Here is a 144,179-nt window from a genome sequence, read left to right on the forward strand (position 1 = left end):
CGCCAATGACAGTGGCATCACGTCCCTCCTCTTAAAATTCCCCTTCATTTGCTCCACCAGCCTCGCCAAATTCAATTTATGTAGCTGCTCCCCTTCCTGCGCAACCTGGATGTCCAGATACCTGAAACGCACCCCTAAACGGCTCCTCCCCTGTCCTCTCGCTTGGATCGGGAAGACCTCACTCATCCCCATGTTTAATTTATACCCAGAGAACCGGCCAAATTCCTCCAAAATGTCCATGACCCCCCCCCCCCCCACACCTTCCAGTGTATTCGCTACGCAGAGCAATACATTGTCTGCATATACCGAGACCCTGTGCTCCACCATCCCTGCACTATCCCCATGACGCTCTAAGCGCCATTGCAATGGTGGTATCGCCAAGGCATAGAATAACGGGGAAAGTGCCTGTCTCATCCCACGATGCAGTCTGAAATACCCCAAACTCACCCAGTTCATCCTTACACTCGCTGCCAGCGCCCGATACAGCAACCGGACCCAATCCACAAACCCCTGCCCGAACCCAAACTGTCCCAACACTTCCCACAAATATTCCCATTCTACACGAGCAAAGCCTTCTTCGTGTCCATGGCAAAAGCCACCTCCGTATTTCATCCCTCCGAGTGGATCATTATAACGTTCAACAAACAACAGATGCCCCTCCTTTACAAATGCTGTCTGGTCTTCCCCTATTACCCACGGTACACAGACTTCAATCTGTGAGGGCAAGATCAATGCCAACAACTTGGCATCTACATTTAGCAGTGATATCGGACGGTAGAACCCACGCTGCTCCTTTCCTTCTTCAAAATTAAGGATATTGAAGCCTACGATAATGTGTGGGGGGGGGGGGGGGTGCTCTCCCTTCTCTCCCTTGCCCCCTTAAAATCCTCACCAGCAGAGGCCCCAGGTCTCGTAAAAACATTTTATAAAATTTTACCGGGAAGCCATCCAGATCCAGGGCCTTCCCTGCCTGCATCGCCCCATACCCTCTATCACCTCCACCAGTCCAATGAGTGCTCCTAGCCCCTCTAACAGATCCTTCTCCACCTTGGGGAACTCCAACCCATCCAAAATAATACTTCATTACACTGCACCCCCCCCCCCCCCCCCCCCCCCAAGCCGGGGGCACCAATTCATATAACCTCTTTAAAAAATATTCAAAAACACCATTCACCCCCACTAGGTCTATATAAGACCAAATTACCCCTCCTGTCCTTCACCTTTCTGATCTCCCTCACCGCCTCCTGCTTCTTCAGTGGATGTGCCAACATCCTACTCGCCTTCTCCCCATACTCATAGACTGCCCCCTTGGGCCTGCACAACTGCCCCACTGCCTTACCCATAGAAAGCAGCCCGAACCCCATCTGCAGTTTCTGCCGTTGCGTCAACAGCCCAGGCTCACGGGCCACTCAATTCCTCCTATCGACCTAAAGGATCTTATCCACCAGCCTCGCCATCTATGCCCGCTCCATCGTGTCCTTATGTGCCCGTATAGATATAAACACCACCTGACCATTGCCTTAAGCGCCTCCCATAGTGCGGCGGCCAAAACCTCCCCCGTATCATTTAACTCCACATACCCCCTCGACCTCACCTCAATAGCGACCCTCACTCGCTCACACATATCCTTATCTGCTAACAACCCCACATCTAACCGCCACTTGCAGGCACTGTTCCCCCCTTCCCCGGTCCACTTGCAAGTCCACCCAATGCGGCGCGTGTTCTGAGACCACAATCGGCAAATACTCCGAGCTGACCATCCCCGCCAGCAGAGTCTTATCCATCATGAAGTAGTCGATCCGGGAGTACACCCTGTGGACATGGGAGAAGTACAAACATTCCTTTGCCCTTGGCCTCCCAAACCTCCATGGGTCCACTTCCCCCATACGTTCCATAATCCCTTTTAGCGCCCTTGCCGCGGCCAATGCCCTCCCTGACGACGGACTCGACCCGTCCAATTTAGGCTCGATAACATATTAAAATTCCCCCCATTATCAGCCGGTGCGAGTCCAAGTCCGGAATCTTCCTTAGCACCCGCCTTCTGAATGTGACGTCATCCCAATTTGGATCATTGATGTTCACCAAGAACACTGGCATCCCCTCTAGTTTCCCACTCACCATCATGAACATTCTCCCGAAGTCTGCTACTATATTCCCCACCTCATCTTTTATTAGCACCGCCACCCCACACATCTTCATGCCTAATCCTGAGTGAAAGACCTGGCCTACCCACCCTTTCCTTATCCTAGTCTGGTCCCCGAACTTCAGGTGCGTTTCCTGCAAAAATGCCACATCCGCCTTTCAGCTCCTCAAATACGTGAACACCCTCCTAGGTACATCTCCTCATCTGCCTGGCCCCCCTCAAGATCCTCTCCTTATCCAGGAATCGATGTGACCTCACCACCAACGCCCTCAGTGGCTCGTTCGTCTGCGGCTTCCTCAACAGCGCACTATGCTCACACTCCAGGGGCTGGTCGAAGACCCCCTTCCCCAACAGCTTCTCCAGCATTTTGGCTACATCTGGCAACCCCACAATTCTCAATTTCTGCCTCCGGGAGCGGTTCTCCAGGTCCTCCATTTTCTCCTTGAGCCGTTTCTGGGTCTCCCTCAACATCCCCATTTCGGTCGGCAACAAGGTAAGCTGCTCCTCCTGCTCCCCTACTGCCTCCTCCACCTTCTGGGTCACCTGGCTCTGGGTCTCCAGCCTCAGCTCCACACGGTCGATCCCCACTCTCAGCGGGTCTACCACCTTGGCCAGGTTCTCCAGAGCCTCCGTCCTCTGCTGACTGAACTTTTTGTTCTGAAAGTCCACCAGCTGCTCCGTTGACCATTGGGCTGGTAGGGCCAACCCCTTGCTCTCCATCATCTTTCCCTGTGTCGCATAAAGTGTTTCTGCTCTGGCAGCTCCTTTTTTCAAAACCCACTTCGGGTCCACAAATCCATTCACCGGTGGAGTACAGCCTTCCGCCACCACACATGCACCTTTTTCGTTCAAAACGTCCACCTGGCAACCAGGGAAAAGAACCGAAAAGATCGCCTAGAGCAGGAGCTGCCAAATGTGTGACCCCTCCCTCCATGGCCGCCACCGGAAGTCCTATGGTGGCATTTTACAAGAAAATCCGTAATCAAGGATCATTACTGTCATAATATCATGAGGAAAGAAGGATCACAGGAAAACTGGAGTGGATCTGCAAAAGGTTAAACAATATCATTAATCTTTTGTACAGCTACACAATGTGGATTTACTGGTGGGAGGCACTTTATGTTACTGCCAAATATGTGAACATATTCCCTATAGAGAAGCAACAAAATCATCACCCCTCCAAGACAGCAGACAAATACGACATTCTTTATAAAGGCAGGAAAAGGGATTGTTCCATGTGATGACTCAAATCCCTGGGTTAAAAAAAAGTAATCAGAAAAGAGAAACATTTTCTACTAAAGAGGGTAAACGGTTCTCCTAGAAGGAATATTTCACTTATCTGGCAGTCTCATTCAAAGTTTCCAACCACAAAATAAAAAACTGACGTGGCCTGCACACTCCTGTCCTCCCTGCCACTTCCACTTCCATCCCAATGCAACTATCAGAGTGTCTATGGTATCACTTCTTTCGTGTCCACTTCTGTGCCAATGCAAAGATGTCCTCAGGTGTAGCGCCAGGGACCCAGGTTTGATGCTGACCTTGGGTGACTGTGTGGAGTTTGTACGTTCTCCCCGTATCTGCGTGAGTTTCCTCCGGGCGCTCCGGTTTCCTCCCACAGTCCAAAGATGTGCCGGTTAGGTGAATTGGCCATGCTAAATTGCTCCTTAGTGTCCAAAGGTTGGTGGGTTTACAAGGATAGGGTGGGGAATTTGACCTAGGTAGGGTGGGCTTTCGAAGGGTCGGTGCAGACACGATGGGCCAAATGGCTTCCTTCTGCACTGAAGGGATACTATACTATATTATAGACTTGGGAACCTGCTCGAGATGTGGTTTGTAAGCTCACAAAAGCTAAACTCCACAAAAGCTCCACTGAGGGGCCATCTCTTATCAGTACAACTCCAGCCCACCAAAGCAGTTGTACTTTGGATGTCCTGGGTGTGTTTAAAACTTTGCGTAAACCCTTTTAATGTCAAGAGAAAGCAGATGATGCCACATTAATCTGAAGAGCTATGTATATTGTACAATGTATATTATTTATCAATATAGGGCTAATCGAATTTTGTTTCCAGAAAGAAGCCTTCCTGGGGTTTAGATAATTGAGGAGTTGTGTAGTAAGATGGTCATATCCCAGTTAATGGGATAGAGATTATGTAATTAATAAGAGCAGCCAGGTCTGTAGCAGGCAGTTTACCTTTTAGTTTTGCTAAGAGCTTGAAGCTGAGCAGGAGCTTTCATCAAGATCTGTCAGGTTAATCTGTTTTTTCCAAAACAGCAAGACTTCCAGCTGGTGTCCGAAAAGGTTTCTCTCTCTGTCCAAGCAGTCTTTCCAATAAGTCACTGTCCAGAGAACCACAATGAACACTGTGTTTGCTAACTTTATTTATAAGTGGCTTCTGACCTGTGATGGGCTTTGCTTAATTGGTGATAGATAAGGGGCTGGATTCTCTGATTCTGGGGCAATGTCCCGGCAATGTCCCTATGCTGGTGTGGGAACGGTGGTGTTTTATTCCAGCAAAATGGTGCAAAACCACCACCAATTCCCCATTTTGCTGGGGGCTAGCAGGATGGCAGCGTAGAGAACCCGGCTCTAGCTGCCAATACACCCTGGAGAATTGTCAGGTCTGGGGCTGCACATGTGCACAGCGGTGGCCTGCAGCGGCCGCGCCGTGTTACATGGTGGCAGCCGCTCACGGACCTGGCCTGCGAAATAGTCCCCCCTTCGGCTGGCTGGGGCGCCCCGGACCACCTTCAAACAGTGCCCCCAGCCCGGAATAATGTCCCCCCCCCCCCACCCGCGATCGGCCCTCCCCCAACTGTGGCGGCGCTGGGCTGAGTCTGCAGCCGCCACACCGAGTTCCCGATGGATGAGACCACACGCGACCAACGGCATCGGGAACTCGGCCGGTCAGGGGCGGAGCATTGGGGGGGTTCGCACCTCAGGCGGAGCAACGCAAAAGCAGCGCTGCGTCCGATTTAGTCGGGAACTCGGATTCTCCAGCCATTCGCTGAACGCGATTTCAGTGTGGCTGACCAGAGAATCCAGCCCAAGGTATCAGTTAGAAGTGTTTTATTTTTATAAATGTTTTTTATTGGGTTTTTGAACAAAGTATATTTACCGTTATGTACACAGAATAAGATATATATATATATATATATATAGAAGAAAAGGGCACACACAGACATAACAAAAATAAAGTAATAATAAAAAAGAAATAAAAATAAAATAAAATACTGGTAAGGTATTATGCACCAGCTCAACAGCAGCAACTCTGTATAATTGGCAATATTATTTACAACACATAAGTAGGCATCTGTTTGTGTGGGGGAGGGGGGGTGCGTGGAGACTGAGGAGGTAGATATACATTTGGGTGCTGGAGAAATAATTACAGAGGGCAATACTCGAATGGGTCTGATGTTGGTGTTGTCACTTGCTTCTCCTGGACGGGTTTCACTGCCGTTGTCGTCTCGCGCTCACCTCCGCTTCAGCCATTCCTCCCGCTGTCCCCTGGATTCTCCTTGCTCTCTGTTCCTGTAGATGCCAAGTTTGTTATTGTTTCCCGTGCCCTCCTTCTCGCTATCGTTTCCCTGCCTCGCTCCCACCTCCCTGGTTCTCCTCTATTGTTCCCTGTCTGTTCCCTCTTCCGCCGCCCCCCCCCCCCCCCCCTGCTTCTGCCCCCTCCCCCCCTGCTGTGGTTCGTCTTTCTTTCCTCTTAGGTTTAGCTGTTCCCCCCGCCCCCGGTCTATCTCTCCCTCTCACGCTTTGGCTACTTTCCACTGATTCTTGGCTACCTGGCTATTCTTCTGCTTGTTCGTTGGCCACAAACAGGTCCCGGAATAATTGGGTGAATGGCTCCCACGTTCTTGGAAGCCGTCGTCTGACCCTCGGATGGAGAATTTGATTTTCTCCATTTGGAGAGATTCTGAGAGGTCGGACAGCCAGTCTGCAGCTCTGGGTGGTGCTGCTGACCGCCAGCCAAACAGGATTCTACGGCGGATGATCAGGGAGGCAAAGGCAAGGGCGTCCGCCCTCCTCCCCAGGAATACATCTGGCTGGTCTGAGACCCTGAAGACCGCCACTTTCGGGCATGGCTCCACCCTCACCCCCACCACTTTGGACATTGCCTCAAAGAAGGCTGTCCCGTACCCCGCAAGTCTGGAGTAAGTCCAGAACATGTGGGCGTGGTTGGCCGGGCCTCCTTGGCACCGTTCACATCTATCCTCCACCTCCGGAAAGAACCTACTCATACGGGTCTTGTTAAGTGGACTCTATGTAGCTCACCTTTAGTTGCGTCAGGCTGAGCCTTGCGCACGTGGAGTTGACCTTATGCAGTGCTTCACTCCAGAGTCACCACCTTATTTCAATCCCCAGGGCCTCCTCCCTTTTCTTCCTTGTTGCGTCCAGTACGGTGTCGGCCCTTTCTACCAGTCGGTCATACATGTCTCTGCAGTTTCCTTTATTTAATATGCTTGAGTCCAGTACCACTTCCAGTAATGTCTGTCGTGGCGGTTGTGGGTACGCCCTTGTCTCCTTTCAGAGGAAGTTTTTGAGTTGCACTTACCTTAGCTCGTTCCCCCTGGCTAGCTGGAATTTCTGTCAGTTCGCCCAGTGTTGCGATCCTGCTGTCCGTGTATAGGTCCCTGACTGTCAGTGTCCCTCCGTCCTGTCCCCACCTTTTGAAGGTGGTGTCAGTCAGCGCTGGTGTGAACCTATGGTTATTGCAGATGGGAGCTTTACCCGACATTTTGGTCAGGCCAAATTGCTGCCGTAGTTGGTTCAAGGACTGGAGGGTGGCTATTGCCACTGGGCTGCTGGAGTGTTTTTTGGGTGGGGATGGAAGTGCCATGGTGGCGAGGGCCCGGAGTGAGGTGCCCCTGCAGGAGGCCTCCTCCGCGCACACCCACTCGGCTTCTGGCTCCTTGATCCATCCCCTTACTCGATCGGCCGTCGCCGCCCAGTGGTAGAATTGTAGGTTTGGGAGGGCCAGCCCCCACCAACCCCCCCCCCCCCCCCCCCCCCCCGCCATACGAACGCCATGATTAATTTGACTAGTGCTTTTAAAAAGGCCTTGGGGATGTAGATCGGGATGGATCTGAGCAGGAAGAGGTACCTGGGCAGTATGTTCATTTTGACCGTCTGTTCTCCCCCTGCGAGGGACAGTGGGAGTGTGTTCCATCTTTGCAGGTCCTTTTTTACTTCCTCTGTCAGACTGGTGACAGAGTCTCCTTTTCCAGTCATGAGCTATTTGGATCCCCAGGTAGGTAGCAGAATTTGTGTCGGGCTTGTTTAAACGGCAGTCCCGTTAGTGCTGCCCCCGCTCCTTGTAGGTGTACCGGGAAGATCTCGCCTTTGCTCATGTTGAGTTTGTAGCCCGAGAAGGCGCCAGACTCTTCCAGGAGCACGATGATTCCGTCCATGCTGCCTTGTGGGTCCGAAATGTAGAGGAGTAGGTCATCTGCATAGAGTGAGACTCTGTGCTCTCTGCTGCCCCTTCGGATCTCCCTCCAGCTTTTTGCTGCTCTGAGTACAATTGCTAGTGGCTTGATCGCTAGAGCGAACAGCAGCGGGGACAGTGGGCATCCATGTCTGGCATCCCATGCAGCTGGAAGTATCGAGAGTTGGTGTTGTTGGGCCGTACGCTCGCCATGGGAGCATTATATAAGGGTTTTACCCAGGAGGTAAACCGAGTTCCAAGCCCAAACTGCTCCAGTACCTCTATTCGACTCTGTCAAAGGCCTTTTCTGCATCTAGGGAGACAATCACCTCTGGTACTCTCTCCCAGGAGGGGGTCATTATCACGTTCAGCAGGCGCCTGATGTTTGAGGTAAGCTGTCTATCTTTGACAAAGCCCGTCTAGTCTTCTGTGACCACCTCTGCTACGCAGTCTTTTAGCCTTTTTGCTCGGATTTTGGCCAGTATTTTGGCATCTGCGTTCAGCAGTGCGATGGGTCTCGATGACCCACATTCCGTTGGGTCTTTATCTTTCTTAGGCATCAGTGAGATTGAGGCCTGTGCCAGCGTGAATGGCAGTGTGCCCCTAGCTAACGAGTCTGTGAACATCTCCCGCAGGTGCGGGGCCAGTGCTGTCGCAAATTTTTTGTAGAAGGCTGCCGGGAACCCGTCTGGCCCGGCGCCTTCCCCGCCTGCATGGAGCTAATACTGTCCATGATTTCTCCCAGTGCTAGTGGTGCTTCCAGGTCCCGTTTTCTGCCCTCCCCCACGACTGGTATGTCCAGTCGATCAAGGAACCGTTTCATCCTGGACTCCCCCACTGGGGGCTCTGATGTGTACAGCCCTTGGTAGAAGGCCTTGAAGGTTTTGTTGATCGTTTCTGGCTCTGTTTCTAATGTGCCTCTGGTATTCCTGATTTGTGCAATTTCCCTGGTGGCTGCCTGCTTTCTCAGCTGGTGTGCCAGTAGGCGGCTGGCTTTGTCTCCATGTTCGTATAGGATCCCACGTGCCTGGCGGAGTTGGTGCACTGCTTTCCTGGTGGAGAGCAGATCAAAGTTCCTTTGTAACTCTTTCCTCTCCACCAGAATCTTTACGGTCGGGGCCTATTTTCGGTCTATCTCCAGTATGGAGTCGATCAGCTGCTGCTTAGCCGCCCTTATCAGTTGGAAGTTAAAGTGTTTGCTTGTATTGTTAAGAATTATTTGAATATTAATTGTAAGCTATATTCTATGATAATGTAGTTTAATCCCATGTTAATAATAAAGTTTGTTTTAATATACCACAAAACGTAGTGTTGCTTGATGAGTTTTGTTTAGCTAAAATCAATTAATTAGTTGTGACTGTTAATGGGATTTCCAAATCTTCTGATTAGAAATATATTGTGCACTCAGCCTGTTCAGTGTAAAGTAAATAGTAAAGACAAATGCTATTTTGACTTTTCAAGAAATGAGTTCCTAACATTGCATTTTGCAACACTTCAAGCTAAATTCTAAGGATGGAAATTGCTAGCGGTCTTCTTTGGACCTGAATATTAATAGTGGAGGAGGAGGAGAGGAGAGAATCAAGTTCCCTTGAACTGTCTTTGCTCACTCAGATGTACATACAGAGGCACACTTACCTTGGCATATTCAAGAATAACTGTCTTCTTGAGTCATCGGAGAAATCTTGATTGATTTGGGCTTTCTGCTGGAGTGTGAGCAGTATTGAAACACAACCACAGGAATGGCACTTACAGTGGCAATAACTTCGAACAATTTCCAAGTCATTTCAGAGGGTAGGGAAATCAATCCATCAAGTAGATCAGTAATGGATTAATCATCAGGGAAACACCTTTGTTGCTATATCTGAGACACTACTTTTGCATTAACTGTCAGAAAATTGAATTTCTGGAGCAGCAATTGACTACACTCAATGCCAGAAGACAGCATGAACAATGTCTGAATTTTACTCTCTGGAAAGTTGGTCACACAAGAGATATCTGTGATTATCATTTCCGGCCATGGAAGTGAGATCTTTGAAAGTTACCACATTAGTTCTAATGCTAGACTAAATTATAAAAATGTGATTGAGGAATTATGAACAATATAAATTTTGGACCGACACAAAGGCTTCCCAGTTAAAAAGCTGCAAATTAACCAAATTCAAAGGTATCAGGGCACGGCATGCACTTGGAACCATTTGATGACTAACTGGCTACATCTCATTTAAACTTCACATAACTATTCATTTGTTGCTTGGATATAATTCGATCAACATCTTCAGACAAAACTTCCACATTTTGGCGCATCTACAGATAGCTGGGGTGATCCCCATAACATAAATTAGATTGGAAAGGCAGCTTCCGTCTTATCTAGAATTATTTCCAAAAATACGAAACAATTTTGTATAAAAAGTTATAATATAAAATAAAAGGGGAGGGAGTAGGATTGGATCCAAAACCACTAGTATTCTGTCCCGATTGACGTTGAAAGTTGCCCTCGGTAATTTTGCCGATTTGACGTAGAACAAAACTCTGCTTTAATCATAACTACGACTTCCGAGTATCCAGCAACTCTGTGTCAGTTGGCATGAATGGTGGGGACAGCAATTTGCCAGTATTTAGGCAAAACCTTATTAATTAATAGATCACATGGAAAAATCTTGCATCATAATTACACCCACATAGGACAATTATACTGTCACATACAGCAACAGGAATTACTTAATAAATAAAAGAAGCTTAGCTCAGGGTTATAATTAACGGAAATTTTCCTAGATTTAGCCATTTACCTCACACATACACATTGTACTTACATATCAATTTAGACAGCATTTTGCATCTTTTTAACAACATAGAGTACCAGAATGTTATACTTCTGACATAAGTAACTAAATGGCTCTTTACTAAAACAGCTATGAATCCATCACTACATGAAATTCATTACGATGCAAGGTTTATTTGTTTTCTAAGTGAGTCACTAAGCCAAGTTATTATAGGACTCATTGTTCTTCCATAGGCTTTAACCAACCCACACTGTTTCTAATAGAGGTGCACCTTACTGACATTATGCGCAATATACTTTAATGAGTTGTGTGTCTATGCATGGAGTAATATAGAGTTTCCATACCATGGTGTTGAATTATGCTATTTTCTATTTCCTTGTGTCCATCCAGTGGTAGTGTGCAGATGAGAGCATTGCTCATCTTTCCACATGTATAAGACACACCAAGGGCAGTCTTTGACGTCAGCCTGAAATGGCTGCTCACCTGAAATGGGAGTAGGGTCTCCATGTACTGCAGCTCTCTGTCTACAAATATACAAACAATGATGGACACGTGAAGACCAGCCTGTCTTGCAGAATTGTGATAACGCGTTTCGCAATACATACACACGCTCCACCTTACCAGAAATCATGTGATCTCTAAGGAGATCTCTATGCAGTTGATCAAAACTAGTCCAGAAGATCACTCTAACCATATAGTCCCTGATTCCTTTTTGAAATGAAGCTTGGCCGTTTCCAAAACTTGCTCCAACAATGCTGATGAGAAGGTACTGTTGTTGTTATCATCAAATCACACCATTGCATGGCACCCCTATTTTCTCTTTTCCTTTCGTATTTTCTCTTTCTTTGATAACCTCACCTTTGTTCCATTCCTTTCACCTTTTATTCAAATTCCTAGTTCTCTCCTAGTACAATGAAAATTTTGAGTACAATAAAAATGTCCTCACCCTCAGCATCACTCTCAGTGAATTCAACATTCATCTCATCTAGGGGCAACAGGGTAGCATGGTGGTTAGCATAAATGCTTCACAGCTCCAGCGTTCCAGGTTCGATTCCCGGCTGGGTCACTGTCTGTGTGGAGTCTGCACGTCCTCCCCCTGTGTGCGTGGGTTTCCTCCGGGTGCTCCGGTTTCCTCCCACAGTCCAAAGATGTGCGGGTTAGGTGGATTGGCCATGCTAAATTGCCCGTAGTGTCCTAATTAAAGTAAGGTTAAGGGGGGGGTTGTTGGGTTACGGGTATAGAGTGGATACGTGGGTTTGAGTAGGGTGATCATGGCTCGGCACAACATTGAGGGCCGAAGGGCCTGTTCTGTGCTGTACTGTTCTATGTTCATCAGTCTCTCTCTTTCCTTTAGTTGACTGTCCTCTTATCCTCCCTATATCACCTCCCTAGCCCAAATTAACGCTTACCGTTGGCCTTTACCATCTCAGGTCGTCTTCCTATTCCCAGTCGTGATGAAGCCATCTCTGTTCAGTTCTTTGTTTCTGCAGCGGCTGATTTCACCTCAACCTCACTCCACCTTTGATGTCCTTTGTCCCAATGAAACTCTCTCATCCTGGCTGTTCCCCGTTATTTGGCTCTCCACTGCATTAAGTCCACGGGATGCAGATTAGAGAGGGTATGTCAACTAGTGCAGCCATTTACTGCTGTATCTGGCTGAACAATGTAAACCATTATTAGTTCCTGCTTTTTAGTGCTAAAACAGCCCACTGTTCCAGGATCAAATTGGAATGTGAAGGACCCCTAATTTGTTTTCTCTACTGCAAACTGTCTTCTTAAACCCATCTCTGCTGTCTCCTCCAGCCTCCGCTCCAACAATAAGTGAATAGAGCTTCTGTTGCTAAGAGGGAGACCATTCAATCAACTGCCTCTGCCGCTTCAGTCCCTCCTACCACCTGATCCTAACCTTAAACTTTGATTTTCTATAGAATAGAACAGTACAGCACAGAAAAGGCCCTTCGGCCCTCGATGTTGTGCCGAGCAATGATCACCCTACTCAAACCCACATATCCACCCTATACCCGTAACCCAACAACCCCCCCCAACCTCACTTTTTTTTTAGGACACTACGGGCAATTTAGCATGGCCAATCCACCTAACCCGCACATCTTTGGACTGTGGGAGGAAACCGGAGCACCCGGAGGAAACCCATGCACACACGGGGAGGACGTGCAGACTCCGCACAGACAGTGACCCAGCCGGGAATCGAACCTGGGACCCTGGAGCTGTGAAGCATTTATGCTAACCACCATGCTACCGTGCTGCCCCTTTCATTGCAGTGATAATGCAATGTAATTAATGTTAATAAAGATTATTATTATTATTGTCCTACTTAAAACTCTCTCCGAACTCATCTGATCTCATGAACATGCTCCCACTGAACTGCTGATCACCCAACATCCCTTCTTGGCCCCACATTATCTGATATGTTACAGTTCCCTCTCTTCAGATGCTGGCCTTCTCTCTTTCAAATCTGCCATCATCACCCCTCTCCTGAAAAACCTTCAGACATCTCCATCCTTTAAATTTCCTGTGCTATTCCCAATCTCCTGTTCCTCTCCAAAGTCCTTGGGTGTGATCTACCAGCCGCATCCCGCTGGAACCGAGGTGAGACACGGCCAGTATATACCGGGAGAAGCCTCCCTCGGGATTCCCGACAGGCATTACGCCTCGTGAGATCTGGTTAAATGTCGTGATCTGGGTCCCATCTGCAATGAGCGGGATCCAGTCTTGCACGGCTAATTGAGTTTAAGAAACCACTTGGCTGTGCTCGTGCCAGATCTAGGGGCAGCACGGTAGCATGGTGGTTAGCATGAATGCTTCACAGCTCCAGGGTCCCAGGTTCGATTCCCGGCTGGGTCACTGTCTGTGTGGAGTCTGCACGTCCTCCCCGTGTTTGCGTGGGTTTCCTCCGGGTACTCCGGTTTCCTCCCACAGTCCAAAGATGTGCGGGTTAGGTGGATTGGCCATGCTAAATTGCCCGTAGTGTCCTAATAGTAAGGTTAACGGGGTGAGTTGTTGAGTTACGGGTATCGGGTGGATATGTGGGTTTGAGTAGGGTGATCATTGCTCGGCACAACATCGAGGGCCGAAGGGCCTGTTCTGTGCTGTACTGTTCTATGTTCTATGTTCTATCAGCCACCCGGTATCTATTGGTCTCACAAATGGCGAGCAGGCAGAACGATACCTGGGGTTCTCTCAGGAGATCAAAGGCCCCCTGTGTGGTCGGCCTCCAGGCAGAGTGGCAGCCTGGCACTGCTGCTGCCATTGGGCACCTTGGTACTGCCAGCCTGGCATCCTGGCAGTGCCCAGGTGGCACTGTCAGGGTGCCAGGCTGGCAGTGCTAATGTGCCAGGCTGGCAATTTTCCCGTGCCGGGATTGGGCCCAGGGGTGCCCTGCCTTTATGAGGTGGGGTGCGGAGGGGCTCAATGACCCCCTTATATGTGAGTTGTGGCATTGGGGGTGGGTGGGTCCAGGGGTTTCATTGGGGGTTGGGAGATCATGGAGGGGGGGGGGGTCATTGAGCCCCTCACACCCCACCTCAGACAGACAGGGCACACCCAAGCCCAACCCCAGGATGGCAAAATGCCAGCCTGGCATTTAAAAATGGCTTCCCGATTTCTTGCTGCACTGAGGAGCTCTACTCACTGGAGCCCCTCAGGGCAGGAAATGATGCTGACTGCAGCCTCAGTGGGGCATTCCCCGCCAGGGCACTAAAAAAATAGAAGAGTGCCGTTAGATAGCGGGGTTGCATCGGGAACGGCCTCGGAAATCCTGGCCAGAATGGATTCTATTTTTCTTTGGTTAGATCATGCCCCTTGACTGTGTTACCATAAGACACAGGAGCATTAGTCGGCTATTTGGCCCATCAAGTCTTCTCTGCCATTCAATGAGATCATGACTGATCTAATGTGATAATCGTAAATGCCACTTTACCCCCATAACCCTTGATTCCCTTACTGATTAAAAATCTGTCAACCTCAGCCAATGTTGTCATCTCCCAAATCCCTGTCCATCTGTCCAGACACTCTGGGTATCATTTAATGAAGACCCTGAGATTGGAGCTGAAATGCTGAAATCACAACAATGGGATCAGAATGAAAAATTAAATCAACAGCATCATGGCAGTGACGGGTCCAGCCTCATGCTGTCTCATTGCAGGTTCTTACTTACACTGCATTTTCATGCCAAGAATCCAAGGATCCTCATTACATTAAAACTTCTTGAAATTAGGTTCTGCATTCAAGATCAAGTCAACAATGCATGGCAACCTCATGATACCAAATACACATTTCATTGAGTCATAAAATTCCTACAGTGCAGAAGGAGGCCATTTGGCCCATTAAGTCTGCACCGACCCTCCGAAAAAACACCCTACCTAGGCCCAATGCCCCATCCCATAACTCCAGCTAAACTTTGGACACTAAGGGCAATTTAGCATGGCTAATCCACCTAATGTGCACATCTTTGGACTGTGGAGGAAACCAGAGCACCCTGACGAAACCGATGCAGTTACAGGAAGAATGTGCAAACTCTACACAGTAACCCGAGGTCAGAATTGAACATGGGCCCCTGGTGCTGTGAGGCAGCAGTGCTAACCAATATGCCACTGTGCTGCCCTTTGTTTAAATATGGAATGTACAAGTCAGCTCCACGCAGTTGTGCCTGAAGTGAGCAATTGTCCTTGTTGAACTGCACAGCACAAGGTATAGGAGCAGGAGAATGGCAGCTTGTATGGAGGGTTGAGAAAAGTAAGGGTAAGAAAAGAGGGGGTGTGGTTTCAGGTGGGGGCATGTAGCTGTAGAAGTGGGCTCGGAGAGAAGGGGAGATCAGGGCGGGCAAGGAGGAGTGGAAGAGACTTCCTTGGGAGGACAGAGGGTACGGCCGGTGCAGGGGGAAGGGCCTTGCATCTTGCGTATGATGGTGCCAGAGGAGCTGGTGGATGCAATTATTGCATATGAACAAAATGAGGGGTCTAAAAGGCAGGGCAGTACTGTCCACATATGAGCCTTGTGGGCAAAACACATTTAGTTACTGCCAAAGGAAATATTCACAGTCACGCATTGGTAGGTTGGAGGGGGGGGTTATTTGGTAGGGGGGCAGGTCCAGTCTGAGGTATGAATATTCAAAAGTGTCATGGGCTCCAACAGTCCTGGTCAACATATATCCTTCAAAATAATCCATTGCCAATTTCTGCTCTTTCGACTGGTCTCTAGATGTCATTTTAAAGAGCCCAGTTGTACCTGAAAATTGAAGTTGGGGGTCATATAATAGACATAGAATCCTAATTTGCATACTTTAGCAGCCCGTTGACATCAGAACTGGGACATAAATGAGGTGCCTCCTTCCCTGAGAACATGAAGGGACACAAACACAAGGGTGAGAAAATAAAATTTGATGTGTTGCAGAAGGGAAACGAAACGTAGCACATCAGTACGTTAGGTAAATGGGCAACTGGATTTTGGATTCGCTATTTTGGATGTTTAAAGAGGGTCTGATAGAGCAAGGAGTCTGGACAAAGTGGAAACAATTCCTATTGGTGGAAGGATCAAGATCCAGAGGGCACAGACTGGAAGGTGATGTGAGGAAAATCACATTTAGGCAGCAAGTAGCTAGGGATTTGGAACAAACTGCCTGAGAGTTTGGTGGAGGCAGGTTCAACTGATGCTTTGAAAGAGGAAAGAGAATATGTCAGCTCCTCTTGTAGAGAGCCGCAATGCACAATAAGCCAAATGCCCCATCTGTGCTGCAACTGTTCTAAGATTCTATGTCATAGATGGGAGACTGATCTTGAAGATATTGGACAAGTTGGGTTTCAGTTGCAAATCGGGGACTGGCGAATCGCTTCAGCGGCGCCGGGCACGATTGCCGCGTGAACTCCCATTCTTCGCCCCTGCGCCAAACGCAATTTTGACACCGTGGAGGTTCGGAGAATCCAGCCCAGGATCGTCATGTGAGACAGAGGAGGAGGTAAAAGAGGAGGGGGCATTGCAATTTTGATCAGGGGATGAATTACTGCAGTAAGGAGGGACGCCATCTTAGAAAACTCTTCAAATGAAGCTTTATGGGTGGAATCTTAAAACAAAGATGAGCAAGTACATTGCTGGGAGTGTTCTATAGCACATTGAGTCTGAGAGAAATAGAGAGCATATATGTCGGAAAATTTCAGAGAAGTGTAAACGTAATAAGGTGGTGATAATGGGGTTTACAACTTCCACAACATTAACTGGCGTAGTTGTAGTGTTGAAGGTTTAGAGGGAGCATGCAGGGCCATGTTTTAAGCAAGTACATAGAAGGTCCTACAAGCGAGCAGCAGTCCTTTTCTCAATTTTAGTTCACAAAGACCAGCAAATGGTTCAGGTATCACTGTGGGAGCATTTTGCAGACGGCGATCAAAATTTCGTTAGATTCAAGATTGTTATGGAAAGGACAGGGGTGGGCCTAAAAGCAAAGTTCTAAACTGGGGAAGGCCAATCAGATCAGATCTGATTTGGCCAGAGTGGACCGGGAGCAGGTACTTTTAGGTAAATCTGTAACAGAACTGTGGGGCGCATTCAAGAAGAAAATAGGCCAACATGTTCCAATAAAGAAAAAAGAGTGGGACCAACATATCCAGTAACCATGAATATCAAAGGATATACAGCATTGGATTAAAAGAAAAAGGGAGGCTTATCAGAGAATTTGAGAGCTCGAAACAGCAGAAGTCCTAAAGGCATATAGAATGTGCAAGAGAGAACGTAAAAAGAAAATTAGGAGAGCAAAAGAGGAAATTAAATGATACTCAGGTAAAATAAAGGAAAATCTGAAGTTGTTTTACAAGTACATTAAGGGTAAAAGGATAACTAGGGAAAGAATGGGGCCCAATAAGGATCACAGTGGTATTTGTGTGTGTAGCTGGAGGACGTAGGTAGGGTTCTAAATGAATACTTTGTGTCAGTAGTAACCAGTGAGATGGATAGTATGGGTATTAGAACATAGAACAGTACAGCACAGAACAGGCCCTTCGGCCCTCAATGTTGTGCCGAGCCATGATCACCCTACTCAAACCCACGTATCCACCCTATACCCATAACCCAACAACCCCCCCCCCCCCAACCTTACTTTTTTTATTAGGACACTACGGGCAATTTAGCGTGGCCAATCCACCTAACCCGCACATCTTTGGACTGTGGGAGGAAACCGGAGCACCCGGAGGAAACCCACGCACACAGGGGGAGGACGTGCAGACTCCACACAGACAGTGACCCAGCCGGGAATCAAACCTGGGACCCTGGAGCTGTGAAGCATTTATGCTAACCACCATGCTACCCTGCTGCCCCCAATTGTAAGGGTCATTTCTGTCCTTCTTGTTTATTCCCTGTTTATTCCTTGTTTTCCCCTTTTTTTATTTTTTCCCGTTACATTTCTGATCCATGGATGATTTATGGACATGTGTCTTTAAGGCAACCTGCCATTTTAATTCAAGCAGAAGGAAATGTGGCCTGTACTTTTATGTCAAGCAGCAGGATCCAGAAAGCTATGCTGTTTTAGACTGGTGATTGGAGATTGACTGGCTTCAGTACAGACTCGGTTGATTAATATTGCTGGTGGTCAATGAATTGGCCTAAAAGTCTGTGCAGTGCCTGGTAACAGGTGGTGATTGGATCTGATCCCACTAAAATGGTTCAGGAACCTAAAGAGCTTTCAGCTTTGTTTTGGCACCTTAGAAGGAAGACCCACTTTCTTTCCATTCCATTCCGCCACAGAAAGATTGTGTTTCTGACCTGACAGAAAGCCTGGATGAATCTAGTTACATTTGAACCATTAGAGGCTGTGCAGGAGTCTGATAATTCTTTCCAGAAATATCCAGCTAATTCTCACCAAGAATTACCCCCCCCCCCCCTGCATTTGTCTGTTGTGTGTGTGTGTGTGTGTATGGATAGATGGTTGGGGAAGTTAAAGGGGGATCAGGTATCAGCTTGTTGTTAATCAGTTTACTGCATATTTCATATTTGTTCTTGTTTAAATTGTGCTTCTGTGGGCAACACAGTGGCACAGTGGTTAGCACTGCTGACTTACGGTGCCGAGATCCCAGGTTTGATCCTGGCCCTGGGTCACTGTCCGTGTGGAGTTTTCACATTCTCCCCGTGTTTGTGTGGGTTTCGCCCCCACAACCCAAAGATGTGCAGGGTAAGTGGATTGGCCACGCTAAATTGCCTCTTAATTGGAAAAAATGATTTGGGTACTCTAAATTTATAACAATAAATAAATAAATTGAGCTTCTACTTGCAAACTTGTAATTAAAGACTTATTATTGGGCAGCCAAGGGATAAACATTTCAGCAATTTTAATAAGAATTATTAGTTAATTCACTTGCGTTGTGACTCCAGGGCACGTGGGACTGGAATTCACTGTGCACTTGCCCATGATGTCATAACATAGGTTGGAGACTCGGATCCAGTATTTTGGAAGGGTGGACGGCGAAGTTTGGGTTACAATGTGATGGGTTTGCAGTGAGATAACCAGATGGCTCTGCAAGCTGCTAGAAATTTTTTGAGGTGGATACCTTAACTCCTTATCTAAAGAGCTTCGAAAGGACAAGCTAGTAGATTGGTCCATTCGAAGTAGGGGTACCGGCTGGAGCTAAGAAGGTGACGATAATTGAAGCGATTGCTCAACATTTAAATTTGAAAGAAATGCAAGAAATGCAGCCTAAGACAGGGCAACAGTAAATAGAATTGGCAAAAATACAATTACAAGTGAAACAATTGGAAATGCAGCAAAAACAGAAAGAAATAGAAATAGAACAGAAGGCACTAGAAATGAGTGGGAGCTGCCAGAAAGTGGAGGAGAGCTTAATCCTAGAATGGAACTTTGTGACAATATGTTTAAATTGATACCGGCTTTCCAAACATTCGATGAAACCTTTTTTAGGGCTTTTGAAAAAATAGCAACCCAAATGGACTGGCCAAGAGATAAGTGGACCTAGCCCATGCAGAGTAAACTGACAGACAACACAGGAAGTTTATGCTTCCCTGTCAGAACGGGTGTCTAAGAATTCCAACAAGGTAAAAGAGGCTATTCTGGGTACATATGAATTGGTTCCTGAAGCATATAGGCAAAAGTTTCAGAATTTAAGGAGATAGTTGGAACAGATTTATGCTGAATTTGAAAGGGTTAAGCAGAACAATTTTGACAAGTGGGTATGAGAGTTGAAACTACCTATGAGGCTCTCGGAGAGGTTATTCTCTTAGAGGAATTCAAGAATTCCCTACCTTCTATGGTAGGAACCCATGTTGAAGACCAGAGGGTGAAGACTGCTAAGCAGGCACAATTATGACTGACGATTATCTGGTAATCGATTAATTTATACCTTTGTTCCATCACCTCCATAATTTAGATAGGATAGAAAGTGGGAGAGTGTAAGGAAGGCAGGTATCCAAGGTAAAGAATGGATAGTTGGGAATGCTCTGTGATCTCCTCCATCCAGGAAGGAAGGTACTGAGAGTGGAGGTGAGATTTGGAAGCCTAGACATTACCATTGTAATAAACTGGAACACGTTTGTTCTGCCGGTTGGAAGTTGCAAGGAAAGCCCATGGGACTTGTGGGAGTTCATTAGGAGGATTCGGAAAAGGGAATGAAAGTGGAGAATACTACAGGGCAGACTGTAGCTTTATATGGATTTATGAGGCCTGAGCTAAACACTGATGTGGGAGCAGATATGAGGACTGAGGTAGATGGGAGGTATGCCGGGTTTCTTTCTGAGTGGAAGGTCCCCACTCCATTTTCCTCAACTAATACAACCAAACCCATAACTATCTTAAGGGACACAGGGGCTACTAAAACTCTTGTACTGGAGAAGGATTTTGTTTTCCCTCCAGAGAGCTCAATGAAAGATGAGGTATTAGTGAAGGGGATAGATGGAGATTGCTACCCATTTCCATTGTATAAAGTACAATTGGAGTGTGATTTACTGTCACATACTGGGAAATACTGCCGATAGCACATGAGATACAAGCAATATGGCATGTGGGAGTGAGGAAAATTAATTGGGCAGTAAGTGACTCAAAGAAGAATATGTTGACAGACCTTGATCAAAAATCAAGTGACAATTGCAATGAATCTGATTCAGCTGATACTGATGAAATTATCTCTATGGAAATGGTTCCTCACTGAGTTTACAAAGATAAACTGTGGTAACGAACCAGATGCTGAGAACTCTAAGACCAAAGGTGACCATAAGGAAGAGGAATGCCAATTTAATGGCAATGATAGTGTTGAAGAGTCAGAAGAGAGTTTTGAATTTGATCTTGGTTTTGATTATGAAGTAATAATAAATATTTGTTACCAAATATATCTGTTCCTAACTAATCTTGAACAAATGGCCAGGAATCCTTCCGAAGCTAGAAAAGAAGACAGCAAATCGGGAGAAAAAAGTGACTTGGACTTTCCTAAAAGTAATATGTTGGCAGCCTTTTGCCATTCACTTCAGATCTAAATATGCCCCAGAGCATGCCTGCTTTAAAGGAAAATATACATGATAGTATGGCATTAGTTAGTCAGGACAAGGACAGTAAGGACTGTGAAGTGATACTAAGTGAATTGCTGGTTAACCCACATCCTTGTAAAGGTCCATAGTGCCTCGTTGAGGTAAAGGAAGCAAATAGCAAAGGAGATGAACTAATCAGTAACCAATTCCTTCTGAGACTTAAGAGGAAAGAGGATGCAGAGAAATGTAGTGGTTCTGCCACCGCATTTGTTAACAAGAACCGGAAAGTTCATGGCGCCAATGATGTGCCATCCTCTGATTCTGAAAGTAAAGAACAATTGAAATTTGGAAAGCACAAATTGTTTCGTCCGTATTACCAAATGGGGATAGGAGCTGTGATAATGAAAACTCTAATGAGGAGGTCAAAGTTGTCACACAAAGAATGGAGCAAATAAAGTCAACCAACTTTGAGAGGATTGAACCCTCAGCTGCACTTGTTGCTGAAGGTAGCCATATGAAGGGCAAGAAAGAATGTAAAGCTTGGGAATTGAAGGGTGTCTGTTGGTTAAAAATTAACTAAATATTTCCCTCTGCATTGACAATACTGCTTGCAGTTTAGATGCAGGAGTTCCTTGAAATTTAGTTAAACGTTCATTGGACAATCAGAAAAGACTGACTGCATTACATGAGAGAGAGAAAGAGTATAGACAGAGTCATAGGGAAACACCAGGAGGCACTCTGTTAACTACACATAATGTAAAGATAAGTAACTATGAACCAATCAAGCCACATCCATCTCGACTAAAACCACAGAGACTGGCTCAATTAGAGACTGAAATACAATGCATGTTGGGCATGTTGCAGAAACAGATGAAACAACTGTAGTCCACAGAACAGCAAGTAGAGTTTGAGAGATTGACGGCCATGTTGGGGGATGAACTGGTGCTGGCTGGCCCAGACTTTTTGAAATCATAATTTATCGAGACGTTTAAAACCTGTAATGAAAAGTTATACTGTTGGAGTTTATTATTACAACAATTCAATGTTAAAAGTGTACATGTTTCTGGAAAGGATAACTTGATTCTGGATGCTTTGTCATGTGTTTAAGGGTTGCCTGGTTACCATTGTACAGACTGGGAAAGGAACTTGGATACTAGGGATGGATATGTGTTTACGATTTATGTCCTGCATACCTCATAATGAAATGTCTGTCCCCTGAAATTTCATTATTATATGGGAGGAGGTTTGTAAGGGTCCTTTCTGTTACTTCTTGTTTATTCTCTGTCTATTCCCTTTTATTCCCCTTTCTTTAACTTTTGCTTATTACATTTTTGATCCATGGATGATTTATGGATATGTGTCTTTAAGGCAGCCTGTCATTTTAATTCAAGCAGAAGGAAACCGCAGCCTGTACCTTTAATTCAAACAGCAGGATCCAGAAGGCTGTGCTGTTTTAGACTGGTGATTGGAAATTGACTGGCCTCGGTGATGATTTAATTTGATTGATGTGGCTGTTGGCCAATGAATTGGCCCAAAATGCTGTGTTCTGCCTGGTAACGGTCGGTGATTGGATCTGATCCATCCGAAATAGTTCAGATACCTAAGGAGCTTTCAGGTTCATTATGAAGGCTTAGAGGGCAGACCCGTTTCCATTCTGTTTTTCTCCTGGAAGGCTATGTTTCTGACCTGGCAGAAAGTCTGGATGAATCGGTTTACAGGTGAACCATTAGAGGCTGTGCAGGAAAGATTCAGAATCTGATAACTCTCTCCAGAAATATTCATCTGATTCTCACCAAAAGGCCAGTGTGAGAACCAACTCTCTCTGCAGAAAAGGCTGGTGTGAACCGACCAATTCTTTCTCCAGAAAAGGCAGAGGCCTGGAAGAAAAGCTTGATGCAAAGTAAGGGGCCTTTCCAGATGAAGCTGTGAGTAATATTGCTAAACTGCAAGGAAGATCATTGAAAGCTGTAAACCAGAGACTTTAATTTCCAAGCTTACTATGAAGAAAGCATGCTGCAAACCACTATTTGAAGTAAAGACTCTTATCTTTTGACCTTCATCCTAATTAGTGGTGACTAGTGGTGTGCCTCAGGGACCACAGGGCTGGGACCACAACTTTTCACAATATCTGGAAGGAGGTACTGAAGGCACTGTTGCTAAGTTTGCAGATGGTACAAAGATCTGTAGAGGGACAGGTAGTATTGAGGAGGCAGGGGGCTGCAGAATGAATTGGACAAGCTAGGAGAGTGGGCAATGAAGTGGCAAATGAAATACAATGTGAAAAAGTGTGCGGTCATACACTTTGGAAGTAGGAATTTAGGCATAGACTATTTTCTAAATGGGGAAATGCTTCGGAAATCAGAAACACAAAGGGACTTGGGAGTCCTTGTTCACGATTCTCTTAAGGTTAATGCGTTGGTTCGGTCGGCAGTTAAGAAGGCAAATGCAATGTTAGTATTCATGTCTTGAGGGCTAGAATACAAGACCAGGGATGTACTTCTGAGGCTCTGGTCAGACCCCATTTGGGGTATTGTGAGCAGTTTTGGGCCCTTTATCTAAGGAAGGATGTGCTGGTCTTGGAAAGGGTCCAGAGGAGGTTCACAAGAATTATCCCTGGAATGAAGAACTTGTCATATGAGGAACGTTTGAGGACTCTGGGTCTGTACTTGTTGAAGTTTAGAAGGATGAGAGGGGATCTTATTGAAACTTACAAGATACTGTGAGCCCTGGATAGAGTGGATGTTGAGAGGATGTTTCCACTTGTAGGAAAAACTAGATTCAGAGGACACCATCTCAAACTAAAGGGAAGATCCTTTAAAACAGGGATGAGAAGGAATTTCTTCAGCCAGAGGGTGGTGAATCTGTGGAACTCTTTGTCGCAGAAGGCTGTGGAGGTCAATTCACTGAGTGTCTTTAAGACAGAGATAGATAGGTTCATGATTAATAAGGGGATCAGGGATTATGGGGAGAAGGCAGGAGACGGGGATGAGAAAATATCAACCATGATTGAATGGCGGAGCAGACTCGATGGGCCGAGTGGCCTAATTCTGCTCCTATGTCTTATGGTTTTATTATTTTTACCCTTTCTCATGCCTCTGTATTTTTCTGTCCAGTATGTGTGGGGATGGTGATGTTAGTTAAAGGGGGAATCAGGTATTTTTTTTGTTAAGCAGTTGTATTTACTGTATATTTCATAATTGTTCTTGTTATAAATAAACAATAAGGTGTTTAAACTTACAAACCTGGTGACTGTAATTATTGGGCCCCAATGGCCAAAGATTTCAGGACGTTTTATTAAAACTGCTGATTGATTCACTTATGATGTTACGCTAGGGTACACCACTATATAGGGTGGTGTATAGTATAGAAATCATGGAGAAGGACTACAATAAAATTAAATATATAACGTAGATAGAGAGGATATTCTGAGTGGTCTGGCAGGCTTCAGAGGGTCAGATGAAATGTATCCCAGGCTGTTGAGTGAGGCAAGGGAGGAAATAGCAGGGATGTTGGCAATAATTTTCAAATCCTCTCTGGCCACAGGAGAGGTGGTAGCGGACTGGAGGATAGACAACGTGGTATCATTATTCAAGAAGGGAGGAAGGGATAAACCAGGAAACTAAAGACCAGCCAGTGTAACCTCAGTGGTGGGGAAACCATTGGAAGCAATTCTGAGAGACAGAATTAATCTGCATTTGGAGAGGCATGGATTAATCAAGAAGAGTCAGCATTGTTTTGTTATGGGGAGATTACGTCTGACCAACGTGATTGTTTTGCGGAGATGACCAGATGTATAGATGAGGAAAATGCCTTTGACGTAGTCTACTTGGACTTCAGCAAGGCTTTTGATAAGATTCCACATGAGAGACTCAGAGCGAAGGAACAGAGCAAAGGAAGAGCCCATGGGATTGAAGGACATTTGGCAAATTGGATACAAAATTGGCTGAGTGGCAGGAAGAAGAGGGTGATGTTCGAGGGGTGTTTTTCAGAATGGAAGTCTGTGTCCAGTGGGGTCTCACAGGGATGATTGCTGGGGATCTTGCTGTTTGTGGTTTACATAAATGATTTAGAATTGAATGTAGGAGGGTTGATCATATGTTTGCGGATGAAATTAAAATTGGTGGGGTGGGGACGAGTGAGGAGGATAGTCTGAGATTACTGGAGAATATAGACCGGCTGGTCAGATGGGTTGATCAGTGCCAAATGGAATTCAATCTAAATAAAGGTTGATGCACTTGGGAAGACAAACAAAGCAGGCAAATTCACGATGAGTGGCAGGACCCTGGGAAACACCGAGGATCAGTGAGACCTTAGTTTGCATGTACACCAGTCCCTTAAGATAGCAGGGTAGGTGGATATAGTGGTTAAGAGATATATGGCATACTTGCCTTTATTAGCCGAGACATAGAGTTTAGGAGAAGGGAGGTTACCAGCTAGAGTATTGTGTGAAGTTCCGGAATACACATTATAGCAGGGATGTGATAGCACTTGAAAGGGTGCAAAGGAGATTTAGCAGGATGTTGCCTGGACAGGAGAGTTATAGCTGTGAAGAGAGATTGGATAGTATGGGGTTGTTTTTCTTGGAGCAGAGGAAACCGAGGGAGGACATGATTGAAATGTATAAAATTCTGAGGGGCATAGGTGCACCTTTTATAAGGTTTAACTACGATAAATTAGGGCCAAAAGGCAAAAAATGAAAGATGTGTGTTTTTTTGGGGTTTTTTTTTTGTGAGGTGAAGCCCTGCTACATTTATCTACATGTAGCAGGGAAATAAACGGGCATCCGCTACCTGTACTGGCATGATGTCTGGTGTGCCAACTTAGTAAAAGAACACAAAGTAACTGAGGGAAAAAGAAAAAGGGGGTGTACTCCAAAACGATGGAGCACAACCGAAAAAGAATGAAAAGGAGAAATGAAAACTTAACAAAAACCTGTCAAATCAAAGTGTGAAAATCGGGTCAATAAGACAGTCCAACCGCTGCGACGCCCACCCAGCAGAAAAACTTTGAGTGCTCCCATGGACACTGCATGCTTCCTCTCCAGGGACACACGGCTGCGAACGAGGCAGCAGAAGATGGGTAGACAGTCGGGCATAGATGCAGTAGACAGGAAGAAATCTTTCCCCTTGTGTAATGACTTAGGCCTGGCCTTTGAGATTGGCCAATTAGAATATGAGTTCCCTGATTAGGGGCCCAATCACGGAACTCCTTTCTCTGTATATAACAGGGAATGTCAGATACTCTGCACTCCCAGTGTAGACAGCAAGCTGAATGCACCTGGTTGGTTTTGGAAATAAAAGGAATTCTGGTGAAGCAAAAGCTGCCTCTGTGAACTTATTGCATCTTGAAAGAGGGGTTTATGTCCATGGGGCATAGCTTTAAGGTAAGGGGCAGGCGGTTTAGAAGGGATGTGAGGAAAAACGTATTCACCCAGAGGGTGGTGGGAGTCTGGAACTCACTGCCTGAAATGGTGGTGGAGGGAGAGACCCAAATAACATTTAAGAAGTTGTTAGATGTGCGCTTGTGATGCCAAGGCTATGGGTCAAGTGCTGGAAAATGGATTAGAATACTTAGGTAATTGTTTTTGACCAGTGCAGACACCACGGGCTGAAGGGCCTTTTTCTTTGCTTTAGCCCTCTATGACTCTGACTGAAAGAGGCAGGGAAGGGGAACAGCAAGGTGGAGAGGGTGAGCAGGAGTATTGGGGAGACAGAGGAGTGATTATCAGTGGGTTTGGGGAGCAGGGGCATTAGGAAGCATTAAGGAATTACTATCTGTGAAATGAAAAATGAAAATTGCTTATTGTCACAAGTAGGCTTCAAATGAAGTTACTGTGAGGCTGGTACAGGAATTGAACTGTGCTGCTGGCCTGCCTTGGTCTGCTTTAAAAGCCAGTGATTTAGCCCAGTTTGCTAAACCAGCCTCTAAACCAGCCTCTGGGTTTATGTGAACAGGTGTATTAAGGACTATTGGGGAATGAATATCAATGGAGTTGGTGAACAGCGGCATTGGGATCTGTATGGGAAAATTATCAGTGTGGGTTGGTGAAATGAGGCGTGAGGGTTTTTAAAATTCATCCATGGTATTTGGGAGATGCTGTTTAGGCCAGAATCTATTGTCCATCCCTAACTGCCCATTTGTGGTGTTGAGTGAACAGGGGTATTTTTAAAAGATAATTATTTGAGGTTGGATGAACATGGTTATTTTAGGGGGTAATTATTGGGTGACCATGGGTATTTCAGGGGGTAATTATCTGGAGAGTTGGGAAAACGGGTATTTTAGGGGGTAATTATTAGGGGAGATGAGTGAACAGGGATATTTTAGGGTAATTATTAGGAATTGGGAGAACAGGGGTAATTATTAGGGGAGTTGAGTGAACAGGGGTATTTTAGATAGTAACTATTAGGGGAATTGGGTGAACAATTCTGAAGCTGCAGCTGCGGGATCGCAGTGCGCAGGCGCAGTGGGCCCATTACGTCAGGCGGAGCCGGGATGACCGCCAGTGACCCCGGGAACGCGAGCAGCAGGAGCTGAGTCCGGACTCCGGACATTGACCACACACAGGCCGGAGTATGGACACGGAGCCCCGGAATCCGCCTCATGCGGCTCCGGCCCCGCCGTGCGCCAATGGTCTGCAGAATGGCTTCCACCCGGGGCCCAGCAGTCGCAGCCCGGAGCAGGAGCACGGATCCCCCGCTAAGAAATGCCGCATCCGCAGGAGGATGGACTCGGGCAGGAAAAACAGACCCCGTGAGTAACGGCACAGGGGGAGCGGCGTCAAGCTGCTCTGCGAGGTGGGGGCTGGGCTGCAACGATCAGTACAGATTCGGGGTGCAGGGGGAGGGGGGGTGTTTGTGAGGTGCAGGGGGAGGGGGGGTGTTTGAGAGGTGCAGGGGGAGGGGGGTGTTTGAGGGGTGCAGGGGGAGGGGGGTGTTTGAGGGGTGCAGGGGGAGGGGGGTGTTTGAGGGGTGCAGGGGGAGGGGGGGGTGTTTGAGGGGTGCAGGGGGAGGGGGGTGTTTGAGAGGTGCAGGGGAGGGGGGGTGTTTGAGGGGTGCAGGGGGAGGGGGGGTGTTTGAGAGGTGCAGGGGGAGGGGGGGTGTTTGAGAGGTGCAGGGGGAGGGGGGGTGTTTGAGAGGTGCAGGGAGGGGGGTGTTTGAGGGGTGCAGGGAGGGGGGTGTTTGAGGGGTGCAGGGGGAGGGGGGTGTTTGAGGGGTGCAGGGGGAGGGGGGTGTTTGAGGGGTGCAGGGGGAGGGGGGTGTTTGAGGGGTGCAGGGGGAGGGGGGTGTTTGAGGGGTGCAGGGGGAGGGGGGGTGTTTGAGGGGTGCAGGGGGAGGGGGGGTGTTTGAGGGGTGCAGGGGGAGGGGGGTGTTTGAGGGGTGCAGGGGGAGGGGGGTGTTTGAGGGGTGCAGGGGGAGGGGGTGTTTGAGGGGTGCAGGGGGGAGGGGGGGTGTTTGAGGGGTGCAGGGGGAGGGGGGTGTTTGAGGGGTGCAGGGGGAGGGGGGTGTTTGAGGGGTGCAGGGGGAGGGGGGTGTTTGAGGGGTGCAGGGGGAGGGGGGTGTTTGAGGGGTGCAGGGGGAGGGGGGTGTTTGAGGGGTGCAGGGGGAGGGGGGTGTTTGAGGGGTGCAGGGGAGGGGGGTGTTTGAGGGGTGCAGGGGGAGGGGGGTGTTTGAGGGGTGCAGGGGGAGGGGGGTGTTTGAGGGGTGCAGGGGGAGGGGGGTGTTTGAGGGGTGCGGTGTGGGGGGGGTGTTTGAGGGGTGCAGGGAGAGGGGGGTGTTTGAGGGGTGCAGGGAGAGGGGGGTGTTTGAGGGGTGCAGGGAGAGGGGGGTGTTTGAGGGGTGCAGGGAGAGGGGGGTGTTTGAGGGGTGCAGGGAGAGGGGGGTGTTTGAGGGGTGCAGAGGGAGGGGGGTGTTTGAGGGGAGGGGGGTGTTTGAGGGGTAGGGGGGAGGGGGTGTTTGAGGGGAGGGGGGTGTTTGAGGGGTAGGGGGGAGGGGGGGGTGTTTGAGGGGTAGGGGGGAGGGGGGTGTTTGAGGGGGAGGGGGGAGGGGGGGTGTTTGAGGGGGAGGGGAGTGTTTGAGGGTGCAGGGGGAGGGGGGTGTTTGAGGGGTGCAGGGGGAGGGGGGTGTTTGAGTGGAGGGGGGTGTTTGAGGGGTGCAGGGGAGGGGGGGTTTGAGGGGTGCAGGGGAGGGGGGTTTGAGGGGTGCAGGGGAGGGGGGGTTTGAGGGGTGCAGGGGAGGGGGGTTTGAGGGGTGCAGGGGAGGGGGGTTTGAGGGGTGGAGGGGGGGGTTTGAGGGGTGCAGGGGGAGGGGGGTGTTTGAGGGGTGCAGGGGGAGGGGGGTGTTTGAGTGGAGGGGGGTGTTTGAGTGGAGGGGGGTGTTTGAGGGGTGCAGGGGGAGGGGGGTGTTTGAGGGGTGCAGGGGGGGGGGGGTGTTTGAGGGGTGCAGGGGGGTGTTTGAGGGGTGCAGGGGGAGGGGGGTGTTTGAGGGGTGCAGGGGGAGGGGGGTGTTTGAGGGGTGCAGGGGGAGGGGGGTGTTTGAGGGGTGCAGGGGAGGGGGGTGTTTGAGGGGGCAGGGGGAGGGGGCATGTTTGAGTGGGGGAGGGGGTGTTTGAAGGGGGAGGGGGGTGTTTGAGGGGGGCAGGGGGAGGGAGGTGTTTAAGGGGGGCAGGGGAGGGGGGGTGTTTGTGAGGGGGGCAGGGGGAGGGGGGTGTTTGAGAGGGGGGCAGGGGGAGGGGGGTGTTTGAGAGGGGGGCAGGGGGAGGGGGGTGTTTGAGAGGGGGGCAGGGGGAGGGGGGTGTTTGAGAGGGGGCAGGGGGAGGGGGGTGTTTGAGAGGGGGGCAGGGGGAGGGGGGTGTTTGAGAGGGGGGAGGGGGGGTGTTTGAGAGGGGGGCAGGGGAGGGGGGTGTTTGAGAGGGGGGGCGGGGAGGGGGGTGTTTGAGAGGGGGGCAGGGGGAGGGGGGGTGTTTGTGAGGGGGGTGTTTGAGAGGGGGGCAGGGGGAGGGGGGGTGTTTGAGAGGGGGGCAGGGGGAGGGGGATGTTTGAGAGAGGGGGAGGGGGGTGTTTGAGAGGGGGGCAGGGGGAGGGGGGTGTTTGAGAGGGGGGCAGGGGGATGGGGGTGTTTGAGAGAGGGGGAGGGGGGGTGTTTGAGAGGGGGGCAGGGGGATGGGGGTGTTTGAGAGAGGGGGAGGGGGGGTGTTTGAGAGGGGGAGGGGGGGTGCTTGAGAGGGGGGCAGGGGAGGGGGTGTTTGAGAGGGGGGCGGGGAGGGGGTGTTTGAGAGGGGCAGGGGAGGCGGGTGTTTGAGAGGGGGGCAGGGGGAGGGGGTGTTTGAGAGGGGTGCAGGGTGAGGGGGGTTTGAGAGGGGTGCAGGGTGAGGGGGGTTGAGAGGGGTGCAGGGTGAGGGGGGTTGAGAGGGGTGCAGGGTGAGGAGGGTTGAGAGGGGTGCAGGGTGAGGGGGGTTGAGAGGGGTGCAGGGTGAGTTGAGAGGGGTGCAGGGTGAGGGGGGGTTTGAGAGGGGTGCAGGGTGAGGGGGATTTGAGAGGGTGCAGGGTGAGGGGGGGTTTGAGAGGGGTGCAGGGTGAGGGGGGGTTTGAGAGGGGTGCAGGGTGGGGGGGGGTTTGAGAGGGGTGCAGGGTGAGGGGGGGTTTGAGAGGGGTGCAGGGTGAGGGGGGGTTTGAGAGGGGTGCAGGGTGAGGGGGGGTTTGAGAGGGGTGCAGGGTGAGGGGGGTTGAGAGGGGTGCAGGGTGAGGGGGTGTTGAGAGGGGGGAGGGGGTTGAGAGGGCTGCAGGATGGGGGGGGGGGGAGGGCTGCATGATGGGGGGGGGTGTGAGGGCTGCAGTGGGGGTAGCGGCGGAGTAGGGGGTGAGGTTGCGGGGCAAAGAGCGCAGGTTGGGAGGGTGAATGTAGTTTTTGATCTGATAGTGTTCATCGAGTCTGTGATTTGAGATAATGGTGTTGATGTGTAACTAGAGATTTGGCATGCGAGTGTGTGAGTTATTCACCTTACGACCACTAAGATCACAACAGCAGCGATGTCTCTGTTCGGCATGGAACAAATCCTATATGTATCTCTTGATGGATATGTATAGTTGCTTTACACCGCTAGTTTCTATGTGTGTTGTCAGTGGTTATATTTGGTGCGATTGTCCGATCGCCGGGTGAATGAGGTCGTTTTGTTATTGCTGCGATTCTTGAACGTGGTGTCTTCCTGCAGCTCTGATTTGTCTGATTGGCTAGTCTCCCCTCAGGAGGTTCTGGTTCGTTGTTAGCAATCACTGGTGACTCCGTAAGCCGGCCGTCATGGCCAATAAAACCACTGCATGTAAACTACACCCACTGACACCAGGGGAAAGGTAACATTAATTCCTGCTGAAGTGCAAGAACAAGTTTTCTGGTCCACTTTGCATGCAGAAAATTAGTAAACGTCCAATGTATATTCAGTTTCCACATTTGAGTTGAATTCACCTTGCAGCACATTTGCTGTTTTGAGACTTTTATAAAATACCTTCTTGAGTGACAGCTTACTGTGCCCTGAGCCTGCTGACCATTTTCATTGTCATGAAGCTGAAAGAAGATATGAAATGGAAAGAAGCTAAAAAGCCATGTAAGTAACTTATATTAACACTACACCTTAACTTTCAAAAGGGCATTGTGTAAATACTGAAGGGGCAATGAGGAAAGAGCAGGGGAATGGGATGAATTGGATAGTTATTCCAAAAGTGTTGGGACGGGTATGATGGACCGAATGTTGTCGTCCTCCTGTGCTGTATCATTGTATGAGCTTATGATTGTACCCTTGCCAGTTAAGTTGTGGCAGGCAACTTATTGCACAGAAACCTATGTTTTTTTTGCTGAGTCCAGGAGACAATTAGTACAAAATTGAGATACTGTGGCAGAAAACCAGGCAGTTGTGCTAACTGGGTTTGCTATGAAACATGCTTTGTCACTTGCTCCAAAGGTGACTGTGTAAAATAGTGAAACGGATTATCAGCAGTAAACCTTGAGGGTTCTCTACAATAACAGACTCAGCCCTGAGTGTAAAACAAAAATCTAGAATAGAATTGAAAAGGGAGAGAAAGCATGTTAATTTGTCTCAAACCTTAAGAGAATGATGCACAGTTCTGGGTTCTTATCCTAAAAAGGACATGGGGACAATGAATAAGGCACAGGAGAGGTTTACAAAGATTTTAAGTACCAGGACAGATTTGGGGCACTAAGGGATGTCCTGTGGTAAGATTCTGGAAAGGTTTGATCAGGTAGACAAAGTGAAGATCTTGTGACTTGTGGGGAGACTAACAATATGCAACCTGCTGTCACGAGGAGTGGTTGAAGTGAATAGGGTCGATCTGTTTGGCTGAATTATCTGTGCATGAAGCTGAAAGAAGATATGAAATGGAAAGAAGCTAAAAAGCCATGTAAGTAACTGTGCAACATAAATAGAGGACCATTCGTTACTTACCTCTTTGACTTCTTTGAGGCAGTGGCAGGCCAACAGTTAGGCCGCGTGGTGCTCCATAAACCTTTTGGAAGGCATTTGCAAAGTTCCACACAAAAGTTTATTATTTACATTGAAAGCTGTGGGAGTTTCTTGCTTACAGGTGATAATTTGGCTGAATATTAGAAAGAAATTATATATTCAATGAATTATGCAGAGTTGGGGGTGGAATGATTGGGACAGTTAAGGTGGGGGAGAAGTACAATGTGTGGTGTCCCAGGGATTGATGCCGAGGACGCATTTACTGTTTCTAATTTACTGTAAACTGGTCACATTTGTAGGTGATGCTAGAAGGGCAGTGAAATTACAGGAGGCAGCTCCGTTGTTACAATAGGAGCTAAATGCAATATGCAAATAGATATGAATGATGGCGGATCAGACTTGATGCAGACAAGCATAAAGTGCTGCATATGGAAAAGCATAATGGGTGACACATACTCAATGAATCATGTCGCAATAACAAACGATGAAGTTAAAATGACCTCTGAGTCTTTGTAAACTTGCTGTGTCCAGCCAACACAGGCCTCTTAACTGAATTCCATCTACTAGCTCTTCTTCCTAGAACCACTTGCAGTGCCTGACCATCTTCTTGTATGTTACAGAATTGCAATTAACAAAGTTCTTCAAACGAATATGATTGTTCACCTGAGAAACTCCCGTGTTACTGACCATGGGTTCTTGCATGGCTGCTGAGCCCGATCTTCGACTGCTGGCTTTGCAGGTGGGATCGGTCCTTGGACTCTAGATCGCTGGAATTCCTTTCTCGGACTCCTTTTTCCGGCCTTCTCTTTCTGTTGTGTCCTCGAAGAATTGTGTCCTTTCAATCATGAGGTTCCTCCAAGTAGGTCTCTTCTGAGCAAGGGCCTCCCAGGTGATGTCTCTGCTGCATTTCTTGAGGTTAGCTTTCAGGGTGTCTGTGAAGCACTTCCATTGTCTAGTGTTTGGAAGTCTTCCTTGAGCTGGGAAAACAAGATTTGCTTTTGCAGTCAGGACTCTGACATCCTAAGCCCATGGCTGGCCCAGCGGAGTTGGTCTTGGATGATCGTGGCCTTGATGCTGGAGCTTTTGGCTCCTTCAAGGATACTGATTGTAATCCGCCTGTCCTCCCAGTTGATGTAGAGAATCTGTCTCCGACAGCGTTGATGCTATCACTCCAGGGCCTTGCGATGACGTCTGTAGGTAGTCCAAGTTTCTCAGCTGTAAAGAAGAGTTGGACCTACAATCGACTTGTACACGAGGATCCTGATGTCAGCACAGATGTCACGGTCGTCAAAGACTCTTATCCTTGGACTTGCGGATTGCATGTGATGTTGGACATCCGTAGCAACGTCAGCCTTGGAGGAGAGGTGGCTTGCCAGTTATTGGAACTGTTCCACCTATGATAGGGTTTCTCCATTCATCTTGTTGGAGGGAGAGACCGGATCCTGCCCTGGGGCGGGCTGGTAAAAGACTTGCATCTTCTTGAGGCTGAGACTGATTCTTTGGAATGCTTCCTCAAGGTGTCTAGCATGACTGCCGATTGTCTTCTGAGAGAGTGGAAATGGCGATTGTCTTCTGAGAGAGTGGAAATGGCGATATCATCTGCATACTACGTTCCGATGTCAGTAGTGTTTTCTTCTTGGATTTCAACCGGTTGAGATTGAAAAGTTTTCCATCTATCCTGGAGGCGATGTCTACGCCACTCAGAAGTTTGCTCTTGACAAGGTGAAGGATGATGGCGATGAAGATAGAGAAAAGGGTGTGGGCAATGACACATCCCTGCTTGATTCCACACCATCCAAGACCTCAGTGATAAAAGGAAAGCTCTCCACGCTTGGCAGAACAACGTAACCAGCAAGGCACTGAGGAGAGCTCATCAATTAGCCAAGGCAGAGGTACAAAGAAGAATTGGGGAAATCGAGAACTAATGGTGGACTGAAAAAGCTAAGGAACTGTAACTCCTTGCTGAGGAGCATGACACCCAAGGCTTCAAGGCTTCTTAGGTGCTGCTAAGGCAATATATGGCCCCACTACCCTAGGCCTGAAACCAGTGCGGAATAAAGATGGAATCCTCTTGAGAAACAGAAAACATCGGCCTTCAGTGGAGAGAACACTTAACCGTGATATGTTTATAAATGAGGATGCATTTGAGGAAATTTCAAAAAGTTATTAGAACATTGAAGTGATTTGCCTTCTCATGCAAACTTTGCAAAATTCCATTCAGATATGCACATTAATAATTTTTAAGATGCTAATTCTGGATGTGTTGAATTTTCTGTTGAATATTTCTAAATTAAGGACTGTAGTGCTTTATATTTTTTTATTGCAACAGTTTTTTCCGCTATGGTGCATTTCTGCAATTTATAGGTGGGTAAAAACAAATGCTTATCAAAATAACAAAAATAAAAAGTTTGATTTGTGTAACACCTGTCAAGACATCCCAAACACTTCTCAGCCAATAAAGTTCTTTTGTAGTCTGGTTGCTATTGTAATGTAAGAAATGTGGGAGTAATTTTGGGCACAGCAAGGTTCCACAAATGGTAATGTGATAATGACATGATTTGTTTGAGCAATATTGCTCGAGGGTGGTGGCATTTTATAAAAAAAAAAAAAAATTTTAATTTATGGGATGGGGATGTCGCTAGATGGGCCAGCATTTATTGCCCATCCCTAAGGCCATTGAAGAATCAATCACATTGCTGTAGATCTGGAGTCACGTGTAAGACAGACCAGGTAAGGACAGCATATTTACTTCCCTCGAGGACGTTGAGCCAGATGGGTTTTTACAACAATCGACAATGGTTTCATGGTCATCTGTAGACTTTTAATTCCAGATTTCTTTAATTGAATTCAAATTTCACCACCCTAGAGGTGAGAGTGACTACCCTTGTCATCGACTGCATTAGACTGAGTGGGGCACCAAGGAGTCTGAGAAAATCCAGACTTGCAGGGAATTGAGGGGGAAATTCTCCACTGGTTGCAAACGTACATTGCACAAAGGAAGATGGTTGTGGTGGTTGGAGGTCGGTCATCTCAGCTCCATGACATCACTACAGGAGTTCCTCAGTGTAGTATCCGAGGCTCATCACCTTCAGCTGCTTCATCAATGACTTCTTTCCATCATTAGGTCAGAAGTGGGGATGTTCACTGATGTTTGCTCCTTGATCAGTACCATTTGCGGCTTCTCATCCTGAAGAGTCCATATCCAAATGCAGCAAGGCATGAACAATATCTAACCTTGAGCTGACAGGTGGCAAGTAACATTCGTGCTACACAAGTGCAAGGCAAAAACTATTGCCTCGACATTCAATGGCACTGACTTTGCTGAAATCCCTTGGGGGCTTACCAATGACCAGAAACTGAACTGGAATAGCCATATAAATAGGTCAGAGGCTAGGAATCCTGCAGCGAGTAAATCACTTCTTGACTCCCCAGAGCCTGCCCACAAGGCACAAAACAGCAGTTAGATGGAATGCTCTCCACTTGTCTGGATGAGCGTAGCTCCAACAACACCTGGAGCTTGGCACCATCCAGGTCAAAGCAGCTCACTTGATTGGCAACCCATCCACAAAAATTCACTTCTGCCACTGACAAGAGCCTTAGTTTGTACCATCTATAAGATACACTGCAGGGACTCGCCAATGCTCCTCGGACAGCACCTTCCAAATCCACAGCTGTTTCCATCTAGAAGGACAAGGGCAGCGGACACATGGGAACATCACTACCTGGTAGTTCTCCAAGCAACACAGCATCCTGACTTGGAACTATATCGCCGTTCCTTCATTGTTTCCGAGTCAAAATCCTGCAACTTTCTCTCAACAGCACTGCAACAGTTTAAGAAGTCATCTCCCGAATATCTTCTCTAGAGCAATTGGGGATGGGCAATAAATGCTGACCCAGCCAGCGAAGTGCACATCCCTGAATATTAAACAATTAACCAGAGGAGGGGCCACAAATATCTCTATCGTCAATGATGATGATGCCTAGCATGTGAGTGCAAAAGACAGGTTTGGAAGCATTTGCAGCCATCTTCAACCAGAGATGTTGAGTGGAGGATGCCTAACTAGTTCTAGTCTTCAGCCAATTCAATTTGTTTCATGTGATAAGAAATGGGTCAAAACACTGGACACAGCAAAGTTGTGGGGCCTGATGGCACGTAGTTAAACTATTCCAGCTGCCCCTTAATTCTAACCATAATGCTTCCAATGCCTCATTACCCTCACTGAAATCCTTTTTTCTGCTGTAAATGCCTTTTTATAAATATTTCTCCTCCTGTCCAAATTTACATATCCTTTCTAAAGACCTTTATTGCCTAGAACGTTTAGCTCTGAATCACTGCCATATTGCTATGTCTCTGAAGTGCTTACTACATAAGATTCTTAATCTAACTTTCTGCTAACTCGTTTTTAAGGTCTGTGCATTCGAGTACAGAACTATTTGTTTATTGGCCCCCACCTTTCCCATATGTCCTTTGAATATATTTTTCACACTTAGACTTATCATTTCTGATGCTGATAATCTGTACAATGCCATCTAGGTAATTCAGGGTATAATGTTTTTAATTTCTGCAGCTTGGTTTTTAAACTACTGAGTTCTTAGAATCCCTTCTGGACGTTTTGGTTATTTATCACCTTTTGTAGTTTGAGCTTTGCTCTCTTCAGTTTCTGCTCATTAGGGTGCTATTATTCTTACATGAACATTCCCTCCCCTCTTTTATGGGCTAATGTCTGTGCCACAGCTCTGTTTATTTTCCCACTTGCACTTTGGTCCCAACCTGGACGGGATCCTTCCCATCCCAGCAACCTAATTTTGTCTTGATGTCCATGTCCTACCAAATAGGTCCTTTTGCCTACTGTCTTTAAGCCATGCATTTATTTTCCTGATCTCTTTACCCTAAGTCCATTAGCACTTGGGGCTGGAAATTTGGAAACTTTCACCCTTGGGGGCCTGCTCTTTAATTTAGCCCTTAGTTATTGATGGCTGGGATACCAGGAGGAACAACCCTTTTTAACTGATTTACAGAAGATTTGGGAGCAGGAGTAGTCTATTTGGCCCCTTATCATAGAATTTTGACAGTGCCGAAGGAATCCATTCAGCCCATCATGTCTGCACAGACCCTGCAAAAGAGCACCCTGTCACATTTCCCTGCCCTAGTTCCACAACCCCACCTAACCACATCTTTGGACATTAAGGAACAATTTGCTGTAGCATGGCCAATCCAGAAAACCCGTACATCTTTGGACTGTGGGAGGAAACCAAAGCATCCGGAGGAAACCAACACAGGCACAAGGAGAACGTGCAAACTCCACACAGTCAACCACCCAAGGCCGGAATTGAACCGGGCTCCTGGCGCTGTGAGGCAGCAGTGATAACCACAGTGCCACCATTGAGCTTGCTCTGACTGTTGGAATTGTGGCTGGTGTGATGGTCCTGCCTCCCTGTACCCTATAACCCTTGATGGTGAAAAATCTATCTAGCTCCGCTTTGAATATATTCAATGACCCTGCTTCCATTGCTCACTACGGAAGAGAATTGCTGGTACTAGTGATTCACTCAGAAAATAAATTTGTTCCCATCTATGTTTTTAATAGGAGACCGCCTATTGTGAAACTGCCTCCTCATTCTAGATTTTCCCACAAAAGGAAACTACATCTCAGTATCTACCCTGTCAAGCCCCATCAGAGTCTTGTAGGTTGCGATAAATTCACCCCTCATTTAATCTAAACTCCAATGGGCACCTCAGAATCACAGAATTATTGCGCTGCAGCAGGAGGCATTCCAGTCTCATGTACCCCTTACTGACAGTGATTTGAAAAGGCTTTCTCTTTTCTAGGCCCTCTGTGCCCCCATCTAATTTAGTTTCCTGCTGCAGTAAATATCATCCATGAACCAACTGCTTTCAGATGATCGACAGATAACTACCAGCCCAGGCAGTCTTCTGTTTATCATTAAACCTAGCTTGCTTATGTCAGGTCTTGATTTTTACTCAAAAGGTAAACCTAAAACTTTCCCCATGAACCTAATTTGTTACTCATTCAGTCTCTGTCTCACTCTGGTATAGTTGCCTGTCTTCCCCGCGCCCCTTACAGACCTTCTCAACTTTCTGCACAGCAACCCCTTCGCCCCAGAAATCAGCCGAATGAATCTTCTCTGAAATGCCTCCAATGCTAGTGTCCCTACTTGCATTTGGTGGCCTAAACTGCAGACAGTACTCGAGGTGTCATCTCCTTTTTTGTGATTCAAAAACATTGTGATTAATGTCATAAGAGCCTTGATTTTAATCCGAGAGGGCACTTGGTCCTCAGTCAAAAGATGGTACCTTACAGAACGTACTGAAGTATAGGTTATATTATCTAACATAGGTCCTGGAATTAACCCATTGTCAATTATATAAAAACCCGTCTGGTTCACTAATGAATTTTAAGGAAGGAAGCCTACAGTCCTTGCCTGCTCTGGCCAATATGTGACTCCAGACCAATAGCAATGTGGTTGATTCTTAACTGCCCTCTTGAAATGGCCCAGTAAGCCACTAAGTTGTATCAAAACTGCTTTATAGTCTACAATAATGAATGACCAGATGGATCATCTTGGCATTGACCTTGGCACCAGAAGACAATGGGACACGTAGCCCTGTCAATCCTGTAAAGTACATCTTGATAATTTCTGACAAAATTGGGAGGGCTGTCTCACGGATGAGTTAAGCAACAGCCTGACATTGTCATGGAGAAAAAGTGCTTTGAAAGTTGAGAAGTTCAGGCTGTCCATCTAAATTCCTGAGGGTAACCAGTTTTAATAGCTTCCTCTTCTGATAAAGGCAGGGTTTATGTAGAGATTCATTTCTTGGCAAGGAAATAGATTTGTGTGAGCATATTTTACCTGCAAATCTACCCAAGGATATGGTTTGAGACCTATTATGTTACCAATGAGCTCAACATTCACACTATTCTTTCTTTGGACTTTGTTTTTGTAAGACACCTGAAATCAAATTACAGAAGTAAGGGTGTTTAGAGCTCTGATGAAAGAAGAAATACTTGTATTTATGTGATGCCTTTCACCAACCATAGTGGTCTAGGTCAGTTTATAACCAGTGAAGTCTTTTGAAACTTTAGTCCCAATTGATTTCGAGGAAATTTAGCAACCAATTTGTGTATAGCAAAGTCCAAGTAACACAATATGACCAACGATCTGATAATCTGTTTTAGAGATGGTTTGAGGGATAAATGTTGACCAGGGTATCAGGGTCTGATTTGGAGATGAGCGTGTACCTGCTGAGCCAGAATGGGCACTGTTGGTAAAGTCAAAGTTATCACTGCCAAAGTTGAAAGTTCTGCTCAGCTCAGCAAGGTAAAATGGGAAATACCGGATCGGCCACCTGTTAAATCCCTGTCCACATTAAAAATGTCATTGCATTATTACAGTAAACTATTTACAACACTTGGAGCAGTTATTGATCATCAATATTGTGGAGAGCCAAGTTGAACATTCCAGATTTCCGGTTGTAAGAGGTGGCCTGTTTTAGAAACTCTACCGCTTGGGTACATTTGATGTGGATGTTTTGAGTACTGATTGATCTCTAGCTGAACATCTTTCCATGCATTTAATCAGCTATCAAGCAGTGTCCTATATCTGTAACCCCCCTCCAATATGTACACAAATGTGGAGCAAGCCACACTTTTAATGAAGAGGTGGCAGATCTGATTGTGGTCTCAACGCCACTTTCCTGCCTATCCCTTGTATCTTTAGGCAAGAACCTTTCTACTTCTGCCTTAAAAAGTATTGAATAATCCTACCTCTACTCCGCTCTGGGGAAGGGAGCTCCATAGATTCCTATCCCTTGGAAAGAAAAATAATTCCCATTTCCATCTTAAATTGTGGGGGGGAGCACTTATTTTTAAACTGTGTTCCCTCGTTCTAGTCCTCCTTATAAGGAAAATATCCTCTCTCCGTCTGTTCTGTCAAGTTCCCTCAGGATCTTGTATGATTCAATTAGATTACCTCTGGTTCTTCTAAACCTCGATGGATACAAGCTCTGTCCATCCAACCTTTTCTCATAGCTTCTCATAACCCCCCCATCTCCCCCCAATCCCAGGTATCCATCGAGTGGACCTTCTAGGAACTGCTAATACATTATTTTCTTAATTAAGGCGATCAAACTATGCAATATTCTAGATATAATCATCAATGCCCTGTACCACTGTGAAAACATCCCTACTTTTCTACTTCATTCCCCCTGCAATAAACACCAACATGCCATTTACTTTCTTAATCACTTGCTGTACCTGCATGCTTTTTTTTGAGTCATGCACCAGGGCACCCAGACCCTTCTGTGTCTCACCCGTCCATTTAGATAATATGCTGCTTTTCTTATTCTCCCTGCCAAAGTGGACCTACATTTTCCCACTTTATATATGCCATGTACCAAAATTTTGTTCAGTTGCTTAAACTGTCTATATCCATTTGCAGACTCCTCATGTCCTCTCCACAACTTACTTTGCTGCCAATCTTGGTGTCATCAGCAAATTTAGCAACTATACATTTGGTCTCTTTATCAAAATTATTGATTGAGTTTGGAAATAGTTGAAACCCCAGCAGTGATCCCTGTGGTATTCCACTTGTTATATCCTGCCAACCCAAAATGACCCATTTACGCCTACTCTTGTTCTCTGTTGGCCAGTTAATCCTCTATCCATGCTAATTGAGCAGCACGGTAGCACAGTGTGTAGCACTATTGCTTTACAGCTCCAGGGACTCTGGTTCGATTCCCGACTGTGTGTGTGGAGTCTGCTCATTCTCCCTGTGTCTGCATGGGTTTCCTTTGGTGCTCCGGTTTCCTCCCACAAGTCCCAAAAGACATGCTGTTAAGTAATTTGGACATTCTGAATTCTCCTTCTGTGTATCCGAGCAGGTGCTAGAGTGTGGCAACTAGGGGCTTTTCACAGTAACTTCATTTCAGTGTTAATGTAAGCCTACCTGTGACAATAAAGATTATTATTATTATTAAGTTGCCCCTGACACCATGAGCTCTTTGTCTGTGTAGAAACTTTTGATGTGGCACCTTGTCAAATGCCTTCTGGAAATCTAAGCCCATTTACAGGCTCTCTTTTATGCGTATCCTCAAACAAGTTAATCAAAAATGATTCCCTTTCACAAACCATGTTCACCTGCTTGCGCAGGTGAAAGAGAAACATCCTGAGTGAGTGAGAAACATCCTGAGTGGGAATTGGAATGTGGTAATTTGGTGCAGTGAGGTAATTCGGTACAGAGTAGAAGAAGATGCTTTTTCCCTACCATTCTGTTCTCTTTCTTCTGGCCTGTAACTGTTAATCTGCAGGGAGAGAACCAGAGAGCATTCTGGGAAGGTAAGTGATTTTTATTTTTATTACCGTTTCAAATTGTGTGGGGGGGAAAACTGAAGTGACATCACAGGAAAGCTGTGACCTGATTGGCTGGTTGGGAATCTATTACATTGGGAAAAAAAATTATTGTAAAACAAATCTAATTGATTAACTAATGGAGTAACTAAACCTGAGGGCAGTGATCGGTATTTAGTATTTAAATTTACAGTAAAAATCATTTAGCGTCAGGGCCATATAGTTAATTGTAACTCAATCTAACAGTAATTCAAGTGTTTATTTTAAATTAATTAATTTGTGCTTAAATGTCACTCAGCGGGGTGCAGTGCTCCAACTGAGATGTGGCAGATCTGTGACGCTTCCAGCATTCTGGTCGACTACATCTGCAGCAAGTGTATGGCAGCTCCTCACAGACTGTGGTTCGGTTGGAGCAGCAGTTGGATGCACTTAGGAGCATGCAGGTGGTGGAAAGCGTCATCGACCGGAGTTATAGAGATGTGATCACACCCAAAATGCAGGCAGAGAGATGGGTGACCACCAGAAGGGGCAGACAGTCAGTGCAGGAATCCCCTGCGGTTGTCCCCCTCAAACGGGTATACCGCTTTGGATACTGTTGGGAGGGAATAGCCTATCGGGAAAACAGCAGCAACCAGAGCAGTGGCACCACGGCTGGCTCTGATATTCAGCAGGAAGGGCCAAAGCGCGGAAGGGCAATAGTGAGCGCTTCTGTGGACGTGAAAGAGACTCCAGGATGGTATGTTGCCTCCCTGGTGCCAGGGTCCAGGATGTCTCAGAATGGGTAGCGGGCATCCTGAAGGGGGAGGGCAGACAGGCAGACGTAGTTGTAAATATTGGTACTAACTACATAGGCAGGAAGGGGCATGAGATCCTGCAGCAGAAGTTCAGGGAGCCAGGCAGAAAGTTAAAAGACAGGACCTCTAGGGTTGTAATCTCGGGATTACTCCCTGTGACACTTGCTAGTGAGGTGAGAAATGGGAAGATAAAGCAGCTAAACACGTGGCTAAACAGCTGGTGTAGGAAGGAGAGTTTCCGTTATCTGGACCACTTGGAGCTCTTCCGGTGCAGGTGTGACCTGTATAAGAAGGGCGGGTTGCATCTAAACTGGAGAGGCAAAAATATCCTGGCGCAAAGTTTGCCAGTGTCACACGGGAGGGTTCAAACTAACATGGCAGGGGGATGGGTACTGGAGCAAGAGGCCAGAAAGTGAAAAAATTGAGGGAGAACTAGGGAATAGGGCCAGTATGGCTCTGAGGAAGAGCAGACAGGGAGATGTTGCTGAAAACAGCAGGACTGGTGGCCTGAAGTGCATTTGTTTTAATGCAAGGAGTATAATGGGTAAGGCAGATGAACTTAAGAGCTTGGATTAGTACTTGGAACTATGTTGTTGCCATTACAGAGACCTGGTTGAGGGAAGGACAGGATTGGCAACTAAACGTTCCAGTGTTTAGATGTTTCAGGTGGGATAGAGGGGGGATGTAAAAGGGATGGTGGAGTTGTGCTACTGGTTAGGGACAATATCACAGCTGTACAATGGGAAGACACCTCAGAGGGCAGTGAGGCTATATGGGTAGAGATCAGGAATAAGACGGGTGTAGTCACAATGTTGGGGTTTTACTACAGGCCTCCCAACAGCCAACGGGAGATAGAGGAGCAGATAGGTAGACAGATTTTGGAAAGGAGTAAAAGCAACAGGGTTGTTCTGATGGGAGACTTCAACTTCCGCAATATTGATTAGTGCTAGTCACTTAGTGCTAGGGGCTTGGACGGGGCAGAGTTTGTAAGGAGCATCCAGGAGGGCTGCTTAAAACAATATGTAGATAGTCCAACTAGGCAAGGGGCTGTACTGGACCTGGTATTGGGGAATGAGCCCAGCCAGGTGGTAGAAGTTTCAGTAGGGAGCATTTCGGGAACAGTGACCACAATTCAGTAAGTTTTAAAGTGCTGGTGGACAAGGATAAGAGTGGTCCTAGGGTGAATGTGCTAAATTGGGGGAAGGCTAATTATAACAATATTAGGTGGGAACTGAAGAACCTAGATTGGGGGAGGATGTTTGAAGGTAAATCAGCATCTGACATGTGGGAGGCTTTCAAATGTCAGTTGAAAGGAATTCAGTACCGGCATGTCCCTGTGTGGAAGAAGGATAAATACGGCATATGTCGGGAACCTTGGATAACGAGAGATATTGTAGTCCCCGTCAAAAAGAAAAAGGAGGCATTTGTCAGGGCTAGAAGGCTGGGAACAGACGAAGCCTGTGTGGAATATAAGGAAAGTAGGAAGGAACTTAAGCAGGGAGTCAGTAGGGCTAAAATAGGTCACAAGAAGTAATTGGCAAATAGTGTTCAGGAAAATCCCAAGGCTTTTTACACGTACATAAAAAGCAAGAAGGTAGCCAGGGAAAGGGTTGGCCCACTGAAGGATAGGCAAGAGAATCTACGTGTGGAGCCAGAGGAAATGGGCGAGGTACTAAATGAATACTTTGCATCAGTATTCACCAAAGAGAAGGAATTGGCGGATGTTGAGTCTGGAGAAAGGTGTGTAGATAGCCTGGTCACATTGAGATCCAAAAAGACAAGGTGTTGGGCGTCTTGAAAAATATTAAAGTAGACAAGTCCCCAGGGCCTGATGGGATCTATCCCAGAATACTGAAGGAGGCTAGAGAGGAAATTGCTGAGGCCTTGACAGAAATCTTTGATCCTCACTGTCATCAGGTGATGTCTGGGAGGACTGGAGAATAGCCAATGTTCCTTTGTTTAAGAAGGGTAGCAAGGATAATCCAGGGAACTACGGACCGGTGAGCCTTACGTCAGTGGTAGGGAAATTACTGGAGAGAATTCTTCGAGATAGGATCTACTCCCATTTGGAAGCAAATGGACGTATTAGTGAGAGGCAGCACGGTTTTGTGAAGGGGAGGTTGTGTCTCACTAGTTTTTTGAAGAGATCGCAAAGATGATTGATGCAGGTAGGGCAGTGGATGTTGTCTATATGGGCTTCAGTAAGGCCTTTGACAAGGTCCCTCATGGCAGACTGGTACGAAAGGTGAAGTCACATGTGATCAGAGGTGAGCTGGAAAGATGGATACAGAACTGGCTAGGTCATAGAAGGCAGAGAGTAGCAATGGAAGGGTGCTTTTCTGATTGGAGGGCTGTGACTAGTGGTGATCCGCAGGGATCAGTGCTGGGACCGTTGCTGTTCGTAGTATATAATGATTTGGAGGAAAATGTAACTGGTCTGATTAGTACGTTTGCAGATGACACAAAGGTTGATGGAATTGCGGATAGCGATGAGGACTATCAGAGGATACAGCACATTTAGATCGTTTGGAGACTTGGGTGGAAAGATGGCAGATGGAGTTTAATCCGGACAAATGTGAAGTAATGCATTTTGGAAGGTCTAATGCAGGTAGGGAATATACAGTGAATGGTAGAACCCTCAAGAGTATTGAAAGTCGGAGAGATCTAGGTGTATAGGTCCACAGGTCACTGAAAGGGGCAACACAGGTGGAGGAGGTAGTCAAGAAGTCATACGGTATGCTTGCCTTCATTGGCCGGGGCATTGAGTATAAGAATTGGCAGGTCATGTTGCAGCTGTATAGTTCGGCCACACTTGGAGTACAGTGTTCAATTCTGGTCACCACACTACCAGAAAGATGGTGCTTTAGAGAGGGTGCAGAAGAGATTTACCATGATGTTGCCTGGTATGGAGGGCATTAGCTATGAGGAGCGGTTGCATAAACTCTGTTTGTTCTCACTGGAACGACGGAGGTTGAGGGGCAACCTGATAGAGGTCTACAAAATTATGAGGGACATACAGAGTGGATAGTCAGAGGCTTTTTCCTAGGATAGAGGGGTCAATTACTAGGGGGCATAGGTTTAAGGTGCGAGGGGCAAGGTTTAGAGGAGATGTACGAGGCAAGTCTTTTACACAGAGGGTAGTGGGTGCCTGGTATTCGCTGCCGGAGGAGGTGGTGGAAGCAGGGACGATAGTGACATTTCAGGGACGTTTTGGCAAATACATGAATAGGATGGGAATAGAGGGATACGGACCCAGGAAGTGTAGAAGATTTTGGTGGGCTTGGAGTGCCGAAAGGCCTGTTCTTGTGCTGTACTTTTTTTTGTTCTTTGACTCTGCCTGGCTGCATTGAGGTTTTCTAAATGTTGCACTATACCCTCAATAGTAGATTCTAGAATTCTCCCTGTGGCAGATGCTGAGCTAACTGGCCTGTAGTTTTCTGCTTTCAGCCCCCTCCTTTCTTGGATGGAGGAGTTGCATTTGGTATTTTCCAGTCCGGTGGAACCTTTCCAGAATCTAAGGAATTTTGGAGAATCAAAACAATACATGTACTATCTCAGAAGCCACTTCTTGACTCGAGGATGAAATCCATCAAAATTGTTTTAAGTTCCTCCCTTTCATTTCTTGATTCACATCTTCTACAGTAAAGACAGAATCAAAATATTGTTTAATTCATCCTCCGTTTCCTTATTTTCCATTTTTAGTTCCCTTGACACACTTTATCGAGGACCAACACTGATCCTAGTTGCTCTTTTTTTAATTAGCTTTACAAACTCTTGCTATCTATTTTTATATTCCAACTTAACTTTCTACCTCCTCTAATTTCTCCCTCATTTTTTTTCATCATTCTTTGCATCGTTTTATATTCAGTCCAATTTTCTGACCCACTAATCTCCACGGAATTGAATGCTTTATTTTTCAATTTGATTTAATCTTTCGCTTCATTCAATAGCCTAGGTTGGTCCACCCTCCTCCTGGAGTCTTTCTTATGAGATTAGAGTGAGAATTTGAGTGTTCTGAAATATCTCCTTAAATATCTGCCATGGCATCTCTAATGACCTATCCCTTAACCTAATTTCCCAGGTCACTTTAGCCAGTTCTGTCGTCTTATCCTCATAATGGCCCTTATTTAAGTTTAAAACACTAGTCTTGACCCACTCTTCTCTCCCTCAAACAGAATGCAAAATTCAATCGTGTTATAATCACCGATATCTAGGAGCATGTTTACTGTGAGGTAATTAACCCTGTCTCATTGCACGTTAGCAAGTTACCAGATCTAGAATAGCTCCTCATCCTGGTTGGCTGGCTGTTGAAGGTTCTGCTTTAAGAACCTATCATGAAAACACCAGCTGTGCAATCCTTCTAGAAATTTGCACTCCTGCAATTCTGGCTTCTTGTACATCACTGATATTCATTGTTCAACCATTGACAGCAAGGGTTTTGTCAAGAGTCCTAATCTCGCTTTGTGGCTGGGTGTCAATTTCTGTTTGATATTGCTCGTGTTTGGGATATTTTACCCTGTTAAAGTTGTTAAATAAATGCAAGTTTTTGTTTGACTATTGAAATGTGATCCATCTCTACCCCCAAATTTTTTTTTTTCCATTGATGTGATGTTTGGTTGTAATCTGCAGTAGATTAACCAGTGTGGATTTGGATTCAGGAGCAATAAATCAAATTTGCTGATAAACAACTGGTAACTAATATAACTTGCTGCTTTTGTATCTTAGCTTTTGGCTGCACCTTAAAAATTAGACCATAGTTCAAGTGCACAGTTGTCGCTCCCTTGGTCAATGTGCATTGTTTATGATCATCAGATGGCTATCTGCAAATTTTTTTTTGCAGACCGTAAAATCTCATTTTAAAAGCTTAATTCCTGATGTTTACAGATTCTCGATTGCCATTTCAAATCAATCAAAGTCCAGCATCTTTTGTAATAATGACCCACACACTCGCAGAAACTGCTGTTTGTATAAGAACACTAGTTTGCAAGCTTCAGTTACGCACTACAGCAGTGAATGCAAAATGGTTTAAATGTGTTGCAAAATAAATTGACCTCTTGCCAAGTTATTGGCTGTTTACCTACTCGCATTAGTCAGGACATCTCTTGTCAACTTGATTTTCAAAACACAAGATGGAGGCTAAAAGTCAACAGACGTCAACACTGGTGCAGTAAACAATTTGGCGCAGTCTTGCCACCATTGCAATATTTAATTAATGGAACTGTGTTCCTCTTTTGAATATTTTAGCAGCCCTGCAAAGTATGTTCCAGATTTTTGAAAAGGACTAAATTACAGCAAAAGCTAAGTAAATCAATGTAGCCTACTCGGAGGGGTCAGTTAGCTCAGTTGGCTGGTTCGCGATGTGGAGTGATGGCAGCAGCGTGGGCTCTATTCTGAGACTGTGGTGACATTTACATTTAGTTTATTCTGATTCAGCAATATTGAATAAATGTGTGTGGAAGTATTGCAGTAACTAAAGGAACTGGTGTATGTTTAGACTGCATTATATAAATCTGTAGCTAATAGTCGGCTACCATTGGTGTATCTAAAATGGGCCCAATAGCCCGTTTTGTGCGTTGTTCACATGATGTAGCAAATGCTTGGGTTGTTGTAAATTATTCACATGGAACACTAGTGGGATAAAGCCACAATATTTAAGGTGACTTTGTTTGAAGTGCAGTTCTTTTGTGATTTCAGTGCTCCTTTTATGAATCGTGTTGCTCCTGTGGTCAGCTCGCACCGAGCTGGAATTATTCTGACCAGATTCAAGGCTCTGGTTGAGATGGGGCTTGGATTTCGGGTTTCTGGTGTGTGCTGTGTACCCTCTGAATATTGTGGACCTATTGGAAATCCGAAAGGAATTTCTCCCTCGCTCAACTTTCATCAGTGTCCTATATTGTGTGCACAGTGATTTAAAATTTGTTTTTGTAGGTTTTACCTAAGAATCAAACATATCACGAAAGAGCAGATGTTTTATTTTCGATCGTGATTTGAATTCCCATTTTAAATTGGTTCAGCTGCATTGTTATTTTTCACTCTTAAGCACAGTGGGTAGCACTGATGCTTCACAACGCCAGGGTCCCAGGTTCAAATCCCACTTGGGTCACTGTCTGTGTGGAGTCTGCGTGTTCTCCCCGTGTCTGCGTGGGTTTCCTCCGGGTATTCCGGTTTCCTCCCACGATACCCGAAAGATCTGCTGCTAGGTAATTTGGACATTGAGTTCTCCCTCAGTGTACCCGAACAGGCACCGTGGTGTGGTGACTAGGGGCTTTTCACAGTAACTTCATTGCAGTATTAATGTAGGCTTACTTGTGACAATAAAGATTATTATTTTATTTTTATTATTTTAAACTAGCAGAAATCTGGGTAAATTTGCAATGCGAGGGTGGGGAAGTGAAGGGAGGGCAGAAAATGTGGTGAGGTGAATAACACACTACCTTCCATATGTTACAATTAACTGGAAAACAAATCCAATGCTGCAGATGCAGAATTCTAATGGTGTCAGTCTCCAGGAAACTCTAGGCCATTATCTTCAAGAAAGGTTGTCTGTTCCGTTCTACTGTGATAACATGTTTCCTCTGCCGAATTTCCAGGGAACTGGGGTTTTGGTAACATTCTTTCACAGGTGGTGTGATAATTTAAGCATTGAACTTCCTCCTGCGTACCTCGAGCTTAATGTAGCCAATTTGCAGTTCACATTTCAACTGAGGAGTTGTGTTTTGAATTCAATAACTATACTTGCCAGTGGTGGAAACTCTCCAGTCATTGTGTTTGCCACTTATGTGGATAACTACCAGTTAATTATACAATCTTCAGTGCAATAGCAATGATAAATGTGTCACAGAAAACAGTACGAGGAACAGAAATTAATTTATATAATCCATTATCTGCAGATCAGGTGTTCTATTCCTTGTGGATATGTGGCCAGTTGATTTAATTCTAATTGCAGTGGAATCACGTATGATCTTTTTGGAGCATTACAGCTGGCTACTTTAGTGCAACATACTCCATTGTACTCTTTAGCTATTTAAGTTCTGGTGAGTGCCGAGATTTACTGGACTCGAAATGAATGGACGGACAAAATAAAAGTGCTAACGCATTTTAGCAGTGCACCGGTGAGCAGAGTCTCAACAATGGAGGAACCACGCAGCTTCACTTGAATTGCTGCCCCTTTATTTCAAATGATTTAGATTCAACGTAATGTTGGTTTCATTCCCTGCGTGGTCAGCTGGGCAGCACAACTTAACAGAATAGTCATTGAGTCTGGGTAACGTGTTACCCATTCATATGCCAACAGTGTAGTCATTCAGTGTTTCATGAATCAGCCATATGCGAACTCCTGTAAATTCACAGTGATACAAATCAGGCATTTGTCCTTTAGTGATGGGGAACTGGCACCAAAATGATCTCTGTAAATGATGCAATAGCATAGTTTCAGCTGGGTTGTAGTTTTGTTATTTTAAACATTTAGAAAATTGGCCACTGCAAGCTGTAATTATATCTGATTTCCATTGTATATAACATTGAAACCCTACTGAGTATATCCTACACTTGAATTGAGCTGTTTAACAAAAACTGTCCTGTGGCAGAGTGGACGTGAATACTGGACAGATGCAAGGAGAAGAGCTAATGGGCTGAACATGTGACTGCATGTTGAGGCAGGTTTTGAGAAGGCTTTGAAGGTGTGGAGAGATTCAGCAAATGGGAGAAGGTCTGGGAAGCAAAATCTCAGTGCCAGGCCTTGATTGTTGAGAGCTGTATATCACAAATGGTGGTATGGGCTAAAGTTTGAATCATACTTGAGTTCACCACCCTTCCATTACATTTTTGTGAAGCATTTTAGATGTTTTACTACAAACAGTCTTGTAAACTTCATAGAAACCAATTTGCACAGCCCTCCACTATCTTCACTAAGTCTATGTATAGATGCGTGCCTTCATAGCATCAACAATTTTTGATGTTTTTCACACTGTTTATTTAAGTTGAAAATATTCAGCCTCTGATTGCCCAACAGGACCTCGCTCTGATAAAGGTCAGCTGCTACTTTTTTATGGCGACCAAATGCGATCCATTTGATCCCAAGGAGCAATGTTTAGGAATGGTATTCTTTTCCAAAAAGACTGGTGATAAATGGAGCCAATCTTTACCTGCTCTTATTTGCAGTGATACACATTACGAAACATGCATCTCCTACCCAAGTCCAGTTTCAGCCTGTTCCTATTTATACCACTTTTGAAGAGTCAATAAACAACAAAATGCCCCATTTCAAAGGGTTATGAGTGGCACATCGGAATGAAACAAACCGAAAATTAAAGGAAACTTAACTCCAATCAAACTGTTCCTATTTATAAGAGCACAAATAAATTCCCAATAATGAAATGAAAATCGCTTATTGTCACGAGTAGGCTTCAATGGTTACTGTGAAATACTCAGAAATATTGAATATTTCAATATTTTTCAAAAATATTGAAGCAGTCAATACTCACTGCTTACTGGAATCCCTACAGTGCCGAGGAAGGCCATTCCTTCCATTGAGTCAGTATCAACCTCCAAAAGAGCACTCTACCTAACGTGAACTGTAGGAGGAAATCGGTGCTCCAGGAAGAAATCCATGCAGGCACACAAGACTAGAATCGAACCTGGATCCCCAGCGCTGTGAGATAGCAGTGCTAACCTCTGTCCACCGTGCTGCCCATTACATTAAATTAAACACACAATATACAATTAGCCAGGATTTCCAAGTCTTCTGATGTCTTGGGCTGCTGAGGTATGTATCTTGGAACCTCATGAGCAAATACGAAGTCTAATTTCATGATTCAACTAATTATACCATTTCAAGTTACTAATACACTTTTTTAAATTTTTTGATTTGAGATCTCTGCCAATGCGGAGAATACCTAGGGTTGCAAATTCAACCGACATTAGCACAATTAGCCAAGAACTGTATGAACCACAGGCCCTTGCGACCCCGTGGTTGTGGTTTGAACATCCATGTTCTAGAGCCGATGATGCATCACAAGGGACGCAACTCGACTCGGATGTAGTTCATATCTACATGAATGCCAGGCATGTTCCAATTGTCAGAAATGGAATGCAGTAAAGTTATTCTGAAGCTATTTCAGAAATTTGTTAAACAGAAAGCAGTATCACCAAGCAGGGAAGGACTTCTGATTATTTTACCGGGATTAAAGTTCATCCAGATGAGGGTTCAGCAGGAATTAAGGATCTTGCAGTGCCAGGAAGGGAACGTTCAAGCTTGAGGCTGCCACACCTTGGCAGTTGCTGCACCAATTCTAACTCAATTATCATTTCCTCCTGTGTAAGTTGCTTGTAATCCCCCCAAGCTCCTATGATCATGAAACTACACAGGGGTGCTAGTATGGAATCAATTAACATGTTCCTGTGAATACTGTGTTTCTGCCATTTAGTTGGAGATGTTACTCTGTTCACTAACATTCCCAGTCGTCCTGTATCTGTCAGCAAGGAGGAAGGAGACCTGTGTGATGCATAAACAAAAGCACGGGCTTGTTGGGCTCAATTGCAAGTTTTGGTGCTGTCAATATTTTCCAATACATTACGTCGTTAAACTACCAAGTAGTCATACCATTCTGAAAGTAAAATTGTGTGCTTTGATATGCTCTTCCACTGGAAATGTTTCTATCTGTGACAGAAGCTAAACCCAGAATATAATTTGGAGAAATTAAAATTGATATCCTGCAATGAAAGTAATCTTTCTTCGTTGACCTGCCTTGAAGCAACATCAGGCAACTGGTTATAAAAATCATTGAACAAGTACTTCCTCCAGGAACTTAACACACTCGGCAACAGTCTTTCTTGCTGCATGAATGCTTTCTCTTTCAATTAGAGCAATACCTCCAGAATTAACTGATGCTAGCCTTTTAGGTTTTGTAATTGAATTCTCTGTAGATTTCAGTCACCAGGGCCAGTATTCGAAGGTAGATCTGCGACCTAGAAAGACAAGTATTGTTAGTGAGCTTCACCGAATGAGCATTTTATAGTTTGGTACTTTCGAAATTGATCTTTCTGATAACCTATTGACACAGGTTTAGACAGTCCTGTTTGATTGGAAGAAAGGCTTAAACTTTACCAAAACTCAGCAGATAGTTTTTCTACCTCGTGCTCTAAAGTTCATGGTCAGTTTGCACGGAGGAGGCTATCATGCTACCTGATCGACCACTAGAATGCAGCTTATGTCCTGAATTTCCTTTACTCTGTATTGTCTTGGGTTAATTCTTACCCTTAACAACTGCTTAATAATGTTATACAATTATAGACAGTATTTCAGAATATTCATCTTAGTCCTATATCTAGAAACCTGAGCACAATGTTTCTCTAGAATTGTGATCAATGCTTGAAAGCCGTTCATGTTGCCTCGCCTTGAAATAGACCAATGCTCCGAAGTGAAGTTTTGTATCCCTCTTTTTACCTCTCTCTTCATGTAGCATCCTTGCTTATCTGAAGGTTGCTAAGCATGGCTTTCCAGATATCTGTAGCAGTTTTTCTCTGATGCCATGATATCACAATAGGACATTGGGAAGAGGCACAGGGACTGAATTCATGCTAACGGCACCACTAAGCACCATCTGAGCTAATGGGCCCTTGCGCTGTTAATTCCATGATTTTTTGAAAGAAAAATATTATACTGTTCTGTTGATCTTGACCTTGGGGTATTTTATGACCTTTGGCAATCAGATTACTGGACTTACAATGCCATCTTGGGTGGGTTGCATTGCCAATTCGGCTGCCATTGTTTCTTGCCTTCGCTCTTACTGAACTGCGACTTTCCTTCTAGAGTGTCATTATGATCAAAAGATAAATTCTGCCAACATACATCAATTTTGGATTAATTGTGGTTTAATCATAATTGTGTTGGCTGTGGCCGAGTTGGCAGCACTCTCGAAGCCGAGACAGAACGTGCACTCAGTTCCATTCCAGAACTTTAAGCGCAAAGGGAGATTGACACTTCAGCACACTGTTAATCCTGTTGGGTGGGTATAAAATATCATTTGGGACTATTATGAGGACTTACTGGCAGCTTTCAACTAACACTCCTTTGGACATGATCATGTTGCTATTTGCGGAATTGTTTGCACTGTTGTACTGCTTGCACATTGGTGCCTAGATGATGACCATGATCATTGTCTGCAAGCTTCCTGACAGGACATGGAAGCTGCTGCAAAGGTGAAAGCTTCCTATGGAACAAGTTAAAGTCCAGATAACCAGGGGTTCGGCACAGAAAGAATGTCTAAGACGACTAGAGAACAGAGACCAGGGAATTGTTCAGAAGAAATCGAGGAAGAGTAAACCAAGGGATTCTGAGTTAAATAGGAAAGTGCGACAGCAGATCTCAAGATACAATTTGACTAGAGTCTGGGAATTGAGAGTCAAAACAATTGTGAACCATTTATATAGCAGTAAGGACAAAGAAATCCTAAAGGGGTTGGTGTAAATCCTGCACCGGATTCTCTGTTAAAAATGGAGCAGAGGCTTTGTTTAAAAGAGTCATTTGTAAAACCTGGACTGGATTTCTGAATGCAAACCATTAATGGAAAGCAATATTGTGAACAAAGATTTTAAAGTGCGTTTTTGGTCGTGGAATTGATGTCAAAATCATCTGGCGGGTTCTGAGAAGAAATCGGACCCTAACTTTGGTTCAGAGCGGTGTGTATTTGACCTTGGCCATCCTGTGTGCTTAAAAAAGACTTTGAATGTTGTAGTTTAAGTTTTAAATCTGTGTAATAGGGGGAAGTAGAGGAGTATTGCATAATAATCAACCTTTCATGTTCAATGTTTTTTTTCTTGCTAAAACTAATTAGCGTTTGTTGATTCTGTTCCTCTACGGTTTATATTTTTTTAAAAAGTAAAAGTTATGGTCTTTTAAGCCAGGGTTCCATTCTGGAATCTTCCCGTCTAGTTCGAACACTAACTGACATCGTAACCATATACGTGGGGAAAATAAGTAATTGCCAACCCATCTTGAAACTCCTATTTGTGGGGTGTTTAAGTTGAAGCAGTAATCTGAGCCAAGGCACACACAACTTCTTCACATGAAACATCCATACTCTCCCAATGAATAGTAGAATTCTTCAAATAGAATTGATCTTGAGCTTGGCAGTTCCCAATTTTTTGCAGGTCACATATTGCTATGTGCATATATTCGGTGCAATCTATGAAAATCATGATTTGATTCTTAATTTAAGAATAGCAATTGTACCAGTTTGCTGTTTTGGTGCTGCGTATTGTATTATTTGTTTGCTGAGTTCTCTAGGATAATCAAGTCAAATTTGGTCAGATCTGATTCCAGACCTGAACTGATATTGTTAGTTTGAAACCTCACAGGAGGCCTTTTTGATAAACCTGACATACATGGCGCCCACCCCAGCTGAGGTTCCCCAAAAGTTGTTGATCCGGAGGGGGGGGGGGGGGGGGGGGGGGGGGCACATGTTAAAAAAATTTTTTAACTCTCCAACTGAGACACTCTAACTTGTTGAAAACCCAGGTGAGGAGGAAAGACTGACTCTGGGTCTGTATTCAACCCACGTTCTACTGGTGGCAACAGGGTTTAATCTAACAAGGTTCCTTTCCTGTTCTTTCCCCGATCCAATAGTTATGTTTAAAGTGGAGCCAATTAAACCAGGCAATAATTGAGTCCTTAATCTGTATAATCTCTTTGGAAGCCCCCTGCCGCCTCGGATGAGCTAGAAGATGACTGGCCTTCTCCCCATATTCATAGAATACCCATTTTGAGCACCGCAGCTGACTCACCGCCTTACTTGTTGATGGTAATTGATATTGCGTCTGCATCTTTTTCCTACTCGCAAGCAACTCTGGGGTAGGGTCAAGCGAGTACCGGATCTACCTCAATGGTGGAGTCCACCAGCCTCTGCCGTTCTACCCTCGCACTTCTTTCCAGGTGTGCTTTGTAGGAAATTATCTCCCCCCTAATGACCACCTTAAGAGCTTCCCATAGCGTAGAGGGTGAGATAGACTTGCTCTTGTTAAACTTAATATATTCCTCAATGGCAGAGGATATACCTTCACAAAATCCTTTGTCCGCAAACAAAGCTGTATTCAACTTCCAAGGTGCGCACCAAGAGGGATGTGATGCTAGGATCACGGAGCATGGTCTGAAATCACAATCGCCCAATACTCTGCCCTCTTCACCCAGGGGAAAAGAGACCTATCCACCAGAAAGTCAATCCGCGAATAAATCTGAGAGGAGTAAATCCTTATCCCTCGGGTGTAAGAACACTGCGAATTTGACCCCCCTCCCCCCATCTTCTCCATAAAAGCTAACAACGCCTTTGCCACTCCTGATGGAGCCAGCGACTTGGGGATTGATCAATCCAACTCCAGAACTAGAAAGCATTTGAAGTCCCCTCTCTTGTGCAACAATTAGTTAATGCGAGTCCATGCCAAGAATGGAGGCCGGCAACCGCTTATCAAACCCTATATTATGCCAATTTGAGGCGTAAACATTGACTGGGACCTTAAAAGTGCCCGCAAATGACTCACTGAGACATATCTACCCTTAGGGTCCACCACGATCTTAGCGTTTAAAAACGGAACCAGTTTAATAATCAAAATGGCTGCCTGCCAAGCCCTACCGTCAAAACCTGAATGAAATACTTGGCTCAGCCACCCCTTCCGTAACCTGGTCTGGTTTCTTACCCACAAATGAGTCTCCTGTAAAAACACTACTTCAGCACTCAAACTTTTCAGGTGAGTGAATGCCCTCGACCTTTTAACTGGGCCTCCCAACCCCCTTACATTCCAGATGACCATCCAACTTGGGGACCTCCCACCCTCTTGACCCAGAGTCAGCCATTTCCACCAACGGAGTTATCCAACAACTGAATCGAGAGTGCAGATATAAGCCCCACCCAAGGTGGCCACCATACCCACCAGCAAGACAAAACAAAGAGAAATCTGGAGTCACCGTCCACAAATTAACCCTAACCCCACACCCCCCAACATCACTGCGCCCCCCCCCCAAACAATACCACACCCATAACAAAGCAAAAAAAACTCCCTTTCTACTAATCCTAACCCCAAACAAAATAAAACCACAAAGCTCAGTATCCAAACCAACTAGTATAATGAGCTGCAGCTACCCCCACTTTGCTCCAATTAGCTAGCAAAGCCTTTGGCTAGTAGGGCAGCAATTTACATGGCCAATCCGCTTAATCCATACATCTTTGGATTGTGGGAGGAAACCGGAGAACCCCGAGGCAACCCACACAAGCACTGGGAGAAAGTGCAAACTCCACACAGACGGTCCCTGAGGTCGGAATTGAACCCTGGTTCCTGGAGCTGTGAGTCAGTAGTGCTAACCATTGTGCCACTGTGCCATCCCAGACAGAACCCTCTATTGCTTCTCAAGTTTGACTTCCAAGAGGCATGGAACCATCTAGGCTGTTATTAGTAGCCGGAGCCATGGGAAGCAGCCCCAACCATTTTCTCCATTGAGGGGTCTCCGAATAAATCGATGAAATTTTGTCCACAATTTTCATTGCCCCGGTCCTTCCTGACACTTTCCTTATGTGGATTACCTTGTATCGATCAGATGGGATTTTATGCCAAAATATCGCCAGAAATGGGGCAAGATGGGCCAAAAATAAAGTAGTTGGAATCCCTGTTGAACCACCTCATGTGCGACTTCTCCTTGCATGCCGCCACTGAAAATCTGTATTATATGTTGTTATAAGACGCAAACGTTAATAATTCTACCGTGAATGCTACTATGCTAATTTATTGCTGTGTTAATTTTCAAATGTTGAAATGGAGTCATCTTGGAAAGTGCTGATGTAAGATGTGAATGGGATTCATTGTGAATGCACCATTGATATCATGTTGGTTCAGGACTAACTTGCTCCCATTGGTGTTTTTTGGTTTCCTCTTTCCACTTCCTTCATATGTTGAGCTTTGAGTCGGTATTCCTCGACCTTCCAAAGACCACTTGTGCAGTACATTTTATTACCCCCTGTTTGAAATTATTCAACAATATTCCAAATATAGGGATATGGGAAGAACCCCTATTCCAAATAGGATAGGAGAAGAACCCCTATGTCACTGAAAAATAACCCAAATGATTTTATGGTAGACCAGAGCATTTTAGAAACAGTAACGGATGATTAAAAAAAGAACACAAGGAAGAAATTGGTGTACGAGAGAAAACTAGCAAGAAATATAAAAACAGGCAGTAAAAGCTTCGACAAGTATATAAAAGGAAAGGAGGGTTTGTGTGACCATTGGTGCTTGGAGAAAAAGTTTGGGGAATTAATAATGAGAAATGAGGATCACCAGGGATTTTGATCAAGTATTTTCTGTCTGTTTTCGCACACATAGAACATAGAAAAATACAGCACGGAGCAGGCCCTTCGGCCCACGATGTTGTGCCGAACTTTTGTCCTAGATTAAGAACAAATTAATCTACACCCCATCATTTTACCGTGTGCTGGGCCACTTTGTGAACGAGCTATCAATTTAGTTCCACTCTTCTGAACTCTGAAATTCTTTGAATTAAATGTTTATCCAATGACTATTTAAATGCACACCCCGAATCTGTTTTGAGTGCCGTTTAAAGTAGGCTATCCAAATTCAGCACACGGCACAAAAAGCACCCTAAGAATAGCAGACAATCAAGAGGTGAAAGGGAGTTGGAACTATCATGATCACTAAAGCAAAAGTATAGAGAAAACTAATTGAGACTAAATGTTTCCTGCACCCGATGGCCTGTATCCTTGAATCTTAAAGAAAGTGGCGGCAGAGATGGTGTTTACATTGATTGTGATCTTCCAAAATTCCCTAGATTCTGGAATGGTTCCAACTGCTTAAAAATCAGTAAATGTTGCACCACTATGGGCAGCACGGTGGCACAGTGGTTAGCATTGCTGCCTACGGCGCTGAGGACCCGGGTTCGAATCCCGGCCCTGGGTCACTGTCTGTGTGGGGTTTGCAAATTCTCCCCGTGCCTGCGTGGGTTTCACCCCCACAACCCAAAGATGTGCAGGTTAGGTGGATTGGTCACGCTAAATTACCCCTTAATTGGAAAAACATAATTGGGTACTCTAAATTAAAAAAAAAAAAATGAAAAAAAAATAAAATGTTGCACCACTATTCAAGAAAGGAGGGAGACCAAAAGCAGGAAACTATAGGATGGTTAGTCCAAAACCTGACATTGGAGAAAATGCTAGAATCCATTATTAAAGAGATTAAGATATTTGGAAAATCATAAATTATACAATCAGGTGGAGACAACATGGATTTGTGAAAGGGCCATTGTGTTTGACAAAATTATTTAAGGTTCTATTGAAGATGTAACAAGCTGCGTGGATAAAGGGGCAGCACTAGCCAAAAGTCATGTAATAAAGTCCCACATAAAAGATCACTGCACAAGATAAAGTTCATGGGAATTATATGTAATAATCTTTATTAGTGTCACAAGTAAGATTACATTAACACTGCAATAAAGTTACTGTGAAAATCCCCTAGTTGTCACACCACGGTGCCTATTCGGGTACACTGAGGGAGGATTCAATGTCCAAATCACCTAACAGCATGTCTTTTGAGACTTGTGGGAGGAAACTGGATCACCCAGAGGAAACCCACGTAGTCATGGGGAGAACTGCAGACTCTGCACAGTGACCCAAGCCGGAAATCAAACCTGGTCCCTGGCACTGTTAGAATATGTTCGAATGGATAGAGGATTGACTAACTCGCAGGAAGCTGAGTTGGGGGAGTTGGGGTAAGTGGGTCATTTTAGGTTGGAAAACTGATCAGTGTTGGGACCTCAACAGTTTTGTGATCTATATTAATGGCTCTGATAAAGGGACCAACTGTAGTACAGCCATGTTCACTAATGCTACAAAGATTGATAGGAAGACAAGTTGTGTGGAGGATGCAAAGAGATTCCAAAGGGAGAGAGATAGGTTAACATCAGTGGGCAGAAATCTGGTGTATGGAGTATAATGTGGAAAAGTGTGAGCTCTACTTTAACAGAAGGATAGAAGAGTTGAATATTATTTAAATAGAGCGCAATTGCAGAAAACTGTGGGTACAAAGGGATCTGGGTATCTTTGTACATGAATCCTAAAAGGTTAGCATGCAGGTACAGCAAGTAATCAGAAAGGCAAATGGAATATTGGACTTGATTGGAAGGATGTATAAAAGTAGCAAAGTCTTTCTACAACTCTGTAGGGCTTTGGTGAGATCACACCGCGATCACACCTGGAGTGCTGAGTACAGTTTATAGTCTGCTTCCGAAGGAGGATATACTTGCATTTGGGGCAGTTCAGAGTAGGTTCACTAGGCTGATTCCTGGGATGAAGATGATGTCTTAGGAGGAAAGGTTGGGCCTACATTCAAAGGAGTTGAGAAGAATGAGATATTACCTTATGAAAACACAAAATTGTGAGAGGGCTTGGCAGGGCAGAAGTTGAGAGATTGTTTCCTGTCAGGAGTGGGAATGGTAGAATCCATGGTTTAAAGATGAGGGATCTCCCATTTAAGATGGCAATGAGGAGCAATTTGTCTCGGGTCGTTAATTTTTGGAATTCTCCATCCCCGAGAGCGGTCGAGTCTGGGCCTCCTGAAAATATTCAAACGCTGAGTAAGACAGAATTTTGATCGAAAGGGGAATCAAGGGTTTGGAAAGTGGCGTTCAGGCTGCAATCAGATCAGCCATGATCTTCTCAAATGACAGTTGATGGGCTGGAAGGCCTACTCCTCCTATTTCTTCTGATCCCTTTGTCCTTGGGTTGTGGAGCTCGTGGGAGATATTGCGACAGGCGATCTTGGAAATAGTACTGCAGCCATTGTGCACTGATGGTGAAGGAGATGAATACTTAACCCAGTGAATTTGGTGCTGATCAACCAGACTGCTTTGCCCTGAATGGTATTGCACTACAATTAGTTCTTGAAAAGTTAAGTGGATTGAGGGTTGATAAATACCCTGGACCAGATGAGCTCCATCCTCGAGTATTGAAAGCTGTGGCTAGAGAGATATTGGATGTTTTGGTGGTGGTTATCTTTCAAGGTTTCAGAGATTCTGGAAGGGTTCCTGTTGACTGGAAAGTAACAAATGTAATCCCGTTACTTTAAGAGTCTGACATTGGCTACAGGGAAAATGTTGGAATTTTTTTTTTTTAAATTTTTTTTATTGAAGGCATTTTCAATATTCATAACGAAGAAATACAAAAGCCAGGAAACATACAAACCCTTCGCTCCCTACACGCCCCCCCCCCCCCCCCCCCCAACAAACACACCCCTCCCCCGCTGCCTACTCTATACTCCATAAAGAAGTCAATGAACAGCTTCCACCTCGAGGTGAACCCCTCCTCCGTACCTCAAATGGCAAAGTTAATCTTTTCCGAATATAGGAAATTGATCACCCATACCCCCGCAATCAGTGGCTCCGAGTCCTGCCAGTACAACAAAATCTGCTTCCAGGCTATCAGGGAGGCAAAGGCCAACAGATCGCTCTCTCTCCCCACCTTCACTCCCAGACCCTCCTGACACTACAAATATCGCCACACCCGGACTCTGAGCTACCTCTACCCCCCGCACACCACCCGCACCTATCCTCCACCCCTGGAAAGAACCGACTGGACGCAGTGGGCCCCGTGCACCACCTTAAATTGGATACGGCCTAGTCTTGCACACAAGGAGGACCATTCCCCCTCCGCAGAATGTCTCTCCATTCTTAGGCCCCTAACACCCCACACAACTTCTGACACTTATGCCTAACCTGCTGCATGGGAGCACTTTCCCTCTTCTTCAACTCCCCATACATGTCCACAACCTTGCCATCCCCTATTTCACCCTCAGACAGAAGCTTATCCTACAGCACTGGGGACAGCAGCGTCCGCAACGACGACACCTTTCTCATGAAGTCCCTAACCTGCAGATACCCATTACCCTTTGGCAACTGGTACACCCCCTCTAGCTGTTAGAATCTATGATAAAGGATCTGATAACAAGGCATTTAGAAAAGTACAGTAAAATTGGATAGAGTCAACATGGATTTATGAAAGGAAAATATTGTTTGACAAATTTGTTGGAATTTTTAAAGGGTGTTAACCTTGGCATAAAGTAGAACCAGTGTATGGGATGCATTTGGATTTTCAGAAAGCTTTTATAAGGTTCAAGACAGGAGGTTAGGAAATAAAATTAGGATGCAAGGGATTAGGGACAAAAAGCAGAATAGGAATAAACAGACTATTCTTGGGATGTCAGGCTGTTACTAGGCAGGTACTGCGATATAAAAGATTTGGATGTGAGGACCAATTGTAATATTTCCAAATTTGCTGATGACGCCAAATTGGATGGGAGCGCAGGTTGTGAGGCGGATGCAAGGAGGCTTCAAGAGGCTTTGGGCAGACTAAGTGAATGGGCTAGAACATGGCAGATTGTATATACTACAAATAAGTGTGAAGTTATTTACTTTGGCAGAAAATTAAGGCAGAGTATTGAGAGTTTGGGAAGTGCAGTTGTTCAGAGGGACCTGGGTGTCCTTGTTCCTGAGCCACTAAAAGCTAGCATGTAGATGCAGCAAGCAATCAAGAAGGCAAATGGTATATTGACGTTCATTGCGAGTGGATTTGAGTACAGGAGTAAAGATGTCTTACTGCAGTTATATAGAGCCTTGATGAGACCTTATTTTATAATAATAATCGTTTATTGTCACAAGTAGGCTTCAATGAAGTTTCTGTGAAAAGCCCCCAGTCGCCACATTTCGGCGCCTGTTCGGGGAGGCCGGTACGGGAATTGAACCTGTGCTGCTGGCATTGTTCTGCATTCCAAGCCAGCTGTTTAGCCCACTGTTAAAGTATTGTACCCTGTTTTGGACCCCGAATTGAAGGATGAATGTACTTACCATCGAGGGAGTGCAACAGAATTAGATTAATCCCTGGAGTGGCAGGATTGTCTTGTGAGGAGAGATTGAGGGGCCTGGGTCTATATTCCCTAGAGATTCAAAAATGAGGCGTGACTTCATTGAAACTTAACAAATGACAGATGTGAGCGGGTGGATGTGGATAATATGTTGCCTCTGGTTGGAACAAGGCGCACTGTCTCAGAATAAGGGGCAGGTCAATTAAGACTGAGTTGAGTTTGAATTTCTTCACTCAAGAGGGTGATGAATTTTTGAAACATTGCCGCAGTGTGATGTGGAAGCTCAAATCGTTCAGAACGTCCAGGACAGAAATCGATGGATTTCTTGTGACCAGTGACATCAAAGGATATGGGGATAATCTGTGAAGGTGGTGTTGATGTGATCAGCCATGATCAAATTGAATGACAGAGCAGGTTCTGTGGGCTGAATGACCTACTCCTGTTCCTGTGCTCCTAATTAGTCTTTGGGCTTCTAAGCTCAAAAGGAGGTAAATAAAGAAAGTAGAAAATCTATGGCACAAACCTTAAGGATCCTGCTTCTAAAAACTGCACAAAAGTCTCAGCTGGAAATTTGTGTTTCCAAGGACGTTCACATTATGTGGTCTCTCTTTTTAATAATTGATATGATTACGTCTATCTTCAGTGTAACAATTTGGATTTTGATGCCTTGGCAGTATTGTTGTCCAATAAACCTTTGTTCTTGATGTTCCAGATAAGAACATATTGATCCTAGATGGAAGTGAGTTCATGGGCTCTATGCTCACTAACCAACTATACTGTGATTCATATTGCAAAAACAATCACTAGGGGAAAGTGGTAGTTGTGCAAGTAAAAAGTTATTGACACAGTTTGTTATTCAAGCAAAGTTGAAATGAGTGTTCTATTTTATATGCTCCATTTATACTAAAATCATGACGTTGGTCCAAAATAGTTTTGTTTTACTAATGTTAAGAATTTGTCCTTTAAGGTCATCTCATTTCTTTTTACTCCAAAGCTAACTCTGACAGTGGATTTTATGTTCCTTGTGGGAAACCCACATTTCTCATGTCCTGGGACAACCACGTGCAATGTTCGTCAGTTGGAGGAACTCAAACTCTGGTTTCCGAAGCTTGAGCAACAGCTGGAGTAACTGCAGTGCCTCCGTGAGAATTGACTGCTACATGAGTAGTATATTTCTAGAGGTGGCCAATCTGCAACTTAACAGTATGCAGGCAGACCATCAGATGGGCAAGGACAACCAAGCAGGTAGTGGAGGCAACGCGCCCCCCCCCCCCCCCCCCCCCCCCCTCCCACCGAGGGCATCTAGCTCTCACAACCAGTTGTAAATACTGGCAAGATTGATCGTTCCTCTGGGGAGTGCACCAGAGCCAAGTCCACGGCATCTCAGGTGGCTCAGCTCTATAGAGGGGCCAGTTGCAGGATGATTTGGGAAGCTGTCGTGTTTGAGGGGAGGGGGGGGGGGGAGAAGAGAGAGTGGAATTTCATAGTGATGCATACAGGCATTTCTGTGACTGCAGATGTGGTGCCAGGATGGTACATTTCCTCCCTGGTGCCAAGATCTAGCTTGCCACTGAATATATGCTGATCACCCTGAGAACAGAAAGTCAAAGAGCTGGAGGTCGCGGTCCAATTCAGTACATGAGTAGAAAGAGGGTTGAGTTCCTGCAAGGAGATTTTAGGGAGCTGGAAAAGAAGGAACCCTCTCCAACAATAATCTTCATGCTTTAAGCACTTGTTTCTGTTTTATGAAAAATCGAAGCTCTGAATGCCTTCTGGTGGTCACACCATAATCTATGTATCACTGGCATGTCTGTACATAATACTACTTATTTTGTTTTCCTCCCAGCTTTCCCCTGGTTTGGAATGGATATTGGTGGAACTCTTGTCAAACTTGTGTATTTTGAGCCAAAAGACATCACAGCTGAAGAAGAGCAGGAGGAAGTGGAGAACCTGAAGAGCATTAGGAAATACCTGACTTCCAACATAGCTTATGGGAAAACAGGGATTCGGGATGTGCACCTGGAGCTGAAGAACTTGACCATGTGTGGACGAAAAGGGAACTTGCATTTTATCCGCTTTCCAACGCATTCCATGCCTAAATTCATCCAAATGGGTAGAGATAAAAATTTCTCTAGTTTACACACCACTATGTGTGCCACGGGAGGTGGTGCTTACAAATTTGAGGATGATTTCAGAATGGTATGTTGCAGTCATGCTACCTAATTCCTGTGAGGAAATGCAGAATGTGACTTGCTTGGCAAGACTGTTAGAGACACCATCTCATCTCCCCCTTTTCTGTTGCGGTAGAAAAAGCTTTGAATTTTTTTTTTCAAGCAACTCTTCATAAAAGTCTATCATTCTAGTGTCCCATTCATGTTGCTAATATTCCTCTCGGATTTGTAATGGAAGAATGCATGCAATACCTAATCTCACTCCAATCTACTTATTGTACAAATTCAACTTCATTTTATTAGCTTTATTTGTCAGCACCTTGTTTGTCCCTATATCTCTCCTCCGCTAAGAGTCTTGCTTCTGTCTCGGTTCATCTGCAGCTGAAACCTTCGTTCATGCCTTTGTTACCTCTTGACTTGACTATTTCACTGCCCTTATGGCTGGGCTTCCACATTCTATTCTCTGTAACTGAGCTCATCTAAAACTCTGGTGCCTGGATCTTAATTCACAGAAAGTCCCATTCACCTATCACCCCTGTGCTCGATGACCTACACTGTCTCCCAGTAAAAATGCGTTAAAGCACATTTCCTTGTTTTCAAATCATTCGGCTTTGCAATCTGTAATCTCTTCCAACCACCTTGCACGAGATATCGGCATTCCTCCAATCCTGATCTCTTGTGCATCCAAGATTGTAACCGCTCCACCATTGGTGGCTGTGCCTTCAGTTGCCTTGGGACCAAGCTCTGGAATTCCCCTCCAATATATCTCAGCCTCACTTTCCTTATGTGGCTCTGAGTCATACTTTTTTTTTTTATTTTTTATTTTTTTATAAATTTAGATTACCCAATTATTTTTTCCAATTAAGGGGCAATTTAGCGTGGCCAATCCACCTACCCTGCACATTTTTTGGGTTGTGGGGGCGAAACCCACGCAGACACGGGGAGAATGTGCAAACTCCACACGGACAGTGACCCAGAGCCGGGATCGAACCTGGGACCTCAGCGCCGTGAGGCGGTTGTGCTAACCACTAGGCCACCGTGCTGCCTTGAGTCATACTTTATAAGGTTCCTGCGAAGTGCCTTGGGATGTTTAGTTACATTGAAAGCACTAAATAAAGCTAACTTGTATGTCCCTTCATTGTACTTCATTCCAGTTAGCATTTCACTGCACTGAATTGCATCTGTCATCAATGTGCCCACTGATAATTATCACCTCTTGCTATGTGTTGCATTTTCCTCAATTTGCTCTGGTTTCAAATTTGTTTTGTCAACAAACTTGATACAGCTCCCCTCAAGGCTAGATCTAAACCGTTTATATTAATGAAGAGCAAAAGAGGACCCAATACAGATCCTGAATCACATTATTAACTATATCTACCAACAGAAATCTCATCATTATATGGTCCTATTGCTGCAGGGGTTCCAAATCTAATTGCCAAATATACAATGTATATGGTAGAGAATTATTTAGATTATTGAGCAGTTTTTTTTTCTAGTTGCCTCCAGTAGAGACGTTATATATTCTCATCTTAACCACATGGAAATAGTTTGAACAGATAAATGTTAATATTTAGACTGGTGCATCTGATTGTATGAGTAAAGAAAGACCTGGATTTCCTTTTGAGAATTAATTTTCAAATCAACAGGGATAAGGTAGATTTGCTACTTTGGTATATCATATATGCATTATGTGGAACAGTTCCCTTTGCAAAATAATAAAAAAACGAGTATTAGTGGCTTAGTTGGAAAAGTTTAGAGTACGTATTACAGTCTTGAGTTGTCTGCTGTTCCTTGGGACAAATGTTACTCTGATGGGTGTTTGTTAATTTGCTGTCTTTCTTTTTGGCTGCTGCTGTTTTCCAGATGGCTGATTTACAGCTCCACAAACTGGATGAGTTGGACTGTTTAATCCAAGGCCTTCTTTACATTGATTCCGTCGGGTACAATGGTCAGTCTGAGTGCTACTATTTTGAAAAACCCACTGACCCCGACCAGTGCCAGAAAAAACCGTATTGCTTAGATAACCCTTACCCAATGTTGCTGGTCAACATAGGTTCAGGGGTCAGCATTTTGGCTGTTTATTCCAAAGATAATTACAAAAGGGTAACTGGAACCAGGTAAGCGCATAGACCTTCACAACCGTGTCACATTGCTATGTTCATGTGTAAAATGGGTTTATGTCTGACTTGTACTATTGTACTCGTTATATATTGACTTACTGTGATCATACATCATATTTCAGCAAAAGACACGATCGATAATGACGGCAAATTCTGCCTGTGGGTACAAGTATTTTAATCTGGCTACTTCTTTCCCTCAGTTTTCTGCATATAGACAGTGGGCATTGAAAGATGAATGAAGAAGGGAGGAGAAAGAGGGAGAAGCATCACAGCCAAATCTGATTCTGTCCCCTCCCAATGTCCTTGAGGATAACTATGTAGCAATCTTGCTTATTAGCTGATTCTGGACCAATGTACGAGAGCCAGTTACTGTTAACAGGAAAATCACCATTGACAAAAACTGAACACTGGGGCAATTAGTTCTGTGCAAATCATTTACACATTTTCTGCAGAGCTATAAAGGAGCTTGGTTTCAGCTCTTTTTGATGTGATTGAACTCTGCTTAATGCCGTCAATCAATATAATGAGCCTTTGGCAATTTAGCAAGAGTGGACTTTTTAATAGAAAATAATTGAGAAGACCAGCAGAAGGAATGTACAGTCAACATCTTTTAATCCAAATGAATGAAGTCCTTACCTGATAATTCAAATTGAAGACCTATGTCACCTTCCTGTTATATTTAAATTGCTTAATTCAAGCTACTGGGTATTTTTTCATGCAAAAAACAACTTTTCAATTTTAAAATAGGCTTTCAACATAAACCATTTCTGAGCATCTCGCTTTTTGCATGAATGATTTCACACATTGGAACTGTGTATAGTACAGTCTTTTCAGTACCTAATATATTTTAAAAAATTATTGATCTAACGTTCACAATACTTAAAAGATCTCACTGAAAAGCAAATAACACCAAAGTCCTGTTATTTCTATAATGGCTGCATTTATATTTTTCGTGCTTTCAGTTAATGGGTTTGTTTCTAACACTATGGAATATATAACATATTAATAAAATTTAAAAGATGATAAACCTATAATTATGTGGTTTTGAAGAATGTTTTTAGCCATGTAATGTCAAAAATGTCTGCACAATGTTCCTGGTCAGACAGACCTGCTTGAGCTGTACTGTGTCCTCCAGGCCTTGGGTAAAGAGAGTCCATCAAGCAACAGGCTTCTCAGAGCCCCTTGTGTCACTCTGTTCATAACACACTGGTGCTCTACAACGCCAGTCAATATGTGTGCAGCTCTGAAAGACTGCTAGAAAGGAACCAAAGCTTCCTCTTTTTCTCCTGTCTAATATTGTCACACCTTAGCAGAAGGCCGATTTCCTTGAGGAAATTTTCTGTCAGAAAAGGGGAGTAGCGGCTTCTTTTGCGCATTATCAATCATTTTCTTCTGCACAGGATTTCGGAGTGCCTGTGCTGAAGTATTGAGCTGAAACAATGGTGATTTCTCACACTCAAGTGCAAGCTGCAGGGAAGTTGTGTATTGAAGCTAGACAAATCAGTTTGTGGCTGTCTTATCTGCCTCAAACTCTGTTGATTCATCCGAAGCCCAGGATGCACCTTATCTGCTGTGTGAAAAGCAAGAGATGTTTTCCCACAACTTCTTTCCCCAATACTATGCAATGCTCATAATTTGAAAGTTCTGCAGCTAAGGAACCTGTAAGGAAAGCATATCAACCTACAGATGCCTGCTTCTCACTACAGAGTCTGTCCACTCTTGGTAGGAGCCCGGAGAGGGAAGAAGCCCAGTCAGAGTAAAGCATGGAAAAAGCATTAAGGGAGCAGGGTGAGAGTACACCCCAGAGAGAGGAGGAACCAGAATAGACCAGAGCATAGAAAAAACACTCTGCGCACAAGGAGAGAGGGAGCGGTATGGGAGCAAACACATGACAGCAGGAACATGGGGAGAGTAGAATGCGAAGAAAGCAAGAGCATGGGGCAGCACAGAGGACAGTGAGGGTACATTTCCAACTGCCGCTTACTCTTGGACCACAACGCCATGAGAGGTCACCCTATATTGCAGATCCCAGTTTGACAACCACTGCTGTATTGCCATCTCCTGGTATGCTAGACCCAAACTCTCGTGCTGTGCCCTAAATTGCAACAAAAATGGCCTCCATCCTTCTGCTGTGGCTGTATAGCCATCTACCTGGTTGGAGACACATCACAGAAGATCTGCAGGACTGATGCAATGCTTTGACTCCAGCATAAACCTAGCTATTGAGAGATTTAGTCCTGCTGCTGTCATCTTCCATGGACATGATTCTGCAGATTTGTGAGAGCTGAAAATGCGAGGCAAAGAAAAGTTGGGGGGGAGGGGGGGGGGGGGGGGGGGTGGGGGAGGGAGAAAGAGAGTCTGGAAATCACCAAGCTAATCCCAGTTTGTGTTGCATGTGCAATGAAATTTCCGGGCTTTTCAAGTCAAATGATAGACACAGATTTTTATACGTGGCAAGTTTGAAAATGGCACACAAGAACTTTGTGGATTAATGATCGGGGTTTCTGTCTTGCAGCTCTGCAGTTAGCTGATTGGGATAGTTATTTCCGAATTGGTTATAGATTATGAAATTATTAAGTATTTACTCTATGAATAATTCATTTTCTGAAATGTGCGACCTGGAATCATTTGCTATTAGAGTTTTTTAAAATAAATTTAGCGTACCCAATTCATTTTTTCCAATTAAGGGGCAACTTAGCATGGCCAATCTACCTAGCCTGCACATCTTTGGGTTGTGGGGGCTGAACCCATGCAAACACGGGGAGAATGTGCAAATTCCACACGGACAGTGACCCAGAGCCCGGATCGAACATGGGACCTCGGCTCAGTGAGGCAACAGGGCTAACCCACTGCGTCGGGGCTGGAAACCTATTTGCTATTAGAGTTCAAGATTTGTCATGTGTGACATTCCACAATGTCACCAAAATTTGCACTGGACAAAGGCAGCAAAACATGACGCCTTAATTTTGCTCAAGAGAAAGTGGGTATGGTTGTGTCCAGATGGTTAATGGTCTTGTTATCTGACACATTGGGCAGAATTTTCAGCCCTTGTCGGGCTGGAAACTGAGCCAGGTGTGCATTCAAAGCAGCGCAGTTGGCCAGCATGTCTGTTCCATGGATCCATCCCACTGCCGGGGCAATTTCTCACGAGGTGGGATGAGGAGCAGCAAGGCTGCTACATGTGGCAGGTAGTCAATTCGACTTGTTGAGGACCACTTGAGGCCAGTTGATAGAGGCTGATTGTGATTTTTCAGATTCTCAGAGACAGCAGGGAACCTTTTAGCTGCTTAGGAATAGCCTCTAGGTGGCAGGGCAGAGGGGCCTTCCTTACATGTCTGGCTGTAGCAGCAGCTGGGCCACATTGTAGAGGGGGTTCCTTCTCCTGCTTAGTGGTGGCCTGTTGCAAAGGCCATTTTTGAGCTTCATTTTTAAGCGCCCTTTCCCTCACCTGAAGGCCTCTGGCCCTCCAGTTTCGAGCACTTGTCTGCTGTCCTTAATTGGACAGAAAATACCCCTGTCCACCACTTTTACATACGGGAAAGCAGTTCTGAAAGACATTGGTGAACTGAAAGGAGGCACTAGCTGAAAGCAATGGTAACACTAAAATGGGATCCCTTTAACACATCTTGAATGTCATAAGTAATTTATATATAGTTATATAGATCAGCAAAACAGCCATCTTCTGCATAATATCTTTTTTAAAATTTAGAGTACCCAATTCATTTTTTCCAATTAAGGAGCGATTTTCGCGTGGCCAAACCACCTACCCTGCACATCTTTGGGTTGTGGGGGCGAAACCCATGCAAACAGGGGGAGAATGTGCAAACTCCACTGGGACAGTGACGCAGAGCCGGGATTGAACCTGGGACCTCGGCGCCGTGAGGCAGCAGGGCTAACCCACTGGCCATCATGCTGCCCATCTTCTGCATAATAATATACAGCAGAGTTGCATAACCAGTCAATTTTTAGTGGTTATTTGAGGGAGGAAGAGTAACCAGGGTACTGGGTGAACTTGCAATGGGATCGATAGCTGGAAGAGGTATTTTCAAGAGGAAGTGGATGGGGGTATTCTGGGAGGGTGGGGTGGAGTTCGACAAAGAAGGGGATGGGGCAGGTCAGGCCCAGTGGGTAGGGCCCGGGGTTACCATTTCTGATCGAAGAATATGTGTGGTTTAATTGCACAGAGGAATTTTCGCAGTCAGTGGTTTGGGAAGCTCTGAAGGCAGTAGTGAGGGGGGAGGTGATTTTGTTTAAGGCTGTGATGGACAAGGAGGAGAGAGAGTAGTATCATAAAATGTTAGATGAGTCGTTGGAGGTGGATAGCAGGTATGTGGGGTACCCGGACCCAGCCCTCTTGGCGAAGAGGAAGGAGTTTCAGGTGAACTTCGGGGGAGCCTATGAGCTGCGGGAGAAGGCTGACTGTATGTTGGCTGACCAGCTCCGGAGGGAGCGGCGGCGAGGAAGATTGTGAGCAGCGGGATAAGACTGGGAAGCTGGTGGTGGGACCGGAACAGACCAATTAAGTATTTGAAGAGTTGTACAAGAAGTTATAACGATCGGAGACACCGGCAGAAGGGTGCGAGATGATGGCTTGGAGTACCCGAGGTTGGGTGAAGAGGATAGAGCAGGCTTGGAGGGGCTGGTACGAGAGCAGGAGGTGATTGGGAGGATGTAGGCAGGGAAAGTTGTGGGACCTGACAGATTTCCAGTGAAATTCTATAAGAAATTTAAGGATAAGTTGGAGCCGCTGATGGTGGGAATGCTCAAGATTGTGATAGGCAGGGGTGTCTTGCCACAGACGATGGGCCAGGCTTCGATTTCCCTGCTGCTAAAGAAGGATAAGGACCCAGTGGAGTGAGTCGTATAGGCCCATATTCGTATTGAATGTAGATGCCAAGATATTGGCAAAGATTTTGGCGGCAAGGCTGGAGGGTGTGTCTCCCGAAGGTGATGGGAGAGGATCAGACTGGGTTTGTGAAGGGAAGGCAGCTGTTTTCGAACGTGATGAGGTTGCTAAATGTGATCCCGTCTCTGGTGGAGGGAAAGTAGATGGATTTGGTGGTGGCGCTGGACACAGAGCAGGCGTTGCTGGAGGTGCTGCGGAGGGTAAATGCCTCAATATTATGTGCAAGGCTGGTGCAGTTGAACGTTGTGCACAAGGTGCACCTCGCAAAATCAAAGACGAGCCGGCCTGTTTGAGGGGGTGGAGGATGTCTGGGAGGGGCCTCACAAACCACGTTTATATGTTTTGGTCTTGCCCGAAGCTGGAAAGGTTTAGGCGGGGGGTTATTTAGCACAATCTCGGGAGTCTTGCATAAGGATGTGGAGCCCGGTACCCTGGAAGCCATTTTCAGGGTGTTGGCCCGTCACGTGTTGCAGACGGGGGTGGGGCAGATGTTTTGCCTTTTGCCTCGCTGATCGCTCGTTTGCAGGACCTATTGGGGTGGAGGTCAGTCTCTCCACCCTGTGTCTCGGCATTGCGGGGGGATCTGCTGGAGTTTCTGACCCTGGAGAAGGTGAAGTTTGGGCTGAGAGAGGGGGGGGGGTTCTACAATTCTTGGGGTTTGGTTATTATGCACTTTTGTGACTAGGTTGCTGCCGAATGTTATGGGGGGGGGGATAGGCGGGGATGGGGGGGGGGGGGGGCTGCTTTCTTGTCTGTATCGTTTTATATAGTTAGGCTTGTTCTGCTTCTGTTTCTTTTTTTGTATGACAAATTATAAAAATATGGCAAATAAAAGATTTTTAAATACCCGCTAGCGGGGTAGCTCTGGCAGGAAAGTGGTGCAGAAGGGGTAGAGGGAGAAGTTCTCCCCAAGATTGGCATGTCTACTGTTTACCAGACCCGGCAATAAAGCAGTTAAAGACCTGGCTAAGGAACTGGAAGGGACCTGTGGTACAGCAACAATTGTGAGAATGGCAGAGGGGGAAGGATTGCTACCAGGGGGAAGGATTGCTACCAGGGGGAAGGATTGCTACCAGGGGGAAGGATTGCTACCAGGGGGAAGGATTGCTACCAGGGGGAAGGGCCCAGATGGAGCAGTTAATGGCCTTCATCAAAGACTAATTTCGGCAGCAAAGAAAGAAGATGCACGGTGACTGACTGAAGGCCATTGAGGAACCAGTAGCACCTCTGCGAGGATCAATGGACCGTGTAGAGGAGTGCCTTAAGGCACAAGGGGCGAAGATCCGAGAGGTGGAGAAGGTGGCGTCTGACCAGAGCGATCGGATCGTGTTCTTTGAGGTGGGGGCCCTTGGGGACCTATGCAAGTTGCTGAGGGTGAAGGTGGAGGAGCAGGAAAACAGATTCTGGCGGCAGAACCTGCAGATTGTGGGGCTGCCAGAGGATGTGGAAGGAACAAGTGCCACAAAATATCTGTCAAGGATGTTGGCCAGGTTGGTGAAGGAATTAAAGAATGTACAGTGCCGAAAGATTCTGCACCAGCCTCTGGAAAGAGCATCCCACCCAAGTCCTCACCTCCACCCTATTGCCATAGCCTAGAGATCCCACCCCACTTTTTGGACACTTGAGGGCAATTTAGCATGGCCAATCCCCCTAACCACATCTTTGGATTGTGGGAGGAAACTGGAGCACCTGGAAGAAACCCACACAGATATGAAATGAAATGAAAATCGCTTATTGTCACAAGTAGGCTTCAAATGAAGTTACTGTGAAAAGCCCCTAGTCGCCACATTCTGGCACCTGTTCGGGGAGGCTGTTAACGGGAATTGAACCGTGCTGCTGGCCTGCCTTGGTCTTCTTTCAAAGCCAGCGATTTAGCCCTGTTCTAAACAGCCTCTATATAGATACAGGAAGAACGTACAGACTCCACACAGACAGTGACCCAAGCTGGGACCCTGGAGCTGTGAAGCAACTGTGCTAACCATTGTGCTGCCCTGGGAGGGAGTGCTGGAAAACGTCCCAGAGGTGGACCAGGCCCATAAGTCTTTCAGGCAGACGCTGAGAGCGGGTTAGCTGCTGCTTGTGCGGCTGCACAAATTTGTTGAGGAGGAGATTCTACGATGGGCCAGGGAGAAGCGAGACTGTGAATGGGAGGTAATCCTGTCCGAATATATCATGATATTGGTACAGAGCTGGTGAAGAGGCGTTCAGGATTCAACAGGACCAAGGAGGTTCTTGTATCGAAGGGAGATTCGGTTTGGGGTGCTGTACCTGCCGAAACTGTCACTGGGAGTACTATTGGGAGGCCAATGATTTTAAAAGGGACTATATACTGAAGGAGAATTGAGAGTTGGTGTGAGATGGAGGAGTTGTATCTGCAAAGGTTGGAGGTTATGGTTATTGTGTGTTCCGGAGGGTGTTTTTTTTTCTTTGGGGAGTTTATCATTGCCCCCCCCCCCCCCCTTTTATGGAGGGAGCGATTTGTGTACAGATAAGGGGTATATATGGGGGGGGGGGGGTCTGCTGGGTGGGGCTGCTGATTGAGGGGCGTTCAGGTGGGTAGGGTGGGCTGTTTGCAAAGGCGAAGAAGGGGGTGGGGAGGGGGAGGTCTTCGAGCGGGAGCTGCAACACTGGCAGGTAATGCTGATGAATGGAGGCGAGGTGGCCAGGCGGCTGCGAGAGGTGGTCAGTTGGAAGGGGGGTAGCATGGGGGGGGGGGATTGCACATTGGGAGATTTGGAGACAGCGTGGTCATGGATGGAGAGGGGAACCATCTTGGATAGGTCCGATTTAAGGTGGTATTCGAGGGGGCTGATAGCGGACATAGAGGGGAGTGTAGTGGGGGAGTGGAGGCGTAAGCCTCCAGTAGGAATTGTAACATGGAACATTTGTGAGTTAAATGGGCTGGTTGAGGTCCTGCGTTATTGCGCACCTGAGGAGTTTGAAGGTGGGGGCGATCGTTTTACCGAAGATGCACCTCCGGATGAAGGACCAGGTTAGGTTGAGGAAGGGATGAGTGAGAGGTGTATTCCACTCGGGGTTTGACTCAAACCCGGGGGGGGGGGGGGGGGGCCTTTTAATTGAACAAAAGAACAGGGTTTGTGGGGGCCAAGGAAGTGCGAGACCCGGGGCAAAATATGTGATAGTGAGTGGGCTGCTAGAGGGGATGCCGGTGGTGCGAGTGAGCGTATATGCGCCAAATTGGGATTATGTGGGGTTTGTGAGGGGTTTGCTAGGAGCGATGCCGGACATTGATTCACACCAATTGATTATGGGTGGAGACTTTAATTGCGTGATGGATCTGAGGGTGGATAGATCGAGCCCAAGTCAATAGGATGATTGAGGATGGCGATGGGGTGTAAGGGAATGGTTGATCCGTGGAGGCTTAAGAAGCTTGGGTGGGGAGAGAGTACTCCTTCTCACGCGTGTAGAAGGTGTACTTGAGAACTGATGTCTTTGTGGTGAGCCGAGCAGTGTTGGTGGGGGCGGGGTATTCGGCGATTGTGATATCCGATCATGCACCACATTGGCTGGAGGTGAGGCAGGTGCAGAGACCGGGATGTTGGTGGATAAGGGATTTTGTGAAAAGGTGAGGTCGGCGATCGGGAAGTACGTGGAGATTAATCAGAATGGGGAGATGTCGGCGGCCGCATTCTGGGAGGCGTTGAAGGCGTGGTCTGAAGGAGTTTTGGGCTGCATAGGAGAACGAGACAAGGATGTCCGCTGTTGCCGTTGTTTGTACTGTGTTTGAACTCTTGCCGATGGTCCTAAGGGAATGACAGGGGATCGTGAGGGGGAGTGGGGAGCACCGGGGTGTTGTATGCGAATGACCTGCTGTTGTTTGTGTTGGACCAGTTGGAGACTATGGGTAGGATTATGGGAATATTGGTGAGGTTCGGGGCCTTCTCTGGGAATAAGTTAAATGTCAGGAAGAGTGAGGTGTTTCTGGTGAATGCGGTGGGGGCCAACTTGGGGATGTTGCTGTTTAAGGTAGCTAGGGAAAGGTTCAGGCCCTTGGGGATTCATGTGACGAGAGAATGGGCTGGATGCACACATAGAATTTGACAACGTTAGTGGAGGAAATTAGGGGAAATTTAAGAGATGGGATACATTACAGCTGACACTCGCAGGGAGATGCAGGTTGTAAAAATGAATGTGCTGCCAAGGGTCCTGTTAGTTTTCCATACTCCACCGACTTTCTTCCAAAGGCCTTTTTCTGGACATTAGAGACAGTGATTTCAGAGTTTATATGTGCAGGAAAGGTGCTGAGGGTAAAGAGGGCCCTGCTACAGAGGAAGGTTGGCACTCCTGCACCGAGTGCACTATTACTGGGCAGCAAATGTGGATAATATGAAGTGATGGTGCGGGGCGAAGTGGGTCAAGATGGATCAGGAGTCATGTCGGGAATCCAGTCTGAGGGCTATGGTGACTGCTCCACTGCCGTTAGCTCGGTGGAAGTATACGGGGAGCCTGGTGGTACATTCGACTGTTATGGTGTGGAATCAGCTGCAGAGACGCTTTAAGTTGGAGGGGATGTTGCTGTTGACACTACTGTGTGAGACTCATAGGTTTAAGCTGGGGGAGGTGGGTGGGATGTATGGGAAGTGAAGGGAAGTAGGACTGGTGAGGGTGATGGACTTGTATCTCGAAGGAAAGTTCGGAGGTCTGGATGAATTGTGGGAGAGGTTTGAGTTGCCGAGGGGAGTGAATTTTGATACAAGCAAGTGAGGGACTTTGCAGGAAGTGGAGGACATTTCCCAGGTTGCCAGAGTACACCCTATTGGAGCAACTTGCTCCTGGATGAGTAGGGAGAAGATGATTGTGCACGTATATGGGTGGTTGGGGAAGCGGGGTGGGGTGAGGGTGGGGTTTGCAAGTGGTGAGGATCAAGAACAAATGGGAGAAGGAGTGGGGGAGAAAATAGGCTAGGGACTGTGATACGAGGCGATGCGTAGGGTGAATTCAACCTCGACCTGTGCGAGGATGAGTTTGATTCAGTTCAAGATGATGCACAGGGTACTTATGACCCGGGCAAGGATGAGGGGGTTCTTTCCAAGAGGTGGCTGATGAGTGCGCGATGTGTTGGCGAGGGCTTACAAGCCATGCACATGTTCTGGGGTTGCAAAAAGCTGGAGAGTTATTGGGAGGCGCTGTTTGGGACGTGATCTAAAATTGTGGGGGTGGAGGTCAGGCCGGACCCAGTGGTGGTGATCTTTGGGTATGGGAAAGACCAGAGCTGATTGAGGGGAAGAGGGCCAATGTTGTGGATCCTGCTAAATTTGAGGTTGGATACGCAGCCGGGGTGGTGGCCTTCTATGGGACCTGTATGGCTTTCTTCGGTTGGAAAAGATCAAATTTGACCTGCCAGGGTCGGCGGAGGGCTTTGAGACAATGGTGGGGGTTGTTCATGGCAATGTTTGAGGAACTGTTTGGGGAGGGGAGGGGGGGAGGGAAGGGGATAAGAGGGGAAAAATTATACAAACTGGACTGAAGTTGTGGAGCGTGTTGCTGCATATGTTACTGATTTTTACATGTTTGGAATAAAATACACTTTTGAAAAAGAATGTCCTGGTCTATTCTCAATACCCCTGGGGTAGCACTGATGTTCGACTTTTTCTCTGCACTTGTGTTGTCGGTACTACTATTCTGAACTTGGTGATCCTGCACGCTTGGTCAGTGACTGAGGTTCCATGGTGCTCCAGCATTGCCACCTCTTGACCTGTCAACGCTGTCAGATGTTGGTCTCATTCAGCCACAGCCTCCCCACAAACCCAAGGCTTCTGACCCATTCACGTTGCAATTTAGGAGCCTGAGGTTTTCTCATGCTGAAGAAACGTTTCAGTTAAAATTTCTAAATATACAAAACTCCGGACTGATGAGGCCTCAATAACCTATAAGCTATAGTTTTCCACACCATATTCACCAAGGACAATCAACCCAGTATCTAAACAAAGGGAGTTAATTGCAAGTGAATAAGTTGCTAATTTTTGGTGCAGTTGGCATGAGGAAAGTGGTCCTACTTTGGAAGACCCCCATATTTAAAGATATTTCCTCCGTGAAGCTAGGTTTGGTAGACGTAGCCTTGATTGTTCACTGTCAACAAAACACAGAGGATTAGATGTCAAGTACTGTGTTTCAGATAAGTGAGGTTGGTGTGTTTAAGTTTTGTAACCATTGCAAAACTTCTAGTTACTGATTCTCAACTCTCAAACTCTGAACATCTCCTATCCATCTGAAAGCAAATAACCCTGATCACATTTACCTTCAGTGCTCCCATATCTATTCATTCCCTTTTTCATTCACCTATACAACCTAATAAATTTTGCTGTCATTCTTGCCTCGACTACAAACCCTGGAAGTGAATGTTCAGTCTCACAACCCTTTGTTTCGAAGATTTTCCTTCCCTTTGATCTAACTTGCATTTAATTTGTATCTATGGTTCGTCATTCCAGGCTCCTTAACTATTAGATGCATTGCTTCCCTCTACCTTGTATAATCTTTTTTCACTAATCTTCAAAACTTCCTATGAAAATGTCCTTTTTAAGTTTTCAAGTTTCCGTTTGAAACCATTTCTTCTTCATGTTCCAGAAGACCATTTCTGACAAAACAACACAAATTAGGATCTTCATTTTCATTGCGTAACCAAGTGCGAAGCTTCAGTTACAGAATGCTGACATAATCTGTTTTAGGTACAAATAATCAAATGTTTAGTTAGGATCGGCCAAAATACACAAGGAAATAGTGTCACATTAGCACTATCCAGTGTGTTGTGAAACCCATTTGAACATTGGTTCCTTGTTGAGTTCAGCTGGCCAGCTATATCATGTTCGAAACAAGCCAGATCCTTGGTCTTGCTATGCAAGTGCAACTAGAAACTAACTCCACTCAAGGGATGTAATCAATTCCATTGAAGCATCTCATCCTGTTTGCAGCAGACATATTTATCCATACCAACTCTCCACGGATGTCTGGCTGGCACTGCTCTCTCCTATTACCTATAATGATAGCTAGCGTATAACCTGCAATAGTTTATCCTCACTCCCACACCATTGCTGTTGCCTGCCCCCTCCTATTTCTCATCTGCATGCTGCCCATTGGCAACATCATCCAAAATGACAACACTCATTCTCACATGTTTACTGCCAAGATATAGTTCGACCTCACCATTACCTCTTGACTTCTCTACTGTTGCTAAATTACGAGGCAGCTTAGCAAAAATCCAGGACTGGCTATGCACAGATTACCCCCCAATTAAATATCGGGAAGATAAGCCACTGTTTTCGGTTGCCACTGTGAACGCCATTTCCTAGCGACTGATTTTATACCTGTCAATAGTCAGATTAAACCAGTCTGTTTGTAATCTTGATATAATTAATGACCTGAGATGAACTTCCAATCTCATTCGTGGGCCATCACTAAGACTGCCTATTTCTACCTCTGTACCTTTGCCCCGTCTCAGTTCATCTGTTGCTAAAACCTTAATTCATGCCTTTGTTACCGCACAACTTGACAACAAACTCCTGGCTGGTCTTCCACATTCAACCCTACGTAAATTTGAGGCCAGTTAACTCCAGTCCCATTCATCTATCACCCCTGTGACCTACATTGGCTCCAGGTCGAGCAACATCTTGATTTTAAAGCCCTCATTCTTGTTTCAAATCCTTCTGTGGCCTTGCCCACCCTCATCTCTATTACCTCCTCCAGCTCCATTAGGCTCCAAAATATGTGTTCCTCTAATTCTGGCCTGCTGAGTATCCCTGATTTTAATTGCTTCATCATTGGTGGCTGCAACTTCAGTTTTCTAGGTGCTAGGCTCTGGAGCTACTCCACACACCTCTCCATCTCCCTACCAGGTATTCCTCCTTTAGGATGCTTCTTAACACCTAGGTCTTTAACCAAGCTTTGGTCAACTGACTAATACCTCCTTATGTGACTTGGCGCCATAATTTATTTTATAATGCTCCTGTGGCGTGCTTTGTGATGTTTTATGTTCAAGAAGCTATGCAAACATAAGTTATTGCTAATAAAGGCAGTTGTGCTGAGGGCTTTTTATCTGCATTTGCTTCACAATTAACGTTTTCTTCCCCCCCCCCCCCCCCCTTCCTCAGTCTTGGTGGAGGAACTTTCCTCGGCCTGTGTTGTCTACTTACTGGGTGCGAAACCTTTGAAGAAGCTTTGGAGATGGCGGCGAAAGGAGACAGCACTAATGTAGACAAACTAGTTAAAGATATCTATGGAGGAGACTATGAACGGTTTGGCCTACTGGGATGTGCGGTAGCTTCCAGGTAAGTCCCAACTGAGTATCCTGTTGGCATTCATGTGATTGGGTAGGGATTTGAATCTCATTGAAACTGCCTGGGGTGAGGATAATACACAGCCTCAAATTTATATCCTCAAATTCCCATGGAGAATGCATGCTGCTTTACTGAGAAGGTGTTCAGTGGTTCTTGAGCATTTTTGAGATCTGCTTATGCCAACCATTGGGCATCTTCCTCCTGTTCATGACCAGCGGGGTGGTCACCCACAAGGAGTCAGCATGGCAGCCAGTGCACCCTGCCAGACTGTCTTTCTGCCTCTGTGAAAATGCAGACAGTTATGCTGGTCCTTGAATATGGTTCATGTTGGGCCTTTGCTGGGTCTTGACTGACTTGCTGGATGCTAACAGACTCTGGCTTAAAATTTGTTGGAATTGGCATCTCAGTGTGCCCAGTTAGTCGTTTTTCGTTGTCATTTAGCTCAAAGATTTTGCTCTGTAAATTACTGGAAGTAGAAGCTGATAAACAGAGGAACGACTGAGAAATATGATAAATTAGGTACAGGAAAAGAAATAGAAAATTTGAATTGAAGGAAAGTGGAGCGGGGGGGATGAAGGAAAACTAACTTTAAAATTTGCAATCACTGACCATTTGCTGGCTACAGGAATATGACTGCACCATCAGTCTCATTTCTATTTTGGGCTGCAGGAACATAAATCTCGTCATTCAAAAGGTGCATCGTGTTAAGTACTACAGAGCATTAAATTGGCAGTTACTGTGCAAATGCAGAAACTGCATGCACATTAGGGGGATACTGAGAGCTGTTTTCAGAGAGCAGCAAAATAGTCGTATCAATTTATGCTGATTTACAATCCACAGTGGAATCCCTTCCTTGCTGCAGGTTGTTGGCCAATTCACACAATTAATGGCAAAGCCCACTTCGTTTCTTTTTGCTTTTTGACCACATAGAAGCAGAACGTATTGAAAGTGAAAGGGAGGCAGGTTACTGCATGTTTCACTGGATTATAGTTAGTGAAAGGAAGGCAGGTTACTGCAAATGTAACTCTAGTCCACTTCAGTGCCTCAACTTTGGTCCTTTGAAATTGAAATAAATAATCAGGTTTTTGTTTGTGTGTTTGCTTGACTGGCACCCCACTGAATATTTTCTCACCTCTGACACTACTGTGTCTTGTAACATGTGCCATGTTTTATTTACAATCTGCATAAGCAGATGCTTCTGGCATTTTTTGACCAAGTTGCTCTGAGAAGGTGGTGACGAGCCACTTCCTTAAACTGCTGCATTTAACAGTTTAATAAAATTGAGTGGCTTGCTATGCTGCTTATTTAGGAAGTTAAAAATCACTTATATTGGAGTAGGACCAAATCACTTGTATGTCAAACTAGGAATGGAGAATTTCCGCACTAAAAGACTGGTTAAATCTTTTAGCATCAGTCCGACTGCTTCATGGTTACTTTACTGATGTTGTAATTGCCAGAGTGAGACTTGAACTTGCATTCTCCGGTATTTCAATCCTTGATCTGGATTACATTTAGGGTAACATTATTGGACTACAAATAAACTGTGTAGGCCAGAATTTGTTGTTGTTGCAGAGTGAGAGTCTTATCAAGTATTCTCGTTGAAGCTTCTGAAATTACGTTAATTGCTTTCTGCAAGCCTTTGATATTTTTGTGGTGGTTACTTTTACATGTTTGAAAGGGGAAAGCATATCAACTTGCCTCCTATATTCAGTGATTCACCTGCCATTCTGATACCAATTACATTGGGCAGTTGAATTGGCACAGATTAGAAACAGAAGCAAATAGCGAGTGCTAGTCCATTAAACTGCAGCAAAAGGATTTAAATAGTAATGCTCAGTTGTTATTGGGGGCATATTGTAGACTGAACAGTGGAAAGGAAATTGACATGCCATTTATACACCAATAAAGATGCATGTATAAATGACCGTGTTACAAGAGTAGGTTTTAATTAGCTAGTAAATTAGAATATGGAATATGATTGATCACAGGGAAGAGGTTTTATTTTTGTAGAGCGTCCGGAATGGTTTTCAGTGAATTCTCCAACGTAGAAGGTAGCAGTCGTTCACCTGCTTTTATACAATGAAACGGAGCAAATAGACAATCGTAAAGTAGAGATACATTTGGGGAAAGAGTGGCCACAGTACTTGGGGAAAGAGTAGCCACAATACAACTACTCTGAATAGAAAAGGAAAATGAAAAGTTGAGGACATGGATTCTTGACTTTAAAAGAACAAATTAGTGAGGTAAGCGTAAGAGAGATTTGCAGGACAAAATGAGGCCATTCAGCCGGTGCAGTGTCTCTACCAGCTGAAAAAGAGATGTCCAGTCTAATCACACCTTTTCTGACTCATTGTCCACAACTCTTGTCAGTTAGGGCACTTCCAGTGAATATCCAAGTGTTTCCTTAAATGTAATGAGGGTTTCTAATTCTAGCCCCTTTTTAAAGTAGTGAGTCCGAGACCTGTACGCTCCCCTAGGTGGACAAGATTCTCTTCAAAGCCCCTCTGACCTTTCTGTCAATTACTTCAAATCTATGTCCCTGGTCTGTATAAATGGAAATAGGCCCTACCTATTTCCTACTAGGCCCATTGATTTTGTAAACCTCTATTAAATCTCTCCTCCGCTGTCTCTGTCTCAAGGAAAACAAGCTCTGCCTATCCAATCTTTCCTAATAATTGGAAATCTCAATTCCTGACAACATCCGCCTGATATTTTCCCTACCCCCCTCTCAGGTGTGATCAAATCCTTCCTGTAATCTAATGACTGGAACAGTATATAAGTTTCTAGTTGTAGACTAATAATGTTTCATGTAACCTCCTTGCTCCTGTGCTCTTAAGACTTGGCTAATGAAGGAAAATATCCTGTATGCCCATTACCACATTATCATCAACCCTGCTACTGTAGCTTGGATTATTAGTCTACTGACCTAAGCATTACACTACTATATTCTGGACTACCAGGCCAGTAACATAACCACTACACTATTATTATTTTCTTTACACCACTGCACCTGGGATTATTAATCTAGTTGTGTAACACATTATTAGTACATATTGGAATATTAGTCCAACAATCCGAGGATCCCCAAAAAAGTCCTGCAGAAAACAAATAGCATGGGAGGCCTAGCCCTCCCAAATCTGCAAAATTACCACTGGGCAGAAACAGCAGAAATTGGGGGAAGGGAAAGTGAAAGCGACAGGGAGCATAGAGTTAAATGGCAAGATACGCAGGAGGATAACATGTAGGCAGGTGGATTTAAGCTTGAGGCAGACTAGGAATTCAACAAAAAGGAAGGATAACTTTGGACATCTTAGGACTTCCAATATCTGTAATGATAAGAAAGTTAGCATTAAGGCACTTTACCTGAATGCTCGTAGCATTTGTAACAAAGTGGACGAACTAATGGCACAGATCATTGTGAATGATTATGATGTGGTAGGCATCACAGAGACATGGCTGCAGGGAGTTCAGGACTGGCAGTTAAACATCCAAGGATATACAACCTATCGAAAAGACAGGGAGGTGGGTCGAGGGGGTGGGGTTGCCTTGTTAGTTAAGAACAAAATTAAATCTATGGCACTAAACGACATAGGGTCGGATGATGTGGAGTCTGTGTGGGTAGAATTGAGGAACCACAAAGGCACAAAAACCATAATGGGAGTTATGTACAGACCTCCTAACAGTGGTCAGGACCAGAGACGCAACATGTACCGGGAAATAGAAACGGCATGTCAGAAAGGCAAGGTCACTGTGATCATGGGGGACTTCAATATGCAGGTGGATTGGGTAAATAATGTCGCCAGTGGATCCAAAGAAAAGGAATTCATGGAATGCTTACAAGATGGCTTTTTGGAACAGCTTGTCATGGAGCCCACAAGGGAGCAGGCTATTCTGGACCTAGTGCTATGTAATGAACCAGACTTTATAAAAGATCTTAAAGTAAGAGAACACTTAGGAAGCAGCGATCATAATATGGTTGAGTTCAGTCTGCAGTTTGAAAGAGAGAAGGCAAAATCGGATGTAATGGTGTTACAGTTAAATAAAGGTAATTACGAGGACATGAGAGAGGAACTGGCAAAAATCGACTGGAAGCAGACCCTAGTGGGGAAGACAGCAGAGCAAAAATGGCAGGAGTTTGTATGCATAATTGAGGACACTGTACAGAGGTTCATCCCCAAGAAAAGAAAGATTATCCGGGGAGGGATTAGACAGCCATGGCTGACAAAGGAGGTCAGGAAATGTATCAAAGAAAAAGAGAGATCCTATAAAGTGGCCAAAAGCACTGGGAAATCAGAAGATTGTGAAGGCTACAAAAACAAACAGAGGTTAACAAAGAGACAAATAAGGAAGGAGAGGATCAAATATGAAGGCAGGCTAGCCAGTAATATAAGAAATGATAGTAAAAGTTTCTTTCAATACATAAGAAACAAACGACAGGCCAAAGTAGACATTGGGCCAATTCAAACTGATTCCGGAAGGCTAGTGATGGGAGACGAGGAAATGGCTGGAGAACTAAGTACTTTGCGTCTGTCTTCACAGTGGAAGACGTTAGTAATATCCCAAAAATTATAAAGGGTCAGGGGGCTGAGTTGAGTATGGTTGCCATTACAAAAGAGATGGTGCTAAAAAAGCTAAAAGGTCTTAAAATTGACAAATCTCCTGGCCCCGATGGGCTACATCCTGGCCCCGATGGGCTACATCCTAGAGTTCTGAGGGAGGTGGCTGAAGAAATAGCGGAAGCGTTGGTTGAGATCTTTCATAAATCACTGGAGTCAGGGAAAGACGATTGGAAGATCGCTGTTGTAACCCCCTTGTTCAAGAAAGGATCAAGACAAAAGATGGAAAATTATAGGCCAATTAGCCTAACCTCGGTCGTTGGTAAAATTCTAGAATCGATCGTTAAGGATGAGATTTCTAAATTCTTGGAAGAGCAGGGTCGGATTAGAACAAGTCAACATGGATTTAGTAAGGGGAGGTCGTGCCTGACGAACCTGTTAGAATTCTTTGAGGAGGTGACAAGTAGGTTAGACCAGGGAAACCCAGTGGATGTGGTCTATCTGGATTTCCAAAAGGCCTTTGATAAGGTGCCACACAGGAGGCTGCTGAGTAAGGTGAGGGCCCATGGTGTTCGAGGTGAGCTACTGGCATGGGTTGAGGATTGGCTGTCTGACAGAAGGCAGAGAGTTGGGATAAAAGGTTATTTTTCGGAATGGCAGCCGGTGACCAGCGGTGTCCCACAGAGTTCAGTATTGGGGCCGCAGCTGTTTACCATATATATTAATGATCTGGATGAAGGGACTGGGGGCGTTCTAGCAAAGTTTGCCGATGATACGAAGTTAGGTGGTCAGGCAGGTAGTGCTGAGGAAGTGGGGAGGCTGCAGAAAGATCTAGACAGTTTGGGAGAGTGGTGCAGGAAATGGCTGATGCAATTCAACGTGAGAAAATGTGAGGTCTTGCACTTTGGAAAAAAGAATCCAAGCATAGACTACTTTCTAAACGGTGAGAAAATTCATAAAGCCAAAGTACAAAGGGATCTGGGAGTGCTAGTTGAGGATTCCCTAAAGGTAAACATGCAGGTTGAATCTGTGATTAAGAAAGCGAATGCAATGTTGTCATTTATCTCAAGAGGGTTGGAATATAAAAGCAGCGATGTGCTACTGAGCCTTTATAAGGCTCTGGTTAGGCCCCATTTGGAGTACTGTGTCCAGTTTTGGGCCCCACATCTCAGGAAGGACATACTGGCACTGGAGCGTGTCCAGCGGAGATTCACACGGATGATCCCTGGAATGGCGGGTCTAACATATGATGAACGGCTGAGGATCCTGGGATTGTATTCATTGGAGTTTAGAAGGTTAAGGGGAGATCTAATAGAAACTTACAAGATAATACATGGCTTAGAAAGGGTGGACGCAAAGAAACTGTTTCCGTTAGGCGAGGAGACGAGGACCCGTGGGTACACAGCCTTAGAATTAGAGGGGGTAAATTCAGAACAGAAATGCGGAGACATTTCTTCAGCCAGAGAGTGGTGGGCCTGTGGAATTCACTGCCGCGGAGTGCAGTGGAGGCTGGGACGCTAAATGGCTTCAAGGCAGAGATAGATAAATTCTTGATGTCGCGAGGAATTAAGGGCTACGGGGAGAATGCTGGTAGGTGGAGTTGAAATGCCCATCAGCCATGATTGAATGGCGGAGTGGACTCGATGGGCCGAATGGCCTTACTTCCACTCCTATGTCTTATGGTCTTAAATGGTAAAGGGCGGGCAGCATGGTGGCCTAGTGGTTAGCACAGCTGCCTCACGGCTCTGAGGTCCCAGGTTCGGTCCTGGCTCTGGGTCACTGTCCGTGTGGAGTTTGCACAGTCTCCCCATGTCTGCGTGGGTTTCGCCCCCACAACCCAAAAAATGTGCAGAGTAGGTGGATTGGCCACACTAAATTGCCCCTTAATTGGAAAAAATAATCGGGTAATCTAAATTTAAAAAAAAAAGAAATGGTAACGGGGTGGATAAAGGAGCCGGATGCCAAGTGGATGAGAATGGAGGAGGGCTCTTGTACGGGGACCTCCATCCGGGTTCTGGCCACGGCTGCGCTCCTATTCCCACCGACCAAACACTCAACAAGCCCAGTGGTGATAGTAAAACTCTGGTCTTGGAACCAACTATGACAGCACTTTTGGATTAACCAAAATGTCCATTTAAAGCCCCATCTGCGAATCACAGGTTCACCTAAGCCAAAAAGGACCCCAAACTCCAAAGGTGGTGGCAGGACGAGGGGTACGTTGACAGTTAGGGACTTCTACGCAGAAAACAGACTGATGACACGAGAGGAGCGAACAGAGAAGTTCAGCTGACAGGGGGAAACGAGCTAAGATATATGCCGGTCAAAATGTCTTACTTAGGAAAATAAGGACATACCCATGACCACCACAGCAATCGCTGTTGGAGGACCTACTGGACGTGGACATCTAATGCAGTTAAAAGTGGTACACAGAGCTCATTTTACCAGAATTGAATGAGCAGGTTCTTCCGGGAGCTGGAAGACAAATGCGAACGGTGTCAAGGAGGCCCAACCAACCAGATCCAGATGTTGGTCTTGCCCCAGACTTGTCGGGTTCTGGCAATCAGCAGCACCTCCAAAAGCTGCAGACTGGTTGTTCGACCCGTCAGAATTTCTCCAGATGCAGAAAATTAAATTTGCCATCCGGGGGTCGGAAGGGGGAGGAGGGGGGTGCGTGGATTACAGAGACATCGAGTCCAACCATGCCCAACACATAACAAGATACACGGTGTCACGCCACCCCAACAGGAACCTGGATAAAAGACCCAACGAGGGTAGAAGGCACGCTACCAACTGGAAGGGGGGGGGGGGGGGGGGGGTTAGGAAGAAAGGGGGAAGAGAGAAGCAGGGGACCCAACTAAAATTAACCACCTACTGAAAAACAAGAAACTGTAACCGGTGTAAATAATGAAAGACAATCGATTGTATATAATGGAAGACAACCGATGTGTGTATAAACTTTATACTTTTTCGGTGTATGATCACGCTCATCTTTGCTCTGTATAACATGAAAATCCCTTAATAAAAGCATTTTAAAAATAAATAAATATTACAAGACCAATACTGTACACAGTACTCCAGATGTGGTCAAACCTGTCCCATGTACAATTGAAGCAAAATCCCCTTACTTTTGCATTAAATTACCCTCGCAATAACGGATAACATTCTATTAATGTTCCTAATTATTTACTGACCTGTATAACCTTCAGTGATTCATGCACTATGACAACTTGATCCCTCTGTATCTCCGAGCTCTGTAATCCTTTACATCCAGATACTATTTCCTGCCAAAATGGACAATTTCAATTTGCCCATATTATATTCCATTTGCCTGATTTTTGCCCACTCACTAACCTGTATCCCTTTGTACCCTCCGTATGCCCTCTTAATATCTTCCTTCCTGTCTTTCAGGAAATTTAGCAACCTTATCTTTGGTCCTTCATCCAAATCATTTATATAAATTGTAAAACGTTGAGCCCCCAGCACTGATTCCTGTGGCACTGTACCCATTACATCCTGACAACTAGAAAATGATCCATTTATGCCTACTCTGTTTCATGTTGGATAACCAATTTTCTATCTGTGCCAATATGTTATCCTCTACACCATGAGCTTTTATTTCCAAAATAAACTTTGATGTGTAACGTTATGAAATGCTTTCTGGGAATCTACAAGCACACCAACCAGTTCCCCTTTATCAACAGCAATTGTTGCTTCAAAGAACTCTGGTAATTTGGTTAAACGTGATTTTCCTTTCACAAGACTACCTGAGTAACTTAATTTTTCCAAGTGCCCTGCTGTCGTGCCTTTAATAATAGCTTCCGGAGCAGCACGGTGGCGCAGTGGTTAGCATTGCTACCTCACTGCTCTGAGGTTCCAAGTTTGATCCCGGCCCTGGGTCACTGTCCGTGTGGAGTTAGCACATTCTCCCCGTATTTGCTTGGGTTTCGCCCCCACAACCCAAAGATGTGCAGGCTAGGTGGATTGGACACGCTAAATTGCCCCTTAATTGGAAAACTGAATTGGGTACTCTAAAAATTTTTTTTTTTAAAAAGGTTCCAACATTTTCTCTGACAGCAATTAAGATAACTGGCCTGTAGCGTTCTGTCTCCCTCTGTCTTTGAATAAAGGAGTTACATTTGATATTTTCCAGTCCAATGAAACCTTCCCTGAATCTGGGGAATTTTGGAAATTAAAACCAATGCATCAATTATGTCCCTAGTCATTTGGACCTGGGGACTTGTCAGTCCACAGTTCCAACAATTTGCTCAGAATAACTTTCTTGGTGATTGTAATTTTGAGTTCCTCCTTTCCAATTCCTGATTTGGAGATGGTGGATGAGTGTTCACTGAATGGGTTTGTGGGATAAGGCTTTCTCCCAGGGCGGAAATGACAATTACAAGGGGGCACAAGTTCAAGGTGAGGGGGTAATGTACAGTGGAGATGTACGGGGGGAGGTTTTTTTTTACACAGAGGGTGGTGGTGGCCTGGAATGCACTGCAAGTGAGCTGGTTGAAGCAGATACGTTAGCAACCTTTAAGACCTATCTGCATAGGCGCATGAACAGACAGGGTGTAGAACGGTACAGGCAGTTGGTCTAGATTGGACATGTGACTGGCACAGGCTTGAAGGGCCTGTTCCTGTGCTGTATTGTTCTTTGTTTGACTTATAATTTGCAGCTGTGATCTTTCTTGAATTCTCTATAGTGAGGACCGATTCAATTCATCTGCCATATACTTATTCTGCATTATTCATTCCCCAGACTTACTTTCTATACAATCAACATTCACTTTGCTAATGTTTTTCTTATTTAAATATCGATCCAAACTGTCTTTATATTTCTGGCTAGCTTTCTCTTTTCTCTAATTTTTCCTTCCTTAACAATCTTTTAGTCATTCTTTGTTATTCTTTATAATCTGATGAATCATCCTCCCTGCCATTTTTGCATAACCTCTATGCTTTTTCTTTCATTTAAAAAAAAAGTAAAACATTTTCCCCCCAATAAGTGACAATTTAGCGTGGCCAATACACCTACCCTACATGCTTTTTCTTTTAATTTGAAATTTTAACATTTTTAGTTAACCACAGATGGTGGTTTCCCCCCTTGAAATCTTTTTCTCTCGTTGGAATGTACCATTCTGTATATTCTGAAACGTTCCCTTAAATTTTTGCCACTGCATCTCTATGGACCTATCCCGTAACCTACTTTTCCAGTTCACTTAGCTAGCATTGCTTTCATGTCCTCATAATTGCCCTCATTTAAGTTTAAAATTCTATTCTTAGACACACTCCCCTCTCTCAAACTGAATGTAAAACTCAATCATAAAATTAATGCTGCTACCTAGGGGTGCCTTCATTATAAGATAATTAATGAATCCTGTCTCATTGCACCATACCGGCTGTAGTATAGGCTGCTCTCTTGTTGGTGCCAGAACATGCTGTTCTAAGAACCAATCTCAAAAACATTCTATGAATTCCTCATTTACGCTACCTTTGCCCATCTGATTTTTCCAGCCCCTATGGAAACCCCCCATGATTATTACTATATCTTTTCTGAGAAAGTTCCACTTATTTCCTCTCTTATACCTTGTCCTACTGTCCTACTGTTCGGGGAACTCTACACCACTCCCAAAAGTGACTTCTTGTCATTGTATTTTCGTCTCTACCCAAACCACTTCTACATCCTGAACCAGGGTCATCCCTCTTTCTTATTTTTTTGTTCATAGGATGTGGGTGTAGCAGGTTATGCCAGCCTTTATTGCCCATCCCTAATTGCCCTTGAGGGGCAGTTAATAGACAACCACATAGCTGTGGGTCGGGAGTCACATGTAGGCCAGACCAGGTGAGGACAACAGATTTCCTCCTCTAAAGGACATTAGTGAACCAGATGGGTTTTTACGACAATCAACAATAGTTTCATGGTCACCATTTGACTTTTAATTCCAGGGATTTATTCAATTCAAATTTCACCATCTGCAGTGGCGGGATTTGAACTTGGGTCCACAGAGATTGTGCTAATACTATCCTTAAATTAGAGAACCCCCCCCCCCCCCCCCCAACACATTTTCCTTGCTTCCTAAATTCATGTTTTTCAGATTCAGGTCCCAATCTATGTTACACTGTAGCCATGACATTATAATGGCTATCAGATCATGCTTATTTCTATTAGCACTATCAGTTCATCTGTTTTGTTGTAAATGCTTACTTGCATTCAGATACCAAGCCTTTAGTTATGTCCTTTCATTATTTTTGTAATCTCTGTCCTTATCTGCTGATTTGGCCTCTCTATTCATGTCTGTTTACCTTTCTCTCTTCTCTTGTCTCGGCTCTTTGATTTTACACAGCTGCCCAAATTTGATCCCTCTAGCCCACAATTCAGTTTAAATTCCTCTCTACTTCCCTAATTATACATCTTGTTGTACACTGAACCAGCATGATTCAGATATATACCGTCCCAACGTTATTGCCCCACTTTCCCTGGTGCACCACAAATGAGAACCGACTTCTACCACGCCAGTCTTTGAGCCACTCATTCATCTCCCTAATTTTATATACCCGAAGCTAATTTGTACATTGCTCAGATAATAGTCCCAAGGTTATTGCCTTTGAGGTTGTAGAACCATAGAAGTTAGAGCATTGGATGCTTGTGGAAGTTATTCAAAGACAGCTAATGCTAAGGAAGTTGCTGTAGCTTAAATTGGACAAATCACTGGACATTCGTGGCTTATCCGAGGATCCTGAGAGAAGCTCGTAAAGTTCTATTAGAGGATTTAACTGCAATTTTCAAAAGTTCAAAGCATGCACCTTTCCAGCAATTAACCTTTCCAGAAAATGAAACATGATAGCTATTAGAGGCTGTAAATACATATAAGCTATTGTAGGACAATGCATTGATTGGAGCCAGTCATTGCTTGACCCACCTGATAGAATTCTTTAAAGAAATAATACAGCAGATAGATAAAGGAAATGCAGCTGATTTAGTTCTGACAGAATTTCGAGAAATTTGACACGGTTAACACATGAGACACTTAATTCCATTATCTTTGCTCTAAGGGGAAGCGGCCGCATGGATAGAGAGATAGTTGGCGAGCAGAAAGCAAAGGGTACGGTAAAAGGAAATTAGATTGGAAAGATGGGGTGAGTTGTGTCAAAGGTACTCTTATTTATCAAAAACATGAATGCTCTAGACTTTGGAATTGGTGGACCGATATCGAGATTTGCTGATAAATTTGGGAGAAGTGGGGAGTGATAAATGGTTAGAAGGGATCGGAAATAACTCCAGGAGGACATTGAATAGACTAGTGGGATGACCAAATGAGCAGTAGATGCAAATTATAAAAAATGGGAAGTAAAACTTTTTGTAAGTAAGAGTGGAGCAAAGAACAGCACCATAAATAGTAAGAGATTGAATAGAATAAAGGAGCAAGAGGTCCTTGGTGTGAAGTTGCACAGATCATGCAAGACAACAGAACAAGTATATAAACCCTTCTAGTATAACTCGTGTCTAAAATAGGAACTTTTCTTAGTGTGAAATCTTTTGGAACTACCTCGTCTTTCAAAATAGACAGCATATGCTGCAAAAGATGGCTGCCGAGGATACTCTAACCTGATCTGTGAATTCAAAAACTCACAAGGACCAAAGGGTACATGCCAGACTAAGATGTGTCAATTGCCTACATCCTGAGACCATCCAAATGACATGCTTGAGTTGAATGGGTCTTTCTGAAACAAAGATGGCGATTGTCTCAATCCTCATTAGAGAATGTCTTCAAACATTCAAATAAGACTAAAGGAGAAGCCACATGGTAGCCACGTTGACCTACCATTTAATCTTGAGGAGCTGACTACAGGAAAATACAGCAGCAGAAGGAAAACTAACATCATAAGGTCCCCAAGCCCCTTCCTTTTTGGGTCCAACAATATATTGCCAACTGACCTTCTGGAAACAAGACTACAGGTAACTAACTTTGCAACCTGCAGAAAGCTCATCCCTTCGAGAGAATCGTGAAAAGGACATTGGGACATAATGGTGGGTCAATTACCTAAACTACACTTCAAGAGTGAAGATGTCCTTTCCATCAAGCCTACAGTGCATGTTTTTGAGAACAGGACAAGCACGTGGATTATGAACTATTCTGTTTGTTTATAACTTGTAAAAATGCACTATTTTCTTCAACTGTACATCCCTTGTGTGTTTGTGTATGAGTGCTGTGAGGAGCAAGTGAATAAACAGCCTTTATTTAAACCCCTGAATAACTTGCTGCTGATTAAATAAATTGTCCATACTCAGGTTAAGAGCACACATACGGTCTCAAACGCAAACTGATCTAAGGAAAGGAAAAGGGATCAACAGAATTGGGGACTGCATCCAGGTTTCGGATCAATTGGAGTAAATGAGTTGAATTTTACTTTTGAAAGGATAAATTGGAAGCAAAAGGGAAAAGTTCGCTAACTGAAATTGTTTCTTTGACAAAAAAGGGCTACAGCAGGCTTCACATACTTGCACATTAATACTAGAAAGTGGAATGTCCAAATTTAACATGAAATTGTTCATAGAACAGTAGGATTTAGCTTGGCATAAGCGAACAATGTTAATGATTGAACTGCTGAGAGCAGTAACTAAATAGGTGGAACTTAGTGTGAAGCAGAAGAAGAAAATGCCTGAGGTGCAAAATGTACTGGTTGAGCATTTTTCCCTCACTGGAACAGACAGAAGATATGGCGCTGGATTCTCTGGTCTCCCAGTCCCTTGTTTCTTGGCAGCGCATCGTTCGCTGGCTATTCTATATTCCTGCTGCTTGTCAATGGGATTTTCCAATGAAGCCCATGGGTAGGGATGAGCTGCCGGTGGGAACAGAGAATCTTGTCAGCCAGACAGTTCTGGTCATGGAGGTCTGAGATAGACCAGGTTATCTTGCCAGGTTTTTGCCGAGAAGAATGAAGATGGAATTGGTGTTCCAAGAATGAGAAAGGGAATACCAGGAGAGGAAGAGAGAGAGAGAGCCTTCCAGATGGCAAAAATCTGAGAAGGAGTTGCCAGCAGATCAAGGCAGTCCAGCAGCACGGTTCAATTCCTGTACCAGCCTGCCCGAACAGGCGCCGGAATGTGGCGACTAGGGGCTTTTCACAGTAACTTCATTTGAAACCTACTTGTGACAAGTCATTTCATAGGGGCTGGTTTAGCTCACTGGGCTAAATCGCTGGCTTTTAAAGCAGGCCAGCAGCACGGTTCAATTCCCGTGCCAGCCTCCCCGGACAGGTGCCGGAATGTGGTGACTAGGGGCTTTGCACAGTAACGTCATTGAAGCCTACTCGTGACAATAAGCGATTTTCATTTTTCAACATAAATGGGCCAGAATTCGCTCGGGAAATATTACCTTCATGCAGAACAGAAGTCACCAGTAATTCAAGTGACCCTAGTTGAGAGTCGACCTTTGGCTTCTTGAAGTTTTCTTTGTTAGTAGCGAAATGTGATGAAGACGTCATTGAAGCATTCATAATAGCCTTTGAGAAACTTGCAAGCAGGTTGAAATGGCCTGAAGAAATTTGGACACTCCTGATGCAAGTGCAGTTAACAAGAAAAGCTTGAGGTTTATTCCTTATTTTCTGAAGAATGCTCTTGAAACTGAACAAACAAGAAGTGCTATGCTGAGTGCTTATGAGTCAGTACTAAACGCATATCACCAGACATATAGAAACATTCGTATAAACTCACTCAAATGACACAACTTGCATCTGACTGGTGGATGAGAATGCTCATAATTGACCCCGCAGAAAAGATTGAGCGACACTCCTATTGGATGAGTTTAAAAATTGCCTCCTGTCCAGCTTCATGTAGCAGAACAAAGTTTCAAAGGCCAGAGGGACAGCCGTCATAACTAGTGACTATGATTTAATACACAAATCTCTAACAGAAAATAAACAGATGTAGCAACTCTCAGGCTAGGGAGAGACAGGATGGATGTAGGTGAAACCGAAATGGGCTGCAGAGTAAAGGAGAGTAGGGGAGAAAAAACAGATCAGTCTCTTAACTTTTAAAAGAAGGATCATGGATGGTAAACCAGCAGGAACACTCCCAGTGTTTTTTCATTGTGGAAAGTCTGAGCATATTCCAAGGTCAACAAAGGGCATTGTAACCAAGACGATGTCTATAGCCATGAAGGTGGCGAGCATGTACCACAATGTATCAGAAGGCCAGAATATCCATCAGAACTTTTTCTACAAAAGATGACTCCTTTTGTATCCCAGGCACCGAGAAAAAGATAACGATCCTTGGGGATCCCAGTCGTCTTCAAATACCATGGTGTTTGTAAAAGGGCTTAGTGGATAAATGTTTGACTGTTCCCTTAGTTAAATCCCATCTACATAGTAGGTTGGTCACCATGAGTTGATGGTCATTCCAAGCTCACTGATGCGAGAGGTCAATCTATTGCTGTGAAATTATTTGGTGGGCTGTCGGGTACTTTTTCCGGAGCGCGAGGGATGACTGAGGTCCAGAGCAGCCCACGGACCTGGGGAAATCGAGGAGAATAAGTGAAATTCTACACTGCTGAAGAGGGCTGAAGACGACCCAAAAAACCCACATGGATGATAGGGCATGGACGATGGGGTCAGTAAGGATGATGGAGACTGAAGGAAAACTTGTGGTATTTGGAGAGGCCAAGATAGCGCCAATAGAATTTAAAGGAACCAAATAGAACTAATGAAATTTAAAGAAGCTTAGATTGAGCCGGCAGAAAGTAAAGGTGCTGAGATAAAAAGTGCCAGATGTATGGCTGGCAGAATCCTTCCTGGGGTTTAAATAGGTACCAGTAGGGTTCCCAAACAGGCGAGCAAAAAGGAGATGCTTCACCCAGTTGAAGTGCCATAAGGGAGTGCAATAGAAGCTAGACATCCACCTGCGAACAATGGCATCCCAGAGGACATGAGGCTTATTGAGAGAAAACCCATCACGGCATAAGGAAAAAGAGAAAGTAATAAATATACCCGAAGGTGAACGGCAATTGTGAAAACCACAATGAAAATTAAAGTCAAGTCGTTGTGAATCAAATTGTCAGGTTCTAAATTCGGAACTGACTGAACCCAGCAATTTAGCCTTAGAATCCACTAAGGACAGAGCACAGGAGGAGAAGCCTGATTCCTCACAGGGGCTTAAAAGGTTTATTACATACTGTCACCCTAGAGATAAGTATTATCCGTGCCTGAACCATTGAACCCCATGGGTTGTGGATGTAGGTTGGAAACTTCATAGGCAGAAAACTAATGCAGAGGCAGAAACTTACATAGGACAAAACGTGGAACAGAAAAGATGCCTATACGCCAACCTGTGAAACCCGATCCCTTCGAGGACTCGGGAGCTGAAATTCAGTTTTGACTTGGCCCCAAACTCTCGAGAGATTACATATCTGTTGGTCATAAAATGTCCAAACATACAAATAGATGCATGTGAAAATCCAGCCCTATTTGACGACACCAGAATCAGGATTTAAAATGTTGGAAAAACAGTGAGGGTATCAGGGTTTCTGAGCAAAAGCCTTCCTAGGACCAGACTCCAACATCAAACAAAATTCAGTTATAACTGTGCCTCCTGTAAAAAGGGCGATGAGAAACCTGAGCCTGAAACAGAAAAATGGCTGTTGCAGATAATGCCAGCTGTATCAACTGTAAGATTAATGTATGGATGTCAGAGTGAGTGCAGAATGTGTGTTCGCTGTTTTCAAGGTAAAGCAAGAGAAATAATGTTTTTTTTTCTTTAAAAAGTAATCAAAATTCCATTTTTTCTTCCCATGCAGCGATGATGTGTCATGCCCATAAAGGCACGTCATATTCATAACTTTTAAGATATGAATTCTTGCTCAGTGTGGAATCTTTTGGAACTGACTTTTTAAAATGGACAGTTCGTGCTGCAAAGGATGGCTGCCTCGGATCATCTGACCTGATGTGTGAATTCAACATACCATGCTTTTTCCAAGGACAAATGGATACATTCCAGATGAAGAGGTGTCAGCTATCCATATTCTGAGACCTTTCAAATGACATTCTTGAGCTGAATGGGTCTTTCTGAAGCAAAGGTGGTGATTGTCTCAACCCTCTTCCGAAATATTAAACCAGTTTGCTGTTAATCAACCCAAGACCAGACTGCATTTGGTAAAGGGGGCTGTGAGAAGCCACATGGTAGCACAGCCATTTTGGTCTCCCATTTAATCTTAAAATACTGACTACAGAAAGGCACAACAGAGAAAGATTAGAGAGATGCCTTGAGAACCAAAGACTAACATCGTAAGGTCTCCAAACCTGTTCATTTTTGGGTCCAAAAATATTGCCAATTGACCTTCTGGCAACAAGACTACAAGCACCTAAATTTGCAACCTGCAGAGTCATGGCTTCATGAAAATCCTGAAAAACACTTCTTGGCGCGTGGCTCTGGCTGTTCAAGTTAACTAAACTACACACCAGGAGTGAAGACGTCTTTTCCATTAAGCCGGCAGTGCATGTTTGATTTATGAACTATTCTTTTTGTTTATAACTTGTAAAAGTGCTCTATTAATAGTTCAATTGTACTTTCCCTTGAGTGCTTTTGGCGCTGTGAGTGTGCCATCACATTAGATTTCAAGGGTGTGAGCGTGAATAAACGGTCTTTATTTAAATTCACGAAAAGCTTGCTGCTGATTATTCAAGTTGTCTAAACATTCAGAAGTTAAGAAACATCATCTTAAAAGTGAACTGATTACAGAAGTTGAGAAAGAAGCAGGGATCAGTGATGTTCTCTCACCTACAAAAGCATGGAGTTCCGGGATAAGACTAATTAGTTGTAATCTGGGTGCTGTATACAGTTTTAAGCACCTCATTGTAGAAATAATATGAAAACAGCAAAGATACGAGGGTATTACCAGGGATGAAGAACAATTCGAGAGGTTGAGAGTTTTTATCCATTAGAACTTAAGTTGAAGAGCAACCTAACTGGGGCTTCAAGATTGCAAAGATTTGAATGAAGTAGAAGTTACCTTTTCCTTCTGGTTAATTAAATGAAGTGGACAATTTAAGATAATTGTAAAAAGAATCAAAGGAGAAATTTGAAAAAAAAATCCTGTCGTAGTACAGCTCGAGGGACTGAAAGTCTACACTTGTTCCTAATATACCTTTGTGCTACTGTGGAGGATATTAGAGAGGAAAGTACCAGCATAGACTTGGTGTACTGTAACATTCTGTCGTGATTTTGAGAGTTGGTGAATAAATTGCAAAGCTAATTTTACTTTAGGGCAAATCAAACTTCGGGTGGGTTTTTCCATCCCGTTGCACCAGATTTCTGGTTCAGCACTCCGGCGGGTTGCTCCGTTTCACCGGCTGATCGCTGTCGGTAACCCCCGGCTGCCGGCAAAACGGAGCAGCCCGACGGCGGAGAATTGAGCCCCGATGTGCCGTGATAATGATATTTGACTGGATCGAGTGCAAGTGTTTGGAAATTTGTTGTCCAGCAATATAAATTTGCATTGCCCAATGTATTTGCATGTTTCACCAACTATTGTTTAATTATATTGTCAAGCTACTGGGAGTGGTTTGTTCTACCTGGATAACCTCACTGATTCAGTAACTTGAACCATGGGTAGGCATAATAGATTTTTAAAACCTGAAAATAACTTTTGTCAGCATCTTTCCAAATAAAAGTTTGAGCGATCGGAAATAATTTGAAAGGTTTCTTATGTCTTCAGCCATGGCTTTTTAAAATTCATGCAGCTTTGGTCACATGATGAGCAAGGAGAAGCGTGATTCCATCAGTAAGGAAGATTTGGCCAGAGCGACACTGGTCACTATTACGAACAACATTGGATCCATAGCTCGCATGTGTGCACTGAATGAGGTAAGCGCCTGTTAATAAAGGTTATCTGATTGCTTGGTTACATTATTTACAGTAAATTGAGTCTAGTTAAGAATGCATCAGAGGGAATAAAGTCTTGAAATTCTGAGTTCTGTTCAAATTGTCTGCTAGTTCAAATTTTTTAGTGGCACTAAAATTCACTCTCCTGTGTTATTGACATTGCAAAATTCATATTATTGCGTATTACAAATGAATTAGCACCTCAGAAATGGCTTGATTTAAATGGACTGCGATGTTACTTTTTGCATACTGTTGATATTCAGAAACCTACCTCGAACGTTCACTTTTGGCTACTTGACATTGTTCTGCGCTTGTTTAAATCAAATAATTCCAGTTCATGGGGAAGAAAACCTATGCTGGAACTTTAATCCAAATTATGGAAGTTCAGATGCCAGAGATAAATCAAACCTGTAAGAGCGAGTCGCATACATCTACACTCACTGAGAGTAGGTTATTTATTGGTGTCTAGGAGCTGCCAAATAATCCAGGAGTGTCTCGACATGGATGTGTTAGAAGGGAGCCTTTTCACACACCTAGAGGCACAATGTCAGCTAACTTGCTTTAAAACCCATCAATTCTGAAACCGTTGTCATCTGATCTTTGTGTCATCTGCTGCTAACCCAGTAGATGACAATGTCACAGCACACATACTTTTCACTGAAGTACAAGTGTAATTTATGGAATGGATATGACAATATTTCATAACTATGAGCATCACACCTTTGTAGAATGATGACAGCTGAGCAGTAGACATGCTGGCTCCTAACTAGCCATGAGTCTTTGGTTCTTAAATTGCAGTAACTGGGCACCACCTGTTTACTTAGCATTCTTCTGCGGAATCCTAATGACTTAATCTAAACCACGTGTAAGCCTCTATCACACAGAATGCATTCTTTCACTACAAAGGTATTAATACAGACATCTGTATTATGCTAATTTTCTTAGTATACCCTGTGTTGCTTCCTGCAGCGAGGAAAGTAAGAATCACAATAAGCCTTGGATGGATGGGAGGTGGGCCAGATCTTATTCCTCATCAACTGGGCTGTAATCATCATTGCACGCTGATCCAGGAATACTAAATGATAAACACCAATAAAGGTTTAACTATGGCAGGAGAGCAGAGTTTTGGTGCAAGTGATTTTTTTCGGCAGAACCAAGAAACCACCTTCTAGTGAGTTTTAAAGCGTTTGCAATTTTTCTCCCCTACCCAGCCAAAATAAATCCGGTTCATGCATCAAAGATCCACCTGGGATCTCTAGGCGTAGAAACCATCCTCAGACTTGTGCCTTTGTTTCTGCCCCCCCACCCCCTCCCTCGTTTCTTTGACCGGAATAGACCATAAGTTCAGCCATTCAGTTAAATCATGGCTGATCTGTACCTTTGCTCCATTTACCTGTCTTTGCTCCGTACCCTCTACTCCCTTTTACTTCAAAAATGTCTACCCTTCACAATATTGAAAATCTCAATTGTCCCAGAATCCACAATGTTTCAGGGGAGACAACATCAGATTTTCTGAGCTTTCTGATCTCGCTACTGTGTGTCCTACTCTTGAATTTATTTTATAAAATTTAGAGTACCCAATTATTGTTTTCCAATTAAGGGGCACTTTAGCGTGGCCAATCTACCTACCCTGCGCACCTTTTTGGGTTTTGGGGGTGAGACCCACACAGACACGGGACAATGTGTAAACTGCAGTGACCCGGGGACGGGATCGACTAACTTTTAAGAGTTTTCCAGCAATGTCATCCACAGCTCCTAATCTCTCACTTTTAAAAAATATTAAAAGATTAGTCTTTCTTGGACCTAAAGTGGATGACCGCGAACTTCTCCATGTTGAACTCAATCTGTTGTAATTTAAACTATTCACTTAATCTATCTAATCCCCTGTAACTTTCTGCTTCCATCTGCACAATTTATTGTGCCTTCCAACTTAATCTCATCTTCAAACTTGGATATGCAGTGCTCTCTCTATTTCTTTTCTTAATCAGTTAACGTATGTGGTGAAAAGTTTGAGACCCAGACACCAATCCCCTCGGGGAAACATCTCTTGCCACATCTGAGTAACCAATCTGAATAAATTCAGTCACTTCCTTTTCTATGTTAACTCTTTCCCAATCGATTCATAGTCCATTTCACAAGGTTACTCCCAATTCTATATGCTATCATATTTGCTAAATGTTTTGCCCTAAACCTGATCAAATACTTTCCTGAAGCCCATCCAGTTAACATCCATTGACATTCCCCTGTTCACCATGCAAGTGACCTCCTCCAACATTTCAACTAAATTGGTCAGATATGGTCTTAACTCTCAACATCCATCATAGGTCTCTTTTATCAGTTCAAATGAATTCAATCTTCAATCATAGACTTGACAAACAAAGAATGAGCAGTTTTGTGCCAATCATTAAAAACAGGCACTTTTTAATCTTCCAACTGGTAAATAGAGTTAAATTTCTCCCACCAGCCCCCTTCTGACCAAAAATCAAACCCATATAAGAATATTCTCAAAACGCTGTAACTGCAGTAACACACCCTATAATATTAAACCAACAATCCACTACTATTTCAAGGTCCAATAACGTTGATTTTAAAATTCTTTCCAACACTCCATCCCCTAGATCCTCTGACACTTACCCCACCTTTATCGCTCGTACCATGCAAGTGACCTCCTCCAATATTTCAACTAAATTGGTCAGATATGATCTAATCTCAACATCCATCATGGCTCTCTTTTATCAGTTCACTCTTGTCGAAGTGCTCTGGGATTCTCTTTCAGAACTGTTCACTTTGCTTTCTGCTTATCAGAGGTTGTGCAATGGACCAGTGCATCACGCTTGAGCAAAGGAAATGCATCCTCCCACTGACTGATGTAGCAAGCAGGCGTGTCTCCGGAATCCTGCACTCTTCACCGTATCCATTACTTGTTGACTTGCGAGTTATTTTTTAGCTGCTACTCTACAACTTCCCACAGTACTCACACTATTTTCCCCTGGGTAACTGACATTGTGGCCCCAATTTTTACTAAAAAGTCCTCAACTGACAAAAGGCTGAAGAGACAGCTCAGTGATCTTGTTGGCTTCACTTGTCCAGGTATTGACCACCTCTTTTGAACAAGCAACGAGGAGGATGTCCTGCAGGAAGGAAGCAGGTCCTTCTTTAAACATGTAGCCTGGGTCCTGATGATGTGCAATTTAAGGTGGAAACCTGCATGCAAGAACAGCAACAGCTTCTCCATCATGTCACACCTGTTGGGATGGAGATTATGATCCAAAGTGGCCCGGGCACAATATTTCTTCTTAAGGCCTTCAGTAGGCCTGGATGAGTGGGTGTGTCCCAGGATTTGTCCCTGCACCCAATCACACACCCTATCCCACAGGTCGCTCGCTGCAGCCTCAAGCCACCCAAATTCCTACCATTGTCTGTCAACCACGTTCAAGCCAGAGTCTGACCATATTTATTGAAATGAGGCCTGGCTGCTTGCTTTGCACACACCATTCCTGACCTCCCAGACACCCTGCCGCAGTATTTGAATTAGTGCCTCACACCAGAAATTAGAAAACATTTGCGCTTTTTGCTCAGTAGACAAAGACACTGCAGGATACAAATCTCTGGAATATCATCGATGATGTTTGCATAGTCTGTCTTTATAAAAAATTTTAAAAATCCAAGGTGAAGACCTTTTAAACTGCACAGATCAGTCTCTACATGTTCTCTGTGCTTTGAGCTTCTTTACAGTGTTGCCTTGTAGCATGGAGATCAAGCAGCATTGTACAGGGCTATCAAAGTGCAGGGACAGTCATCTTGGACTCTGCTGCAAGTTTTCTGTCTGTGTTGCACAAACTGCTGTTTTTGTAAGGAAACATTAGATGTGGACTTTTGTATTATAACTTGTCATTCTTCATTTTAATTTAATGTCTGTATGCATCAAAAGGAATGCAATAAATATATTTATAACACTATGCCCTGCTTCTATCGCACCATAAGATTCAACGACCATATTGAGACAGTTGAAAATATATGTTGCCGGTCTCCAGAATGTGAAGGGTGGAAGCTTGTCCTTTTGACAGCTTCTGGGATTTGGCCTTGTCTGTGCTTGCATTGTGGTCAGCATGATTCCAATTCAAAACATTGGCCTCAAAATTATACTCCCAAGCTACTTTGCAAATACTTAACATGTTCGCATTAAATTCCTTAGCCCGGTTATTTTACTCGGCATGTCAAGCCATTTTAAAAGTAGCTGTTTTACCCCTGTAATAAAATAGACCAAGAAGTTGGACGGAAATACATCACGTGCTTGTATATCTATTTTCATTGTTTATGGAACCGATGTCCTAGAGCTGTTTGGGAGGGTTTAAACTAATGTGGCAGGGGGATGGGAACCGATGCAGGAAGTTGGAAGGTAGTAAAACAGGGACAGAAGCAAAAGGAAGTATGGGGGAAAGTGCAAGACAGAGAAGACATAGTCAGAAATCAAAAAGGGCGACAGTACAAGGTACAGTGACTGAGGGGAGCTCAGTGGATAGGCCCAGTAATACTAAAAGGAGTAAACTGGAGATGTTAAGATTCAAAACAGAGGTAAAAAAACCAACATAAGTGTACTTTACCTGAATGCTCGTAGTATTCGGAATAAAGTAAATGAGTTGATGGCGCAAATCATCGTGAATTACTATGATTTAGTCGCCATTACTGAAACATGGTTAAAGGATGGTCACGACTGGGAGTTAAATAGCCGAGGGTATCAAACTATTCGGAAGGACAGAGTGGATGGTAAGGGAGGTGGTGTAGCTCTGTTATTTAAGGATGACATCCGGACAATAGTTAGGGATGATATCGGTGCTATGGAGGATAAGGTTGAATCCATTTGGGTGGAAATCCGGAATAATAAGGCGAAAAAGTCACTGATAGGAGTAGTCTATCGGCCACCAAATAGTAACGTTATGGTGGGGCAGGCAATAAACAAAGAGATAACTGATGCATGTAGAAATGGTACAGCAGTTATCATGGGGGATTTTAATCTACATGTGGATTGGTTTAACCAGGTCGGTCAAGGCAACCTTGAGGAGGAGTTTATAGAATGTATCCGCGATAGTTTCCTAGAACAGTATGTAATGGAACCTACGAGGGAACAAGCGGTCCTACATCTTGTCCTGTGTAATGAGACAGGATTGATTCATGATCTCATAGTTAGGGATCCTCTCGGAAGGAGCGATCACAATATGGTGGCGTTTAAAATACAGATGGAGGGTGAGAAAGTAAAATCAAATACTAGTGTTTTGTGTTTAAACAAAGGAGATTACAATGGGATAAGAGAAGAACTAGCTAAGGTAGACTGGGAGCAAAGACTTTATGGTGGAACAGTTGAGGAACAGTGGAGAACCTTCCAAGCGATTTTTCACAGTGCTCAGCAAAGGTTTATACCCACAAAAAGAAAGACGGTGGAAAGAGGGAAAATCGACCGTGGATATCTAAGGAAATAAGGGAGAGTATCAAATTGAAGGAAAGAGCATACAAAGTGGCAAAGATTGGTGGGAGACTAGAGGACTGGGAAATATTTAAGGGGCAACAGAAAGCTACTAAAAAAGCTATAAAGAAGAGTAAGATAGAGTATTAGAGTAAGCTTGCTCAGAATATAAAAGCAGACAGCAAAAGTTTTTACAAATATATAAAGCAAAAAAGAGTGGCTAAGGTAAATATTGGTCCTTTAGAGGATGAGAAGGGAGTCTTAATAATGGGAGATGAGGAAATGGCTGAGGAACTGAACAGGTTTTTTGGGTCGGTCTTCACAGTGGAAGACACAAATAACATGCCAGTGACTGATAGAAATGAGGTTATGACAGGTGATGACCTTGAGAGGATTGTTATCACTAAGGAGGTAGTGATGGGCAAGCTAATGGGGCTAAAGGTAGACAAGTCTCCTGGCCCTGATGGAATGCATCCCAGAGTGCTAAAAGAGATGGCTAGGGAAATTGCAGATGCACTAGTGATGATTTACCAAAATTCACTAGACTCTGGGGTGGTCCCGGTGGATTGGAAATTAGCAAACGTGACACCACTGTTTAAAAAAGGAGGTAGGCAGAGAGCAGGAAATTATAGGCCAATGAGCTTAACGTCGGTAGTAGGGAAGATGCTGGAATCTATCATCAAGGAAGAAATAGCGAGGCATCTGGATAGAAATTGTCCCATTGGGCAGACGCAGCATGGGTTCATAAAGGGCAGGTCGTGCCTAACTAATTTAGTGGAATTGTTTGAGGACATTACCAGTGCAGTGGATAACGGGGAGCCAATGGATGTGGTATATCTGGATTTCCAGAAAGCTTTTCACAAGGTGCCACACAAAAGGCTGCTGCAGAAGATAAACATGCATGGCATTAAGGGTAAAGTAGTAGCATGGATAGAGGATTGGTTAATTAATAGAAAGCAAAGAGTGGGGATTAATGGGTGCTTCTCTGGTTGGCGATCAGTAGATAGTGGTGTCCCTCAGGGATTCGTGTTGGGCCCACAATTGTTCACAATCTACATAGATGATTTGGAGTTGGGGACCAAGGGCAATGTCTCCAAGTTTGCAGATGACACTAAGATGAGTGGTAAAGCGAAAAGTGCAGAGGATACTGGAAGTCTGCAGAGGGATTTGGATAGGTTAAGTGAATGGGCTAGGGTCTGGCAAATGGAATACAATGTTGACAAATGTGAGGTTATCCATTTTGGTAGGAATAACAGCAAACGGGATTATTATTTAAACAATAAAATATTAAAGCATTGTGCTGTGCAGAGAGACCTGGGTGTGCTAGTGCATGAGTCACAGAAAGTTGGTTTACAGGTGCAACAGGTGATTAAGAGGGCAAATGGAATTTTGTCCTTCATTGCTAGAGGGATGGAGTTTAAGACTAGGGAGGTTATGCTGCAATTGTATAAGGTGTTAGTGAGGCCACACCTGGAGTATTGTGTTCAGTTTTGGTCTCCTTACTTGAGAAAGGACGTACTGGCACTGGAGGGTGTGCAGAGGAGATTCACTAGGTTAATCCCAGAGCTGAAGGGGTTGGATTACAAGGAGAGGTTGAGTAGACTGGGACTGTACTCATTGGAATTTAGAAGGTTGAGGGGGATCTTATAGAAACATAAAAAATTATGAAGGGAATAGATAGGATAGATGCGGGCAGGTTGTTTCCATTGGTTGGTGAAAGCAGAACGAGGGGGCATAGCCTCAAAATAAGGGGAAATAGATTTAGGACTGAGTTTAGGAGGAACTTCTTCACCCAAAGGGTTGTGAATCTATGGAATTCCTTGCCCAGTGAAGCAGTTGAGGCTCCTTCATTAAATGTTTTTAAGGTAAAGATAGATAGTTTTTTGAAGAAAAAAGGGGTTAAGGGTTATGGTGTTCGGGCCGGAAAGTGGAGCTGAGTCCACAAAAGATCAGCCATGATCTCATTGAATGGCGGAGCAGGCTCGAGGGGCCACATGGCCTACTCCTGCTCCTAGTTCTTATGTTCTTATGTTCCAGTGGAGATCATGTAAATGTTTGGGGAGAGCACTATCTTCCAAGTAGTTCAGTGGAATATGAGGTGAACCAGGACATCCCGCGGGGGGAAGGGGGGGGGGGGGGGGGGGGGGGTCCTTGCCAAAAAATGATCTGATGTCTGGGTTCACCTCAAGGACCCCCTTCCCCCCGCCCCTCCACTTGCATTTTCCTTCAAAGTAATTCAACAATTACACAGCTTTTGAAAACAAAGGAAGAAACTGGAGATTAGGGCTCCCATTTTGCCCTCCTCTAAGACTAGCAGACTCGTCCATAAGTTACCATGGTCTGGAGACTGTGCTGCGAGGGGTGGCCATCCTAATTATATGACCCTGGACGTAAACATCAGTCTGCTATTGGACCCAGTTGTACCCTCCCAATGTTTTAGGTGCAGTTTTCTAGCAGGGATCAGGAACAGAAATCCTGGCTGCTTTTTCTTTTCTCCCCCAGCCCCATCTGCATTTGGTGACACTTGAGGCCCGTTATGACCTTACCAGTCTCTCGGTTGAAAGCCTACCCCATGCATATCAGAGACAAAGTAAAGGATCTTCCTCATCTGATTATCCCAATATCTGGCAACACGATTATCCAATACAGTTTTCTTAAAATTAATCACATTGATTTTGTTGTAATCCTAATTTTCTCTGTCATGTCCTTATTGCAGAACATCGACAGGGTGGTGTTTGTTGGAAACTTCCTGAGAATCAATATGGTCTCCATGAAGTTACTAGCTTATGCTATGGATTATTGGTCCAATGGACAGTTGAAAGCCTTGTTCTTGGAACATGAGGTGAGTAGCAACAATACAGTGTTACAGCATTAGTTGGGTTAGTTTTAGCTGAAGAAATTGAAACCGGAGCACGCTCTAAATGTTTTAATTTTGGCATCTAATTTAATTCATTGAGCCATGTGGAGTCACAACGCAGACTGTGGAAACTCATGTCAAGGAGGGTGCCTGCTATAAATCTAACTTTGGAATAGGGTTATTCAATTAGCTAGACTGGAGTTTAATTTACCAAATACATGAATGAGCTAAATATCTTAAGTCCAGGTATTATTGCATCAGGACGGGTGCAACGAGGTCATTATTGTTACTGTCATTGTATCGAGTCCGAAATTGGCTGGCAAATCCTCCGGATTTCAGTGCTATGAGATGGCAAAGGTATCACACCAGTAGATGGAGCTGTAGGCATAAGGTTATGTGACGAGCTGAGCCTTGTGGGAAGTTGCATCAAATGGCGAAGCCACCTCTACTCGGCCCTATGCAACACACCAGTCCACGTCTCTCAGAAGGTGAGCAACTGTTTCCCACCCGTGGAGAACAGCAAACTGTATTTACACAACTGAGATGCTGCATCACCAGAGTAAGCATCCCATCCTATCGGGCTGCATCACAGCCTGGTATGGCAACTGCTCGGCCCAGGACCGCAAGAAACTTCAGAGAGCCGTGAATACCGTCCAGTCCAGCACACAAACCTGCCTCCCATCCATTGATTCCATCTACATCTCCTGCTGCCTGGGGAAAGCGAGCAGCATAATCAAAAATCCCTCCCACCCGGCTTACTCACTCTTCCAACTTTTTCCATCGGGCAGGAGATAAGCTGCTCGCAGAAAAGTACTTTTCACTGTACCTCGGTACACGTGACAATAAACAAATCCAATCTAAACCAATCCAATCCATTGTCTCAGCAAAAGCAAATGCACAAAAACAGAGGCCCATCAGTTAAAGTAACCCAGTGTACCTTGCGACAGTGGTACCTCGGAAGATTTTTTTTTAAATGTTAAAAACACAAAAAATGAAAGTGAGAAAGCTAACAAAGTGTGTATATGAAGGGGAAACAAAAAAATGCTTTTAGAAATTGAAGATTGAATTCTCTGAAGTGGGAGTTAACATTGCAAAATGTCTTGTAGTCGAACTGTTGCAAATATTGCATGGCAGTATTGAAACAATTAGGACCATATTATTTGCATTACTATGTCTGTACTGCTACATAACAAATTGGCATGAAAAAAAACTTGAATATCCACTTCCTGCAAGAACAGAAGCATTGCAAACATATCTTTGGGCAAAATGCAAATTACTGCACATACAGCCAAAGAAACCAGTAGAACCCACATCATCACATTCCACCCAACGACTAGAACTCTGACACAGAACCACAAACAAGGAAATTGACATATTTTATCTCCTCCGCTGTTGCAAAAAGAACCAATTTCACCAGATAATGCCAGCACGTGAGAGAGAATGTCCAACTTGAAAAAAAATGTGTTCTTAACAGCCAACTCCTGTATCTCCTCTTTCTCAGTCCAGCTCTTCTCCCACTCCTCCCTACAGCTCTTTCCATCTCTCGCTCTTTCTCCTTTTTCTCTGCACTCTCATTTTGCCCTCCTTTTTCCATAGAACATACAGTGCAGAAGGAGGCCTTTCAGCCCATCGAGTCTGCACCGACCCACTTTAAGCCCTCACTTCCACCGTAACCCAAAACTCCTCCTTACCTTTCTAGACACTAAGGGCAATTTAGCATGGCCAATCCACCTAACCTGCACATCTTTGGACTGTGGGAGGAAACCCACGCAGACACGGGGAGAACGTGCAGACTCCGCACAGACAGTGACCCAGTGGGGAATTGAACCTGGGACCCTGGTGCTGTGGGGCCACAGTGCTAACCACTGTGCTACTGTACTGCCTATCTCTCTTTCCTTCCCCCTTCTCCTTTCTCCTCTGCCCTCCCTTCCTTGCTCCCCCGCCCTCCCTTCCTTGCTCCCCCGCCGCTCCTCCTCCCGTTCAGCTCTCCAAATGTACATATCCTTTGGAGCCGATCTCTAACCTTCTCCCCGTAATTCTACACATGCTTCTTTTATAGATAACAGTCCAATTCCATTATGTTTTTATTTAAATTAGAGTATCCAATTTTTTTAACAATTAAGGCGCAATTTACCATGGCCAGTCGGCCAACCCTGCACATTTTTGGGAGTTGTGGGGGTGAGACCCACGCAAAGACTGGGAAAATGTGCAAACTCCACATGGATAGTAACCCAGGGCCGGGATCGAACCTGGTGTACCGGCGCCATGAGGCAGCAGTGCTAATCACTACTACCGTGCCCCCACCCCCTCTATTTCCCCTTTTGAATGCCTCCATTGAATTTGCCTCCACTGCACTCTCAGGCAGTATATTCCAAGCCTTGACCACTCTCTCCACAAAGATGTTAATCTCTCTTGTCGCTTTTGCTGCTGTTGACAATTAGTGGAGTCTGTGCCCTATGGTTCTGGATCCTTCCAGGAGTAGAAACAGATTTTCCCATCTACTCTTTCAGACACCTCATGACTTTGAATACCTCTATCAAATCTCTCCTCTGCCTTCTCCAATCCATCTTCATAACTGAAGTTCCTAATCCCTGGAGCCATATCCCTGGAGCCATTCTCGTGAATCTTTTCTGTACCCTCTCTGGTGCTTTCACCTCTTCCTCTTAAAGTGCGGCGACCAGAACTGGATGCAATTCATCAGCCAAAGCCAAACTATTGCTGAATATAAGTTAAACATCTCCTTCTCTTGTACTCCACACCCCTCTTAATAAAGCCTGGGATACTGTATGCTTTATAAACAGTGCTCTCAATCTGTTTTGTTACCTTCAATGATTTGTGCACATATGCACCCAGGTGTCTCTGCTCCTGCACTCCCTTCAGAGTTGTACTCTTCATTTTAAATTGTGTCTCCATGATCTTGCTACCAAACTGAATCGCTTTACCTTCCTCTGCATTGAACTTCACCTGCCACTTGTCTGCTCATTCCACCAACGTATTTAGAGCTTCTTCTGAATTTCTACACTATACTCCTCACAGTTAACAATGTTTCCAAGTTTTATATCATCCGCACATTTTAAAATTGTGTCCTGCATACCAAAGTCTCGGTCATTAATACATGGCACGAAGAGTAACAGTCTCAAATGTATTTATTTAATGCTTCAGCTAATCTCAGTCCATGTGTAAATCCCCATTTTCGTCCCTTATCGGCCCTGCTCCTCTTACCACCATTTTATTACTTATATGCCTATAGAGGACTTTGGGATTCCCTTTTATGTTAGCTGCCAGTCTCTTTTCATACTTCCTCTTTGCTTCTCTTATTTGATTTCTCACTTCCTCTCTGAACCTTCTATATTCAGCCTGGTTCTCCATTTGTATTATACAGCCAACATCTGTCAAAACTGCACCTTTTAAAAAATAAAAAATAAAAAAAAATCTTCATCTTGATTTCTGTCCCTTTTGTCATCCAGGGATCTCTGGATTAATTCACCCTATCTTTCGCTTTTGAGTGATTATACCTTGACTGTGCCTGAACCATCACTACTTTGAAAGTTGCCCATTGTTCAGCTACTGCTTTCCTGCTAGCCTTTGATTCCAATTTATTTGGATCAGGTACATTCTTACCTCCATTGAAGTTGGCTTTCCCCAGTTAATTATTTTTACTCTAAATCGTTCTTTGTCCTTTCCATAGCCAACCTAAATCTTACGATGCAATGCTCACTGCCCCCTAAGTGTTCTCCTACTGACACTTGATCAGCTTGGGCCATCTCATTCCCAAGAACCACGTGCAGCAGTTCTTCCCTTCTTGTTGGACTGGAAACATACTGTTGTAGAAAATCTTTGTGAACACTGTTTAGGAGCTCTTGACCCTCTCTGCCATCAACACCCAGTCTATAACATAATCTTTATTGTCACAAGTAGGCTTACATTAACACTGCAATGAAGTTACTGTGAAAACTCCCTAGTCGCCACATTCCGGCGCCTGTTCGGGTACACAGAGGGAGAATTCAGAATGTCCAAATTACCTAACCGCACTTCTTTCGGGACTTGTGGGAGGAAACTGGGGCACCCGGAAGAAACCCACGCAGACACAAGGAGAACCTGTAGACTGCACACAGACAGTGACCCAAGCTGGAAATCGAACCTGAGACCTGGAGCTGTGAAGCAACAGCTACCGTGCTGCCCGTGAATTTGAATAAATAAAGATTTCTTTAATGTGTACGTAGGTGTGGAATATGAATGTCACACTGCAGAAATTGTTTGCTGCAAAATCTAAGTAAACCCTTTTGAAGTATAAATTGCACCATCGTGTGTCAAAATGTGGGATTGTTGGCATTTTCGCACAGCAGATACTAAAGTGAGGTTGTACAAACCTGTACTACTTTTACATAACAAAGTAGCAGGAGCTTGTCAAGGGGTTCCCTGTGTAATTACCAGCTGGTGGAATAGTGGATGGTGTTTCTGTTACTAGGGGTCAAATAAGAGGGGCTAAATGAGAAAAATAAGATAAATCAAGAAAAAGATTACTTCATACACTTGATATTTGATCTCGGTAGCACAGACGCGGCTCAGATATTTTGTATGTGTATGATGTCGGGGATTACTGCAATTTGCCCTGTGTTGAATAAATTGTATGCTAAAAATATCATCCTAGGCAAAAGCCACCATTTATATCTGTCCCCTCTTCATCTTGCAGGGTTATTTTGGAGCAGTTGGGGCATTGCTGGAATTACTGAAGATGACTGACACCCACTGAGGAGCAGAGAAGGCCAAAACGATCGGCAGAGATCATTCGTATTTTTAAAAGCTACTGTCCAGAAATTAGTGCCGGGAAGGAACCCGTCTAACTAAACGGTTAACTATTTAGTTTTCACATCAGGTTCCGAATAAATTACTTACTTTGCAGCAGCTATTGTGCTGCAATGAGAATTATTTCTAAGGGAAGTTAAATAACATCCTGCTGTATGTAATGTATATATTTTAAATGGTGTGCAAGATAGCCAAAACCCACTGGTTTTATGTATTAATATTTGGAAATAATTTCTGTATAAATGTGAACTGTTCTGAATCTCTTCTGGGATGTACTGCCTTGTGAATGATCAGATTATAATGATTTAAGTATTATTTATAAACGGCCTGGAAGATTTGTATTTTACATCATTTCAAGATCTGTCCTTGGTTTAATTTCAATCTACAAAGCTGGAAATGAACCTGTTAATAGTGTAGCTCATTGATTTTGTTGCCTTTGTAAAACTGTCCTGTGTAAGTATTTATAAAGGATGACCTTTCTTTGAACACGCACAAGTAGTGACCTCAGCTGATCTAACAACCGGCTTGACAGCCTGTGTTTTCTTGATGTGCTGAATTTTCGGATGAAAATACTTGTCTGGTCACAACGAGAAGCTTCCTTTGTGTGAACATTGTCTTGATGACATAAGCGAAGGTACCATTCCACAACTGTGGGAATCTTGGGTAATGTTTGTGCTTTTATTTTTAAGAGAAGCCACTTCATGAAAACTACTGCATGATGGGAAAGCCTTCAAACTGCAAAACATTGTACAATGACAGCTCATTGTCTGACATTTCAGAATTGTGTTTGAAAAATAATTCCCATCATTGTAGTATGCATTTTGAGAAAGGTACCTTCAGTAATTACTGCTAACTACCTGAAATGTGCAGTATACGTGATCATTGAACTTGACGATGAAAATGGGAAAACCTGCTGATGTTGGCGGTACATGTGGGTTAAGAATTGGCTTTTGTGGAAGATATTTCACATTCCATTGATATTTCAGAAATGTTTTTGACTTCAGTTTTATTGAGCACCTTTTAAAAATGATTAATACATGAAGTGACCTTTCTGATTTCCATGATGGCATGAGTTGCTTGGCTTTGGTTGTGTAACATTGCACTGGATTGTAGTTGGAAAAGTCAATGAATTCTGGTATGTAGCAGATTTTAATCAAACTCTTCATATGTTGATCTACTTAATTTAAATTCAATCTTGAGCTTTAAAATGATATTGTAACCAGTCAATATTTATATTTTATCCTGTTTTACATTAATTGTGTGCCTGAAAAAGGAGACATGATTATTAACTACGAGCACCGTCTATCAGCATCTTCAAATCTTTTTAAATTCACGAACAGCGTGATCCTGTGGCTTGGAGACCAGATTGTGTGCAGCGCCTTCTCTGGAACTTTTCCGACTACTTATGCCTCAAATGTATCATGGGCCCATTCTGCACATTTAGCTTAGCTATAGGGTGACACGGTAGCACAGTGGCTAGCACTGTCGCTTCACAGCTCCAGGGTCCCAAGTTCGATACCCGGCTTGGGTCACTGTCTGTGTGGAGTCCGCACGTTCTCCTCGTGTCTGCGTGAGTTTCCTCTGGGAGCTCCGGTTTCCTCCCACAACCCAAAGACGTGTAGGTTAGGTGGATTGGCCATGATCAATTGCCCTCAGTGATCAAAGGGATTGGGTGGAGTTGCTAGGTTATGGATACGGGGCGGAGGTGTGGGCTTAAGTGGGGTGCTCTTTCCAAGGACGGTGCAGACGCGATGTGCCGAATAGCCTCCTTCTGCACTATAAATTCTATGTCAATATGCTTTTATATATGGCATACTGGGGTCCCAGCTCTGGTGCACAGGGAGTGCACACCTCACTTCTAATTTCACCATTTATGGATACTGGTTTAATATGTGTTCGATGAACTAAATCTGTCACTAGTATAGCATTAATCCTGTTGAATTAGAAAGAGTGAGCACCCTGAGAAGAGAAGAGCTGGAATGGATTAGTTGCTGATGTGTATATTTTTCTTTCAATTCATGAAATGTAGAGTTAGAGCCAGAATGGCACTGAAGGAGGCCATTTGGTCCATTGGATTGATGCTGGCGGCACGGCAGCATAGTTGTTAGCATTGTCCCTTCACAGCTCCAGGGTCCCCGGTTCTATTCCCGGCTTGGATCACTGCCTGTTTGGAGTCTGCACGTTCTCCCCGTGTCTGTGTGGGTTTCCCCCGGGTGCTCCGGTTTCCTCCCACAGCCCAAAGATGTGCAGGTTAGGTGGATTGGCCATGCTAAATTGCCCGTAGTGTTGAAAAGAATTGGGTGGGGTTGCTGGGTTGCAGGATGGGGTGAAGGTCTGGGCTTAAGTAGGGTGCTCTTTCCAAGGGCCAGTGCAGACTTGATGGGCTGAATTGCCTCATTCTGTTCTGTAAATTCTATAATATGTGCTGCCCATCTCTATTTGCCGTGTGAAAGTGGTGATGAGCCATCTTCTTGAACGACTGCGGACTGAGTGGTGTAAGTACACCTGTTGGGTAGAAATTTTAATCATATTGACTATGAAAGAACTGCAATATATTTCTGGGTCAGAGCGGCTTGAGACTTGGAGATATCGGTGTTCCCACGTGTCTGTCTAGACAACAGAGGTCACAGGTTTGAAAGGTACTGTTTTAAAACTGGTCAAGATGCTGCAGTACAACTTGAAGATGGTCCACACTGCTGCCACTGTGTGGCAGTGGCGGAGGGAGTGAATGGTTGATATGGTGAATGGTGTGCCAATCATGGGCTGTTTTGAATGATGTTGAGCTTCTCCAGTATTGTTGGAGCTGCACTTATTCAGATAGGTGAAGAATATTCCATCACACTCCTGACTTGTGCCTTATGGTTATGTGATGGAAAGGCTCCGGGGAGTCGGGAGATGAGATCTTGGATGTCGAATTGCCAGCCTCTGGCCTTCTCTTGTAGCTACAGTATTTATATGGCTGGTCCAGACAGCTTCTCGTCGATGGTAACCCTTAGCCATTCAGCAATGGTAATTGCCAAATTGACATTGCATTTCATAGAGTGGTGAAGAGGGTTATTTTTTTGAGATGGTCATTGCCTGGCACGTGTGGTGTGAATATTATTTGCTACTTATCAGCTCAAACCTGAATTCATGCTGCATGCAGGTAGACGGCTTCATTACCTGAGGAGTTGCAAATAGAACTGAAAACTGCAATCATCAGCAAACATTAGCTGAAATTATAACACTAATTGAAATGTGTTTAACGGTGTGCGTTAGTGGTTCTTAGTCTGTTTTATGTTCCTAGAAGTCCACCGTGTGTATAAAAATGGAACTGTACAGTGTGTATTCTAACCCAATTGGGAAAGCTGATCAAATTTACATTTTGAAATAAAGACTCAAGAATGTCTGATTTCAAATGGTAGTATTTTTATTTTACTTGAGAAATACAACTTTATTGTAGGCCCTCATTATTCAGGCATCGTGGAATGGATTTCTGACTATTCCAGATTGACTGTAGACATTGTACAGTCTAAAAGTAGATTATAACAGTCCAACCATGTTGACCAACAAATAAAGGGTGAATGAAAGGAATGACCAGTATCTAGGATATCACAAAATGTTGCAGGAAAAGGATTTACTGCAGGAAATAAAATGGGCATTGATGATGCAGCCCTCTATAGCTAACTACTTCATCAGGAACTAACATAACTGAACTAATTCAGAATAACCAACAAACCCCACGTCTTTATAGGAACAGAGTAGGTCAAGACCTGTTCTGCAATTCAGTCAGATCATGGCTGTTCTGTGACTACATGTTACGTACCTGCCTTTTATTCCATTAGGACCTTTGGTTAACAAAAATCTATGAATCTCATATTTAAAATTAACAATTAATTGAGCAAGAAAATTTCAAATTTTTATCACCCTTTGTGTGTAGAGTGCTTCTCCACTTCCCTCCTGAAAGATCTGACTCTAGTCACGTCTCCGAGTCCTATGCTCCCAACCAGTGGAAATTAGTTCACCCTAGGTTCCCGTGTAGTCCGGAGACCATCTAGAACATAGCACAGCACAGAACAGGCCCTTCGGCCCTCAATGTTGTGCCGAGCCATGATCACCCTACTCAAACCCACGTATCCACCCTATACCCGTAACCCAACAACCCCCCCCTTAACCTTACTTTTTTATTAGGACACTACGGGCAATTTAGCATGGCCAATCCACCTAACCCGCACATCTTTGGACTGTGGGAGGAAACCGGAGCACCCGGAGGAAACCCACGCACACGGGGAGGACGTGCAGACTCCACACAGACAGTGACCCAGCCGGGAATCGAACCTGGGACCCTGGAGCTGTGAAGCATTTATGCTAACCACCATGCTACCTTGCAAGCCCTGCTGTGGGCTTGTGGTTGGAGGGGAGGTGGAGTGGAGCTGATTTGCATCAAATAGGAGGAATGCCCGAGGTTGGTTCTTTTATTCGGAGAGTGGTTAGGGTGTGGAATGGACTGCCTGCTGTGGTAGTGGAGTCGGACACTTGAGGAACTTTCAAGCGGTTATTGGATAGGCACATGGAGCACACCAGAATGACAGGGAGTGGGATAGCTTGATCTTCGTTTTGGACAAAGCACGGCACAACATCGAGGCCAAAGGGCCTGTTCTGTGCTGTACTGTTCTATGTTCTATATAGCCTATTAATTTCACTTAATATTTTGAAAACTTTGAGCTGATCACCCCTAATCTTCTGAGTTGCAGGGAATACAATAATAGTTTGTGTAATCTCCCCTCACATTTTAACCCTTGGATAACAGGTTTCTTGTAAATCTAGGCTGCACTCCTTCCAAAGCCAAAGGAGACTTTGGAAAGTGTGGTGCCCAGAACAGCTTGCAATACTCTAAATGTGGTCTAACCAGGGGCTTTGCATCGCTGTAGGGTGACTGCTAACCTTTAGAATTCTAATCCTCTGACTATAAAGGTCAGCATTCCATTTTTGATTTTTTTTTTTCCCATGGGCTTTCACTGATTTATGTACATGGACCTCGAGCCTCTTTGGGACTCCACTGTTTCTACCTTCTCACTGTAACAATACTTATATTGTAATAAAACATAGGGTTAACAATTTCATGTTAATCCTTCTCCCCACCAGATGGAGATAAGAAGCAGTTGTATAAATATCATGTGACTTCGGGGAGAAGGTGCTTAGGCGTGAGAGAGTAATTTTGTAGTTGAGACATCGGGGCCAGGATTCTCCCTGGTGGGGCGGGGGGGGGGGGGGGGGGGTCCTGGCGTATTGGAGTGGCGTGAACCACTCTGGCGTCGGGCCGCCCCAAAGGTGCGGAATTCTCTGCACCTTTAGGGGCCAAGCCCTCACACTGAGGGGCTAGGCCCGCGCCAGAGTGTTGCCGCTCCGCCGAACGGCCTTTGGTGCCCCACCAGCTACGGCCGAAAGGCCTTCGGACGGCGGAAGTCCATGCATGCGCCGGTGCGCCAGCGGCTGCTGACGTAATACCGGCGCATGCACAGCGGAGGGGGTCTCTTCCGCCCACGCCATGGTGAAGGCCATGGCGGGGCGGAAGAAAGAGTGCCCCGACAGCACAGGCCCACCCGCCGATCGGTGGGTCCTGATCACAGGCCAGGCCACCGTGGGGGCACCCCCCGGGGCCAGATCGCCCGCTCCCCCCCCCCAGGACCCCAGCGCCCGCCCGCGCCATCAATCCTGCCGGCACCAGAGGTGTTTTGATTCCCGCTGGCGAGAGAGGCCTGTCAGCGGCGGGACTTCGGCCCATCGCGGGCCGGAGAATCGCCAAGGGGGGACCAGCGTGGCGCAATTCCCGCCCCTGTTGATTCCCAGGTGGCGGAGATTTCGGGCCACAGCAGGAGCGGGATTGACGCCCGCTCCGGGCGATTCTCCGACCCTTATTCCGCCCCTGTAGTTCGAGATAGCGTTAGTTTAATTTAATAACCTTTTACCTTGGAACATGTTAGAATCTAAGTAGTGTAAATAAATCTTTGTTAATTTACTTAGCTTGATGTTCTTTGTTCAACACTGCATACGCAAGACATCCTGATAGACAAAACAGAGAACATCACATTGTACCAGGTGTGGTTCATAAGGTAGTAGTAAGGTTTGAAGAGAGAAAGAAAAATCTCAGAGGAAAAAAAAACTTGTGAGGATAGGGGGTCAAAAATGTCAACCAGACTACGATCGCATCGACCTCGTGGAAGCCAGGTGCATCGAAGAAGAGCCCAGTGGAAGCTTCATGGAGGGTTTGCAGACTCCCGACGCAGTTCAGGACATCGGGTAAAGTAGATGCAAACTGGAGAAATTTTAAACAACAGTTTGAACTGTACCTCTGAGTCTCAGACCTCGAAGTGGCCAGTGATCAGCAAAAGATTGCGCTGTTCTTAACAGTTAGAATTATTTAACTAATTCCACTTTGACAATTAAGTTGATAAAAAGAAATATAACACAGTTATAGAAAAGTTCAACATACGTTTGGAGCTACAGATTAATGAAACATTTGAACATTACATATTCCGGAAAAGGCAGGTGAATCAATTGACCGTTTCGTAACATCTCGGGCTCAAAGCGCAGATCTGTAATTTTTTGCTATTATTAGACTCCCTTCTGCGTGATCAGATTGTACTTGGTATTTAAAAAAATGAAAAGTTGTGTGAAAGATTGTTCAGGCAACAGAAATTAATGCCAGAAAAAGCTATCCTCGTACGAGTGAACTTGATAATCAATACTTTAAAATGTTGGTTCGCAAAAGTGGCGCAAAAATGAACAACGTGGCTGATGCCATTGATACCGTGGCCCACTTGAAAAAACAGCGCTACAGACGGTGCCCATTTTGCGTATAACGTAACCAATGCCATGACGTGCAAACATGGCCATGGCCACCCAGTGAAAAAATGCCCCGCCTTCAGGAAAGTATGCATGAAGTGTCACAGACAGAATCTTTTCACTGCGCAATGCCGTACGTCACCACAGTACAAAAAGAAAAGTTCAGTTACCAAAGACCTAACTGCCAAGTAGTCAATGCAAATAAATGTGCGATTAAGGCAGCATGGTGGTTAGCATAAATGCTTCACAACTCCAGGGTCCCAGGTTTGGTTCCCGGCTGGGTCACTGTCTGTGCGGAGTCTGCACGTCCTCCCCGTGTGTGCGTGGGTTTCCTCCGGGTGCTCCGGTTTCCTCCCACAGTCCAAAGATGTGTGGGTTAGGTGGATTGGCCATGCTAAATTGCCCGTAGTGTCCTAAAAAGTAAGGTTAAGGGGGGAGGTGTTGGGTTACGGGTATAGGGTGGGTTTGAGTAGGGTGATCATTTGCTCGGCACAACATCGAGGGCCGAAGGGCCTGTTCTGTACTGTTCTATGTTCTATGTTAAAGTGATCAGACCTGACACTGTCCCAGATGTATACGACTTGGAAAACACTTTCTTTATCGGCAATGTAGAAAAGATTAATGCTATTCCAAAGGTTACTTCTACGAAGGAAAATTTAAGCCAGTATTGATTGTCAAAAGTAAGGATGAGTGGACAATTCCATTGAAGATTTTTGGAACGGACGTTCAATTCAAATTGGATACCGGTGTTCATGCTAATTTGATTAATAAATTGGACTTAGCCAAATTGAACCAAAATGACTGTGTTGGTTACGTGACAATAGTGACAATGTTATTAATGTGATGTGAACAGGTTAACTGTACAAGTTAAATACATGGAGATGTCTTTAAAATTCGAGAGAGTGGGACCGAAGCGTTCATCACTACATGGATGCAGGCATGTGAGATATTGCAGCTGGTGAAGAGAATTCACACAACAGACAAATTCTCAGTCCATGCACAAGATGAAATAGATGCCATAATTGAAAAATTTCCAAACAGATTTCATGGAATGGGTACGTTTTCAAGTACAAGATACAGCTGAAGGAGAATGCCAAGCCAATTATTCACCCATCAAAGAAGGGACCTGCTTCCTTGAGAGAACTCCTGAAACAGGAACTCAACTGCATGCAGCAGCTGGGAATCATCTTAAATGTGGTAGAATCCACTGACTAGGTTCAATGGTATCTGTCAAAAAACCCAATGGAGATCTCAGAATCTGCATTGAAACATCTCAATCATAATATGAAACGGGAACATTACCCCATTCCAAAACATGGACAGATCGCAAGTGAATTGGTACACGTCAAGGTTTTTTCAAAACTAGATGCCTCTAGAGGGTTCTAGCAACTAAAACTGGATGAAACCAGCAGAAAGTTATGCACATTCAATACACCCTATGGTTGATATTGTTTTAACCGAATGCCTTTGGTATAATATCAGCCTCCAAGATATTCCATCGTGCAATGGAGCAAATGATTGAGGGTATTCAAGGTGTGAGAGTCTGAGTTGACAATATAATTATATGGTCAGCAACGCAGGAAGAACATAACGCAAGACTTCTTCAAGTAATGCAATGCATGGACAAGTTTGGTTTGAAGCTCAATCGAATCAAATGCCAATTTGGTATATCCAAGCTCACATTTTTGGGTGACCAGGTTTCTGCACAAGGTGTGCAGCCAGACACCGAGAAAGTTGCCACAATTAAGAAGATGTCTTTGCCCAAGGACAAAAAAGCAGTTCTCAGACTGCCAGGTGTCTTGAACACCCTTGGAAACTTTATTCCAAACCTATCCTCAAGATCCACAGCTTTTAGATAGCTGATAAAAAATAATATTCTGTTCACGTGGACAGAAGAACACTAAAAGGAGTGGTCTGATTTGAAGACAGCACTTACAACTGCACTACTAGCATTCTTCAACCCACTGAGTGAAATGAAAAATATCAACTGATGCAGGTAAGGATGGCATTGGAGCTGTGTTACTTCAGAAATCTTCTGATGGCAATGGCAACCCATAGCCTACGTGTCAAGAGCAATTACTCTGACCGAACAGCGCTACGCGCAGCTAGAGAACGAATGTCTAGGTCTTCTCACAGGAATGGAGAGGTTCCACAACTATGTTTTCGGGTTACCGACCTTTTCTGTAGAAACGGATCATCGTCCACTTCTATCAATGTATCATAATGAGACTCCAACATTATGATTTTGAGCTTGTATGTCCACCCGGTAAGGACCTTGTGGTAGCTGATGCATTGTAGCGTGCAACTGAAGAAGATACTGGCATGAACGACGTAGTCCCAGTAGTAGAAGCTCAAGCTAACTTATTAGAAGAAAATCTACCTGTCCCGGATTTTAAAAAATGAAATTAATAAAAGAAGAAACCACCAAGGATGACATTACAGCATGTAATGCGTTATATCAGAGATGGTTGGCTTAAAGGAAATTGTTCTAGTTATAACAACATTCGAGCTGAGCTAAGCAACATCAATGGATCCCTGCTAAGGCAAAACCGCATAGTGATTCCTACTACACCAAGGCGCAAACGATCCTAGCCAAGGTTCACGAAGGATACTCGGGAATTGAAAAGTGCAAATGAAGAACTCGACTGTCAGTCTACTGGCCAGGTATCAATGCAGACATCACTAACTTCATGTCAGAATGAGAAACATGTCAACGCAACCAGTCACAGCAACAAAAAGAAACATTGATGATGCATGATCTTGTAAAGACTCCATGGTCAAAGGTTGCCATCAATCTATTCTACTTCCATGGTAAAGATTATTTACTAATAACCGATTACTATTCACTGTCATGAAAGACAACAGTCCATGCTGTGACAGCTGCGATTGGATAGAAATATGATTGTAAACAAATTACGTCAAGCCCATTACATATGAAATTGAACGGAAAAGCGGAAAAAATAGTTCACATTACTAAGAAACTCCTAAAGAAATCATTGAATTCAGGAAGCGATCCATTCTCAGCTCTACTCAACTACAAAGATATGCCATTAGGCACAGGTTTGTCACCAGTTCAATTGCTGCTGAATCGACAGCTACATACAACATTACATATTTAGAAATAGCAGGACCTGATACTGAAGATGTTGTGAACATGATAAAGCAGAACAAGCGGATGCAACAACAGTATTACAACAGGACAGCTAAGGTACTAGCAAAGCTAGAACCAGGTGATAACGTCAGGATGCAGATTCCTAATGGAGGATGGTCCTGCATGGCATGTGTGATTCGCCTGCCAGCTCCACACTCGTATGTCGCGATGACAAACGAAGGTTCTATTCTGAGAAAAAACAGGAGAGCACTTCTAAAAGTGAAAGCAAATCAGCTGATCTTTCCGAACACTGAGTTTGACACAGAGCCACTCAAGTCAACTGCTATAACTTCGACAGCATGAAAGCGATATGTAGTCACACCGGAAAAGACCGAAACATCTGCTGCTGAACAAACAAGAATGGGAAGGTTGACTCGAATCAAAAGGTAGCCAGATAGACTCAATCTATGAACTGTAAAATAGTTAAAAATTGTTAACACACAATATTTATTTACATGTATAGAGCATACATTGCTTACCATGTATATATGTTTGTAGTAATATCCAAACATCTTCAAAGAATGAGGAATGTAACAAAGGTTTAACAATTTCATGTTAATACTTCTCACCACCAGATAGAGATAAGGAGCAGTCATATATAAATATCATGTGACTCCTGGGATTCGGGGAGAAGGTGTTTAGGCGTGAGAGATTAGTTGCATAGTTGAGAGATCACTAGTTAGAGATATCTTGGTTTAATTTAATAACTTTTTAGCTAGAAACTCATTTGAATCTTATTAAAGTAGTGAATAAATCAGCTTTGTTCATTTACTAAGCTTGATATTCTTTGTTCAACATGACATACTCAAGACATCCTGACAGACGAAACAGAAAACATCACACTCGCCATTTAGAATATACTCTCATTCATCCTGTATAGAAACTTGTGATTAACATGGCTGTAGATTATGCAGGTATAGGGCCTGGAAAGTAAACTGCGGAAGTGAAAATGGGGATTTTAAATTTGAATGCCCCGGGGGTGCATCCTCTGTAGAAGGGTCCTATGGACTCAAAATGTTAATTGTGTTTCCCTCTCCAGGTAGTTGCCAGACCTCTTCAGCTTATTCAGTACTTTTATTACAAAAACACTCATTTGTGACATCTCCAATGTTTTCGGTATCCATCATTATGATTAGTGTTTGTAGCAAGACAGCTCGTATAACAAAACAGATTCTATTTAGATGGTGCCTTCAGTGTAACAAAAGAGTTAAAAGTTCTTCACAGGAGCAACATGCAACAAAATTTGACACAAAGCACCTAGAGATATTATTGCTGGTGGCTACAAAGAGCTTCTTTTCAGGCAAAAGGAGAAGTGAAATTTAGGAAGCGTATTCGAGAACTTAGGGTCTTGGCAGCTGGAAGCGTAACTACCAGTGGTGGAGCAATTAATATTGTGGATGCTCACGTGGCCAGAATTGGTGCAGAGATCTCGGAAGGTTGGGAGAAATGACAGATAGGGAGGGGTGAGGCCATATGGAGACATTTGGAAGCAAGGGGATAAGAATTTTAAAATGGATGTTCTGCAAAACCGTCCGCCATTATCGGTCAGCAAACACAGGAGTGATGTGTGAATAGATCATATTGCGAGTTAGGAAAGGGCTGCAGGGTTTTGGATGACTTTCAGGTTTACAGAGTTGAATATGGGAAGCTCCCAGGAACATGTTGAAATAACCAAATCTAGAGGTAATAGAGGTGTGGATGAGTTTTTCAGCAGCCAATGAGTTGCATTGAATATTGGTAACATCATGAGCTACAGCAGCAACATTTGAGAAGTTCATAAACATTAACGCTCCTCAGATGAAATTACTGCCTTGACATTAATTATTTCGTATTTATCACTCCGGAGGCAGTGCAATGTAGATTATGGAAAATCCAGGGACCAATGATGCCGAGGTAAACAACCATACATAAGGGGTATTATTGTACAGGTTTGCTCTCGTACTAATTACAGCAAATATTGTTCCAAATAATCAGACATACTGTTGACATTATTTACTGCTCTAATTATACACAAAACAGCTGCATGTTTACCAGACATTTTTTCCAATATCTTTGGCCAATGTTTTTATCTCCGGTATGGCTGCTTGGGTGACCTGATCCTGACTCTGCCAAATTGACCATGATCTGCCTAATTTGAATATTTTGGGTTAATCCAGATTGTATTGCTGCCTCAGGAGCTGACCACTGGGGAGGGCCTACATTACCAGATATCAATGTAAAACTGTATCCTCAAATTCCTGCAGTAACAGTCTGCAAATCTTGCATCTCTGTTAGACAGCTCTTTTGTGGTGGTGATTCTGCTTGCCACTGCATTTTGTGGTTCCCTCGGTCTCTTTTGCCTACTAGTGTTAATTGTGACAAACATTACTGAGGCATTTATGACAGGAAGCCTAACCATGGAGGCTTACCATCCTTGCTGCCGTTTTATAGTGTGACCACCTGTATTTGTATAAGTACTTCTGGTGCAAAAATAGTTTTTATTCCCATGTCTTTGCGTTATAATCTGCTCCCATTTGAGCAAGTTATTTTCAACTCATTCCTCCAGCAGATTTTCACAGATTCTGCTTTCATTCACTCATGATTGAATAACTTCTCGTGATCTAGTATGCAGCTGTAATGACAGCTCTCGTTCATGAATTTCCCCCCCCCTTTTAAGGCAAGTTATATTTGATAGCACAGGTCACAGTAACAGACCACTTCTGACTCCATGGAATGACCGGAGATAGAGAGTCTCCTATTTTTAGGTATATTTCATTTATTCAGTTTGCTGACATTCTCGGCACCACTGAACTTAATCTGGGTTTCTTTCACGAATGTTAGCAGACACACCACAATAACTCACTGGGTCACCTGTCAGAAACAGAGTCAAAGAGTCTCAGTGGTCATGCGACAACTGCGAGGAAGATTGCTTGTTGACCTTTCTCACCCGTGGCATAGTCAAACGGTGTACTTTCTGATTACATTTTCTTTCAGTATGGCCACATGTACTTCCACTCTCCACCACTACTTCAGCACTTGCTTTTTTGTCATTTGGAGGTGTGAAGCCACTGAAAAGGTGTCTGTCATGGTATGCAGACATGCAGATAATGATGTACAGACAGGCAGTTAATGAACACAGAGTACAGGACATGACCAATGAGCAGGCAGGACACTCGGGGGTGGTATCTCACTATGAAAGGCACGAGGCACTCACACTCTGTAGATATTCATCAGTGGAAAGAGCCAGAGTGAGTCAGGGTGCATATACAATATCACACCTCCAGCACGTGGCGAAGAGCTAGTCTGGTTCAGTCAGACAGAGTAACAACACTTAGGTTAGCAGAGAGTCGAACTCATAGAGAACTGTGCTACTGGTTCAATAAATCAAATTGAACTAACTTCCAGGTCTGGAGTATCTTTGGTTAAAGCTGCATCTAGTTGCAGCCTGTGTTATCCCAGAGTACATAACACATCTGTTTCAAACAACCTGCTGTTTGTCAGAATCTGTAGCAGCGAGAGGAGCAGCCTCGATCATCAGTAAAGGGCATAGGCCACACTAAATTGCTTGTTATAATGATTGAATTGGATAGTCTTTTTTAAAATTTAGAGTATCCAATTAATTTTTCCAATTAAGGGGCAATTTAGCGTGGCCAATCCACCTACCCTGCACACCTTTGGGTTGTGGGGGTGAAACCTACGCAGACACAGGGAGAATATGCAAACTCCACATGGACAGTGACCCAGGGTCAGGATCGAACCCGGGTCCTCAGCGCCATAGGCAGCAGTGCTAACCACCGTGCCGCCCGAGAATTGCATAATCCTACAACTTCAAGTGGGGAAACAAACTCATGAGTTGCTAATCATTTATTCCTGGGTAAGTGTTAAATATAATGCGTCAGGGTTTTCCGCTCCTGTTCTCGTTGACGGTTTTGATGACGGGAGCGGAAAATATCACAAAATGGCCAACGTTGCATTTCTCAATGGGACTAAAATGGAGAAAGCAATTTTCCCATTATTTCATCAGTGACAGGGTGTGTATCCTGATGTTAAACATCGGGAACCTCACAGTAATAAATTAACATATAATTATCAGGCTCAAAGGCCGGAATATGTCAAGAATCTAAGGACAGCAGTGTGCTGTCAGATCAACATCAGGCACGCCTGGTCTCAGAAAGCCATGCACTTGGCAAGTTCCCTGGAGAACTCTGAGGCAAATGCAGTGTTCAGGGGGAAGAGGGTAGTGTCTGGGGGCTGCCAGGCATGCCAGCTAGATGCTGGGTGTGCACCTTCGTGAAGATTGTTTCTTGGTTTGTTAGCTGTGTGCTGGGGTAGCCATGGTCCCCCAGTTATCAAGTCGCTGATTTGCTGGCAGGGCTGATGCTGCCCACCAGCGATACATGGTGGAACCTGTGACTGCAATATTTTTTTCTAACTTCCAGACGTAAAAGAAGCTGGGCAGAATGCTCCGTTTTGCCGGCAGCCCGGGGTTTCCCAACGGTGTTGGGCTGCCCCACAATGGGAAACCCCATTGACCGACTGGCGTAATGGAGCATCCCGCTGGCATGGTGAGGCAGAAATGTGGTGCAATGGGGCAGAGCATCCCACCCACTATTTCCGTTGGACACCGCTATTCCCACCCAACATCAGCCATTGCTGATAATGGAGAAACTGCCGTCCAATATCTCCACTTTTCACCTCTGCCTTCCTCTGTCCTTTGAGATGAAGATTGCATGTTCATTATTAGCGCTGTGTGATAGGATTTTAGTTGGTATGTTGTGACTGTCGCAATTTTTTTTTCTTAATCAATTCTTGGGATGTGGGCATCACTGCCATGGTCAGCATTGGCTGCCCATCCCTATCTGTCCTTGAACTGAGTGGCATGCTCAGACATTTCAGAGTCAAACACATTGCTGTGGATCTGGAGTCACATGCAGGTCAGACCAGGTAAGGTAGGCAGATTTCCTTGCCGAAAGGGACATTAATGAACCAGGTGTTTTTTTTACAACAATTGATGATTGTTTCATAGTTACCAATACTGAGACTAGCTTTATACTCCAGATTTACTCATTTACTGCAACTTCCACCAGCTACCATGGTGGGGTTTGAACCCATATCCCCAGTGCATAACCTGGACCTTAGATTGCTACATCCCACCACCTACCCCAATATAGTGAAAATGCCAGCTTTTCTCTGCCATTTGATATTCTGAAGCTTCTGAAGGCAGCTCAAGTTATGATGCTGGTACAGAGTCCAAGTCTGATCTGTGAAAAGCAAAGTGGGCAGGACAATTGCTCTATAGCCTTTCAGTTTGGTGGGCAGACTCCTCTTTGTTCCGAGATCGATGTTCGAACACCAAACTTATTTTCATATTTGAATATTCAATGACATGATTCAATAATTAATGGAACATTCAAATAGGCCTAATTGTCCTTAAAATATTGCAAATGGTTAATTAAAAGTACAACCATCGTCTGGCATAATTTCACATGTAATGAGATCCAAGGCATTAGATTACATTTTCAGGCAATGTAGTTTAATTGGCCGCCTAATGAATTAGAAATCTATGTACATGTTAGTGCCTCCTTAGTTATGCAACAATGTTCTTGACCATCTGTGGAGCAGCTTTTGAACAACCAGATGAAATTTGTACATGTGGAAACACTCATATTTTCTGTCGCAGTGGGAGTCGGATTATTCAGTGCAGCCGGTTAAGATGTTTAAATGATTCGTTTTAACCAATTAATTGCCACAAGCTGAATGTTAAATCACCCAAGGGCTGGTTCATACTGTTACAATGGAGTCTCTGAGAAACACAACTGATTATTCATGCTGTCAGAGCTTTGTACATGTTTAGCAGCTTAGTGCATTGATTCTTTCAAAGCAATATTAGAGATTAGCAGTGCTTGCTGAGATCAGAAAATAAATGGAATACCTTTGAAGTTAAACTTTAAAATTACTAAATTAGGGGTCCTTGAATAACATCTTCAGCAATCAGCTTCCAGCCTTTGTAAACATTTCCTAGTCCAGAGAATTGTTTGCGGAACAAAGCAAGATGGCACCGACACTAAAGAGCATGTTGCAGGTTCTGACTCCCATGAGTAAGTGACTTCCATTATTTGTGCGAGAGAAGGATCTCTCGACTGTGACAGCTTGGAACTATTATCTATAATCAGAGCCTTCCTGTTGCCAAAACGTGAAAGGGAATTGTGCAAAGATATGTTTTCCAGAGTAAAAATGATTTGAAATGAAGATCAGGCAAAGGCTCTGCCATTGTGCTGAAATCAAACTGTTCTCCTGAGTTAATTGATATAGCTGACGATTACTTTTTAATGAAGCTTGATTCGACTGGGAAAAGGTTAGTCTCAAGCTGATTGAATTTAATCCATCTTGATTTTAACAATGTAACAATCATAATCATAACTGTGGTACGAAGTATGTACACCGCACCCCATCCAGAGAACTCTATGTCGTTCAAGGAAATTGTGACACTGAAGAAGATGCAGCAAAGACAACCTTTTGTGTTCTCTGACTCAGAGATATGCAGAGATGACACACTAGTTTCTATCCCTGAACATAAGTTTTATTTACAATGTTTTTAAAAATGGTTGCACTCATGCTTACAGCGTCTTGTTTCAGTTTAGTTCTCTCTGTAACCACACCCAGGTTTGTCTAACAACAAAGAGTCAACAGACACACATAATCAAACACCATAATGCACTACCCATCTAATGCCAAGTAATGATCCCTTGATATTCAATTACATTACCATCACTGAATCCCCCAATATCAATAACCCGACTAGAAACTGAACTGGATCAGCTATATAAATACTGTGACTATAACAATAGGCCACACGCTGGACAATGTGCATTGAGTAACTCACCTCCTGACTCCCCAAAGTCTGTCTTCCATCTATAAGGCACAAGTCTTCCATCTATAAGGCACAAGTCAGGAAAGTAATGGAATATTCCTCATTTTCCTGGATGATTTCCATTCTAACACTCAAAAAGCTTGCCACCATCCAGGACAAAGCGGCCCACTTGATTGGCACCTCATCCGCCACATTCTGTTCCGTCACCACCGACACATGGGGCAGCTGTATGGACCATCTACAAGATGCACTGCAACAACTCACCAAGGCTCCTTCGACAGCATGTTTCGAACCTGTGACCTCTACCACCTAGAAGGATAAGAGCAGCAGATGCATGGGAAGACACCGTCAGCAAGTTCCCCTCCAAGTCCCATACCAACCTGACTTGGAAATACTTCGCTGTTCCTTCATTGTCACTGGGTCAAGATCCTGGAACTCCCTCCCTAACAGCAGTAAGGGTGTACCTCCACCACATGGGCCGCAGTGCTTCAAGAAGGTGGCTCATCAGTATCTTTGCAAGGGCAATTAGGGATGGGCAATGACCAATGATGCCCACATCCTGTGAAAGAATAAAAAAAGAGTAGACGGAGGTGAGATCTGATTCAGATATTCATGGTTTTAATAACTGTAACTCTGATAAACTGTGCATGACTGGAGGGGTTTGTTTACAGGAGGGGCAGGGGGGTCGTGACATGAAATCGAGCTCATAAAGATATAATTATTTCATGCAGAGATTGGTAAGCAGTTGGAACGGACTGGCCCAGGAAGCAATCGAGGCTGATTAAGATCAATAACTTTAGGAAGAAGATGAACAAGCATTGGGTGAATCAGATCAATTGAGGGATGATGGGTGTATTTTGGATTTGACTTCCAGTTCAGCTGAAATTTTCTTTTCCATGGCATTTTTGAATCGGCAACCCTCCATTTCCTTCCCCGCTCGTATGTTTACCAAAGCTGGAGATTGCTGAAGATGTTATCCAGACACCCCTAATTCAGTCTGTAATGTTTAACCTCTGAGGTATTTCATTTGTTTTCTGATCCCAGCAAGCCTGCTTGTAGTTAATCTCTAATATTACTCAGTAAGAAGCAGTACGCTAATCTCTTGAACATTAAAGTTTGTGAGCATGAATATTTGTGCACTGCAGCTGTGCTCTTCAGCGGCTCCTGTGGTAAGAGCACTCTAGTAATGTGCAGTTTAAATCGGAATGACTGGCGTTGAAAACTGAGAAGTCACTTAGTATATGCCAAGTGCTGGGTACTTGCATATCAGCCAGATATTTCCTGATGCTGTAACCAGGATAGCCATAATTAGAATCAATACACTCTGCAATTTTGTCAAAGTTCAGAACATAATTAGTTTGCTGACACCCAACTTTTTACATTGGAAAATGAATTATACCTGACTGAAAAGATAGGGAGGTGCTAGAAATGTACGTGTCCTTATGTCATATGGATTGGCAATTTTTGATTGATATAGCTAGGTCAGTTGTTCAAGTGAGCGCCATGTATCTTTTGCAGCTAAGAGATTTATTTTAACAGTCATTGATCGGGTTCACCTTTAAAACAGCTAAATGCTTTATTTTGACGTGAACCATGGAAAGACTAATCTTACAATTCTTTGACTATCGATCTGCCCAATATACAGAAAATAAAGATACGTAAAGTGAACAAGACATGTCTCTAATTGCAGCAATATTCAAGTTCTGCCTGACAAAACAGCTAAAGTTAATTAAAAGACGAGGAGAACTCTATTGCCTGTTTGAGCTTGCCATTTTTCAGGCTGGATTTTTGTTCTCCACAAATGCACTCTTGTTGAGACAATTTTGTAACATGAATTTACATAACAGCTCAGATTTGACATTACATAAAGCACAATACAGTTCAGTTGTTTTATAAGACGCAGCACATGTCACTCTGGTGCATCACACCACTACAAATTACAGATTGTATGTGCAAAATGTACTTCTTGTCAAACATTCCGGTGTATACAGCCCAAGGGCTTTTTTTTCAATGGGTTCCTTATTGTAGCATCAGAGCATTGAACTTTCTATCTGGCTGCTCTAATTTTTCAAGCATCACATGCGATCGTGGCAAACTCATTAAAGTGGAGTATCAGTTGGCGTGTTAGAATTTTTGTAGCTGTGCCTTTTAGTCAGATGCCCATTTTTATTTCGTAAAAATTGCATTAGTGAAATTGTTAACATTGATTGAAGGATATTTATTGTATTTAAAACTGACATTTAAAATCCAGGAATCAGTAACCTACTGGCTATTTGCATTTTCACATTTCCTCCTGTACTGTGACCTTTGAACGAGTACGAAAATATTGTTTAAACAACAGTGGTGTTACCTCATAAGCAGGACCTTCTTGTTGAATCAAGTTAATAGGTTTCAAAATGATGATTAGTTGTGCCTATTCTCACAAAATACCTTAACATCTTTTTTACTGTTCTCTAACTTTAATGAGTTTCAGACCTGAGTTACTGTGGCATGAATGTGTAGTTTTCCTCTGGAATTTATCTGCTGGCTCTTGTTGCAGCAAGGAACAGTTGCTGACGTTGCTATTTTCATCACCGTGGGTTTACACTCAGTGGCATATTGGCCCCACAGCAATGTAACCATGCTGAGTTAAGAAATGTGAAAGATTTGTGTGAAGGCCTGAGGAATGTTTCCTCAGGACGTGTAATCCATAGAATTCCTACGTGCAGCAGATCATTCGGCCCATCGAGTCTATACCGACCCTCTGAAAGAATACCCTACCGAGGCCCACTCCCCCACCCTTATTCACTTAATCTACATTTTTGGGCACTGAGGGGAAATTTAGCATGGTAAATCCACCTAAACTGCACATCTTTGGACTGTGGAGGAAACTGGAGCACCTGGAGGAAACCCACACAGACACGGAGAGAAAATGCAAACACCACACAGTCACCGAGGCCGGAATTGAACCTGGGTCTCTGACGTTGCGAGACACCAGTGCTAACCAGGCCTTAACCCAAGTGATGGCCACTTTTTGTACAGGAAGGTGTTGTTGTTATTATAAATTTTTAAGGAGAAATGTTTGAAAAGTACATGTTTGCTAAAAATCTTTGTTCAGAAAAGGGATGTACAGACAGACAGCTTGACCCTTTTTGTGTTGGTTCCAAAATCTTATCAAACTGTTTAACTCAAAAAAGATTACAAAGAACATTATTCAATTAATGTTCCCTTGGTGTAAATGAGATCCTTCCACTTATAAGACCATAAGAACATAGGAACTAGGAGCAGGCGTAGGGCATCTGGCCCCTCGAGCCTGCTCCGCCATTCAATGAGATCATGGCTGATCTTTTGTGGACTCAGCTCCACTTTCCGGCCTGAACACCATAACCCTTAATCCCTTTATTCTTCAAAAAACTATCTATCTTTATCTTAAAAACATTTAATTAAGGAGCCTCTACTGCTTCACTGGGCAAGGAATTCCATAGATTCACAACCCTTTGGGTGAAGAAGTTCCTCCTAAACTCAGTCCTAAATCTATTTCCCCTTATTTTGAGGCTATGCCCCCTCGTTCTGCTTTCACCAGCCAATGGAAACAACCTGCCCGCATCTATCCTATCTATTCCCTTCATAATTTTATATGTTTCTATAAGGTCCCCCCTCATCCTTCTAAATTCCAATGAGTACAGTCCCAGTCTACTCAACCTCTCCTCGTAATCCAACCCCTTCAGCTCTGGGATTAACCTAGTGAATCTCCTCTGCACACCCTCCAGTGCCAGTACGTCCTTTCTCAAGTAAGGAGACCAAAACTGAACACAATACTCCAGGTGTGGCCTCACTAACAGCTTATACAATTGCAGAATAACCTCCCTAGTCTTAAACTCCATCCCTCTAGCAATGAAGAACAAAATTCCATTTGCCTTCTTAATCACCTGTTGCACCTGTAAACCAACTTTTTGTGACTCATGCACTAGCACACCCAGGTCTCTCTGCACAGCAGCATGTTTTAATATTTTTTCATTTAAATAATAATCCCGTTTGCTGTTATTTCTACCAAAATGGATAACCTCACATTTGTCAACATTGTATTCCATTTGCCAGACCTTAGCCAATTCACTTAATCTATCCAAATTCCTCTGCAGACTTCCAGTATCCTCTGCACTTTTCGCTTTAACACTCATCTTAGTGTCGTCTGCAAACTTGGAGACATTGCCCTTGGTCCCCAACTCCAAATCATCTATGTAAATTGTGAACAATTGTGGGCCCAACACTGATTCCTGAGGGACACTACTAGCTACTGATTGCCAACCAGAGAAACACCCATTAATCCCCGCTCTTTGCTTCCTATTAATTAACCAATCCTCTATCCATGCTATTACTTTACCCTTAATGCCAAGCATCTTTATCTTATGCAGCAACCTTTTGTGTGGCACCTTGTCAAAGGCTTTCTGGAAATCCAGATATACCACATCCATTGGCTCCCCGTTATCTACTGCACTGGTAATGTCCTCAAACAATTCCACTAAATTAGTTAGGCACGACCCGCCCTTTATGAACCCATGCTGCGTCTGCCCAATGGGACAATTTCTATCCAGATGCCTCGCTATTTCTTCCTTGCTGATAGATTCCAGCATCTTCCCCACTACCGAAGTTAAGCTCACTGGCCTATAATTACCCGCTCTCTGCCTACCTCCTTTTTTAAACAGTAGTGTCATGTTTGCTAATTTCCAATCCACCGGGACCACCCCAGAGTCTAGTGAATTTCGGTAAATTATCACTAGTGCATTTGCAATTTCCTATGCCATCTCTTTTGGCACTCTGGGATGCATTCCATCAGGGGCAGGAGACTTGTCTACCTTTAGCCCCATTAGCTTGCCCATCACTACCTCCTTCGTGATAACAATCCTCTCAAGGTCCTCACCTGTCATAGCCTAATTTCTGTCAGTCACTGGCATGTTATTTGTGTCTTCCACTGTGAAGACCGACCCAAAAAATTCTGTTCAGTTCCTCAGCTATTTCCTCATTTCCCATTATTAAAACTCCCTTCTCATCCTCTAAAGGACCAATATTTACCTTAGCCACTATTTTGTGTTTTATATATTTGTAGAAACTTTTACTATCTTTTTATATTCTGAGCAAGTTTACTCTCATAATCTATCTTACTCTTCTTTATAGCTTCTTTAGTAGCTTTCTGTTGCCGCCTAAAGATTTCCCAGTCCTTTAGTCTCCCACTAATCTTTGCCACTTTTGTATGCATTTTCCTTCAATTTGATACTCCCTTATTTCGTTCGATATCCACGGTCGATTTTCTTTCTTTCTACCGTCCTTCCTTTTTGTTGGGATAAACCTTTGCTGAGCTTGGAAGGTTCTCCACTATTCCTCAACTGTTCCACCATAAAGTCTTTGCTCCCAGTCTACCTTAGCCAGTTCTTCTCTCATCCCATTGTAATCGCCTTTGTTTAAGCACAAAACACTAGTATTTGATTTTACCTTCTCACCCTCCATCTGTATTTTAAATTCCATCATATTGTGATTGCTCCTTCCGAGAGGATCCCTAACTATGAGATCATGAATCAATCCTGTCTCATTACACAGGACCAGATCTAGGACCGCTTGTTCCCTCGTAGGTTCCATTACATACTGTTCTAGGAAACTATCGTGGATACATTCTATAAACTCCTCCTCAAGGCTGCCTTGACCGACCTGGTTAAACCAATCGACATACAGATTAAAATCCCCCATGATAACTGCTGTACCAGTTCTACATGCACCTGTTATTTCTTTGTTTATTGCCTCCTCCACCATAATGTTACTATTTGGTGGCCTATAGACTACTCCTATCAGTGACTTTTTCGCCTTACTATTCCTGATTTCCACCCAAATGGATTCAACCTTATCCTCCATAGCACCAACGTCATCACTTACTATTGGCCGGATGTCATTCTTAAATAACAGAGCTACACGACCTCCCTTACCATCCACTCTGTCCTTCTGAATAGTTTGATACTCTCGGATATTTAACTCCCAGTCATGACCATCTTTTAACGATGTTTCTGTAATGGCCAATAAATCATAGTAATTCACGATGATTTGCGCCATCAACTCATTTACTTTATTTCAAATACTACGAGCATTCAGGTAAAGCACACTTATGTTGGCTTTTTACCTCTGTTTTGAATCTTAACATCTCGATCAGTAACCTCTCCTAAGTTATATTTCCTCTTAACTTTTCTCCTAATTTTCCATGTCGTTGAACCCATATCTTCATGTAACAACCTGCCGCATCGCTTACCATTAATGTTTTTACTTCCAGTTTTATTCCTTTTAGTATTACTGGGCCTATTCACTGAGCTCCCCTCAGTCACTGTACCTTGTACTGTTGCCCTTTTTGATTTTTGACTATGGCTTCTCTGCCTTCCACTTTCCCCCTTACTTCCTTTTGCTTCTGTCCCTGTTTTACTACCTTCCAACTTCCTGCATCGGTTCTCATCCCCCTGTCACATTAGTTTAAACCCTCCCCAACAGCTCTAGCAAACACCCCCCCTAGGACATCGGTCCCGCCCAGGACATCGGTTCCAGTCCTGCCCAGGTGCAGACCTTCCAGTTTGTACTGGTCCCACCTCCCCAGAACCGGTTCCAATGCCTCAGGAATTTGAATCCCTCCCTCTTGCACCATCTCTCGAGCCACTCATTCATCCTATCTATCCTGACATTCCTACTCTGACTAGCTCATGGCACTGGTAGCAATCCTGAGATTACTACCTTTGAGGTCCTACTTTTTAGTTTAACTCCTAACTCCCTGAATTCAGCTTGTAGGACCTCATCCCATTTTTTACCTATATCGTTGGTGCCTATGTGCACCATGACAGCTGGCTGTTCACCCTCTCCCCCCCCCCCCCCCCCCCCCCAGAATGTCCTGCAGCTGCTCTGAGACATCCTTGACCCTTGCACCAGGGAGGCAACATACCATCCTGGAGTCTCGATTGCGTCCGCAGAACCGCCTGTCTATTCCCCTTAAAATTGAGTCCCCTATCACCGTACCCCTGCCATTCTTCTTCCCGCCCTGCTGTGCAGCAGAGCCAGCCACGGTGCCATGAACCTTGCTGCTGCTGCCTTTCCCTGGTTAGCCATCTCCCTCAACAGTATCCAAAGTGGTATATCTGTTTTGCAGGGAGATAACCGCAGGGAACGCTTGCACTGTCTTCCTACTCTTGCTCTGTCTTTTGGTCACCCATTTTCTATCTCCTTCAGTAACTCACCTGTGGTGTGACCATCTTGCTGAACGTGCTATCCATGACATCCTCAGCATCGCGGATACTCCAACGTGAGTCCATCCGCAGCTCCAGAGCCGTCAAGCGGTCTAACAGGAGCTGCAACTGAAGACACTTATTGCACCTGAAGGAGCCAGGGACAGTGGACGTGTCCCTGAGCTCACACATCGAACACAAGGAGCATGACACGTGTCTGGGATCTCCTACCATGTCTTAAACCTTATGTAAACGTATACAACTACAATTTCAAAAAACAAAAGAAAAATAAATAAATTAGACAATGAAAAGAAAAACTACTTACCAGTCACGTACCAGGGTTAAAAAGCACCTCCTCCCCACCCAGCTTCGAATTCCGACCTAGCTTCAAATTCCCAAACTCACTCTTGGTTGTGCCTCACTCTGGCTGTGTCTTCTCTGGCTCACTGGGCGAACTCACCCAGGGTCTCAGATGCTCTCTGGTTCTCTCCCTGCAGATTAAAAGTTACAGGCCAGAAGAAAGTGAGAAAATAAAACACTGGAGAAAAATCATCTTCTCCCACTCTGCACCGAATTATCTCACTGCACCAAATTACCAAGTTCCAATTTCCCACTCTGGATGTGCCTCACTCCGGCTGTGTCTCCTCGACTTGCGCAAAACTTCTTGCTCAACTTGCTCAACAAAGACAATTAACCGAGAATGACATTCATGAAAAGCTAGCAAAAGAACGCCAGGTGGGAGAGTTGGACTGTTTGAGTGGAAAATACCAAATATAAAAACATAATTCATAAGTTTTGGAGCAGCCATCATTGGGTTTCATACTATAATAAAAGGCTGGAAACTGCCTAAAGAGAGAACCATCTTGAACATCACAAGAGTGATGCCTTGAAATGGAAACACCTTTTTCCCCCTGAAAATACACTTCATTCATAATATTTGGAAAAGTGCACTACAAAACATTTCAAATTGAAATTTTAATTTATGGAGCGAGGCTTAATTGTGGGCCACCCGGATTCCCGGATAGCATAAGTTAGATCAGGCAAGACGAAAAGGCCAAATAGGTTTCCCTCCCCAGGGATTGACCAGGAACTGTTTGCTCTTATCCAGATTCAACTTATACCCAGTGAAGAAGCCAAAACTCCTTTATTATCTCATCCATCGCAGAGACTGAGTCAGTAATGTGAAGAAGCAGATAATTTGCAATAGTGCAATAAAATTCAACCTATCTCCTTATAACATGCTCTTCTTTGAGATGCTCCAGTACAATTTCAACACTCCTGATATTCACACTCTGCATTCCTTGTCATGCCGACAAATTTTCCAGCTCCTCAGATTATGCCTAAAAGATGTGAACTGTTTCTCAACAAGGAGACACCAATAATAATAATAATAACCTTTTATTGTCACAAGTATGAAGTTACTGTGAAAAGCCCAGACTGCTGTACTAAATCAGACTACCCAGGACCACCACCCACAGTACCACTAAAGCACCCACCTCTAGAACCTGTTCTGCTTCTTGAAACACCAACTCTTCGACTACTAAAGTCATCGCAGCTGCTTAACTGAATCTCAGGTTTCAAGCCTTTCACTTTGGAAAGAAGTAATTCAGGCAATGGTCCTGCAACACTCTGGGCGAAATTCTCCGCACCCGCGGAAAGTCGGCAAACCATCGTAAAAATCGGGTCCGTTTTACGACGGTCGCGAAGGCTTCATTTCCCGACGGATTCACTTCCTGGAAATGGGCTAGTAGCGCGGCCGTGTCAATTACGTGCGTGATGACGACGGAACGCGACGACGACACGAACCCGCCCATGTGACGCCGCCCGACGCCGTAAAAAGGCGCGGGCGACCACAGAATCTGTCGGGCAGGATGTCGGAGCCGAGGAGAGCTGCTCCTCGCTTTGTAGATGCAGACGTCGAGGCGCTGCTCGATGCCGTGGAGCAGAGGAGGGGCATCATCCGCCCGCGGAGAGGGCATCGCCAACCTGCCAGCACGGTACGCCAGGCCTGGCGTGACGTGGCTGCTGCCGTCAGTGCTGTGGGGCAGACCCCTCGCTCAGCAGAGCAATGTCGGAAGAAGCTACACGACCTCACCAGGTCTGCCAGGGTAAGTGCCATGAGGGTGCCCCCTAGTCACAACCATCCCTCCCCCTTAACTGCCCGGGGGGGGGGGGGGGGGGGGGGGGGGGGGAGAGGGATTGCGGCAGAGTTATTTGAGGGTGGTTGACAAAGTTGTCACAGACCCAGCGCTCTGGCCCCGAGGAGAGATGCAATCGTCTGACGACAACTTGCCCCCCCCAAACTGTGCCAGTATCTGAACGGACTGCTGATACCTACCGTTTTGTAATGATCTACCTATGTTCCCTCCCCCAACAGGCCAAGGCCGGTCATAACCACCGTGAGCGGCACAAGACTGGAGGGGGTTCGCCCAACATGCACCCCCTCAGCACCTTTGAACAGGGCACTGGACCTTGTTGGGGGGTCTGCCTCCCGCGATATCGCGCAATGCGAGGTTGGCGGAACTGCAGCAAGTGAGACAACCCTCCCTGACAAACACCCCCCCCCCCCTCCCCCATCCTCTGTCCCTTCACAAACCCTACCCACTGGGACACCTCCCCCATCCTCTGTCCCTTCACAAACCCTGCCTACTGGGACACCTCCCCCATCCTCTGTCCCTTCACACACCCTGCCCACTGGGACACCTCCCCCATCCTCTGTCCCTTCACAAACCCTGCCCACTGGGACCGTCCAGCGGCCTGCCGAGCAAATCGAAATAACCCGTCTCATTCTCTTCCCTAGGACGTGATGCCGAACGACCAGGGCCGTCTGCCTCCAGACGGAGACAGGAATCTGCCGCCACCTCACCCGGGGCCTCACAACAGAGGGTGCCCGATCAGCGGGCAGCCCTATCCGCCCCAACCCAATCTGCGGACCAGGACGCACAGAGGGTTCGAAGTCCACCACCACCACCAGAAATGGCCAGGGACAACCCTCCTGTCGCTGAGCAGCCCCACACCATGGACGAGGCCCTAAGCATTGAGAGCGTTGGGCTTGCGGCACTGCTTTCTCCCACCACATCCATCATCCCAGAGACACACACCCCGGCGGGCCTATTTAGTGATGAGTCTCCTGGGGCACAGTCTGGTTGGCACATCACAGCTGAGCAGGTACAGCAGGTGGAGGTCGGAGCAACAGAGGGCCCGGACTCGCGGAGGCCAGACCAGGCCCAGGATGCAGCTGGCTCCCAGACGTTTTCTGAGTTCCTGGAGTTTATCAACCCACCCGCACAGCCGATGCCTCAGGAAACCCAGGGAAACAATGACGGGATGAGGGCTTCCTTCCAGACTCTGCAGACGCTGTTAGAGGAGTCGAACCGCGTCCAAGAGCAGGGAGTGGTGCCGCTCATGGCAGAGACCCAGTCCGACACCGCACGGGTGGCATCCGCGGTGGAGGCAATGGGTCAGGTTATGCAAGACGTTGGGGTTAATGTGCACGCGTCATCCTCGGCCCTGGACAGGGTTGCCCTCTCACAGGCAGCAATGTGCCAGAGCCAAAACGACATTGCCGGCGCCCTGCGGGCCATGGGCGAGTCTCAGCAGGTCATTGGCCAGTCGCAGCACGCCATGGCCCAGTCGCAGCACGCCATGGCACAGTCCCAGCAGTCGATAGCACAGTCCCAGCAGTCGATAGCACAGTCCCAGCAGTCGATAGCACAGTCCCAGCAGTCGGTCGCGGAGACCATCAACCGCCTGACACATGTGCTGGATGGCGTCGTGCACACACAGGTTGAGATCGCACAGTCCCTGGCGGGAATGTCTAACTCCCTGGACTCCGTCTCTGCAAACCTTCGGATCCTGGTGGATACCGTTGCAGGCCTCCAGGACTGGCAGCGCCAGGTGTCGGTGGTGCGACGGGGAACCTCCCCGCTCGCACCTCTGTCCCAAAGTGAGGCCCGGGGGCCACCGGGCTCCCCGAGGGAGGAGGAGGTTTCGGGGCCCGTCCCATTAACTCCATCACGGGACGTCCCGGAATTCTCGGCCTCCCCCCGTCCCATCCCTGGTGCATCGGGTGGGCAGCAGGCAGAGCAGGGTGGCACAATGTCACCCGAGACGCCCGCAGAGCAGCCTGGCCCATCCAGGCCGGGTCGCCCCAGGAAACGCATAGCCAAGGAGAAACGAGTCGAGGGGGGCGATTCGCAGCAATCCTCCTCCACTCCTGCTGTATCATCTGGGGATTCACTTAGACGTAGTGGTAGGGCCCGTAAGGCAACTAAGATAGACACTGAGTAAGTTGGCACGGGTGAAGGGCACAGTTTAGTTGTAGGGGCTAGGGCACCTGTAAATAATTGTTAATATTAAACGCACTGTTCCACCTTACTTGTAATACCGTGTGATTGTTCCACAGGCACAGGAATCGTGATGGTGACCGAGTGTCGCTGGGGGTGACGGGTGGTGAAACCTCGGTGCCGGGTGTGCAGTCCCTGCCCCTACCCCCCTCCCACAGCTAGCCCACGCGGGCACGTGATGGAGTGTCAGTGACGAACTCAGCGGCCACCAAGGTGGATGGTTCAGCTATTGCCATGGGTCAGACTCTCTCTAACGATTCTGAGCTCACAGCTCTTCGCAGAGCGGGCTGTCATCATTCCACATGGCACTGATCACACCCGCTGACACAGCCATCAATGTTGTGCCATTCCGTCTGTACCCAGTGATAAGCGTCATGTCGAAGTGGAGCAGTGTACACTGAGGGGGGGGGGGGGTTGTGGTGGTGGCAGTTGTGTGGTGACCCTCTGCATGACTAGCGATGCAGGTGGTGGTTTGGTGTTCATCGGGGACGTCACATGCGATGCGTGAACCGTGCTGCCACCAGGGCGTCGCGTGCCCGCCGTCCTTGCCGGGTCCATCGTGCTGCCTCCTGGACATCACCAGCACCTGGGTCGTGTCTGCGTGCTGCGTCCGCCACTCCGCCAGCGTCCTCGTCCTCGTCCTCGTCCTCCTCCTCCTCCTCCTCCTCCTCCTCTGTGCTGGCACCACTGCCACTAGCTTCTCCCTCCGCCTCCTGCAACAGGTCATCTCCCCTCTGCATCGCGATGTTGTGCAGTGCACAGCAGACCACTACAATGCGAGCGACCCTGTCGGCCTGGTACTGCAGGGCCCCTCCGGAGCGGTCCAGGCACCTGAATCTCATCTTCAGGAGGCCAAGGCAGCGCTCCACCACACCCCTGGTTGCTGCATGGGCCTCGTTGTATCGTGTTTCCGCATTGGTCTGAGGCCTCCGTATAGGCGTCATCAGTCAAGACCTCAGCGGATAACCCCTGTCACCTAGCAACCAGCCCCTCAGCCGGGGGGGACGTCCCTCAAACATCGCAGGGATGAACGACTGCGCTAGTATGTAGGAGTCATGCACACTCCCTGGGAACCTTGCACAGACGTTCATGAACCTCATGTGGGGGTCGCATACCACCTGGACATTAATGGAGTATGTCCCCCTCCTGTTTGTGAACACTTCCTTGTCCACAGCAGGCGGGCGCATGGGGACGTGAACACAGTCGATTGACCCCTGAACCCTCGGTATCCCGGCCACACTGGCAAATCCACGGGCTCGTGAGTCTTGACTTGCTTGGTCCTCGGGAAAGGTGATGTAGCGGTCCGCGATGGCATAGAGGGCGTCGGTCACATCCCGGATGCACCTGTGCACCGATGACTGGGAGATCCCAGAGACGTCCCCGCTCGGAGACTGGAAGGAGCCGGTAGCATAGAAGTTCAGAGCGACCGTCACCTTGATGGCAACCGGGATCGCGTGTCCTCCCCCCGTTCCACGTGGGGCGAGGTGCGACAGGAGTTCGCAGATATGTATCACCGTCTGCCTACTCAGCCGGAGTCTTCTCCTGCAGGTGATGTCCGGCATTGTTAGGAAAGAGACCCGGACACGGTACACCCTCGGCTTTGGTCGTCGCCTCTGACGCCGTGGCTGCACCCTCACTCTCTCCTCTTCCTCTTCCTCCTCCTCCTCCTCCTCCTCCTCCCCCCCCCCCCCCCCCCCCATGCTGCTCGACGACTGGCAACTCCTCGGCCCTTCCCTCTGCTGCTGCAGCTGGCCCTGCAGCCACTGCGGGTTGTGGGTGTGGATGCTGCTGCATCTCCAAATCCAGTAGAGCGGCCCCAACCACTGCGCAGAACATAGGCGTTCTGTTCACAGACATTGTGCTAACCTACAGAAGGGTGGTGGGAGGCAGAGAAACGGGACATGTTAGACGGACGTTAGTCGACACCTCGGCAGCCGCCAGCCATGGGATAATAGTGTGTCCCGGTGGCCTGGTCGCGCTGCTGACACGCGGTCAGCCTAACCCCTGGTCACTTTCTGCATCCAACGGCCAGTAAACTATGGCCTCCTCACGGGTGCGTCAGTGGCCTGTGGCCGGAAGCCACAGGGGAACCAGCGGCCGTGTCCTCGTCACCTGCACACCATGGCATGCTGGCAGACATTTTGTCACGGGGTTGGACGGCTCACTCTCTACCTAACCCCCCCCCCTCCGTCGCCCCCCACTGCCCCCTCCGTCTCCCCCACTGCCCCTCCGTCTCCCCCACTGCCCCTCCGTCTCCCCCACTGCCCCCTCCGTCCCCCCCACTGCCCCCTCCGTCCCCCCCAATGCCCCCTCCGTCCCCCCCACTGCCCCCTCCGTCCCCCCCACTGCCCCCGTTCTGGACCCCCTCCCGTTCCCAGGGATGCCTTCCCCGTTGTGGCCAGACTCGAGCGGTGCGCTGAGCGGTGCGCTGAGCGGTGCGCAGAGTGGTGCCCTGACCTCCTCCAAGCAGTCGTCAGCCAGGCCGACTGGTTGACGAATTTAAAAAGCAGGTGTGTTTCACGACGTCCAAACAGGGCGCCATGACGTCGGGACTTCGGCCCATCCGGGCCGGTGAATAGCGGGGGGGCTCTCAGTGGCGATTCTGGTCGTGTCAGGGGCGGGAAGGAGGCGTTTGTCGGGAAACGCGACTCCGACAATTTGCGGGGTTCGGAGAATAGCGGGAGGGCGTCGGAACAGCGTCGCCGTAAAAATTTCCGACGCCCGCTATTCTCCGAACCGTCGTGAGTCCGGAGAATCGCGCCCTCTATCTCATCAGTATCTCATCTTTAAGTATCTTTTCATCTTCATCTGCTTTTAATCTTTGTCTTTTAGTTGCTAACTTTATCACATTTACTTAAGTAACTTTCAGCAGTAGTTTTTAAAAAATCATGCATTAACCTTTATCTTGTTTAAGACTAAAGCTTGTCTGTTGGGCTATTTTTAAATTGAACCACTCATACATTAAAGGGGGTACTATATACACAAATTCTTAGCTCACAGGCTACTTTAAGGAAATGTCTTTTATGTGGTTATGACAAATCCCAATAATTGGCAGTTGATCTTGGAGACCCTCAACGTCATAATCCTGGGAAGACGTAGCAATTTACAGCACAAAAACAGAACATTTGCCCGTACTTGCATTTATGTATTAGTATTCATGCTGTACGTATGATTCCCCACTGACTCCCCAATCAGCGAGCAACATAGTCAAGTTGGATTTCATATCTCCCCATATTTGATGCAAAAAGATATTCTTAAAGGACCAGATGAATCAAGCTGTTGTTTAATTGCTTTCAAGTTTACAATTTCCTGCTCCTACAATAGTTTATCATTAGTGATGAGAAAGATAGTAAACCTTGTAACTTATTTAATTTTGCTTTAAATCATTAACAGCTAATTATTTAAGCAACACAAAGTCCGAAATATCCATAAGAGCTTGATCCACGATTTAACATTCTAGTATGTGGAAGGGGATGAATCGGGGATGGAGGGAACATAGAGTATCCCTGTACATGGATAATCTGCTTCTTTACATTACTGACCCAGTCTCCACAAGGTTGAGATATTGAAGCTACTTAGGAGTTTTGGCTCCTTTTCTGGGTCTAAGTTGAAACTGAGTAAGAGCAAATACTATCCGCTCATTTACCGGGAGGATGAGCCTATCTGGGGGTGTTGCCTTTTCATCTTGCCAGATCTAACTTTTGTTTTCTGGGAATTTAGATGGTCCATGATTGAGTCTCACTCAATCAGGCAGCACGGTAGCATAGTGGTGAGCACAATGTCTTCACAGCTCCAGGGTCCTAGGTTTGATTCCCGGCTTGGGTCACTGTCTGTGCGGAATCTGCACGTTCTCCCCGTGTGTGCGTGGGTTTCCTCCGGGTGCTCCGGTTTCCTCCCACAGTCCAAAGATGTGCAGGTTAGGTGGATTGGCCATGCTAAATTGCCCTTAGTGTCCAAAATTTCCATTTGTGTTGGGTGGGGTTACTGTGTTATGGGGATAGGGTGGGGTTGTGGGCTTGGGTAGGGTGCTCTTTCCAAGAGCCAGAGCAGACTTGATGGGCTGAATGGCCTCCTTCTGCACTGTAAATTCTATGATACTCCATAAACTTAATTATGCTTCTCTGTGAATTAGGTCAAATCTGACATACAGAAGTGGGATAACCTCCCCCTGTCCTTTGTGGGCAGGGCTCAGACTTAAAATGAATATCCTCCCAAGGTTTTACTTATTTTTCAGTGTCTCCCCATTTTTCTCCCTAAATCCTTTTTTGTCAGAGTTAACAAAGTCCTCTTTTATTTGGGCGGGAAAACCTCAAGGATCCGGCGGGCGTTTCTCCAGAGGGATGGACAATTTAACGTTGTCCAATTTGTTATTTTAT

The 144,179-nt window shown here is 45.0% G+C and overlaps 1 protein-coding gene across 7 annotated transcripts; it reads left to right on the forward strand.

Moving 5' to 3' along the window:
• The first annotated feature begins 26,144 nt into the window (after positions 1–26,144).
• LOC119950951 (pantothenate kinase 1) lies at positions 26,145–112,616 on the forward strand. 7 transcript variants are annotated; one of them, XM_038773967.1, is made up of 7 exons: positions 26,145–26,208; positions 64,214–64,566; positions 66,402–66,655; positions 79,670–79,846; positions 98,143–98,266; positions 106,462–106,587; positions 111,296–112,616. In XM_038773967.1, exons 2-7 carry the CDS (start codon positions 64,231–64,233, stop codon positions 111,353–111,355), a joined length of 1,077 nt encoding a protein of 358 aa, XP_038629895.1. In that variant the 5' UTR covers positions 26,145–26,208; positions 64,214–64,230; the 3' UTR covers positions 111,356–112,616. The 7 variants fall into 7 exon arrangements, with proteins under 7 accessions (XP_038629895.1, XP_038629892.1, XP_038629896.1 ...); XM_038773964.1 differs by lacking the exon at positions 26,145–26,208 and adding an exon at positions 27,289–27,575; XM_038773965.1 differs by lacking the exon at positions 26,145–26,208 and adding an exon at positions 31,169–31,421.
• The last annotated feature ends 31,563 nt before the right edge of the window (positions 112,617–144,179 follow it).

Source organism: Scyliorhinus canicula, chromosome 16 (genome assembly GCF_902713615.1).
Source record: "Scyliorhinus canicula chromosome 16, sScyCan1.1, whole genome shotgun sequence".
Classification (NCBI taxonomy): Eukaryota; Metazoa; Chordata; class Chondrichthyes; order Carcharhiniformes; family Scyliorhinidae; genus Scyliorhinus; species Scyliorhinus canicula.

Bases quoted from the DNA above. Each gene is read 5' to 3' on its own strand.
- LOC119950951 (XM_038773964.1), top strand. From the start codon at position 27,398: ATGGACACGGAGCCCCGGAATCCGCCTCATGCGGCTCCGGCCCCGCCG. The intron at 64,567-66,401 runs GTATGTTGCAGT...GCTGTTTTCCAG, and splicing joins TTGAGGATGATTTCAGAATG to ATGGCTGATTTACAGCTCCA. The intron at 98,267-106,461 runs GTAAGCGCCTGT...TCCTTATTGCAG, and splicing joins GCATGTGTGCACTGAATGAG to AACATCGACAGGGTGGTGTT.